The following is a 141,949-nucleotide window of genomic DNA, read 5'->3' on the forward strand; positions in this document are numbered from 1 at the left end:
ATGATGTACTGACACATGTTACAAGGTGTATGAACCTCACAAATGTTTTGCTAAGTGAAGAAAGTCAGTCACAAAAGATCACATATTATATGATCCCATTTATATGGGAGTCTAGAGCAGCGAAATCCATAGAAATAGAAAGGAGATTAGTGGTTGCATAGGGCTCGGCGTGGGGTGGAGGGTGGGGAGTTCTGGGATTGGAGCGCAGGGCTCATGTTCCAAAGAAAGAAGAGAGAATGAGCAGGACTTGAGAAGTGAGTGAAGTGGGGGACAAGGAAACAGGGGGTCCCTTCCACGGCCCTAGCTCAAGTCACTGGGTAGACTGAGATCTGGAAACATTGAGGGGAAATCAATGTACCCAGCTAGATATGGGTAATTCTGGAGTTGCTGAGAGAGGGCTGGGTGGAAGAGTGTGACGAGAACCAGGGCCTGGGCCCTCCTAGGCATGTGGAGACTTCTTTCTGAAAGAAAAGTACATCTCTAATGGTGACAGAAATAAACACATGTCGGCATGTCAGCCTCAAACATCTTTCTTGGGGGAATTAAATGATGACCCTGGGATGGGGTGTTCTGGAATCTCCCTTGCTCAGGAGAACACCTAAGTCAACGGTGGTGGGGAAATTTTGAGCAGATCATATTTAGCTTAATACAATGCTTTCCCTCAAAACTCTGCTGCATCATAAACCACGGGAGAGGTGGGAGGGCCTGGTGGGAGGCCACCACTGACTTAGCAGCTTTGGCATGCGTCTGAAAAATTTTAAAGACACCTCCTCTGGCTTTTAGAATGTTTTTTAGAACAGCGGCTGTGCCTAATGACACCACCACCTGGAATTACACACCATCTTTCTTTGGAGCCATACAAAGAACCTAACACGTTACCTCGGGGCTAGGTTAGCTAATGGGTTGAAGTCATGCTTTCGGTGTTTCTGGAAGAACATGGATGCAGTAACTCTCTCGAAAGCCTTCAGAACAATCAAGCATTGTGACAGAATATTTCTTTTTTAAACACTGGGAATCTGCAAAGAGTGAGGAAGCTTTATTAAAATATCCACAGAAGTGAATATAAATGATAAAAAGTGTAGGACAGCTGGAGGGCTTCCATCATCCTTTTTTATTGATACACAAGTCTCTTTACCCAAGGGTTCTTCTCGTACAAGAGAGAATCAGGTTGCTTTCTTTACTGTAGCACTAGGCGGAAGTGGTTCTGCTTCACTAATGGTGCAAAATTCACTGAGAGATTTAAACTGGAGTTTTCATTATCTATCGGAGTAACAAATCACCTCAAAACTTAGCAGCTTAAAACAGCCCCGAGTGTATTCTCTCTGACTACACTGTGGATCACCTGGCTTCAGCAGGCCATTCCTCTGCTCCATGAGGTTGGCTGGGGCTATAGTCTCTGAGACTCTGTTTTGCTAGAATGTTCCAAGATGGCTTCTTTGCTTACGTGACTGGTATCTTGGTGCTCCCCACTGTACCCTTTCTCTCCCTAGAGGGTCTCACCCTGTAAGCTGCCAGGCCTTCATAGGCCCAGAACAGACACAATGTCATGTCTACCACGGTCTATTGGTTAAATTGAGTCTTACGGCCAGTCGAGACTCAGTGTGGGAGCAGACCTCATAAGGGCATGAATGCTGGCAGGCATGGCTCCTTGGGGGCCATCTTTACACACTGGCCACCACAACCCACAGCACTAGAGAGGCTGTGTGATGTGGTGGTTAGAGCAACAGCCCTGGAGTCAGACAAACATGGGTGGAAATTTTGCCTCAACCACTTTCTGCCAGGAAGAGGAGTGGTGACAATGTGGTGTAAGACATAAAATCAGACTCGACATGTGCTGCCTTGACATCTGGTGGAATTCAGAGGACTTCAAATGGCTTAACTGCAAGTTCCCCTCTGGACTCTGCTCCCACGGGTGAGGTCCCCCAGCCAAACGACCCTCCTTATCAAGGGGACCAGGCTCAGTTCTTGCTTATTCCTGAGTAGCAGGACTCAGTTCCCACCCAGCTAGTGGAATTATTCAAGCAGGCCCATGCTACCCTCCTGTGAGAACCAAGGGTCACCCCACCCTATTGTTACTACAAAGCTTTCCTCCCACAGCCCCTCGTTGTTCATTCTGTTCCTGAGTGCCATCTCGTATGGCCCTGCCTGGTGTGCAATGTCCTCCTCCTCTGGCTGTGAGTGTACGAGACTAATAAACTGCTGTTGATCTCATGTATCTGTGGTCGAGTGTTCTGCATCCCATAACCCTGGGGCAGGACTCCCTTCCTCACCAGCAGGGTGAAGAGGAGGTGATTAAAATAGGTGACAGAAACAAGCGAGGTTTGGAGGGATGCAAGGCAGGGGCCACGAGCCCAGGAATGCAAGTATCCTCTGGAAAAAGGTAAGGAAACAGCTTCTCCCCTAGAGCCTCCGGAAGGAACACAGCCCTGCTGACATCTTGATTGTAGACTTCTCACCTCCAGAACTTATTATCTCACCTCCAGAACTTATTATCCAGAAGATAATAAATTTGTGTCGTGTCAAGGCACTAAGTTTGGGGTAATTTGTTACAGCACCCATAGGAAACAGATGCATCTTATTTATCTTCTTCATGGCATCTCTTACTATCTGAAATGATTTAATGGATTTGTTTACATGTTTCCAGTCTGATTCCTCTTACTAAGCTCTGTGAGAGTGGGTACCGTGTTGGTCCTTTCTATTCCCCTCATCTCTAGCTCTGCCAACAGTGTCTGGCATATCTGCATCCTCCATGAATACTTTTTAAATGAGCATTGAATGAAACGTTGCAATATTAACCTGTGTATGGTATTATCTGTGCTTCTAGTCTTCCATTAGTTCAAATAGTCATGAGAAGCCTGATTTTTTTAATCATAGTAACTGTACTTTGCATATTTTACAGGAATACTTTGTACCAAGAGTATCATACCCTTGAAAAAAACCACAAATTAAACCCATCCAAATTCATAGATGCATCTTTTTGTAAAATTGCCTAGGAAAGAGCTTACTAAAATATCTTATGCATTCATCGAAAAAGGAGACAAGAAACCAACATTTACATCAACACGGCTTGAAGGCTGCAGTACAGGCCTGGGGGAGGAGAGCTCAGGTCCACTGGGGGCTGGTGGCTCACAGCGGTGCACAGCCTGGCCCAGATGTGCTGGCCTTATGGTCCTGTGAGCCTGGCCCTGATGAAGAGTTCACACCTGTCATTTGAGGTCACACCTCACACCTTTGTATAGTTTTCTCTCTGCACAACTAATTGCCACCAACTTGGAAGTTTAAAACAGCACACATTTGTACTTCACAGTTTCCATGGGTCAGGAGTCCTGGTGTGGGTTGGCTGGGTCCTCTGCTCAGGGCCTCTCACCAGGCAAGACCATCTGGAAATCAAGGTGTTAACCAGAGCTGCAGTCTCCCCTGAGGCTCAGAGGCCTCTTCCAAGCTCATGCAGTTGTTAGCAGAGCTCGTTTTCTTGTATTTGTAGAACTGACTTCCCTTTTTTCTAGCCGGCTATTGGCCAGGGACTGCTCTCAGCTTCTCGAAGTTTCCATCAGGTCCCTGGCACATGACCCTCCTCTCACATCCTGGCAGCTCACTTCTTCCCGGCCAGGAGGAGAGCCCTCCTGGCTTCTTGTCTTCTTCAAGGGCTCACCTGACTAGGTCAGACCCACCCAGGATAATCTTTCCTCTGACTAACTCATAGTCACTTGAGTAGGGCACTGAGTTCTATCTGTAGAACTCAGGACATATAAAGTGATATAATCATGAGAGTGATACCCCATCATAGTCACAGCTCCTGCCCACACCCAAGAGAGGGGTTCACGTAGGGCTTGTTCACCTGGGGTGGGGGTGGGAATTGTGGGGGCATCTTGGCTGTTCTGCCTACCGCAAGCCCTCGGCCCCAACTCACAAGGCATCCTTATCAATCCCATTCTCGTTCTCTCCAACCCCGGGGGGCACAGCCTCCTGCCAGATTTCTGCTACGTCCAGGGAACTCTTTGGAGAGCGGGGATAAAGGAACTATTTCTTCAGACGGGGGGTGCCCGCTGCTGAGCCCCCTTACCTTCTCCTACACAGCCCTGCATGGCCTGCCTAGGTCACCTCTCTGCCTCCCCTTCCATGCCCAATGTAACACTGGCCTCTGCCTCCAAACTTCCTGTCCCAAGGTGCTGTATTTCTCCCCTCACCGCTCTCTAAGTGTGCACAGCTCAATACTGGCAGCAGGGGGCGCTGGTGGCCTTGGCTGGTGAGCGGTCACAGAAGCTGAAGCTCAGCCACCTCCCAGGCCCAGCTCATCTTCTTAGGTTCCCAGCTCCCTCCCGGTTGTCAGGACCACGGCCCTGGGAGGAGGTAGGCTCTGCTTATGCCTGAGGTCTCCTCTTTCGAAGCCTGCTTCTCTGCAGGGGAGGCAGGCCCTGCCCGGGTGGGTGGCAGAGTACATCAGTGGGGGGTTCCCACGGCCAGGCCCCTGTCAGCGGATGAAACGCCTCCCATTCTGTCCATCATCTGGGAGTTGGGGTGAGGATGGAGGCAGGGGCACAGGGGTCCCTAATGAAAGAGGGGCCAGTACTGCCCCTTCTCTTATCCCTTTCTCATCTCTGACGGCCCCCCAAGTGCACTTTAGCATTCACATCATTGGCAGTAGGTACTTGTCCTTAGGGCAGTCTCAGGAACTTGGCAGAACTCTTTCTAGTCTCTTCCTCCTGAGCACAGTTGCCCTGTGTGAGGTCTGGCCACACCATTCTGCGTCTTTCATGACAGGCCCAGGGGCTGTATGCCAGAGCATGGCAGCCAGCTTGCAAAGACCTGCTGGTGAGGCCGCAGGAATCCTGCAAGGCGGTCATTTGAGCTGTGAACTGCTGGCTCAGCACTGCCCCCTCTGCACGCGGCCCTTGCCTGGCGCCATGATTCTCCTTCTGCATCATGCTCCCCTCGCTTTCTCCTCCAGCCCTCTCCATCAGCCTCTGTACTTGGAAGAAGCCGTGAGTGGGGCTCAAACTCGCTTGCTCTGAGCTTAGATAGAGCAAAGTCTGTCCCTCAGGGTACCCTTGGCCCATGGCCTGAGTCCAGGACTCTCCCAATCAGGTGGACAGCCCATCACCGTGAAACTGTCTGTATGACCTTGTATAGCTCCCTCCCACCCCCAAATACTTGCTTCGAAGGACTTGGGCTCTCCGCTGAGATAACCCAAGATTGGGCATTAGCAATAGAAATGTCCTGAGTCCTTAAGGCCATCTGTTAGTCACTTGCCTCCGCCTCCTTTGAACCACCATCCTTGGAGCGTCCCTGCAGCGTATCCCAGTCAAGATCCACAAACCTCACTCCCTGGGGAGGAAGCTTTATTTCCAGAAAGTATTCTGAATTCTTGGTCAGTCCTAATTCACACCACTGTTTCAGTGGTCCACCCACTGCCTAGTCTATGTGGCCCGACAAGGCTGGAGCAACATGGGTCATCGCATGCCCTGGGCAGCTGGCAACATGGGTCGATGGTGTAATTTCCTCCTCTAGAAGAAATTTAGTAGTTTCCAGTGTTCAGAGCCCAAGGCAGAGGCCTAAAAATCCCCATCCACACCTCTTTCAGCATTGTCCTGGAAACTGCACGGAAGTTAATATCTGTGGCAAACTCAGATACGAAGGAGGGTGCTTAGCATGTTGGTCTAACTGGGCAGTGCTGAGCCAGCAGAGAGTGTAGAAGAGGAGGTCAGACATGAAGGACAGAGGCCAGGAGGGAGAGGGCCTCAGAGCCCAGTAAGGATGTTAAATTCCCTTCTAAGTCGGGAGTGTATTAGCTTCTTACTGCTGCTGCATCGAAGTACCACACTCGTGGCTTAACACAGTGCATATTTCTTCCCTGTCTGTTCTGGAGGCCAGAGCCAAACATCAGTTTCACTGGACGAAGTGAAGGTGGGGGCAAAGCCGTGCTCCCTCCGGAGGCTCTGGGAGGAATCCTTTTCCTTGCTTGTTCCAGTCTCAAGAACTGTGTTCCTTGCATCCCTGGGCTCATGGCCCCTTCCTCTGTCTTCAAAGTCAGTGGTGGAGCATCTTCAGATCTCTTTTCTGTCGTCAGATCTCTCCCTACTTCCCTCTTTTAAGGTCCCTTGTGATTACATCTTGGGCCCACCTGGATCATGTCCCCAACTCAAATCCTTATCTTAATCATACCTGCAAAGTGCCGTTGCCCTATAAGATCACATCCACACGTCCCAGGGATTAGAACCTGGATATCTTTGGATCCATCATCCAGGTGGTCACACATGGAAAGTCACTGGGGGGTGATGAGCAAAGGTGTGGCAGGATCTGACCTGAGGTAAGGAAGGTCCCTCTGGCTGCTGTGGAGAAGTGACTGGAGTGGGAAAGAGCAGAGCAATGCAGGGCGACCACACAAGAAGCTCCTGCAGCACCCTGGGGCGGAGACCTTGTTGGCTTCGACCAGGCGATCTGAAGGAGGGGGACTCCAGATGCATTTGAAAACAGGTGAGAACACTTGCGAGTGGAGTGGACGTGAGGAGTGACGAAGAGGACAGTCAGGGATGACCCCAGCATTTCTCAGCTGAGCTGGGTGAATGGTGTCGCCACTGATGGGGACAAGGAACACTGGAGAAGGGATAGCTCTAAGGGTCCTGCTTGGAAATTAAGACAAAAGAAAGTTTGGACTTGGGCACATTTTGTCTGAATAAATGAAAAGCAAAATAACAAAAAAAAGTCACCCTGAGCATAGGATGAAATGAAATTTGGCCCAGGAACCCACCTTCTCAGATTGGCAGGCAGTTCAGTGGAGGTCAATTTCGGGGGCTCTTTCCATGAACACAGGGAGTCTAGGACTCTGCCTTCCCACACCATGGAGAGGGCCCGGCCCTTCCTCTGCTCCTTGCTCAGGCCTGCATGGCCTGGACAAAGAGGAGCATCCTTCGCAGGAGGAGCCATCAACTGCGTCCTCGCCAAGCTTGGCCATGGGGGACCTTGGAGGAGGCTTTGTCCTTGGCGCTGAATCTCACCCGTAAAGACAGAGTCAGGCTCTCCCCAGTCTTCCCTCCTGGGAGGCCCCGGCTGCTTACAGGCTCAGTTCTCTCCTTTCATCCCCTTTCTGTTTCTCCCACCCCAACCCTAACCTCTCCTGACCTCTGGCCTCTCCTCTCCCAACTCTGAACACAGATTCTTCCTTTGACTGCTTTCTCAGACACGGGAAGCTCGACCACTCACCAGGAAGACCTTGATCTTTCAGAGAGAGGAGCCCCAGACACTAGGACCTGAGAGATCCTCTGGGGGCTAAAGGAGCCCAGACTTAGTAGCATATTATCCTAGTTAAACACCTTGCAAGGGGAAACTTTTTCCATTCTTTTCCTAATGGGCCTACAAGGGTTAAAAAAAACAACAAAAAAACAAGAAAACCATCCATACAAAGAATAACTTCTCAATAGGTTACAACATTAGACTTGGCTCAGAGATGGTGAGTAACCTCAGGGAGAAGAACACCACGTGTCCTGATGAAGCCACAATACCGGGAGGGTTAAAGAATATATCCACCAAGAATCTGGAACAGGGTGGCTCTCAACCAAACAAGAAGAAAAACCATTTAGGAAATGAAATTCAGCCCAGAAATTCAGCAGAGAAAACCAGCTGACTCAAAGCCGAGGCAGTTCAGTGCCTGAGCATTGCAGTTGGGTTTAAGAAACAGCAGATGGCCAGCCAGATATTAAATGAAAACAAGTCCCGCCTCAGTGTGGTTTTCAAGCTCTTTTATCTGTCTGTCTGTCTCTCGAGCTCCTGAGCTCAGCAGTTGCTCTGAGTCTCTCACTGGCCACAAATGAAAGCTCCCTGAAGAACCAGACCAAAGCTGGTGTGGGCAGGATCGGCTCCCCGTTTTCTCTGAAGGTCTACCCTGATTCTTTCTTTTCCCATGGGAGCTCCTATTTTCCCAGATGCAAGTGGTCCCTTGGGCTTCCTAGGTGCTCAGCTTCCTTAGTTCCCAGTACCAGCCAAGGAGCCAGGCAGCAAATCTGGGTGGTGGGGAGAAGGCTGTGGGCACTTTTTTCCCACCATCACATTTGTTTCCATGGTAGCATTTCATGTTGACATGTTTATGGGTGTGCAACGATTTAATAAAAACAAGGCATACCATGCCGTAGCCAATTTAATCTATGTGAATCCCTCCATTCTTGATTATTCAATATGAAGATATTTTAAGAAACTTCTACATACCCACTTATTTAACAGTACCTCTACAAAAGCAAATTTTCTGCTTTTTCACCAAAGACCTGCAATGAAGACCAAAAACTGAAGCTGGGCCTATTTTTACCTTATCCAAATCATGAATTCAAATGAACTCAGTTAAAAGAGGTTATTTGGCAACTGAGCCTGTAATAAAACCCAATGAAGAATATTAGATGTTGGAAGGTATTGACATGCGTATTTGATATGAGCCACTATTTATAATGGTTATTCATGATCCTATATAACATTTAAAAGTTATTTCTCCAATATTCATGGTGCTTAAAATTTTTTTATTTTTGTAATAAAAAGAATGATATGGATTTTGTATAGTTTGCAGGAAAAATGTTTTAGAAGCTTCAGAAATAAAATTGACCTTGTAGAAACATAGTGGGTTCTTTTGTTTGTTTGTTTCTTTTCCCAATAGTTCATTCATTTCAAATGTATCACTACAGATGTATTTTCCTGGTCCAATATGTCACTGCTGCCCGAGGTCTCAGGAGAGGGTGGGTTGACATTAAAGACACATTAAAGTCAATTTTATTTACCACTGATTATTTGAGGGTGTATATTATTCTTTAAGGAAATAAATATCAAAAAGTTGATTTTTAAAGTTAACATTGTCATGGACATATCAAGCTTTCCTAGAAAAGCTTAATTAGAGTGCTCACACTAATTTGGGGTTCTGCTTTGCCTTGCTGTATAATATTGTGTTTTAAGGATGTTATTAGGACGAGCCCCGTGGTGGAGTGGTTAAGTTCGTGTGCTCTGCTTTGGCAGCCCGGGGTTTCACCGGTTCAAATCCTGGGCGCAGACCCAGCACCACTCATCAGGCCATGCTGAGGTGGCATCCCACATAGCACAACCAGAAGAATCTACAACTAGAATATACAACTATATACTGGGGGGCTTTGGGGAGAAAAAGAAGAAAAAAAAAAGAGGAACATTGGTAAGAGATGTTAGCTTAGGCACCAACTAAAAAAAAAAAAAGAATGCTATTAAAGCATTAGACACTTGAAAATGTTTTTTCCAGGATATAATGAGAATTAACACCTTCCCCCAACTGTTGCCCATTGTCCCAAGATTTGAAATTTTTTCTTTTATGCTGATTTTTAAAAACTAAATCAACTTTATTGAGGCATACTTTACACGTAACAAAATGCACCCATTTTGAGTGTGCAATTTGATGAGTTTTGGGCAAATGTATAGACTTTGTTTTACTGTGACTGTGTTGTTACTATTGCATTGCTCAGTCAAGATACAGAACACTTCCATCTACCTGAAAGTTTCTTTCCCGCCCCTTCCCAGTCACTCATCTTCTAGCCAGTTGCTCTGTTTTGAGAAGAAAATTTTAAAAAGCTTTCTTTTCTTTCCTCTTCTATTGCCCTGCTCCAACACAATTATGTCTCTTTCTCTCTTTCTCCCGTTCTTGTTGTTTCAGCAGCCTGGCAATTTGTTGGGTTAAAGCACTGAGCTGCTTATTGGCTCTACTGAGTAGGGAGAGGGCAACATGCCTCATTATTTTTCTATTCTCTCTTAGTGACCTCTCACTGCTCTGCCTCTGAAATCCCCATCCTCCCACCCACCCATCCATCCATCCATCTACCCACCCATCTATCCATCCACCCATCTGTCCATCATCCATCCCTCCATCTTTTGTTGATTTCTACAATGAGCCACAGGCCACAGGAATCCTGCCTTCACTTGACTTATGTTCTAACAGGGAACACAAACAATTTAACAATTATGCTAAAAAGGCAATAATATAAAAAAATAAGTAAATAAAAAGGCAATGGGGAAGTATGGGATACAATGGGAGATTCAGCAGGACTAGCTAAGAATGATTCTCAGGGAAAAGAGACATTAATGATGGAGACCTGTCTGACAAATATCAATGAGTCAGTTAATTATTTCAGTAACATTTATTGAAGGCAGCAGGCTGGGCACAGTGGTGGCTGCAAGTGATCCAGACAAATCTGAGTAGGACAGATGTGGGACTGCTCTCATGGAGTGCATATCATTGTGGAGTTAGCCTAGGCTGGGCTGGGGCAGTGGGATAATGTTCTAGACAGAGAGAACATGCATAATGGTGCATAGGGAAGACAACATGGTGAGTTGTCTGAAAATTCCACTGATCAGAGTATCAATGTCAGCCAGGAGCAGTGACCTGATGGCCTTGAAAGAGCGAGCTGTGACCTGGGGCTATAGCAATCCTTGGCTCCCATTTGCTGTGTAGCATCGTCATGAAGCCCTAATCAGAATCTCACAAGAAAAAGAAATGTCGAATATAGATACCACATCTCAATCACTTGCAAATAATTTCCTTCTGTCTCTCATAAACATAGCCATGATTAAAATGACCTTTCACGAACAGCAGGGAGGGACTGCTGGAGAAAATGAGGTATGCGAGAACAAAATCCATCTACCTGATTGCTATGTAACTTTTGGTGAGTCACAAGAGTGAGAATTTCAGATGTGAATTAAAGATTGCCAAGAGTGGTGGCATGCTGGAAAAAATTCCTGACATGTCCTACTTTAGAATCAAAATACCAGAGAATTGGGGAAGAAAGAATATATTTTTTTCCTTATGTTCTAACTTCTTCCCAAATAATTTTAAGGAAATTATTTATGCAGTTTCCCTCCGAATTGTTGCTCTTTAGGTGAATGTTACTTGATAGGCACTTATATTGAGGCAAACATTCCCTGGGGTTCTGCAAAAGCCGTAAAGGATGACAGACCCCAGCTGCCGATTCATTTTTGATGATAACATGTCCATATAGTGTATTGAATCCTTTGCAATTTGGTATTTGATAAAACCTATTTACTTTGTAGTGAGTTCTGTATATTCTACCTAAAGTTAAAGCTTTCTGAAAACCCAAGTCTTCTGTGGGCACTAATTCACACAGTGTTCTGGAAATGTAAAATCTTAAATGGTCGCTGACTGCAAATCAATGTTAATAACCCAAGTATTAACAGCTGCGTGAAATGTTATGCTTCTTTCATCATTTACTACCCTTCACTAGGATGTAGCATACATTTCGGAGGGGCTGATTTTCTTTTCTTGGATGGCCCTAAGCTACTTACCATCAGATCAGAAATACAGACTATCAAATCTATTTAAGGAACGCAGTCAATCAATGACAAAGGGTGTGTTTTGCGGGATGCCACCCACTTTGCGTCTGTCAGTTTGCATTTTACCGAGTCTTCACACAAGCAGGGCCAGACAAAGAAATGCGGAGTCCTGGGCACATTCATGATTGGGGGCCCTTCATATCCATCAGCCTGGTAACCAGCAACCGCAGGCATTATTGGTTTCAGAATTTCAGCTGAGGCTGCCCCACGTACCTGCCACAGAACTACTCATCAGACATCATCCTTCATGAGTGAGGATGTTGGCTGACTTGCGAATTCTGCTCCAGGATCTCTTGGCTTCCCCGGCAGTGGGACCATCCACTTACATTTCCCCAGTTGTGTAAGCGGACCTGCTGGACGTCTGAGTTAACTGACAACACATTTTGGCTTCGCTCCAGCGTTATTTATGAAGCAGGATCCTGGGCTGGCGCACATCTCAACCCAGCTCTGTTCATCCGTGGGCTCCTAGAGATTTCAAATGATAAATGACAGCTCCCCTCCCTCACTAAGTGGTCAATTAGTGAATCTGCTCACTAATCAGATTCAACCAACCTGACGGAAATGTGGATTCCCAACAGGTTTCAATTTCAAACATATATGGCTTTGAAATATGTAAATGCTCTTGGGAAATGACAGGATGAGGCTATTCATAAAAGGAAACAAGAGAAGCATGTGAATTTTCATGGAAAAATGCCGAATGTTAATCTTGATCCAGATGAATGTCATTTGCTAGTGTTCAGCAAATACATACTGGGTTATTTACACCTTGCACACAGGAAGCTGATGACCCTTTGTAACAAGAATTCCAGGGAAAAGGCTGCCTGAGATTCAACCAGAAGGCTAGAGATGGACTTTCTGAACATAACTGGCCTTTGGGATTTCGTACCTTCTGTGGACTGCTTTCCTAACAGGAAGGAGAACTCCTCAAATTAACAATCATAAACACTGTTTAGTGGAGCCGTTAGTTTTCATCATAGTATCATCTCCCTAGACAAAGGAAATACTCAAACTTCCAATTTCATCCTTTTTCCCCTTTATGAGGTGACGTACTGTTAGTGTGGCTGACCCTCCGTGAACCATAACAAAGGATCAGCAGTTTCTATGCTCAAACTGAAGACGGGATGTGTCCTTCTGACAGTGCAGAATTCAAAGGGCTCGCAGACCGATCATTAGAAATAAAATGACAAACATAACTTTTCCGTAAAGAGCATATCGTGTCGATTTATTATAGAATGCGGTTAAAAAAAAATATTTTGAGGTTAGCCTCTCCAGTTTAAAAGCACGTCACTAGGAACACTTGACAGCTATGCAATGGTCTCTCCCTCACCTGCCCCACCCAACCTGCCAAGTTCTGTAAACAGGGTTCTGAGAACATTCTGTCAATTTCTTGACATGAACCACCAAATGTATTTGCTTCTTAAAGAAAACCATCTTCGGAATTTCCAAAGCATGCACTGTTAGCTCGGCATTAGGTATTTCCAAAGGACAAATTTTGTTATGGTATCATAAGGCCAAAATATAATACCTATTTACCAGACATACACATTACAACTAGAAAAACATTACAAACGTTAACCTAGTGTAACAATTCCATCAGGAATTAATGGGAAAAGGCACTGCATCTCTCTCATGTCACCACACATCAACTACCCACTTCACACGCCTTGAATTCGAGTCCTGCCCAACGCTGTGACAGCATTTTCTACAACATACAATTCACAGTGGGTTAATACGTCTTACACTGTTTTCCCACTCCCAGATTCTTCACCCAAGTGCACAACAGGTATGAATATATGCTATCAGCTGTATTTACAAGTTTATCTTGATGTTTTAGTGGGGTAAAAAATCAACTATGTCACCCGACAGCTCTCCTAAAAGGCTTTTGGCTATGACTCATGGAGATAAACCACCACACGAAAGAAATCAATGAAACCGATGTCCTACCCAAAACACCTAAACTAAAATTTCTTATCCACAAAAAATTGGCAGTGAAACTGCGGTTCTCTGAATATTATAAGCGAAACTCTACACAGGAATTTCAGATCGACTTCTTTTGCCAAAGCACTGAGTTGTAAGTTGCTTCGGACAGGGTGCTGAGTGAGTGAGTTCCGTAGAATTCCACGTGTGAGCGCTGTTGCAAAGAGAGTCACGAATCTGGAGAGGTGACAGATTTTTCAAATGCTTTCCTAGCTTCCCAAAAGATGTAAAACAACAATGGCGGAACTCTATATACGAACAAAGGTTAGTCATGAAAATCAGTAATATACATGCACAAACATTAGAACATGAGAGGAAGAAAGGAAACACTACAATTCCCACATTGTATGGTTGTTGTTTTCGCAACCTTTCCGCACCAGACACTCCGTGGCTTCACGCAGTGCCTTGTCCTACCAGTAGAGATAGTCTACCCCGTGGGCTGGTTAGAAACAGAAGGCTCTCCCCGGACCCATTATCAACCTGCCCTTGGCAAAAACAGAACCTACTAGAAAAGAACAAGTACAAAACACTATCGTTATCAGTTTTCTCGAGACGTTCCCAAATGTCCTTGTGCGATCACCCCAGACTCAGTGATTGGCCCAGGACATTCCTGGGAGCCATGAACACTGACTGACGCGCAGCACTAGAACCAGGAGACAAAGCCTTGCCTCTCTCCTGAGCAACATGAACTGGAATTTCTGCCACCGTGATCACGGCTGCCACCTCCAAAGTTGTGACCGGCCACTTCCACAGTAAAAGATTCCTCCCCATTGAGTATGACTTGGATTACTTCTGCGTCCCGGTGCCTGTTCAGCTTAAGTGGATGGGCGTGTACTCCGGCCTTCGGGTCTGGATAATTTTTGGTTTGGGTCTCTTCATTCTTTCCATCTCGTCTTCTTCCTCGTTCTCCTGGTCGCTCTCGCATACGTGGACGACCACGCTGGGAGTGGTGTCGGTCGCTGCGTGCAATTCATACTTTTCCCCTGGGGAAAGAAAACGATTGCGGGGTAACTCAGGGAAGTCACTGACAGCCAATGGGCAACAGTAACTGGAATAGCAGTAGGGGTCTGTGGACATTCAGTGGGGACTGAGGGACATGGCCGGTATGCTCTGGATTAGTGTTTCTTTGCTGGTTCATCCAGGAAAAAAATATATATACACAGACACACACAGTCATGCACCGCCTAATGACATTTCGATCAATGACGGACCGCATACATGACAGTGGTCCCGTAGGATCAGTACCATATAGCCTAGGTGTGTAGTAGGCTATCCCACCTAGGTTTGTGTAAGTGCGCTCTATGATGTTCACACCACAACGAGATTGTCTAAGGTCGCATTTCTCAGAATGCGTCTCCATCATTAAGTGCCATATGACTGTAATATACAATATCATCATTGCATATTACTCTGCTTTCAGTCAAATACTCTGAGTCCAGGAAGATGAAAGGTACAGAAAGAATGTGTTTTCCAATTACACTTAACATGTCCACCAGGTCTCCTAAAACACCCAGAGGACCCCCCCCCCCCCCCCGCCCCACAGCGTGGTGTGAGGAGTATCTGTTCAGGAAAAGATGCCACATGAATAAATGTGTCAGGACAGGACAGAGTGAGCCTCCCTCCACAGAGCACCCCGGGGGACAGGAGGCTCAAGGAGGGCCTGCATGAAGACACAAGGGTGGCTGGTTGAACCAGGGGCTCCCAAAACATTTTCGACCACGGCATCCTTTTTCAAACGACAGCTATCAACCCCCTGGAACCAGGAGTGTCCTGCTGCTCTGGGTCAGCCTTAGTTTTCCAGTTCAGTCAAGTTCAGGCCACTCTGGTCCAGCAAGGGCTGGGGGAGCTTTCTTCAGCAGCCAAGCCCTGGCAGCGCTCTATGGCGCCGGTCTGGCCACAGAAGAGTCTGCATCTTGGGAGCTGAGGAAGGCAGCGCAGCACAGAGGCCAGCACTTGGCCTGTGAGTGCTGCCGCTTAGTACCCGGTGCTCATGGGCATGTCCCTTCACCCCCCTGTGCACCTCAGACTCCTCCTCTGTAAAATGGGATAATAAAGGCATTGATCTCAGGGAGCTGATTACATGAGTGAATGCAGGCAAAGCACTGGTACCTGGTACACGGTACCCATTCCCCATAAGTGTCACCTCGTTTCATTATGTTGAAAAATGGAACGTGAATGGTTACTGGTGGAAAGCTGGGAGTAGCAGAAATGCTGGGGATTTCAGATAGGGGTGCGGTGGGGAGGGAGGCAGCTTGCTTCAGTTTGCTCTACCTCTCAGTTGCGGGGGAGCCTGGGGTGGGTTTTCCTCCAAGTTCTCTTCCTGCCTGACTGGATTAGAAGGGCAGCTAAGCAGGGCTTCCTGCCTCACCCCGCTCTGGCAACTCCTCTGAACACAGAATGCGCTGTGACTCATAAAAAAGGTGGTTCCCTTCCCTCTATCCCACAGGGGAGACTGGACTGTCATCATGATTGCCTTTGAGAAGGTGAAGGCGCCTCTGCTCTCTCCTGGCAAGAATTAAGGTGGAGGGTCAGAGTCCCCCTGGGTCAGGAGGCTCTTGACAAATCCTTATCTAGCTCCCCATCAATCATAGTCCGGAAAGCTTGGCGTAGGACTGTATGTGCAATCTTGTTGGGGGCAAAGTAAAGCTGAGATAAGAAATATTATTCAAGCTCATTGTTAAGTAAACTAAGGGGCCAATGGACATTATGTCCATTTTCTATAAAGCCTTCTCAAATAAGCCTTCTGGAAGGGAGTGGTACATTCTGGAGAGTGAGGAATTCTCCTTAGCATCTCTCCTTGCCTCTGGAGCAGTGTGACACCTCTCTGCAGGTGCAGATTTTGTTTCTCCCTCCTCTAACATCACAGCAGGTTCCAACCCTCAGCTGTGGGGATGCGCCTGGGCCAGGAGCTGCCCGGAGAAGCACACGCTTGCTCAGACCAGCCATTTTCCATCCTGACCTTCACGCCAGGATGAGCAGTAAGTAACGTGATCCTTGCTTCTTACCACACGGGGGATTTCCGTCGGGCCATGTTTTCAGAAATGTGATCTTTTCAATACGAAACTGCTGATGGTCCAAGAAAATAAAACTCTCAACCCAAAGGAACATCGGACTGCTGGTCAAGGAGAAAGCTGATGGTCTCAGCACTTACTGCGTTTGCTCCAAAGATGGGGCAGGAGTGGGGCTCAAACATCTGTACCCCAAGACCCTCTTGTACCCACCTCTCATCCAAACCCTATCAGAGAGGACAGGGGTCACTAACATTTTATTGTTTTCAAAAAACATGCATTGAGTGCTGCCTATGAGCCAGATACTGTTTAAAGTGCTTTCTCCACAATGGTCTCCTCTCCCGGTCACTCCACTGGGTAACACCCATTTTACAGATGAGGAGCCTGAGCCAGAGTACCTGTCTCCCTTCATCCCTGCAGAGGACTGGAGCCTCCCCCTGCCGGGGGAGCACCCGTATGGGGCCAAGTCAGGGCATGCAAGACTGGGGCTCTTTCTTACGACAACTGATGGTTCTCTGTTCCCTCACACATTCAAAAGGGCAGGCGAGAATGAGATGAGCGGTCAAAATTACCTTCCACTACAATGAAATTCCTAAAAGGGAGGGGTCTGTTTTGCCTCTCCAAAGTCCACCTGCTCATCCCCACTTGGAGCGACAGGACGTGGGGCCAGGTCTTGAGCCACCCAGATGAGGTGTGCTCAGTGGGTGAGGGGACGGATTCAGGTGACGCCGAGTGGGAGGGTCACGGTGCTTGGTCCCCATGGCCAGCTACAGTCCCTCTTGTACACCTTCCTAAGGAATGAGGCCCGAGGCAGGCACGCAGGCTCCCAGCGTGAGTTACAGTGATGAGGAAGAATGCAAATAGAGAAGATTCACAACGCCACTGGCATCCATCACACGGAAAGTTGAAAAGGCAATGGGGCCGCCACTGCTCCCTGCTGTGGGGGAGCATCTGTGTCTCGGACCTGGAGCGCAATCTCTCCACATCTCCTTGCCCTGCTCCCCCCGGAGAGCACCGCTTACCTGGCCCTAGCTTGGAGATAGCGTATAAAAGATCATAATTTATGACAGGAGTGGCGTCTTCCACTTGTTTCCAACCGACCGGGGGAGAGGCAGGAGGAGAGATCAGAAACTGCTTGTCTGGATTCGGTGGAGCCAGGTGTGAACTTCCTATGTGTAAAGTCTGAGGAGAGAAATAAATACAGGCGGATGTTTCTCGAGGGAAGAACTGAAGAAATGCAGCAGCACTGAACGACAGCTTACGGAAGACAGGCGGGAGGGGACGAGCCACGTGGGGGCAGCAGGACCGGGCAGTTCAGGGACAAATGGTAACAGGGTCCATGAGTGGAGGGGGAGGGAAGAACTCTGGTTTTAGTGCAAACGTGATTAGAAGCCCCTCCCAGCCTGGGACTCCAAGCACGGGGACTGCAAGTAACTATGCTTGACCCAGACTGAGGGAAGATCAACAGAAATGGTTTTCCTAGAAATGGAAAAAATAAAGCCACTGTCGTCCAGGTCAGAAGGGATCTCAGAATCTATTTCTTCTAGCTCCTCATATCACAAAAGTGCAGCTGAAGCTCCAACAGGCTAAGCAACATCTCTAGGATTATACAGTTGTTTAGGGGATTTTCAGAATGAACAGGCATTTACTTTAATAATCAGAAAAAGTCATGGAGGGACCAAGTCTTTACTTACATGGAACCCCAGAAATGCACAAAGGAGTGAGCTCAGCACTAAGGATCCAAGGCCAAGGCTTTGCCTCACATCCACTACCAGGGGGCAGGGCGGGCAACTTCGTCTTCTCGGGCTGGAGCCTTTCTGCAGGGTCTGCTTCCAAACTGGTGTGGAACTCAGAGCCCCCACAGGGGACTGGGGTTCACATTAACCAGGGAGCAGAATCTGAGAGAAGCTTCTTCCCCCTCCCCACTGCCAACCTGTTCGACCCCTGTTACATCATCAAATGGAACTTTGTGAGCTGCCTGGAAGGTGGGTCACCTATCATGGAGGGTCCCCAAGAGGAGAGCTGGAAGGGTGGTGAGCAAGAGAAAAAGCAAACCCACTCACAGCATCGCCTGAGTGCCCTGGGGCTGGGACCCCTCTACCAGGAGGAAGTCTTAGTCTTGGCTACATGTCTGGTCAACTCATTTTTTTCCTTCAAGCCGGGCCTGGCAGCCCTGTGTTGATGTGCATCCTGCTGGCAGACTACAAGTTCTCCACTTAGAGAGGAGGCTGCTGAGAACCTGCACAGAGCCAGGAGCCAGTCTGGTCTGCTCTGGGTCTGGAGCAAGTCATTAGCCCTGATCCTTGAGCCAATTCATGAAAACTTGCTACACAGATCCTGGGGTTCTGGGGAAGCCGTGCCCACAACACTGCCCTCTACCAGCTCGTTCTTCCTTCCATCATCACTCAACCCAAGGAGGTCAGGAACCATTTCTGAGAGAGCTTTCAAATACACACTGATGTTTTCTTAAAATAGGGCAGACAAGGAAAATTTGGAGTATGAACTTTGCCCTTCTCAAGATGAACTCTTGGAGTCTTAAATCAACTCAATCGATGTACAAGCTATTTTTAGAAGGAGTGAGTGGGAGGATTGATGAACTCGACTGACCTGAGCAAAATATAATTTCATTTCCTTCCCGAGAAATTCAGTCTTATGTAGCTGGAGTCTCGCGTCGGCTGCGGATAAGGGGTTGCTGAAGTTTATTCGGACTCGTTTGAAGCTCTTAAAATATTGAAAGGTGATATCCTTGTCATATGTCTTGAAGAGGGATTCAAATTTGGCCTGAAAAATAAAATGAAAGGAGTTAAAATTTACCAGCATATGACCCTTGATTAGACAACCAATTACATTTCTTATTGAGCAATGGAATTAGTAATTACTAGTAATTATAATACCGATAATTATTAGTATCATTTCAAGAACTCCTAACTTCTTTCTTCCAGAAGACAAAACTCAACTTTCCCCTCTGAGCGATTGTGCCCTTTTAATTCTAATACAGGTGATTTTATACGAAAGTAAGGATGTATACGATTTACTAACTTCATTTATTCAGCAGAACACTTACTAATACTTAAATACTTGTTATAGTCACAGAAACCTTCCTTTTAAAGTAGAATGAGCATTTTCGAAAGAGGACCAGCTTGGTAATTTGCCACCCCTCTGGCCTGACAGTTCCTGTATCCGGTGACCTTTGGCCATCCCCCACTCAGCTGAGGGCTTTGCTGTGTGCATCAAATACTTCTTTAGGGCTTAAAAGCGCTAGAACTAATTTGAAAAACCCATTTTTATTGAACTGGAAAAGAAGTTAATAAAAAGCCTTACATTCTTAACGTAAAGGAAGTGGGTTTAAAAAAAATTCCCACTATTGTTTTCCCACTCAATCTGTTACTTTTTAACTCTCTAAAAATAATACTGGTTTAAAAAGATGAGAGGACTGCCAATGGAGCTGTTTCTGCAGGCTGGCTTGAACATATATACATCTCTAGCTCTAATGTTATAAGGGCTGGTGAAAATTCTGAAACAGCAGGAGCTCTTAGAATTGAAATGCCCGAGGTCAATGGTTACTAGCTTAGATTCAGGAAAGAGCTCATCAGCCTCCTGGGAAAAGCTCTGGGGGACGCCCCCTTGGTGGGTCCAGGGGTGGAGGTGTTGGTGGGGGGAGCCGGGAGGCCACTGCAATCCTTCAGCATTCCAACCAGAGAGCAATGGGCAGTTGAAACTGAGGAAGATTACATGGACTTAGTTGTTGTGTTTTACGAGTCTTTTATTCCAGACTAAACACTGAGGAAAGTTTGGGAACCCCTGTGAAAGGCAGAAGGGGGTGTCTGAGAGTTGGGATGGGGCAGCATGACATTTACACAGGTGACTGGTGCAGAAGAGGAGGCGGGGACCACAAAGTACCGTGGAAACTGATGGAAAGCACAGGACTTCTGCAGAGGAGAGAGAGGATTCTGAATAGAGAAGAGAACGTCTTCAAGAATACTCAGCGATAGAAAGAGGAGGAGCGAAGAGGCCACCCTGGACCACGTGCTCGCTCCACATGGCAGGGCTGCCAGCAGGTCTGGTGGTGTCTCCAAGAGGCAGGTTGTTAACGGGGAGTGGGAACAACCCACAACTTTCTCTCTGCAAATTCCTTGGCTTTTCTTTAGTTTCTAGAAATTTCTGTGACTTTCCCGTGAGGGGTTTCACAGAGGCAAAGAATGAGAAAGAAAGCAGAGCAGATGCTTCGCATGGGATTTCATCTGGCTGCCTCTGACTTTTTTCCCCACCTCTCTGTGCATGGGCAAATTTCTGGCATATGGATGTCTGTGTAAATTTGGAATTTCGCATGACCTCATCGATGGGCATTGTGACCAACTGTGTAGTTTTGAAGCTATGATTCATAATTTAGGTGAGATGACTTTCGTGAATATTTTTAGAATACAAATCAAGGCTTAGGACAAGAACACAACAGAACTCACGTTATCTGTTAAGGCCATGATACTATTATACCATTCTCTTACAAAATAATCTAATTTGTTCTGATAACTGATATCTAGTTATTACAGTTGTTGGATAGAATCTCTACTTAATTAAATAAACAAAATAGTGATTTTACTCACATAAGGCTAATACTAAATACACAGACTTTATACTTCTACATATAGAATGTGCTCTAATATTTAGTTCAAAAACTGCAGTCCTGGCTCACAAGCATAGTACACAATTACGGAGTTAAATTGGACTTAAAAAAAAAAAAGAAGAAAACTTCATATGTCCCAATACAGCTTTGGGTATAAAGCATGTAACACAAACACCCCCCCCCCCCCCAACAGAACATACAGAATTCATCCATATACAATATTGTTAAAGATCATTTAGACAGCTGGGTAGCTATTGATGAAAATCTTGCATTTTAATCAAATGAAGAAGCAAAGCATAATAATTAAAATTACTAATTACATTAATTACCATCAATGAGAGCTGCTTTCCAGGAGGTATGCTTACCCCACACTTAAGTTATTTATGCAGTTTTGTTATTTGCCACGACTGCATTTTCTCTAGCTAGAGAAATCTAGAAACTCGAGGACAGACCCTTGTAATTACTGCAAACATATAAATGTCTTTACAATATTTATTTCCTAAGATAAAATCAAATATTCTGAATTCTAGACGTCAAAGTGAAACATCCTGTTCATCACCAGAAAAGACCTCCCTCCAAGAAATTTACTTACAAACCTGCACAGAATGAAAAACACACGATGCCCAAACTCTGCCTTCCTAGTTGGTCAGGGGACCTGGATGTTTTCAAATATTGAGAGCTTTAAAAATTCCTTCCTAGTTAATTCCTCAGGCGACAGCTTTTGATTTTTAAGGCTCAAAGTAATTTGGATTTATTTCAACACCCCTAAACCCACAAGAGAGCCAAAAACCACCCCCCCAAATATTTCAGTTAATAGTCCCAATTAACATAATGCTTTGAAAACTCTCAGAAATCACATTATATTAGAAGCCTTACCCTGGTTTCACTTTCGCTGAAGATATCACTGTTTGCCACACAGGCAATCAGGGAGCTAAAACTGTAGTTAAAGTTTCTAAAATGCATCTTGCTTTCTTTACAGTGAAAGCGCTAGAGACGCACACAGCCGAGCTCCAAGTGGGGTTCCTGTACAAGAGGCTGTGGGTTCTTTCTGGAGCCAGCGCTTATAAAGCACCGAGGTCCAGCCCCCTGGGAACAAAAGCGCAGCTTCTAGAGCATCCTGTTTGGACAGCAAATTCCTGAGTCAAGTCCTGCATGCTTGCTGGCAGACAGGGACGGAGTGTAAGTTTCTACTGGAAAGAGATGACGTCAACACCTTAGTCATTTTCCCTATGCTAATTAACTTTGCTTGGGGAGGATGGAAAAAACAGCCAAGGTTTGCTCTGCAGCTGCTTTATCGACCCCTGTTGCAGCATAGTTTCCACTGGTAGTAATTCCATTCAGCCACTCAGACACCACGCCGCTCAGCTGAATGGGACAACCGTCTTAAGATGGAAAATGTTACGGAAGAAAAAGGAGGAAGATCTACGGCAGTAAACAGCAATTAGCCTCCAGGGAAGTTTCAAGGCTTTGGGAAACCTGGAAACCAAAGTCTTGGTGAGTTCTTTGATCCCTGTAATTTCCTGAAAGCCTCAATCAAAGTTTCATATTGGGGTGTTAGAGAAAACATTTTGAAATCTGTCTTGGTCAATGAACTCTGTTTCTAAAGAAGAAAAGTGGAATTCATTGTGAAATACGGGACTTTTTCCCCCCAATTTAACTTTATTGGATGAAGGTCCTAATTCCCACTTGTATTCCACAGTGAAAATGTGGGAAGAGATCCTCAAGCCATCCTAGGATTTTCATTGGAAAACTTTATTATTGTAATTTGAGAACTAGGAATATGCAACACTTTGATCATTTTCTAACAGCTACTGAATTCAGAAAAAGATACAGAAACAGTTTAGAGAATCTAGTCTCTGAAGTTGAGAAAAGAAACAGTAAGAGGTTGCCCTGCTTTGATACTCACAAACTGATTTTTTTTTTTAAGTAGGAAAGGAAGAAGAAATAGAAAGAATGTACACTACAATTGAAAAGTTAATTCAGCTGGCCTTTCTTCAGGTACACGTCTGGTTTGGAGAAACATACTGGGATGGCAGGAGGCCAGTTCTTTCAAAAGGCTGCAACTCTTTGAACTTTTTTTTTTTTCTGGTGAGGAAGATTGGCCCTGAGCTAACACCTGTGCCAATTTTCTATTTCGCATGTGGGATGCTGCCACAGCATGGCTTGATAAGCAGTGCTAGGTCTGCCCCTGGGATCCGAACCAGTGAACCCCAGGCTGCTGAAGCAGAGCATGTGAACTTAACCACTGTGCCACCACCAGGCTGGCCCCTCTTTGAACTTTTAAGCACTTTACCAGTTTAGATCCCTATGGCAGTCTGGGTCCAAAGGCCTTCTCAAACTCCCCAATTTCATTATCACCTAAAAGCACTCACGTTATTTATAAAAGCTTTCTCTAGTCTGGAGGCACACAGATACACCTCTCAAGCTTCTGAAAGTTAAATGGAACCCTGCCATTCACACTTAAAAAAATTGACTTCAAAGAATCATTGAAGTCAGTCAATAATAAAAAGAATATATGCAATGGGGAAAAAACAAACCAGAGCATGTCCTTCCAAAAAAGGAGAAGCAGAGTCTTCTTGTATGAAGGCGCATTGCTTAATTTGCTGCCAACTGCAGAGTTATGTAAGAAACCAGTTATGGTGTTTGCTTTGCCAAATTACCCATAACTCCCAACCCGAAAAGATCTAAACGCATAGATTCTAAAAAAGTTTGGAACGCTGTCAATAGTTTGGTATACATCAATCACCCTGGGGAAACTGCCACATTGATGGTGCCTGGCAATGGGGAGTGTGCGCATGGACGAGCTGCATTTTCCGTGCAGTCTGCAGTGTGTTCTGGAGGCACATGCAGACTTTGGTGCTGGTGGAGTGAGTACGGGAGATGTTGGTGGGGAGGCTAACGGGAAGGGGAGGGGGAGGCAGGAGACACAGAACGGCGTTCCTCTTCTCCAGGGAGCCCAGGATCTTCTCTGAAGTACACTCCGTCCCTGAGCTCCAACCTCTTGCCCCCTCCTTTCTCTTTCTCCTGGGGTCCACTTTGGCAAACAGAGTTCATAGGTGATCAGAGGAGGAAGAAGAGGCTAATTTCACTGTCTTCTTCTCCTCCTCTGTCTCCTTCTTCTTTTAAAAATTGCGACATGAAGCTCCAGTTCAGTCGTGCAGACAAATCTGGAACATTTCTGTTTGTCTGAGACAACAGTACAGTCACCCAAATGTACAATTTTGGTTTCATTATAGGGATGAAAAGAAAGAAAGAATCGTGAGGTATTTGAAGATTGCTCAAGCATCTTTGCTCATAGAAATAAACGATCAGGGGCTGGCTCCGTGGCCGAGTGGTTAAGTTCGCGCGCTCTGCTGTGGCGGCCCAGGGTTCGGATCCTGGGTGCGGACATGGCGCCACTCGCCAGGCCACGTTGAGGCGGCGTCCCACATCCCACAACTAGAAGGATGTGCAACTAAGATATACAACTGTGTACACAGGGGGTTTAGGGAGATAAAAAGCAGGAAAAAAACAAAAAAGATTGGCAACAGTTGTTAGCCCAGGTGCCAATCTTTAAAAAAAAAAAAAAAAGTGAAAAGAAAGATCATCTCTCTTTAAAAAAAAAAAAAGAAATGATCAACGATCAATCTTTCACTAGGCTGCCCCAAAACCCTCACAAAATGTATAACTCTGCACCTGTCTTTGAACTGATTTTAAGCTTCATCTGAACCAAATTTAGTGAACTTGAGTGCTTCCATTTTCAGATCAGAGAAAGGGGCTCAAAATGGTGGCCAACTGTAGGGAGGCTGGATTGGACGCTCACTATCTGGCAAAAATCACTGAGTCACAAAGTATACCAGCACCCTGGACCAGGAGAGAGGGCACCCAGGGTCCACCGGTGCAGGCTTCCACAGCTGTGTGAGAGGTGTGGAGCAGATTTGTGTTTCCATCGTGTCACTCTGAGTAGTGTGGCTCCTTTATGGTGCTCCAACACCCTGGCTGGCCAAGGGGACAGACACCTGTCCCTGTATCCAGAGGGAACACTGCTTTACACTCATCTCGATTTCCCTTCATCTGCTAAGCTGACAGTTCTTGCTAGGAATGTCCGCTCTTTGACTGCATGCCTATTATCCACAAACTTGGGTTTCTAAACATCCTATGTGAGAATTCAGTTTGTAAATAGCAATTTTCCCCACTGAAAATAAAAACTGATCCAAAGCAAATGACAAATAGAAATGGCAAGCAGCAGGATATATTGGAGTATATGAGGAAGCCATTTGGTGTAAACCTAATTCAGCCTTTGTTTTTTCCAAAAGGGCCTGACGTGGCCATTGAGCATGCATTGTTTATCTGCTTTAAACACTCACTATGGCCAGAACAAATGCCCTTAAGATAAAGGTGCAACTTCCCCCACATTGGCAACTCCTTAAGGATAAGCATCTTTCCTTAGGCTAGTAACTGATTGCTGTGCTCACCTTTGACCACCCAGCCCACCTGTGACCACCCAGCTCGAGAGAACAGACCTGCCACCCTTGCTGTGTGCACCGAGACAGCAGACCTACCTGCTGTGTCCATCAATCACCGTGCTGACAGAGCAGTCTCGTGACTATTGTAAAAGGGACATTTCAATCATATGTGAAACATCCTCTTTGGGGGTATATAACCACTCTGTACACCTCACTTCTTTGGTGCCCTTTCTTCCTTTGGGAAGAAAGGCCCAGGGCCATGGTCGTCACATTTTAGCTTAGAATAAACTCACCCAAATCTTCATTTATAGATTGGTTATGGATTATCTTCGTTGACAGCAAGTATACAAAAAGTTGACTTTTGGGGCTGGCCCTGTTGCCGAGTGGTTAAGTTCGAGAGCTTCACTGAGGCAGCCCAGGGTTTCGGATCCTGGGTGCAGACAATAGCACTGCTCATGAGGCCATGCTGAGGTGGCATCCCACATGCCACAATTAGAAGGACCCACAACTAAAATATACAACTATGTACTGGGGGGATTTGGGGAGAAACAGCAGAAAGAAAAAAATTAAATAAATAAATTAAAATGTTCACTTTCCTACTTCTATACCCCTGGTGGTTTGGGAGACAGATACATTCTCAATTCTTGTTTGCTGGTCGGATGTAAGAGATTTGAAGGAAGCAGTGCCTAATGTCTCATTAGAACTTTTGAAAAGCATACTAAGAATTGCACTTAAAATAGTAAAACTGAAACCAGAAGTTGAAGAAATGAAATGCTTTAGTCAACTGAAAGCTTTAGATGCTTTGCATTTCTTCCATTCACACCATAAAAATCTTAAATGAGTTTTTTTTAACCTGCATTCTCTGGCTCCAAATAGTAAGAGCATATTTTCATTAAGAAGTTTCTATTTTCAGTGAGGAAAATTTGAGGTTTATGTTGAATTCCATCAACTCCATTACAGCATTCCTAAAACATAGTTAGGATGACCTCAGCACATCCATTACAAACCCCAAGGAGTTTACAACTACACCAAGAATGTGCCTTGGGTGGAACTTTCTACAAAATGACCAGGGAGGGAAACTGAGTTTTGACTTTGATGTGCAAACCAAAGCAGAGGAAAGAATGAGGCAATTTGCAAAAGGTCTCTCGGGAAGGAAAATGATAAAAGGTGTCAGAGCATTTATCTGGAATTGAATGAAACTTACTTTGTAGTGGAGTTTTTAGTTTCTGAGATAATGGAATAGCCTCCTTTTTATTGAGTATTTGCAGCCCTTCTCTCTCTAATGTGGAACATTGTTTCCCCAACCTAAGTCACCATACCAAAGAAAAACAGAGCGGCTCACCCCCTTACTCATCTCGATCACTTCCCAGTCTGAGAGGTGTTATTAGCTGATAGGTGTTCTTGTCCTCAACTTGCAAAGTGGGTTAATATCAGATTCACCATTGTGGTGAGGATTGAACAAGCTGACATAGGCACTGTGCCTGAGACACAAGTGGAGAGCCAGGACTCACCATGGTCTTTTAATTACAGATTCCATGCTTGTTCCATGGACTCCACACACCTGGCACAGTGCCCTTTGGTACTGGAGCTCATTTCCCCATCTCTGTCCTTAGTCGCTCTGCTGGACCATCCAGGGCACCTTGGATGCCCTGTTCCCCACAGGCCAATGGAAAGCTCTGTAGGTTCTCTGTACCCCTTTGCTCCCCCAGCACATCACTGCAGGCAGCCCTCTGCACCCACAGTGCCCTCCTAACTGGCCTCACTGTGGCCAATTTCTTATTGCTCCAATATAGCGTGTAATTCCTACAACATAAAAGAGTCCTTTTCTACTATAAAAGCTCAGTGACTTCCCATTGCTCCTTAGGTTGAAGGTGAAGCCTTTCGCTTAGTATTTCTCTGTTTGTCCATCCATGCGTCCATCCAGGCATGCATCCACTCATTTGTCCATTCATCCATCCATTCTTTCACCCAAGCACTGTTCTAGATGTTGGGGGTTCAAGCGAACAAAACAGACAACACTCCTGCCCTCACGGAGCTTACATCCTAGATGGGGAGAAATATACAGTAGGTTGGAATAGTGATAAGTGCTGAGAATAAGGCAGAGAGGAGGGCTAGAAAAGTTGGGAAAAAGAGATGTTGAAAGACTAGCCAGGGAAGGCATTCTGAGAGGACATAAGGATGCATCAAGACCTGAAGGAAGCGGGGGAGTGAACTGCGGGGTGTTGGGGAACAGCATTCCAGGCCCAGGGAACAGAAGACACAGAGACCCAAGGCATGTTGAAGGCCCAGCCGGAGGCTCAGGGTGCCTGTAAAGGAGGGACTTGGAGAAAGTGGCTGGAAACGAGGCTATATGAGACCTTTAGCACTGGAAGGCCTCTGGCTTGTGTGCTGACTGAGGTGGGAGCTGCTGGAGGGTTTTGAGCAGAGGAGGGGCATGGTCTGACTTCTGTAGACCAGAATCACTCCAATGTCTGGGTTCAGAACAGTGGGAGAGGGCAGGGTGGAGGCAAGATGCCCAGTGAGGCATGGGGCCTTCTTCTGCCATGGAGCCCATGGCTCTCAGACATGCCCTCAGCCGCACCTACTCTCCTCAGATCCCTCAGCCAGCTCCTCCCTTGTCTCTTCTCTGTCTGTCAAACTCCTATTCATCTTTCAAAGCCCATCACAAAGGCCACTTCTCTAGGAGGCGCCCCTCTCAACTAAATGTTCTCTCCATCCTTGAACCCTGGTGGCCCCCGGCTCTCACCACAGTCTGCCTGGCATCCTGGTGCTGTTCTTAACTTGGTCATCTCCCCACCACAGTGAAAGCTGCATGAGGGCACTCCCCCAAGATGCGGATGAATGCTTGTGGAGTTCAGGGGATGAACTGGGGAGGGCCCATCTGAAGCAGGTGAGGAGCTGGAACTCACCAGGCATCGAAGAGCTATGGCCCTTCATGCTCCTGACTGCAGGGCAGTCTGTGTCTTTGAGCAAAGGCCACGCCATTCCTGTTTGTCATAGGATGTGGTACAGCATTGCTTAAGGTGTTTGCTCAGCGGGTGCCATCACATTCCTGGTGTCCTTTCTCTGCCCTTGCTGTGTAGGGGCTCACAGGGTGCCGGGGCATGGGACTGCACCATCAGCTCCAGACTCTGAGGCCCCACCCCAGGCGGCACTACCAGAGCCTTATGATTCTCATGCATCTACAGCAGCGGTCTCCACGATACTTTGCATGTGGGAAGAACACAGTCAACTGAATATATGTTCCCCTTGTCTTTTTTAAGGGCTTATTTTTAGGGTGTGTTTTATAAGGTGCCCAGTGGAGAGCAGAGATTGTACAGAATTTACAAATAAAATGCTTTTACTGGCGGCGGTACTCAAAAATCTCCCACCAATGAAGTTCATGATCAAAAACATTTGGAGACCATTTATCCAAGAAGCAGCGATGAGATTAAATTCCCAACTTTCTTTAGGCTTCTTCGTAATGATCCAGGGTAAGAAAGAGAACAGGAAAACTCTTCTTCTTTTGCATCTCAAAAGGAATTTCCAGTTTTGTTCACTTTTAGGGGTAATCGGGGAATGGGGTCAGGAGGCCAGATTTGGGCTCAGGAATTTATTGCTCTTAGTATTTGCTTTATTACTGGTAAAATCTGCTCTGCCACGGAGAGGGGCCTCCATTTCAAGGAAAATGTAAAACAAAGCAGATAAGCTTTTTTCAGAACCCCCTCGAGAAAACAGTCAAGCGCTGTTTCTCCCACTACAGAGGATGAAGCCCCCTGGAATTCTAAATCTGAAATGAGAAAACCATCTTAAATGGAAATCTCCTTTAAGTTTGATAAGCATTAATCTTCTGAATCTGCAGGATAACACACAAGAAATGATATTAATACTAAACTTCAGCCTGGCACATTCCTGACGCTTTGAAAAAAACAGAAAAGCCTGAAATATCGTTTGATACTTTGCACAGGTTAGTACAAGATAGGGTACAAATAATTTGTATTTCTGAGATAACACAGAACTCTCAATCACTTAAATAAAAAAGAAAAGTGGCTTATTGATGCCAGTGCCAAAAAGGATGGATGCAATGATGAAAATGCTAAATGCGTATTTTAGCAGAATGGTAATCACGATCCATTAAAGCTCATGGTGGAAATAAAGGAAAATTGCCATCATTGAAAAAAAAAAAACAAAGAAAGAAAAGAAAAGAAATAAGATAAAATAAAACAGCCAATTGATTGGGAGAAATTAGGGAGGAAGAGCGTGTTCAAATTTATGCCTTAAGAGAGAGGTCACAGTTTGTACAAGATTTCGTCTTGTTTGGTAAATTCCATGTGACTCGAAATCCCATTAACTCTTGTTTCCTGATTACCTCAATCTTTCCTTAGTACATAAAGGTTAACCACCCTTCTGTAACTTCTTGGAAACGCACTGCTTGCAATGCTTAAGATGGGGAAATAGCCACAGGCAAATCAAAACTATACTTAATAACTTGGAGACCAGCGGCCGCACGATTCAGGGAGGTAACGTTTATTTAGAGATGACAGGGGCCAAAGCCACTCTCATTAATCATTCCTGATTTGTTCTCTGTAGTCTATTCCCTTCCAGACCCACCTTGCTTCAATTACTGATTTTAACTTCTGCTTTGAAGCCGTTCTCAGGCAAGGGCACAAACCTGCAGTGACAAAAACCTGGGCAGGAACAGCTGTGCCGGGGTGGGCTGGTGACGGGCGGCCACTGCACCGTTCATCAACCACCAGGACCTGATGATCTTTCATTCCAGTGCGAAACAGCTTTCCCAGCCCTAGACTGGTTCATTCCCATCAATAAAACCCTTTACACGCCAAGTGTGGGTTCTACGCTTAGTGTTAATGCTGATGGAAAAGCCTTCTTCCTTTCCTTGCCATACTCCAGACTCACCTCGGAACAACTGACACAACTAAAGCCTGGCCAGGCTGTGTGCTGCCACGAGGCAGAGGCCGGATCTCAGTCTGGTAGGTTCTCCCAGGGAACCTGGCATAGTGGTGGGCGCAATGCAAATAGCCTATTGATGCTCGGTGAGTGACTGGCTACACTGAAGACCGAAAGAGAGGGAGGGGGAAATGGGGTAAAATTGAAATCTGTGAATCTTTAATACCACATATAAAACGGTTTTCAGTAACCCTGCTACGTGGAGTCTGTATCCACACCCAGCTTTAAAACTCAGGAGTCAGCTCAGAAATTGTTTTTTGCCAAGTGTGGGAGAAGAGAAAAGTGTGTTAAGTGTTCTTAGTCTTTCCATTACCCACAGGCCCTGTTCCCGCGTCTGTGGTTGAGAAGTTACTAATAGGCCGTGGCACACGCTGTCTTTTTACACTTACATTGCCTTCTTCGCTGATTATTTAAAAGTCTGGCAATACGTCGCATGAGGAAAGATGCCATGTCCTCTTCATAGGGGTAACACAATGATTCAAAACATACTTAAAAAGCACAGAACAAACAAGACACCACCACACTTGGATATTAACACACACCATCAAAGAAGGGAACGATTATGCCAACTTTGTTCATTAGAAAAATATGGGTGCTCATGTCAAGTGACTAAAAGTGGGGCACAGGCCTTTGCACCAGAGCGTCTGAGATGTAAGAGCTGCCCTCTTTCCACCAGGGGTCTAGAATGGCTAGGTTCGTTCACTGGTTGTGAACTGGCAGCTTAATATTTAAAAAATTAGCTGTCAATATTGAAAAGTTGGGAGGTTTCACACAGAAACAGAATTCCTGGCCTCCGGAGGATAGAAAAAAGGAAGATGTTGCAATCTGGGGCCCAGAGGCCCACGTGACCATGGCTGAAACTTTGGCCAAACCTATGCTCTCCAAATATCAATGGCCCCATTGCTCTCGACTCCAAAGGCATCTGAATTTTTGGCCTCTGGCTTAATTTAGTAAGTCATCAAAAATAGATTAGTCACCTGCTATAAGCCAGACACTGTGAGAAGTAAGAATACACGTACGGCAGCTTACCATCCATCCCCAGGGCCCCAAATGTTCTGTCAAATAATCTACTCCAAATAATACATTTAGAGAGCGTGTCCCTCACCCCTTACACAGCAATTCTGTGTTTTTTTCTGATCCATTCACTAGCACAATAGATTCCCATGGGTGAGTCCCTAGGGATTTGTAGAATGTTCTCCCCCATGCCCGAAATTATACCGTAACACAAGTGAACAGTAGAGACATCATTATGGAGATGGCCTAGATTCTGCTCAAATGTTTACAAACCACAGTTGGTTTCTTTAGCAATTGTTAGTTATACGTGATTTGGCCATACCAGGGAGGTGACCAGCATGGCTGTGGATCAGAACCTTAACACTCTTACAGATTTCTACAGACCTAGCTTACGACCAATGGAGGCATAAATGTTTTGTCATGACCAGCAATAGAAGACGCAGTCAGAAAGATTATCTGAAAGCAGATTGAGACCCAGGTATGTTCAGGGTGAGGTTTTCAACACAGGTTTTTAAAAGACCTTTCTGAGAAGACAGCCTTTTAAACAGCTCTTGTAAAAATCTAGGATACAACTTGATTTGATCAATCTTCTTATGTTGAAAGAACTCTTAGGAAGATCACGCCTGACTTTATACTTGTAAGAAACCCTCCCCATGAGTGGGAGCTGCCCTGGGCTCTTCCATCCTGAGGGAGGTCACAGTGGCAGTACTGCCCTCTGTAAGGGTGAAATTATGAGTCACATACAGTGATCAACTGCTGGGGTCTGTTGAGCCCCCACTTCTGCCCCCTGACCCAACCAACCAACCAACCAAGAAAAACTCAACAGTCACTGGCTGCTTCCAGAATCTGAGTCAGGAGGTTTATTAGGGAGTGTTCCTGGGATCAACGCCCAGGGAAGGGCAAGGGAGGGGAAGGGAGGGGAGAAATTGGGACTAGGCAGAGGGAGAGTAGAGCTACAGTGTGCTCCCAATGGAAGCCTCGCTGACCCTGTGGGGAGTTCTGAAGATGGGACAGCCCTCGTTGGAGCAGAGGGGCTGGGCCTTGATACCCCCACATTGGTCAGCTCTGGGATAGGGGCTACCTTGAGAAAGGAGGGGACTTAGGGAGGTGATTCTCCTCAGCTAAAGTAATCCCCAAAGGGGGCGACTGCCAAGGGCAACCGGGGGACAAATCTTTTATTCCTGAAGGAACCTGGGGTGTGTCATTATGTCCCCCAACCAATCAACCAACCAACCAGCAAACTAGACCCAAGGTCAAAGAACCAAGACCCAAGTCAAGGAACCAACAAGACCCAAGGTCAAGGAACCAACAAGACCCAAGGTCAAAGATTTGTACCCTAAGTTAATCATCTGAGATTTCTCACAGATATGGCAGACTTTAAACTGGACACCATGAAAATATTACTGATTCCACTCCAGATCATTAGCTCATCTATCCTTGTGAGGGACTTCTAAAGGAATATGGTAAAATAAGCAGCAAACTCATTGGTTTAAGCTTGTCATATAAACCAGGTCAACTAAAACTCTGAATACTGACCCAACAGTTTCCATCCTAGGAATTTATTCTAAGGAAATCCTCATGGCTGTGGGCAAAGATTTAGATGCAAATACATTCCCTGCAATGCTGTTTATGCAAATAACACACTAGAAACAACCTAAACATCCAATCAGTGACCAGTTAATAAACATGCTGAATCCATTCAACAGGCTATAGAGCTACTCACACGGAGGAGGTGAAAACTATCTAAGGACCTAAAAAGATGTCCACAACTTGCTGTTAAGAAAAAAGCAAGTGACAAAGCAATGTTTATTGTTGTGACTCCATTTTGGTGGGAAAAGAAAATGCATGTTAGTATTAAAGAAAATTGCAATGTTTTCCTTTTTTGCCTACTTGGACTTACTAGAATTTCCACAATGAACCTTACTTTCTTTTGTAATAACAAATAAGCTTGCCTTTTTCCCCTCCCTCCGCTATATATTATACGTCAATGGTCATGAAAACCATGGTTAACCATGCTTAACAGACATAAGGGTAAAGCTTAGTCGGACAAGAAATCTACCCCTCTTCGCATAGTGCTGTGGTATTACGGCTTTAATTTCTTTGCACTGGGAGTATTTGTAATACACAATTACCAAACCTGGTATTTTTAGCCCATTAATATTTTGGAGTGCCAAGTGTTGAAAGAATTCTGTTTCTTACTTAAATATCTTTAGAAACAGGGATTTCACCAGAAAATATTTATTTTGCTTTTCTTTGATAACCTCTCCTGCCAACCGTCTTTATCAGGTGAATTGCCCAGCTAATCAGTTGTGTTGACAGAGTCATCTCCCTGGAGTAAAGGCCCGACGCATGCCAGGAAGCAGTGCTGTCACTCTGTCCTGCTCCAGCATGGGTAGCTGGGCGGAGCTCTGCATTAGTGTGAACAGAGCTCACGCAGCACATTCTGCAAGCCCCAGAGGATATCCAATGTTTTTTGGAAAATCTCCTACTCAGGCCTTGCAAATGTCCCCCAGCAGGATGCCTTCTCTTAGCAAAACTATGAAATTCTTTCTCATCACTGTCCTGTCCCCACATTTACTACTTCCTCTTCTGTGTTATTTTCTCCATTCTTCTTGCTGTTCCAGAATCACATCCAGGTCTCTTCCATTCTCCCTGGCATTGTCCTGCCCTCTGCAGCTCCCTTCTAATAAGACTGGCATGTTCCCTAATAACTTCCCATTACGGCGTTAACGATGACAGCTGTTTAATGTATACGGACCAATTTAATCAGCAAAGTGTGGAGATCAAAGTCTTAGCCCCAAAAGAATGCATCATTAAGGGGAAAATTCCAGGCAGCAAGTCAGTTATAGGAGAAATTCCCTGGACCGGTGAGCTCTTCTGGGGCTGGGTGCTGCCTACCTGGAGATGAGACACATATTTTTCAGGTACCTTCATTGAGCAGATTCTTGCACAGGCTGTTTGGAGTTAAGAACAGACTTCCAAGTCTAAAGGAAAACCACTCATTCATTCATTCAACCACCATTTAACAAGGATCTGCTATGTGCCTTCTCAAACTCCATGATTGGGTCAAACTACACCTATTACATATTCTCATAACACCGGGAACCTCTGGTTCTTAGCATTTACCACATTTTAACTGGTTTCCTCTGCTAAACTAAGGATAGACCACGCCATGGATCCTGGAACATTTAGGATTCTCCACAAATATCTGTTGAATGAACGCATGCAGCCAAGTACGTGATTCTTCATGGGGATACAAAGAGTAAGTCATGACCATTCCTTCAAAAAGCTCTTCGCCAAATCAACCAGGAAACACATCCTAAGCCAGTACCAGGTGCTCAGTACTCTACTAGGGGATTCAAAGCCCAAGACACAGTTCCTGTCCCTCCAGGGGCTTAACATTGAACCCTGGGAGACAAGACTGCAACTTCAGGGGCAAGATGAATCATGTCCATTGTGTGTTGCAGGCAATAAGGGTCAAGATATAGGAGGTGGAGGGTGGTGATGAGTGAAGGCTAGTCTAGTATTTAATGATCCCATCTTTCTACCTAATTAGTCTAGTTATGGAAAGTCCTCTGGACAAAGGCCTTGAAAATAGGGTTAGATTTTTAAATGCGTGGGAAAAAGATATATCTCTGTATTTCCTCATTCCTAATGGGGGGGAGGGGATGGGGAAAGGATTAGGAAAGTTAACATTTTCTTCCTCCATTATCATGCAGAATCAAATAAGGAGCTGCTTTTATTAAAGGACATAAAAACTTTACTCACTTTGAACAAATTTCTTTGATTGAGTGCGTTTTTACGTGTCATTGGTTAAGTGCTGATATTTGTTAATCTGATGTACTGGAGTTCAGGACAAATTTACCTTTGCATACTTTGATTTATTTCTAAAATAAAGACAATTCATGCAGTATATGTGGCTACATATTTGATATTTTGGTAAGGATATCAAAATAAATGAATATATTAGACAAAATCTTCTGTTAGCTCATGTACCCTAATTTGGGCTTGGAGAATAATGTACTGATAAGGGTCAGCGGGGTGAGAAGGACGCAGGGAGCTACAGTGATGACAGGTCTGGCAGACTGAATATTCTGAAGATGGCTGCCACGTCATCTCCCATCCACATGCTCTTGTAGAACTTGCCATTCTCTTACCAGAGGGAGGGGTGTATGTCTCCTGCTCTTGAACGTGGGAGGGCCTTTGTGAGTGCCTCAACCCAATCTAGATGGTGGAAGTGACACTAGGTCATAAAAAGCCATGCATTTCCACCTCGTTCTCTTCGAACCCAGTCACCATGCTGTCAGGAAGCCCAAGCAGCCTGTGGAGAGGCCCACGTGAAGAGGAACTGAGGCCCCTGGCCCAAAGCCCTGGTTGAGCTGCCAAGTGAGAGTCGGCACAACTTGTCAGCTATGTGAATGTGACATCTTGAGAGTGAGTTCTCTGGTCCCCAGCCAAGCAAACCCAGCAGACGCCACGTGGAGGAGAGAGGGAACATCTCTACGCAGATTGCAGATTCATGAGCAAAATAAATGCTTCTTGCGGTTTTAAGTCACTAAATTTTGGGTGGTTTGCTTCACAGCAAGAGTAACTGGAACAACATTTCAGACATGGGCAGAAGTGACAAGGCCTTGTTACTGGTTAGACATAGAAAGGAAGAAAGGAGAGACCAAAGTTTTTAACTGCTTTCCCACTTGAGACACCAGAGGAGCATAGAATTCTTACCAGGGACAGCGGACTATGAGGAAGGGCGGGTGAGGGGTTGAGGCAGGGTTGGTGACTTTGGTTTCTTGCCATTTATATGAAGTGGCCTGCTTTTCACCTGCACATCTATGAGAGGCACCCAACACAATGGTAAAGACCATGGACTCCAGAGCCAGAACACCTGGGTTTGAACACTGGCGTTGCCATCTCTGAGCTGTGTGACCTTGGGTGAGTTTCTCAGCTCCCATGGACTTCAGCTTCTTTGTCTGCAAAGGAAGGACAATAGCAGAAGCTACCTCATCCGGTGGTTGCGGCACTAACTGACCTAATGACTACAAAGGGCTTGGCATGTGGCAGGTTCTAGGAAGGTGTCTGCTCTTGTGAGCCACACAAATGCGAGCCTTAGATGGTGATGTAGGCTGAAGAATAGCCTCTCAAAAGACATCCCCGTGCTAGTCCCTGGAACCTGTGAGCACGTTACATTATATGGCAGACGGCCCTTTGCATATGTGATTGAGTTAAGCATCCTGAGATGGGAGACGACCCTGGATTGTCTAGGGCAGGGCTCAATGTGATTTCAGGGTCCTCATAAGACGGAGGGGGAGGGTCAGGGTCAGAGACCGAGACGTGATGATGGAAGCAGAGATTGTAGCGATGCCGGGCAGGGAGCCAAGGCATGCCGCAGCCTCTAGAACCTGGAAAAAGGCAAGGAAACAGATTCCTTCCTGGAAGGAACGCAGTCCTGCCAACATCTTGATTTTAGTCCACTCAGAGTGACTTTAGACTTCTGACCTCTGGAGCTTTAAGATAATAAGTCTGTGTTGTTTTTGGCCACTAATTTTTTTTTTTTTTTTACAGATTGGCACCTGAGCTAACATCTGTTCATCTGTTACCAATCTTTTTTTTTCTTCTTCTTCTTCTCCCCAAAGCCCCCAGTACATAGTTGTATATTCTAGTTGTGAGTGCCTCTGGCTGTGTTGTGTGGGACGCTGCCTCAGCATGGCCTGATGAGCGGTGCCACGTCCACACCCAGGATCCGAACTGGCGAAACGCTGGGCCACCGAAGCGGAGCACGTGAACTTAACCACTTGGCCACGGGGCCGGCCCCTCAGCCACTAAATCTGTGATAATGTGTTATAGCAGTGATAGGAAACTAATTCAGATTTTAACCTTGAGAAAGGTGGTCTTACAGAACATAGAGCAGATAGAATGATGAAAGGAAGATGGATTTGGAATCAATAAACTGCTCTATTTCCCCTTCTCCTGACTTGGCCTTGGTGGGATGCCATTTGCCCTTGACTCTTAGCGTGGCAGAGTCGGCAGAGCCCCAGCTCAGGCATGAGCACTAGCTCCGGCCCATACTTGCTGGGTCAACTGGTGCCGGTCAGCAGGGCCACAGTGGTTATTCACAGCCAGAACCTGTCCTGATTGGCTGGATGTCCCTTCTGGTTGGTCGGTGCCCACGAGGTACTAGTTGTTGTATATTTTGAGTGTTTCCTCTAGACTTAAAACTCTGAGTTTCCTCGTCTGTAAATTAGGCACAATCTAAGTCAAAAGTTGTGGAATTGGTGTGGGTAAGTAGTTCTCAAACGCTGATTCCCAGAGCAGCTGCATCTCTTTACCTGGGAACTTGTGAGAGGTGGAGATTTTTCCCGCATCTACTGTACAAGCCAGAATTCTAAAATGGCTCCACGGTCCGCTCCCTGGTGGACACGTCCTGCATAATCTCCAGGACTGTGGCCATGATAGATTGTACCCCGCGATCAGGTTGGTTATACAGCGCAGCTTGTGGAAGGGAGACCATCCACGGCGAGCCCATAAAAGGCACCAGGGCTTTCTGAAGCCAGAGATCTGCCGTGAGAGAGATCCTCTGTTGCTGGCTTGAAACTGGAGGGGGCAAGGTGGCAAGGAATGCAAGTGGCCTCTCCCCACAAGGAAAGGCGGACCTGAATGCTCCTGGAAGCAGATTCTTCCCCACTTCTCCAGGCAGAAACAGAGCTGGCTCCGATGACTTGATTCTGACCTTACATGACCTTGAGCAGAGAGCCCAGCCATGCCTGGACTTCTGACTACAGACCTGTCAGCTAATAAACGGGTGTTGTTAAGCCACTAAATTTGTGGTAATTCCTTACGCAGCTACAGAATATATTTACTGAATCACAAGCTCTGTGTTTTGCCCTCCAGGTGACTAGGATGCGCGCTCAAGTTTGAGCGCCTCTGGTGTACACAAAGGGCGCGCCCAGCACAGAGCTCACTGCAAGCAGGGAGTGAAGGCAGCCGTGGCCGGACGATCGCTATATTTTCTGAGAATCCTCTGGTTCTTTTGTTGCATTTGAAAAAGTTTTAAAAAGCACAAAACAAAAGAATCTTCTAGACTTTCCCTTTCAGGTGTAAGATCAGAGTGAGCACTGGACATTCTGCAAACAGCAGAAAAGGGGACCATGAGAAAGTCCCTTTTTCCCCTTCAGCCGAAGGGTCAAGGGCAGCTAGAGGTAATCCCGCTAAAGGAGCTGCAGAAGATTTCTAACTGAAGTGGGCCAGGGCGGGTGGGATCACAGGCCGTATTCGGAGAGGCTGCAAGCAGGAGGGGTGGACCCAAGTCACTAAAACTATAAGAGCAGGACCTCCCTGTAGGGTGGTTGTGAGGATACAATGAGATGACCCACACCTACGGCTCAGCCAGTGCCAGGGCCTGGCACTCTGCAGACGGGCAGTCACGGTGGACCCCTTTTCTGTCTCCCTCCATTTCTTTCTGCACATCTCTCATTCCTTCCAGCTTTTTCCCACGCTTTTTTGATTAGTGTTGGCATGGTTTATCTTTCTCCATCCATTTACTTTTAACCTATATGTGTCTTTACATTTACAGTGGGTTTCTTATAGACGACATATGGTTGGGTCTTACTTTTTGATCCACTCTCATATTCTCCATCTTTTCATTGGTGCATTTAGACTACTGATGTTCAAAGAGATTACTGATTTAGTCAGATTAATATCTATGATATTTGTTGTGATTTCTGACTCTTTTTCAAACCCCCATCCCTCTTTCCAGCTCTCTGGTTGGTTCCTGAGTCATTGTCCAACTCCCCTTTTGCTCCTATGAGGCTTCCTTTGCTGGGGTCACCCAGAGGGTCCTGGGGAGGTCATGTCCCATGGATGGCCACCGGTGCCTTCAGATAAGCTTAGGGCAGCCTGTTTATTGGAAAGGATGGCTGGCAGCCCCACTCAGTTCTCTGCACGCTACTCAACAGCTACAGGCCCTAGCATACAAGGAAGAAGACGTGTCTTGGGAGGCATTCTGGAAGGTAAGCCTCAGAAAATGTACTACCTCAGCCAGCTGAGACATCCCCAATGCGAGCGTGAAAATATCGCTCACCCCTCTCCTCTTGTCAGCCCTTCTGTGGCCTCCATTTGCTCTCAGGAGAAAATCCAGCATCTTGACAAGCGGCTCCTGCTACCTCCCGGGCAGGTCCCACCCTCGTCCTTGCCACAGTCCGGCACTGGCCACACTATCCTGGTTAATCTGTGCTCCCCAGGCCCATCTCAGGTTGCAGGGTCTTTATCCAAACTGGTTTCTCTGCCAGGAGCACTTCCTGTGTCCGTTCCTGGTTGATTCCCTCTTGAATATTTAAATATCCCCCCTCAGAGAAGTAGCCCCTGGCCCCCCAGATGAGGTTAAGTCCTCCATTAAGAGCACTTATTCCTTCCTGGCACATATGACAAGTGCAACTGGTCCCGGGTTTAGGGCTGGAAAGTGACCTTCCTGTGGCCGGCCATATTTCCACATCTAGTCCCAAGCTGGGCACCCAGGAGACAGCTCAGCCACCATCTGTTAACTGAATGACTGAATGAATTAATGATCATGCTCTCTGTAAACTCCAAAATACTGATCTAAAAAAGAGGAATTTAGAAAAAAATAGAAAACAGGTAATTGGCACCTTTTAAAACTTGTACATGAGTGGGGGAAAATCCGATTTTCAGTCCGCTAGCCTTCCTTTCCCCATTCATTCAACAAGCATTTTCTGAGCATCTTCCCTGTCTGAGGAGCCAGGCTGGTCCCTGAGAGAGAGATGAGGTGAAGGAGCCAGGGCCCTGCTCTCAGGAAGCACCCATTTCAGGTCAGAGTGAAAGGCGAGTTCATGGAACTATCCTTAAAGTCTTAGCAAACAGCAGGATGAGCAAGGCATGTCAAAGCAAAGGGAGCAGTCAGTGCCCCTGGTGCAGGGAGGGGCGCCTGTTACAGGCTGTGGGACCTGAGCTGCAGGATCTATCCTTGAAGGCCAGGAAGCACATAGAGAGATGGAGGCCTTTTATATGCGACTTTATGTTGACAAGCTCAACAGAATTCTCTGGCCCAGTGTCAGTGGTGGGAGGGCGGCTGGGACCACCTCTCCTGAGCCCCATGCCTGCCATCGGGGGCAGGCTGGACGGGCCTCCGGTTTGGCAGCCCCATATATTTCTCAGCAGGACATTATCCCTCAGAGAAACCGAACCGGAAGGCAAAAGCAACGCTAAGTCACCGAGGCAGGCCCCCTCCAATGCCTCGTGTCAGTGTCACCTCAAGTTTGCTTCCTGCTCTCCCGGGGAGATCACAGCATTGCACAATGGGCAGTGGGGGCCTGTCCATGTGTGCGACCCATACTCCCGAAATCCCGGCTTGAAGTTTTCTAACTGAAGATTGTGCTGGCGGAGTACATAAGCCGCGGTCCCCCACAGAAAGCTTATCTGAGCCATGACTAAGAAAGTCAGTTTAGAAATGAGGAAGTGTCTCTTGGGCTCCCTGTGGTTTCTGATGAAAACTTCTGCAATGTGGGGCTGGGGTGGAGGAAAACGCTGAAAAAGAGATGTGTGCCCTCTGCTTGCTCTTCTGCAGAACGAAGGAGTCTGACCAGATGGGAAGATCCTTTATGTCTTAATATTCGATGAGCCTATGATTTCTCTTTGTTTGTGTTTCTCAACAGTTACACCAATGACATTTTAGACAAAACAGTTCTTCCTCGTGCAGACTTGTCCTTTGCATTCTAGACTGTTCTGCACCCTGCAGGTTTCCCTTCCCCCCTCCCAAAAGGCCAGCAGCTCTCCCTCCATCATGGTTGCAACCCGACTGTCTCCCACGGATTTTCAGAGGTCCCCGGGGGGATAATAACTCTCGGATCTAAAATTAAGCAGGTTTGTTCAAGCATCCTAAGAATAGCCCCAGCACGCCAAACGCATTCATTTAATTTCTTGTGCAACAGGAAAGAATGACGTCTTTTAATATGGAGCTCCTTTGAAACGTGTCGTTTCAAACGGGTCCGGAGGAGATACTGTTTGCATTTCAACCGGTCCGTTGAAACACACATGTAGAAATGTTGAAAGATTTCAGTCCGTCTTGAATAAAAAGAAATCCCTCAGAGATGCAACAAGCCTCTTGGATCATCTGAGGGATAGTAAAAGAAAGTGATTTACAGAAATAAAATGAATAATAACAAACATTGCAGTGACTCAGAAAATGGCCACAAATCACATTAGGTAAAAGTTCACTTTTTTCCATTGAAAAAAGAAAGAAAAAAAGTCCCTGCTTGATAGCAACCTCCTGCTCCAAACAATTGCCAGCAGGCTGAGAACTTACTAAACTTTGCCTCTAAGAGGAAATGACATAGAAATATTGACTCTAGGTACTTGTTTGCCGTTTCTTTCTTATCATTATTATTATTTTTTTTAACGTAGAAACCATTTTCTTGGTTTCAAACTAAATGGGCTTTAACTTAAAATCATTTACTGGTATAACTGAGCATTAAATTATTTGAAAAATCCCAATAATGCTGTTACTATACTCTCAACAGGTGTGTAACTACTATTTATTTTAGAAGCTGATACCAAGAACATACCACAATCTTGAAGGTGAAAGGAAAAATCAGTGCAGCTTAAAAGCAAAACTGTCTTTGCAGTTTGAAGATAAACACAGCACTCTCAAATATTAATAAGCAAACAAGTTATTATAACTCTCCGACTCAGAAAGTAGAAGTCAGAGGTCACAGACAACGTCCACCGTACCAGGAACTGAAGAATAGGAGGAAGCAGGTTTAGAATAGCAACGGGTTTTCCCCTGAGATAGATGTTTTACAAGAAATGTTCAATTCCATTTTCAGATATGGAAAGATAGTGTGTTTTTCCCATTAGAAGGGGAAACAGGAAAGGTATATGTAGCTTGACCTATTACTGTGTCCTAGCTGGAAAATATAAAAGGTGGAGAGAATGGTTAGTCATAAGTGTATGACTTTCTGGATAACAGGGACAGGACTACGTGAATGAACATTTCTCCAAACCGCTATTTTGGGATCCATTCTTCCAAAAGGTCTGTACAGTGAGCAAGACAGGTGGATTTTGTGGGTTGTGTTTTCCTTGGAACTCAGAGTCACAGAAGGACTCCCACCACATTGCAGCCATGCCACCCCCAGAACCCAGGAGCAGTGAAGCCAGTGAAGTGCTCAGGCCCGGGGACTCTCCCAGCATGCCGAGAGAATGGGGCACTTCCAGCGGAGTCAAGAAGACTTTTCACGGGCGACCAGTTTGTCACTTAGGCCTACTGCTCTCTGTCCACCACAGGACTCCCTCCCCGCCTCTGCTTCCTGCCATGTAGGTAAATATTCCTAGGACAGAAAATTTGGAAAAAAATAGTCCCAAAAGAAAAAGTAAAAATCTGTCCTGAAGAGGCCAGGAGAATGAGATAAATTAAGTATCTTGCCCAGTTTATGGACTGAATTGTGTCCCCAGCCAAAATTCAATGGCAAACCACTTCACAGCTGCCTCCACTCAGAAGTATTTCAGAAGAGTCAACCATTGAAGCTACCAACCTCCTCCTGCTCCTCCATCATGGCCTCCATCCCATGCAGCTCTTGCGGGATGGCTGCTGTAGATGCCACAAGTGGCACTAAGCCTCGTTTTGCTTTAGGGACATAGAAAACAGGCAGTATTGTGCAGTCCTGTTTTAACCTGGACAGGAGGGACACCAGCACCACCCTGTCTGTGAAAGAGGACTAATTTCCCAAACTTCCAGTGTTCCAACTGAGGCCTTTGGAAGGTACTAACGGGACCATGAAGATGGGACCCCCATGATGGGATTAGCGTCCTTGCCAAATGAGGAAGAGACACCAGGGCTCTCTCGCTCTCTCTCCGCCATGTGAGGACACAACATGAGCCAGGAAGACAGCTCTCACCAGAACCCACACCATGCTGGCAGCTTGAGCTCTGACTCCCCAACTCCAGAACCATGAGAAATAAATATCTGTTGTTTAAGCTGCCCAGAGTACGGTATTTGTTACAACAGCCTGAGCCAAGGCACCCACTCAGCTTTGGAACGAGGACTTTGAACCAAAGTCTATGGATTCTAAGTGCATGTTCTCAACAACTGCACTTTACCACTTTTCGAGAAGCCCTGAATTAAGACATTTGATGTGTTTTAATTACAATGTACTTTTTGCTTTCGAAGCTAAACAGGAAATTTGTTTTGTATGGTTAGGCACGTGCTGGATGATTAAGAATTTGGAAAACAACAACATATCAATAATCAAATGAGTTCTCAATAAAAAGATATTTCTCTGATTTCTGCAAAAGCTTTTTAATGACTTAAACTGGGAAAGCTGGGTTTTCAGATTTAAACTGAAAAAGTGTAGTTCTCAGAAGGGTAAAAATCATCAAAACGGCTAAATCAGTACATGCTCAGGATTTAAAACTTCTGCAACATTACAATTTTTGAAATTTGAGCACAGTACCTTTTTAAACAGCTGTATGAAGATACAATTTAAACTCCACTAGGGTATTTAAAAAATCTTCACCTTTAACTATATTGTGATAAAACTGATATTTCGCTTAACATCATGAGAAATATTGTTTTAACTGAAAAACATTATTCATGAGAATTTAAAAAGCTGTTAAGAAGTTCTAGACCTGTCAGTAAATCTACTAATGTCTAGGGCAAAATGTGCTGGCAGAAGAAGGTTAGGTTCTGTCTTTGTGCCACCTAAATAAAACCTAATTTCTTCTAAGTTTATAGTGTAAACTCAAGTAAAGGATGTAACAGAGTATGAAGCAATTACGAAGAGACACATGCTTTCCCTCTGCCCTGATTTTGTGTGCTCACTTCTTGTTTTGCGTAGATTTTCTAACTTGCACTGCCAACAAACTGGCTTTTTGTGGTCAAACACCCAGGAGAGAGATGATGCGATTTCGTTGCCAGATGCTGGACAATGACCAAACAGTCATGTCTGAAGTTCTCCTTCATCTGCCTTCGGTTACTCATGCTCTTTACTGCCTCCATCCTATCTGACGCAAGAAAACCCAGCGTCTCTGGCCAATGACTAAGGCGCCGTGCCCCTGCATGCTTGGTTTGGGTCCCGGAGTGTTCCGCCTTATGCTCTCAGTGGGCCTCAAAGTTACCGGGCGAAAGAAGAGAGTCAGCCAGCCAGTAGCCACAGTTGTGGCAGCCTGCATTCAGAAAGGTGAACTCTGCCACGAAGGTACTTTCTAGGAGTGCGTATGACTTTATATAATTATTATTTTTATTTCTTCATCGCAATGCTCATTTTCTAACCTGGTTGTGGTTTAGGTGACGTTCTAATCTGCTTTTGAGTCTGAACATGGATCTACCAGATGACTCGCTGTGGTTGCTCAGAATCAGCACAAGCAGTGGGTGCCTATGACCCCAAAAGGACGAATGATGGACGTAAACTTGGGAAATTAGTCCTCTTTCACAGACAGGGTGGTGCTGGTGCCCCTCCTGTCCAGGTTAAAACAGGACTGCACAATACTGCCTGTTTTCTATGTCCCTAAAGCAAAACGAGGCTTAGTGCCACTGGTGGCATCTACAGCAGCCATCCCGCAAGAGCTGCACGGGGTGGAGGCCATGATGGAGGAGCAGGAGGAGGTTGGTAGCTTCAATGGTTGACTCTTCTGAAATACTTCTGAGTGGAGGCAGCTGTGAAGTGGTTTGCCATTGTCATCAATTAATTCATTCTTTTATTCATCCATTCATTGAATATCTACCGTGGGGCAGGCACCGACTAAGCCAGGTGCCGGGGCCAAGAAATAACTCCCCTATGGTTCCTTGAGGAGCAGACAGTCCCACAGTTTATTCTTACAGAGGAAAACCTCTTCAGTGGCCTGAATACCAATTAGAGAATCACGTTATTGTTGTTGCAATTTTGACTTCCGCAACAATATTCCAGATCTGCCTTCTCCTTACTAAGATGAAGACAGGACCGTTATTGAAAAGAAACGGAAGAAATGCAAAGTGACCTGAGTCTGACAAATAGTTTTGCAGATTCAAAGGGGTTTCTCTGACCTTTGTTATGAGCTGAATTGTGTCCCCGCAAAATTCGTATGTTGACGTCCTAACCCCCCACCCTTCAAATTGTGACTGTGACCTTTAAAGAGGTAATTACAGTTAAATGAGGCTGTTAGAGTGGGCTCTAGTCCTACAGGAGTGTGGCCTTATAAGAAGAGGAAATATGGACACACAAGAACACCAGGGTTGTGCACACACAGAGGAAAGACCGTATGAGGGCACAACGAGAAAGCAGCCATCAAGCCAAGGAGTGAGGCCTTAGAAGCAACCAGCCCTGCTGACACCCTGATCTTGAACTTCCAGCCTCTTGAACTACAAGAAAATTAATTCTGTTGTTTAAGCCCCCCAGCCGGTGGTATTTTGTTACAGTAGCCCTAGGAAACTAACACAACCTCCAATTTAAGAGTCTGTAACAACATACAATGTGCCCATCTTGAACTGCTACTCCTACTAAACATCCCAGCATAAGGGACCTGCAGAAGCACCAGTTCCTATCTGGTTTGCCTTCACGTTTTCAAGGGAAAAGTCTCTGGAAGGAAATGATAGACAGGAATGTAATGACATCTCCAGTCCACCACTGGAACACACACCCAGCTGCCTTCACACGGGTTTAGTGGAGTGTGCAGGGCTTTATCACGTATCCACTGGAATTCGTATTCTGCCATCATCCGACTCCACGCTGGAAATCAGTCACTCAGATACGCAAAACCACAGAACTCTGATGTTGCTAAAGTGAGACAAGCAAGTCTATGACAATGATCAAACTCAATGCCACATTGTTTTTGTGTGTGTGTGCAAGGAAGACTGGCCCTGAGCTAACATCTGTTGCCCATCTTCCTCTTTTCCTTTTTTTCCTCCCCAAAGCCCCAGTACATAGTGGCATATCCTAGTTGTAGGTTGTTCTAGTTCTTCTATGTGGGATGCCGCCACAGCATGGCTTAATGAGCGGTGTGTAGGTCCTTGCCCAGGATCCAAACCAACGAACACTGGGCCACCGAAGCAGAGTGCACGAACTTAACCACTTGGCCACAGGACTGACCCCTCAAATGCCACATTCTTGGCAATCATTTGGGATGGTTTTTTTTTTCCTTCCTAAACAAAGACTCAAGAAGAACAGCGCAAAGGCTTTCAAAGGCACCCATTGCACGAAGGGAAACTATTGAGGATATATGCACGCCAGTAGTAACTATTTTTACTCCTGAATGCTGAACAGTGTTTCTTTTCAAGCTAGGGGGATGAAAGGTCGGCTGGCTGGCTTCTAATGGAAAAGTCACAGAAATTTATCCTTGTAGAAAATACCTATAACGGTTTCTTCCTTGGAAAAAATAATGACAAATCCTGAATCACATTTCCTAGGATCTTAAAATAATGATGCTGATTTGCTGGTTTACTTGAAAATTCCATGGTAATAAAATAACCAACTAAAGATTTAACCTATTTCCATCAGGGAAATCAAGGGAAAGGAGGTGGCAGAAAGTGGCTCTGTCACTTTAGCTTAATAATTCTTCAGCTAGTCTAAAACCCACGTTCTGACAATGAGTGGTTCTGAAATACAGCAACTGCTGAAGTTTCTAGGCTGGGATCCACTCCTGGTGAACATTCTTTCTTTAAATCAGCCTTAAAGAATTCTTAAACCTCTTCAACCTTTATTCATAGAACTTCTTGCAATGACTCCTTGGTCACTCACGTTGAAATCCCTTCTTGCCTTTCTGCACTTTCTGAGCCCTTTCTCTGTATGTCGGAGGATGAAGACAAGTGGGCTGTGTAAAAAAATCTTAGAATTAATACTTAAGAGTAGGGCCCATGGGTCCCACGAGAAGACTTAGATGACCAACAGTTCTAGAAATCGTCTTCATACTAAGAAAGGGGCCAGTCAATGGAGAAAGGGAAGGAACCGCCAGACCTTTATGAGGCTTTGGCAGAGTTTGGGGCAGACGGTCATGTGCTGCACGCAGTGCGGTTTGAGATGCCGGGTGGGAAGGGAGGCAGGGGACTCACGCTATGCTGCTATGAGGGTCCCTCCATCCTGGGGTGTTTCCCAGTCCTGCTGGGTGGGGGAGGGTTAACATGATGTAAAGAGACTTGAGGTTGTGAACAAAGAAGGGCTCTGTATCAGGCAGCGACACCTTTTAGGGTTTGGCATCTTGCTAACTCTGCAGACATAGTTCCTTTATCTAGCTCTGGCCTGGATACGCACAGGGTGGCCCTGAGCCAGCAGCACAGGCATCACCTGTGAGCTTGTGAGAAATGCAGAGCACCAGGCCCCACCTGAGATCTACTGAAGCAGAGTCTGCATTTGAACAAGATGCCCAGGTGACGCCTATGCACACTGTCCTAGTCTGTTTGGCTGCTGTAACAGACTACCGTAGACTGGGCCACTTATAAACAATAGACGTTTCTTTCTCACAGTTCTAGAGGCTAGATTCCAACATCAAGGCACTGGCAGATTTGGTGTCTGGCGAGGGTCTGCTTCCTGGTTCAGAGAGTGCCATCTTCTCACTGTGTCCTCACACGGCGGAAGGGGCTAGGGAGCTCTGTGGGGTCTCTTTTATGAGGGCACTGATCCCACTCATGAGGGCTCCACCTTCATGACCTCATCACCCCTCAAAGGCCCCACTTCCTAACACCAGCATGTTGGGCATTAGGATTTCAACATACGAATTTCAGGGGACCTGGATATTCAGTCGACGGCACACGGTAAGGTTTGAGAAGCACTGGTCCAAGGCAGAGGGGAGACAGAACGTGCCAAGCATGGCTGCCTTGATTGTTCAGCGATACCATGGGACAAGAATATTAAACTGTCCTGGGTTAACCGTGCACCAACACTTCTCCACAGGAATCCTGCCAGATTGCCACAAATGGCAAACCAGGCAAACGCGGTTTACAGGATTCTTCCAGAGAAAATGTTTACCAGGTTGCCAAGCGCATCAGAGTCAACTGGAAATTTCACTGATGTTCAATGGGGAATGTCAGTACTCACATGCAGGCTCCATTCTTAACTGAATTATTCCATTAGATACGGTGGTTAAAAAAATGTGAATTATTCCATTAGATATGCTGGTTAAAAATATGTATATCTTTTTTATATATAAATAAATGACTACATTATCATATATACGTATATAAATAATTATATACACATACATATATATCTCCCAAGCCATAATTCTTAAATGTTGTATGTACCTATCAAGCATAACAGACAGAGAAGAGGTGACTTGATTACTTGATTATATTTTAATTGACTTGCATTGCCAATAAAACAACAAACGTATTTCTCTCCAGTTTTAGTGGTTGTCTATATATTTCTGGCATTTTCCTCTAGAGATTTCATTTTACAGACATCACACGACTCAAACTCTTAATCCACCCATTTCCACAAGTTTTTCTTTTCTCTTTAACAGGCTGATGGAAGATAGGAACACACGGCCTGAATCTGCATTTCAGAGTCCCTTTCTAAAACACAGCATAACACAGGGAGAAGCAACTCTCCTGCGGACCAGAAATGGCCTGGTTTTATAAGCAGCAAGACCAGGGGTATGACAAAAAGTGTTAGAAATCAAAGAAAGAGCCAGATGCCGCCCTTTGTAGCAGAGACTGTCAAGGCCAGTCGTTGATCGGACTTGACCTGGCAGCTCCAGGGTCTTTCGTGTGAGTGCTCCTATCCGGGATGGAGTGGGAGGAGTGGGGGAGAGCCATTGGAGCTGACAGTAGGGATTGCCGACTACTGAGAGGGCTGTGGCGCTTTTGCTCCATAGTACCTCTCAATTTTATTTCAAAACTTATGATTAAAAAAGAAAAGAAGAAACTCCAGGTGTCTGGAGCATTAGGCCACATGATTTACAGTATGTAAAATCATGGAAAGTCACGCCACTTCCTGATAGCACACAGCTCACGCTGGCCACCGAAACCCTTCTTCTGACTAATTCATTCCATGCTGCAGTTTTCCATGGCTGACTCATAACCCTATCCTACTTTTCTCATTTCCTGAAATGATTCTGATGAAGGCTATGCCATATAAAAATTGAAACGATATATAAAACCCAGAAACCTAGTACAATTTTAAATTCTTAACCCTATGTCCCAAATAAACTTTTGGCCATTAATTTATAAGATAGACCACGGTTTCTGGGTTCTCTAGGACATCATATACTCTAGTAGATGGGCCTGTAGCACAGTGCGGGGCTCATGACCAAAACTTACCGACGTCAGTTCCAGAATCAGATCTACTGGTAACGCAACAAAGAAGCTATAAAGCAGAAATCTTTTCAGACCAAAGAGAGATCTGAAGTCTAGAAGCAGGATGAGGTGCAAAGGGAATTAGAAGCAGCACAGGTGTTCCTGCTCTATAAGGTTGCACACCGTTAGGCTTTATTTAAAGGGTCATTTCAATATTTAATCACTGATTTTTCTTTTTTACATTATTAGCAAAAGGAACATCAAGTATTTTAAATTGCCTAGATTTGCCTGTGTTTTAAGGGAGACAAATGCTTTAAAATTACTGTGTTCTCTATTCCCTAAATAAAAACAAACATAGGGGCCGGCCCGGTGGCGCAGCGGTTAAGTTTGCATGTTCCGCTTCTCAGCGGCCCAGGGTTCACCAGTTCGGATCCCGGGTGCAGACATGGCACCTCTTGGCAAAAGCCATGCTGTGGTAGGTGTCCCACATATAAAGTAGAGGAAGATGGGCATGGATGTTAGCTCAGGGGCAGTCTTCCTCAGCAAAAAGAGGACGATCGGCAGTAGTTAGCTCAGGGCTAATCTTCCCCCCCCCACAAAAAAAAAAACCCAAACATAAAATAAACAAACTCTTGGAAACAATGCACATTTCAAATCTTTAGTTGGAGCTTATGGGAAGAGAGTACACAAGTCAACCTTTTACTAATTATTTCTCATACCTTCTTTCTTTGAGACAGAATTGTTATTGTTTTTCTAATTAGCTTCTTGAAAAGCATGTTTCTATATAAAAATGTGAAAACATTTTGAATTGCTTTTACCAAAAATATCTATTTTATTAGAATCACTCAGTGTTTCTAATACCCACTGAGGAATATTTTTGGAAAATCTTTCAAAATGAATCATGCATTGGGTGCTGAAAGTTAGGTTTCAAGTGCTGAAACTCTAGTGAAATGAAGGGTCTGGAGGCAAGGGTCAGCAATGGCTGCTGAAACCATCAGCGGAAAAGTTAATAGGGAATTTTATAAGCTGGATCAGACTGATCACACTGTGATCCTGGGATGGATCCGTCTGACACACCAAAGGAGAGACAACCAGTCATTGTGTGCCTCTCGAGGTGCAACAGCAGTCAGTAACACGACATCTCAGATAAACAAAACCAAAATGAACAAAACACTCTGATTTTGACCAGTCTCCCAGACTTATGAGATTACAGTAAAGAGAAGGAGGAAAGGATGTGCTAAAGGATGCTAAAGGGATGCAACCACTGCCTCCAGATTGTGGGATGTTCTATCAGACAAAGGATCCAGTGTCTTCAAACGCAAACGACTATGGATGGGGAACCCAGACATTAAGAGACAGAAGAGATATATAACCAAATTCACCGGGCGCATTTGATGGATTCTGCTTCAGACACGCTAATTACAAAAATAGCTTCATGAGGCAACTGAGGAAATTTGAACACAGAATGGGTATTTGATATTGAGAAAGGACTTTTATCTTTTTTTTAAGAAAAAAAAAATCCTTATCTCTTAGAGATGCATACAGTTGAAATAATATGATGCCTGGGGGGTATGTTTAAAATTACCCCATGGTATGAGGATGGGGGGGGAGTTCCATGTGTTGGTCACTGTTGAAGCTGGGTGCTGAGTACTTGGGGTTCATTAGACTACCCTCTCTGCTTCTGTACGCGTTTACAAACCTCCATAATAAAGTTATTTACAAAAAGCTAAAAGGCAAAAACAAAAGTAGTGAAGAGTTGATAAAGGATTTAAAATAAGGTCAGCACTACCCATACTAATTCTAAATCGACATATATGGTCTAAGATGGCTTTCATAATAAAATGTATAATTTGCACAAGTTGAAAATCTATAATTTGAGTTTTAACAATTTTTCAAGAAAGCCAGGTCTCTGATGAAAAATTTCCTACTCTGACAGTAAAAGTATACAACAGAACTCTCTTGGACATGAGTTATTTTTGCAACTATGGCAATACAGTCAGTAGGGAAAATATTGAGATTATTTTTACAATCATGGTAATACAGATAGTAGGGAAAGTATTTAGAACAATTTTCAAATTGCTGGACAATATCAGCAGAGAAACGTCTCAGCCCACGTTTCAGGTGAAGACCAAGTACTATGTAGCTTTTCTTTCTTACTGTGTAACAGACCTCTATCAGTCACATGACCTAGAGGTCTAAGGGCCATGGAGAGAAGGGTGCCCATACCGCACTGTTGATGAAATATTCACAGCTGGGAAGACCACACGGGAGCCATTACAGTATCTGTAAAGGTAACGCCCCTTCGACCAGATCCGCCACTCAGCCACCTCATGCTTGCACGACTCATTCCACCCATTTCAGAAGGACTAACACCCAACTCCCACAACAATCCAAGGAGGCATGGAGGTGGCAATTGGTATGTTATTTCATCTATGAAATGACCAATGTGATTGCTCAAGTCAGGGAGTAACTCAAGGGGAAGGCCAGAAATGGAACGCAACCCAACTTGGACATCCCAGCACACGGCTTTAACCATTACAATGTACCTTTTCCAAGCCTGGCAAAGATGCTAAACTGAATGACACACTAAGATGCATATTAGCAAGTATCCGGTGGTGGGTTTTTAAATTTCCAGATAATTTTAAAAAATAAACACTAAGACAACTTTCACATTTAATGTACTTAAAAAATGAGAAAAGTGGTGTCCAATTTTCACAGAAGATGACATTAACAGATTTAGTAGCAAATGGTGATATGGATGCTGATGAAGATAATGGGCAACAGCAGCTATCATAAATGGACAGCTTACTCTCTGCCAGGTACTGAGGCAGGTATGCTGCAAACATTCTCTTTTCATCCTCAAACTACTCTATGAGATATGCACTATACTTTTTTCTGCACATGAAGAACTAAGACCACATGTCATGCCTAATTCTCTTGGATGTTTGACTTGGCCTCAGAATCTGAAGCAAAGTGATGATGAAATTGTACCCAGCCTAACACAAATTCTTACAATAGTGAAGAATGATCCATCACACCCGGTGGCAAACTACGATGACAAGTTCAAGCTGTCAAGGAGGTGCTGTGGCCCCATGTACTACCAATGGAAAAAGCATAATGCTTTCAATGCTGCTGACAGTTCCAGAGACATTTGGCCACTCTATGGAAGATGTTACCTCGCACAGGCGTCCTGCACTGACAAACTAACAAAGAAATGTGTTCGAGGAAGACAAAGATCAAAATGTCTTCAAGGCCGGTGACCTTTTCTAAGAGAGCTCAGGCCCTGTTTTTCCATCTTATACACCACACCATCTCCACCAATAGCAAAACACAGTGACTGAGGCTCAGGGTGATTGATAACCTGGAATGATCTAGAAACGGCATCATCAAGAATTATCAAGAAAGGAAATTATCAAGAAAAAACCCCTTTCATCCCTATTTAAGAAGGCAGGGTTGGACTGTCCATTTTAGACATCAAACCCCAAATGGTTAAACATTAAACTTCTAACGATCAAAATGCTGTAGACACTTCTCTTCAGAAAACCTGGCTATCTAAGGATTTTGAATAGCCGAGATCGACTCTGGTGGAGAGGATGCCAGTCCGGGAGTCAGTTTTGGTTTCTAGCCCAAGATTGGGCAAAAACAAGTTGTGTTGCTTGGGGCCGGCCCTTCGGCCGAGTGGTTAAGTTCGTGCACTGCCGCTTAGGTGGCCTGGGGTTCGCAGGTTAGGATCTTGGGCACGGACCTAGGACCTAGCACCGCTCACCAAGTCAAGCTGAGGTGGCAACCCACATAGAGGAATTAGAATGACTTACAACCAAGATATACAACTAGGTACTAGGGCTTTGGGGAGAGGAAAAAACAAACAAACAAACAACTTGTGTTGCACTGGGCAGAATATTTCACCTCCCTGGGTCTCAGTCTCATCTGTTGCAAAATCAGTGGTAAGGGCTCCTTCAGCTCCACTGCTCTCAGTCCAGGGAATCCAAAAGCATGACAGCAGGGACAGGAAAGATCATAATATGTATAACATAATTCAGCTCATATAACGGAACGAAGTGTGGGAAAGCAGGCAGAGTTATTAATACTCGAGTGTATTAATATCTACGCTAATGGAGCACTATAAAAACGTTTTACCTGAATACTAAAAATAGGCTTCCAAGTAATCATCATAATAGTAAAAAAAGATCATAAATTGCTGTCATCCTAGCTGCATGAAATTCCCATTGGAGTCACTGGAAACTGTGAGAACGCAAAGACGGATAAATGTAGCCTGCTTATTCCAGGAATCAGTGGAAAATTCGGAATAAGGCCAGGGTTAGGGGAAAAAAGAAGAAAAGAAAACTAGCCTGACAATTAAGTAGTGTCAGGAAGTTTAATACAATCTGTTTGATTTACAGCACAGGATTCTTTCTGTAAGAACTCTCATCAGACTCTGTTTTTTCTGGATCATGGCTGACATGCTCATGAATGAGTTCAGACAAGTGCAAGTTAACGGAGAGCTCCGTGATGAATCCTATTACACAGGCGTTTCCATAACTTTCCTGGGCAAGGGAGAGGATGGAGAATTCGTTTGTAAGGTGCACCAATGTCCTCCTGGTAATACTCTAATCAGCCTAATGCTTTAAATGCCATGCTCTGAATATCCCCTTGTTCCAGTGGATTCGGTCAGTCAAAATATCCAGCACTGGATCCCACAAAGGCCCTGATGTTCTTCTGAGAGTGTAGCTCACATTTTCCAGTTTATTATGCAGGCTCTGAGTGATGATAATTCTAAGTTACATTCAACTTACACTTTGCAGTTTACAAGGTCTTTTCACATGTATTAACTCATTTAAGTTGCCCTAAACCCTTGAGAGGACATAGGGAAGGCATTCTTAACCCCACCTTTGCAGAAATGAGGCTCGGTGAGCTTAGATTTCTTGCCCAAGGTCATACAGCTCATAACTGACAACATCAACATGCACAGTCATGCCTCTGACTGTCACCCAGGATGGCTGTACCCAAACACGCCTTGCTGTAAACACTTAAGATAGAACCAAAAAAGGCACAGTTGAGGTAGAGGACATCCTCAGATTTCCATGGTGACTCAGTTGTTGTTATATGCCGTCAAGTCAGCTCCAATTCCTGGTGACCCAATGAATGAGTGATGTCAGCAATGTCTTGTCCTCAACAGCCCTGCTCAGCTCCTGTAGACTCCTGCCTATGGCTTCCTACATGGAGTCAATCCATCTTATATTCGGTCTTCCTCTTCTCCTGCTGCCTTCTACTTTTCCCAGCCTCACTGCCTTTTCCAAGGAATCCTGTCTTCTCTTGATGTGCCCAAAGTAGGACAGCCTCAGTTTATCATTTTTTTTTTCAAGGAGTAATTTTTTTTATTAAGGTTATGACAGTTAACATCCTTGTGAAATTACAGTTGTACATCATTATTAGTCATGTTGTAGGTACACCACTTCACCCCTAGTGCCCTCCCCCCCCTTCCCCTGGCAACCACCGATCAGTTCTCCTTGTCTATATGTTAACTTCCACCTATGAGTGGAGTCATACAGAGTTCGTCTTTCTCTGTCTGTCTTATTTCACTCAACATAATACCCTCAAGGTCTATCCATGTTGGTGTGAATGGGATGACTTTGTCCTTTTTTATGGCTGAGTAGTATTCCATTGTATATATATACCACATCTTCTTTATCCAATCATCAGTTACTGGGCACTTAGGTTGGTTCCATGACTTGGCTATTGTGAATAATGCTGCAATGAACATAGGGGTGCATGGAACTTTTGGGATTGCTGGTTTCAGGTTCTTAGGATAGATACCCAGTAGTGGGATGGCTGGGTCATAAGGTATTTCTATTCTTAACTTTTTGAGGAATCTCCATACTGTTTTCCATAGTGGCTGCACCAGTTTGCATTCCCACCAACAGTGTATGAGGGTTCCCTTTTCTCCACAGCCTCTCCAACATTTGTCACTCTTGGTTTTGGATATTTTTGCCATTCTAACCGGTGTAAGGTGATATCTTAGTGTAGTTTTGATTTGCATTTCCCTGATGATTAGTGAAGATGAGCATCTTTTCATGTGTCTATTGGCCATCCGTATATCTTCTTTGGAGAAATGTCTGTTCATGTCCTCTGCCCATTTTGTAATTGGGTTGTCTGATTTTTTATTGTTGAGTTGTGTGAGTTCTTTGTATATTATGGAGATTAACCCTTTGTCGGATAAATAACTTGTGAATATTTTTTCCCAATTAATGGGCTGTTTTTTGTTTCAATCCTGTTTTCCCTTGCCTTGAAGAAGTTCTTTAGTCTGTTGAAGTCCCATTTGTTTATTCTTTCTCAGTTTATCATTTTTGCATCCAGCAATAGTTCAGGCTTAAATTGCTCTAGGACCCACTTGTTCAGCTTTCGGGAAGTCCAGGGTAGAGCTCTCCTCTCATACCATATTTCAAATAAATCAATTTTTTTCCTACCAGCCTTCTTCACTGCTCAGTTTTCACACCTGTATGTAGTAATTGGGAGTATGAGGGTGTGGATAATCTTGGCCTTGGTCTCTAAGGACACTTCCTTACACCTGATGGCCTTTCCTAATTCTTTCATTGCTGCCCTCGTGAGTCTCTGTCTTCTCTTGATTTCTTGGCTGCAGTCTCCCTTTAAATTGATGACTGAACCAAGGTAAACAAAATCTTCAACCATTTCAATGTCTTCTTGGTCCACGTTAAAGTTGTGTAGCTCTTCTAGAGTCATGATTTTTGTCTTCTTGATGTTCAAATGTAGTCCTGCTTGGGCACTTTCTTGTTTTACTTTTGTCAGAAGTCATTTCAAGACATTGCTGCTTTCTGCCGGAGAGATGGTGTCATCTGCATACCTTAGATTGTTGATATTTCTTCCACCAATTTTCACTCCTCCTTCCTCTGAGTCTAGCCCAGTTTTTCATACGATATGTTCTGTGTACATATTAAACAGGGAGAGAAAATGCACCCCTGTCTGACACCTTTGCGTAAAGCAAATCATTCTGTCTGTCCCTATTCTGTCCTGACAGTGGCTCCTCGTCCACCATCAAATTACGCATCAGGACAATCAAGTACTGAGCATGCTCATTTCTTTCAGAGCAGCCCATAGCTTTTCATGATCCACGCAGTCAAAGGCTTTACTGTCGTCTGTAAAACAGAGACCAACCTTCTTCTGAAATTCTCTGGGCACTCCAGCAGCCAATGAATAATCACAATTAGATCTCACGTGCCTCTCCCTTTTTGAAACCCAGCTTGGACATCAGGCATTTCTTGTTCCATATAAGGTCAAAGCCTTCATGGCAGCACCTTGAGCCTCATTTTACTTGCACGGGAAATGGTCCCATAGTTACGGCAATCCTTGGCATCTCCTTTCTTGGGGATTGGGATGTATGTGGAGTGTTTCCAGGCTGTAGGTCATTGTTTTGTTTTCCAGATTTATTGGCTTATTCTTGTTAGGATTTTGACAGATTCAGCCTCTGTAGCTTGAAATAATTCTATCAATGTCCCATCCACCCCGGTGACATTTCTTCCCAGTACTTTCAGCACAACTTTCACGTTGCTTTCTAGAATTCCAAGTTCTTCATCAGTGGAATCTTCTGTAAAGGCATCTGTCATCCTTTTGTCTCTTCTGTATAGACCATCAGTAGACTGTTCCACCTTCTCTCTAATTTCTCTTGACCTGAGAGTGAGCTTCCCTGTTGGCTGTTCAGCATCCCTAATCTAGGTTGCCATTTCCCTTTGATTTCTTGAATGTTCTGGAAGAGACCTCTTGTTCTTCCTTTTTTGTTGTTCTCTTCTATCTTTTTGCATTGGCCATCGTGGTGGTTCTCTTTATCTGTGTGTGACAGCCTGAAAAACTGCATTCAGGATTCTAATGCTGCTTTTGTCACTTTTTACTTTTGCTTTTCACCTCTCCTGTATGATTTTTAGAGTTTCTTCTGTCATTCATCTCAATTTTTGCTTTCTTTTTACTCAGGCGTTGTCTTTTCGCATTCTTCCTTAATAATATTTCTGATTTCAGTGCCTAGTTCCTCTGGTTCTTGGTCCATTAAGTTTACCCATGCAAATCTGGTTTTTACGTGGACTTTAAATTCATCGGGAATGTGGTTTATGTTATGCTTTGGCACCACGATTCTTTTTGTGCTCTTCTCCAGCTTTGCTCTGATATTTGATATTAACAGTTCAGGGCCAGTACCACAATTTGCTCCTGGTCTTGTTCTGGCAGAGAGAATACAGCTTCTCCATCTCCTGCCTGTTTGATTTCTATATCGGCCATCTGGTGATGTCCGTGCAGACAGTCGTCTGTTCTGTTGCTCCAACCATGTATTTGCGATGGACAGGGAGTTGGCTTCGCAGAAATACACAAGCCGGTCTCCTGCTTTGTTTCTGACCCCTTGTCCAAATTTTCCACCGATGTTTGATTCTGCTTTCTTTCCTACTTATGCATTCAGTCACCTATAAGCATCAGGGTACCTTGTTTGGGTGTATGATCAATTTCTTCTTGGATACTTGCATAAAAACTTTCATCTTCCTCAGCTTCCATAGTTGGAGCACAGACGTGGATGATGGTTATGTTAGAAGGTTTTCCCTGAAGTTTTCCCTAATATATCTGATGGATATATTATTTGGTCTGACCCTGCATTAGAGCCGCTAATTGCCTGTGTTCCCTCCTGCCTCAGTATTAGAGCCACTCTTTCTTTTGCGTTTGTCATTTCCAGAGCAGAACACTGTGTAGTTGTCTCACTGAACATGTCCCATTCCAGTCCATTTGCGTTCGCAACACCAAGCACTGTGATATTTAAACGTTCCCTTTCCTGCTGTATGGTTTCCAGTTTACTTTGGTTCATGCTTCTCAGGGTCCTTGTTCCAACCGTGTGTGTGGTACAGCGTCGGACCTTGCTTTCACCTTCGTGCGCTTCAGCTGCTAGACGTCCTTCGGGCTTGAGTCTGGTTGCATCATCAGCAACAGTGCTATTCGTGCTTATTCATTGTTCTTCCTAAGGAACTGAATGCCTTGCAACCTGGGCCACCTCATCTTCCACCACTATCTCATATTTCAAAAGAAAAACAAAAAGGGAAAATACAGTAGTGGTTTACCACTGCCTTCTGCTGCATGATGTGTGGGTCCAAACCACACGAGCGCGGGTCTGTGATGTCGCAATCACCAAACGCCAAGGAAATGTGGGCGCCCCTGTGGGTGGTGAGTCAGTAAACACTATTCAAAGGGATCATTGGAGAGCTCATTCAGGGCTCAGGCTCTGAACTGAGAAGGGGTTAAGATAACTAAAAAAAAATCTTTCCCCCAAATTTATCTTTTAATACAAGAAGTTAGGTTCTAGGCATTTTCTAGAGCCCTAAGACAAACCCAGAACCTGCTTAAGCTTATAGAGGTTGCAGGATTTATGACTCGAACAAGCACGCTTTAGTCTGGAGGTGTAGCTGATGAAAGGTACCTACTGGCACAGAGGCAGGCAGCACATGAGGGTGCTAGTAAGGAAGACTCCCACACTGGAAGTTTCTGCAAGAAGGCTCCCTCAGTGAACTGCTCCACATAAGGATACCAACCTAGACTTCTGTAAGAATTTAAAAGCAGGGTCTTTCTTTATTGTTTCTCCATCTTTTACAAACAGGTAATAGAGAATAAGAATAAAAATTGAGGAAAAAGAAGAGAAGCAAACAATGAATATCCACATTGATATTCATCTCAAGGTCATTGATTTTTGTGGGACAGCCATCGACTGGAAAACATCTTAACAAAAGGAGGATTGTTGTGAAGTTTCTAACGATGAAAATGGGGTTTTATAATGGAAACTATTTTGCAATTCTTTAATAATTTTAATACTGAATATAACATTTTGAAATGTGCCAGAAGAAAATTTGGTTGGAGTGACAACAAAAAGAAAATAATGTGTTAAAAATTGGAAATATCGACGTGATTTCACAAAGACATCAGAAGAATGATACATCAGCTAGGAAGCACAAACAGAGTGTGGGGAAAGCTAAAGGAAGAATTAGCAGTGAAATAAAGAAAGGAAAAAGAGCGATGTGTAGCAAAGCCGCTCTGACTATAGTTACAAACAAACATATGTTGAAATCATAATCGGTATAAACACAGGATAAAAGTTCCCAATCTATGCCATTTACTCAAGCACCAGGAAACTCTTTTTGGCAAGTGGTTACTTTAAAACTTTTATTTTTAGTACAAAGAAAAATAAACCCCGAAGTATATTTGTAAGCCATGGTTGGACTATTTCTGATGTCAGAAATAGCAATCTGCCTGCATATCCTATGGATTTTAAATACTAGTCTAAGTATCTGTAGGTAAACAAAAATACATCTGAATAGTCTTATTTTCCTCCAAGAGTTAAAAATATTGTGCTAGTTTTACCTGGCTCGTTCAAAAACCTGAAGGCAGAATTGCAACAACTAGCAATTTCTGGAAAACGTTTACCTCTTCCTGGATTATTTTACACAAAAGTTAGTTACCTAAGTAATCTGTTTACGAAAAGAAGAGAAGTTAATACACAGTGTCAATGCCAATAAAACCTGAATTTTCCCTCAGAAATATTCTGTCAATATTGGCCCCTGTCAGGGGGCCGCCACAGTTCTGTGCTCAGAAGAGAAGCAGCACACAGCGTCAGCTCCTGCCCGACTGTGTTTTCCACAGGTACATAGGATTCAGGAATTTGGCTCCTTAAAAGGCTCAAGATCCTATCTTTTCTAATTCAGGGATCTACCCAGAAAATTCCAGATTGTTTATCACTCCAGTACTCTAGTGCAGCACTCCATTACAGTTTCTTAAACGTGACTGCGTTGACTGAGTCGGGCACTCCCAGACCGGTCTCATAGTTTCTGTGAGGTCATGCAGAACAAGCACTTTAAGAACATCTGGCCACACGCTCTGTGAATTTCATTATGAAGGCACATAAAACAATCATCTCGCTCCATTTCCCTCATGGGTCATCTCCTAAGGTCACATTTTGGCTAAAAATCAATAAAAGACTTTATGGAGCACTGATTCACTCTGCAGTGACATCAGTTGGGGGACCTTCTTATGCTCACGGAAAATCAAATCACGCTACCTTTGATAATTTCCCATGTATATTCTGTTCCACTTGGTCATCACTGATTGGATAACTACTACGTGCCAGGCATTCCCAAGAAAGTGTATTTTCCAGCAGAGCCAGAAGAAAGGGCAGCAAGTGAAGAAAGCCATGTGACAAATGCCCTGGGGGAGCACTCGCAAACGGCCTCGGGATGACAGCAGTGGGAGAACTGGAGGGAGTGGTGGCAATGCCAGCAGAGCCTTCGTCCTCCCAGGGGGCTCTTACCCACCTGAGACGCCTAGGACACATACAAAAGAACACTTTTGCACAACAGCATGAATATACTTAACACTACTGAACCGCTCATTTAAAAATGGTTAAGATGGTAAGTTTTCTGTTATGTGTATTTTGCCACAATTGAAAAAAAAAAAAACAGATGCATGTCCTGAATCCAGTTGCAAGGAAATGTCAGACCAACCCAGACTGAGAGCATTCCAGAAAATGACGGGCCTGTACCCTCCAAAAGCGTCCAGGTCATGAGAGCCCAGGAAAGACAGGAGCTGTTCTAGACTGAAGGAGACTCAAGAGATGAGGCAGCTATTGACAATGTGCAACTGGATCCTGTTGCTACAAAGGACATGACTGGGTCAAACGGGGAAGTTTACACGGAGTCTCAGGGCTGGGTGGCAGTACTGTGTCAGTGTTAAGTACGGACCCTGACGTTTTATTATGATGACCTAGAAGCATGTCTTTGTCTTAAGGAGATATTCTACTGTATTCAAGGATGCTGCAGCATCAGGTTGGCAATGACTTTCAAACGTCTCAGAAAAAAATTTACTTGAATTGAACTTGCAACTTTTGTGTAATAATAACAACAACAATACCCATAATGATAACCGCCACAGAGAGAACTTACACATCAAGTCGGGCAAATGCAGAGGTTAAACACAGCATTGTCCCAGGCTGATGTTGGGGCTCTGGGCCACCCAGGATCGAATCCTGGCTTCATTGTCCCGTGCTGAGTACTTGCCACCTTGGGCAAGTTATTTAATGTCTCTGGGCTTTAGCTTTCTCATCCATAAAAAGGGCTAACAGCACTCTGGTCCTAGCTCGTACAGTTGTCGTGAGGATTCAGTGTACACGTGACGTGCTCACAGTGCCAACAATCCTGCAATAAGTGTGAGTGTTAGGATATTCTCACCCCAAATAAAACCACGTTGACGGCGCATCCATGTCAACCTTCTGCCACCACCACGCCCAGGCATATCTTATGTACTGAGCTGGCTATTTTTGATACTCTTCATTTCCACCTTTGCTGGACACATAGGGACAGACATTTTCCATCAACGAACCTTTTATCTTAACTTCTTCTCACCTCAGCAGCAGACTTGGCGTCATCAACATCATTGCCATCATGTATTGATTATGTGTCCATTGTTTTCAGGGTGAAAGAACGTTGGAAGATAAGGCCCTTGCCTTTGCAGAACTAACATCCAAAGCAGAAAGCCAATAGGGTGACATTAGCTATTACAAACTGAAGAAGACACCATATACTCTAGTGCAAAACTTAATTGGGGCCAATATTGGCACAATATTTCTGAGTTAAAATTCATGATTTATTGATGTTGATGCTGAAAAGTGGCTCATCCTCTCTGGAAAACAAATTGGCAACATGCAACAATGTTTACATAGGGTCCATAATCTTGGACTCTCTAATTCCATTTGGGGGAATTAATTCTTGCATTAAAAAATAGATTGGATAAAGATGCTTAAGTCAGTGCTGTTTATGATAGAAAAATATCCCAGGAAATGCAGCAGAACGGGGAATTCTCCGTAAGAACAAACAGCTAGCATTGACTGAGTGCTGGGCACTCGTGGTTTATCACTGCCACGGGCAGGGAGGCATGAAAAGGCAGGGATCTTCCAGGCCTGCAAGGAGTTCAGTGTGGCTGGGTTGGGGTAGGGTAGGAAGGATTATAGCACAAGAAATAAATGAGAAATGAAGCCAGAGAGGCAATCAGGGGCCAGATCAGACTGTGGAGGAACGCAGACACCGTCCTGTAAGAACTGAGAGACCACTGGAAGGAATGAGACTAGGTCTGTGACTTGGGAAGACCACGCTGAGCACCTCTCGGGGCTTGACCTGAACAGAGAGCAGAGGGAAGAGGGGAGAACAGCGCGGAAGCCGGGACAGCGCCCAGGTGGCAGGTGAGGAGGATCAGGACCCAGGCAGCGGCTCTGGGGATGTAGGTGTGAGAAAAGGGCAGTCAAAAAAAGCAGAATATAAACACAGTTAGGGATTACAATGATGTAAAACGTGTCCTTGTTCACCAGAAAAGGTTTAAAAATAAATTAAAAGTAATGCAAATCGAATATGGTGTGCATTGATTTTTTTTTTTTCCCTGAAAAGTTTATGAAAACGTCATAATTATAAATATACATACTTATCATTTCAAATTCCGGCTTTGACCTCTACTTGTCCTTTAGGAGAGTGCTACCCAAGTGTGGTCTGTGGACAGAGGCCAGTCTGTAGTGAGGTAAGAACGGAAACCGGGAGTAAGCATTTAGAAACTTTTAAAGCAATTTATCAGAAAAATTTCATGTCTGTTGCATCTAAACATAAAAAGTTAATGCTTCTGTTTTTTACGTCTTTCTGTTCTACTTCATTCTTCTAGTAATTTATTTCTATTATACCATATTTATTAGTTGGCAAGAGATTGGAAATTGAAACAAAGCAGGTCATCCTCACAGATTGTTGGAGAAGCTCTGATTGAAAACTCGACACAGCTGCCAGGCTCTCAGAGGCTGGCATGGTCCACACAGGGCCGCCTGCTCCAACTCGCGGCTTAGCACCAGCGTCTCTTAGCCCACCCCCACCCCCAAACCTGGGCTGCTGCTCCATTGACATGGTAGTTGGGATGGCGAGGGTTCAGCAGCTGGGAAACGGCCATATTGTACAATCAGACAGCCATAACTGGGGGAAGATCGCTGAGATGAGCATACATGTGTCACACACTACGAGAGATTAGAAACACTGCCGACACAAGAAAGGGTACCATTAAATAGCACTAGAACCTCCTCCTGACCGACACCTCTATCTTTTGTCATTTTTAAAAGGCACCATTAGATGAATCCAATGGCCTTCCTTCTATGTGCTCTCCAAAAATTTTGCAACTTACATTTAATAAGAGCTACAGCCACAGAGAGATGACATGCCTTTCGATTCAAAGGGCTTTGTCGTGTCTCCTCAACAATGACTTCTTTATGCATTTCACTGAAGCTCCATAAGGGCGAGGTTCATGTCACCATCATACGTATGAGCACGTGCGCGTGCAGAACACCAAGCGGGCCCACAGAAAGAGTGCTACCACCTCCTGTTTGAATGGCACGATATGGTTTAAAGCCTTTCCATGCTTATCGCCTCAGTGGAGCCGCACCCTGTCTGCTAGATGGGGAGGACTGGTTACTACGCTCATCCAGAAACACTTTGGACTTCTCCCCTGACCTGCCATCTTTCTGGAATGTACTAGATAATGCCACGGTGGAAATGGGGATATTTTTGGCTTAAGAGACGGGGGAACTATTTGAGAGCGATGCAAAGATGAAATGGGCTCCGTAGGACAGAGGAAGCTGCCCTTTTCTGGGTGCGGAGGCCGGGCAACTATGCTGTGTGGACATGGGAATGTCAAGGCGGCTCAGCGCAGATGGCTTCTGGACATGGAAAGTCTTTTCCCAACCGTGGGTCTCCAAATTCTGTGTGAAGAACTCCAGACCTGCTCAATCTTACAGCACTTGGGTTTATAGCAGGCTGAACAAATGTAGGCCCACGTACCAGGTGCCTAAATGGTTAAAAGTTATACATCAATAATAAATTTTGAATAAAATATGTCGTTATCTTCCTATCTGGAAAAAAAAAAGATGGGCATTGCAATGGACTGAATGTTTATGATCCCACCACATTCATATGCTGAAGCCCTAATCCCAATGTGATGGTGTTTGGAGGTGAGGCCTTTAGGAGGTGACTAGGTCATAAGGGTGGAGCCGTTATGAACGGGATTAGCGCCCTTACAAGAAGAGGTCTGAGAGCTAGCTCGCTCCTTCTGCCATGTGAGGACACAAGGAGAGGTTGGTCCTCTGCAATCCAGAAGAGGGCCTCACCAGAATCCCACCATGCTGGCACCCTCATCTCAGACTTCCAGCCTCCAGGACAGTGACAAATACATTTCTGTTGTTTATAAGTCACTTGGTCCATGGCATTTTGCTACGGCAGCTCAAGTTGACAAAGACAGTCATGGTAACCTGGAAGGCCAGGCTCACGGCCTTCCAAGACTCTCAGACTCCTTGGAGCCCCTCCATGGAATGTGGCAGGGGAGAGAGAACTGACCCCTTCTCTCCCTAGCACGCCTGCACCCCACGCCCTGGGGTCACTCCCCAAGGGGCCTTGTCCACTCCAGGTCGGCACCCCTGATGAGACGTTGAAGCTCTGCCTACAGCCCCAGGAGACAGCTGCTCCTCAGCACCCTTTGGCCTAAAGGGCATCATCTGTGGCTTGGTCCACAGATTTGGGGAAGAGGTCCATTCAGACCTTGGAAGTGGATTTGGGCCATTCTAGGAAGGAACTCCAGGGTCCCCAGTACCCAGGATGTGGTGTAAATGGACGGGGTGTAGGGAATGGGTGGCATGTCCCCTTAACGACACAGGGGTGTGGACAGAGGAGGGCTCCAGTGGGGAAACTCTGGCTAGCGCCCAGTGCTGGGTCTACAGGAGGTCTTGGTTATAAGACAAGCACCGCCATGCTCCCCACTCCCCAAAAGAACATGGTTTCTTTGTCCTGTAGCTTCTCAGTTACAATGAACAAGACTCTCCTTGCTTTTTCTTCCCAGCTCCTTTTCTGATCTCCCTTCTCAGTGCGTACAGACACGCACACACACACACGTGCATGCGTGTTTTCCTGGGTGCACATGCGCACGTACGCCGTGATGGACTAATCACATGTTCCCCAGGGTAGAACAGGATACGGTCAGAGCGCATCTGACCTGGAGGAGACACAGCGGACCTGCGAGAGACTCAGACCTCACCTGAGGTGGGGGTTGAGAGAGGTGAGAATCACACTTAGCACCCTCGCTTCAGTGTTCTCTGCGGCTTTAAACTAAAAATCTGATAAATGGTATTGCTTTGCCTTCTACCCACGCCTCCGCCAGCAAACCGCATGATGGTTCTACATGTTTCTGCAGTTTGAGGTTTTATGTAGGCACGAAACAAATGCTTTAAAGTTAGAAAAGGTCAGGTCATTTCCACTAGAAAGAAATTCTGAATGCTTAAAAGATTGAGAACCCAAGCTCTAAGAGGCATCCGTGTGTAGAAAAAGACAGCCATTCAGAATACTCTCAAATCCACTTTGAAACTCAGAACTTCAGCCTAGGTACTGACAGGGAAAATGCTTGGGGAAATCTCTGTAAGTTTTAACCTACAACCAAAGAAGTCTGTAGCATCCATGGGCTTCATTGGAATTTTCTACTTGTCCCTGCATTGCTGGTGTAATGAAATAGGAACATAAGAGGAAAAAAAGGGGAGGAATCATGTACCTCCCTTTTGCCTTTTATAGTCCAGAGGTCCGCCTGCTATGTGGTTGGAAATAATCAGAGTGAAATAGAGCTGATCCTATGCCTCTCGTGCATTTGGTGGGTCGATCTCAGACCAAATTCCACTTGATGGATAACTGTGTAGAAAGGGCTTAGCTCTGAGAATAGGGGAGGTGTTGGGAGATCTGTGTGGCAAGGCACTTAAAACACCTTCCACCAGGACATGAGTCTTCCACTGACGACCGGAGCTCCAACTTTGAAAGTACACCAAGGTCCCACTAAGAGCAAGTTTGATATGGAGACTGAAAGCCCACCGCCTCCTTCATCCAGCACTTCAGCTGGCTACTGAGGCCCCAGTAGTCGGAATTCCGTCTTGAAACTTACACGCTTTTCTGTGCTCACGTTAGGCGAGAGAAGGGCGCTCTATATTTGGCACAACCTCTCCCCCCATCAAACCCATCAAAAGATCTTGCGATTTCATTAGATTTTCTGTTAAGAGCTTGACCTCAAGCGTCTTTTAACCTTTCGGTTAACTTTGAGAATCCACTTTTCCAACTTTGCAATGATGGGGTCCAGGGCAGTCTGCCCCAACATGTGCCACTGTGGTATGCGGATTATTTCCAGCTGAAGACAATAAAGGCTCAGACTCAGCAAGAACATTAGCCCTTTCCCCCCTAACTGCCTAAAAGAAATTTAAATTAAAGGCCTGTCCCCAGGGCAAGCCATCACCATAGATAACTTTGGGTCCCGGTAGACTGGGAGGATCCTTGCTAAGCCCACTCTTATCAAAGTTCTATTTACCAAACATTTGCTTTTCCGCTTCCAGGTGAGTTGCCTTCCTCCCTTTTGAAGACCCAAACCACTACCCCATACGTCCTCATTGTCTGTAGCTGGAGATCCTTAAACACGCAGCCTTGGCCACTTGGCTGAGTTGCTCAGTTTGCCTGAGCCTCTCCCGTGTACACATGCTATAAAGCTTTGTTTAATTGTCTCCTATTATTCTGTCTCATGTGAATGTAATTCGTTGTCCAGCAGAAGGACCCAGAGTGGGTAGAGGAAATGTCTTCCTCCCCTACAGCAACAAGGTGAAGTTGTAACTGAGGGTAAGAAGTGTGTTTGCTGGTGAGAGATGGCAGCAATGCCAGGGAGCATAGGTGTATTGGCGCCAGCTTAATTCCTTGACATTTGCAGCCGACTGTGCTGCTTAGATGGGTCTCCTTGCCTCAGTCGGAGGAATCTCATATTGATTGTATGTGAAGGGTGAGGGGCTCTAAGCAGAAAAGAGTGTTGTTTCTCTAAGGAACAGCACTCAGGGACAACTGGGGCAGAACCAACTAAACAGGGTTTGTTTGGACCTGCCTTTTCAGGGGCAGGTGGGAAAATGCCTAACAAACTCTAAATGGCAGGTTTGCAGAAAGGTTTTTTGGGAATAAAATTTATTTTTGAAGTCAGGACAACTGCTGTGTAGGACTTGCCATAAATCCTGAAAGACTGAACCTCAAATAAGAGCCTATTTCCTTTAAGTTTTTTAAAAATAATTTAATACAAATAGTAACAAATTAATGTTACCTTTATTCTGTGGTGGTTCTTTGCATAGTTACATATCTTAGATTAGAAACCCATTTTTGAGCACTGTCCCGTGTGAAGGAATACCCAGAGCTGTGGATGGAAGGTCTCTCCTCTCTGCACCTTCAGAAAAAGGCGGAGCAGCTCCTGCTGCGTGTGCACCCTCCAGGCACTGCTTAAGGTGGGGAAGCCACCGGCAGAGCTGCTGGGATGGGGCCAGTGAGGGGGTGGGGATGGACAAATAACCGGAGAGAAGAGGAAAGAAACAGAAGGGAAAGCAACTAACAATGTCAGCGCATCCTATGTGCCAGCAACCGTGTGTAGGTGTTCAAATATACTATCTTTTACAATTTCTCATCTTGGTTATGAGATACATGTTATTTCCATTTGTGGAGGAGGAAACAATCTCACACAGGTGAAAGGCCTTGCCTGAGGTCATCAGTTAATTCCTTTCTGGAGCCAAAGACCACTGGGCAAGGTCTAGGGGCCTCCGGTGGAGGCGAGAGGGGCTGGAGGAAGCACCAGTGTGAAGATGGTGGTACTCCCATTGCTTCCCCTGGGAAGCCTGCAGCATTGTCCAACCGCAGACTGAAGCTGAGTGACAGAGGACACGGAAGGGGCAGGTCGATGCCCCTGACTACTGGGGCCCCATATGAGCACGGTTGGGTTTTCAATAGCGTGGTGCTTGTAGAGATTTTAAAGATAACCAGTCCATCTAGGAGATCCTAGACAATGAAAAAGGCCATTTCTAAAAATTCAGAGTAAAAAATTGTTAGAGGTAAAATATGCTCTGGAGAAAATAAAAGAGAACAAATCAAGTAAGGGAATAATCATTTTAAAAAGAAGATAGAAAGAAGGAAGGAAAGCAAGAGAGAAAGAAGGAAGGAAGGAAAGAGAGAAAAAGAAAAGAAGGAAGAAAGGAAGGAAGGAAAGAGAGAGAGAGAAAGACAGAAAGAAGGAAGCTTTTTTGGCACAAGAATTTTCAAAAAAACTAGATGATTTGCTTCGGCACATAACTTCCGTTAAAGTACCAGCAGTGTAAGAGGTCTAGTAAATATGGAAAGAAGTCCTAAGAACAAGATGTAAACGACAACTTCTTAGGCAATAGGTGTTTAGACTATCGAGCAACATGGCGGACATCTTGAACGAGCACTCCACCACTAAAATATATAAAGCATGTTGTCCACGTACTCTATGCTACATGGCTTAAAACTCTTTTAGGAGTCACAATCTCTATATATTGCCTTTATAACACATTTTTCTGATGATGCATCTCTGCCCTTTGATGATGGTAAATTTGGTTTCTTTTTTTTTTTTTAACACTTGAAACCAAACTTTGGTATATGAAGTGCGTGATCAACCTAGTAACACTATTATAAACCAAAAATAGAACATGACCATAACCCTCCATCTAATTTTCTCATGTACTTAGTGAACCTGCTCCAAATATAATTTGAAAAGAAGAGCTGCAAATTGCTTTTGGTACAGTGCTAGAATATGCTTTGTTTATAGAGATTTACATGACTTTGTATAAATGATATATATTTTTAAAAAATCCTTTCCCCAGTCACAGATTCAAGCAAGTTGCAAACTTTAACAAAGACCCACACAAACTAATCTTGATTATGGAGAGTTCTCAGAGAGAAGTTGCTTTATAAATGAATGGAACATATTTAAATATGTCAAAACATATGTCGGTTTTCTGACAAACTTCTCCTGAAAAAATAAAAATAAATCACCACTTAAAATTTGATTAAATGTATTCTATAAAAATTAAACTTAGGGCCAGCTGTGGTGCAGTGGTTAAGTTCTTTCCCTCCACTCCAGTGGCTTGGGGTTCACAGGTTCGGATCCCGGGCGTGGACCTACACATCGCACATCAAGCTGTGCTATGGTGGCATCCCACATACAAAATAGAGGAAGACTGGCACAGATGTTAGCTCAGGGACAATCTTCCTCACCAAAAAAAAAAAAAGAGAAGCATTAAACTTACACATACCTCTTAAAAACAAGTATTATGTTAAAACATGAATGTACTTTTAATTAAAGAATTCACATTTCCCTAAGAATGCCAATGAGTTCATTTTAAATTAAAACTATGCAGAGAATACAGATCAAAATCTTAAATGACTTCACAATTGATCATTCAGACAATTTATTTAATTTGGTAAATTACAGCAAACTGCTTTTACTTGCGTGCCTGTCAAGACCTAATTTAATGATCACTAACATAATTGGGGACCAGGAAAAGGCAGAGAATGATCATCCTCTTGCAAGAAGAGCCCTCTTTGTGACGAGGGAACACAGTACCCAGCGGTTCCTTGGATGGTAGCCTGGAAAATCCACAGAATTAACCTGCACTTTATCTAAAGGGCACATGGGCATCTGTGGGGTGAGAACACAAGCAGTTAACTCCCTTCTGACCGAGAGATTTCACAAGAGCCTCCAGTAAAAAAGCCTCGGATTAAAGCTCTCCTGAGAAAGCTCCTTCCATCCCCATGAGGAGCTAGAATATCAAAGGTCTGGATTCATCCACATGCCTTTTGGGTCCAGGACCCACTGCTTCTCAGATGGCAGGGAGAAGAGCACAGTGAACAGAACAGAGGAGGCCAGGGTGCAGTTCTGACCCCACTTACCCTCTTCTGGGCTCACTTTCATTCATCATAAAACAGGGGGACGTCCTAGGAGGCTATGGAGATGGTACAGGAAGTGAAGGGGACTCAGCGTGGGGCTCCAGGGCAGACCCTACTGCACAACGGGGCAGCTCCACTTTGCTCTGTGTATGTGTCGAGTTCAGCGGAAGAGTTCATTTTGAAAAGATATTTCACTAAAAACAAAAACAAAACCCCAAAATGAGACCATTTCAAAACCACTGAGCTTGATCTCTAACGTTCCTTCCAGCTTCAACATTCTAAAGTGCATGAAAGTGGGTGAATTTGGCTTATCTGGACTCTGCCCCTAGGTACAAGCAAACGTCAGCTGGAAAGTCTGCATAAAAGAGGAAATTACTTTCGGGTGAGACTTTGGCTTCACAACAACGACCCAAGGATGCTGTGTGAAAATGGACTTGATGTAAATGGAAAGATTTTAGCAGAGATCGTCAAATTTTGGGACCAAAAGTTTCCAACTTCCTTGTTTCACTTCTTCCTGGGACAAACTTTGGCATGATGATGGTGATTGGGGGAGGGCCACAGAGAGAACGTTAAGTCACGGACTTGGATAAAGTCAAGATCATTTAGCTCACGTCTCATATTAATATCACTGATAAAAATATTTTGCCTTGGTTGAGCTCCCTCCTCATTGTCCTGTTACCATGCTTGCCTTGCCAAATTTCAGTCCCACTCCTGTTCACAGGTTCTAATTATTGGAGGTTACAAAACCAGGCCAACTGGTCCCACTACAGAAAAAAATCCTATATAACTTCAGATGAGTCTTCAAGGCTTCTGGGTCAAACTTCCATTCACTTATTTGTTGCCTCTGCAGACATTTCATGCCGTTTTACGTCCCGAGTCTTCAGTCAAAGCAGACAACCTCAACTTCTACTTTATAAGACTATCAAGGCCAAGGAACTTGAATTCATTTCTCCCCTGTGTACTACAACATTTTTCTGAATCTTGACTCATTCTTGGCTCTTTCTCTATCATGTCAATGAGAAGCATCCTTCCTCCTTCCCAAACTTAAAGCCTTCATTTGTTCCGTCAGTTCTGGTCCCTCCTGCCTCCTCCAAGGCCTTATTCCATCTTATAATGACTCCTACTTATAATTTTTGTTATTGCTGTTGCAATATACATTGCTTCTCTGATTCGTAAAAAATTGCCAAAATTATCTGCATCGTGAAAACACATAAAGATAGAAAAGATAAGGGTTATAGAGTACCAATTTAGGAGGCTCAACATTCAATTACTAGGGTTCCAGAAAGAAGAGAAGTAAATGAAGGGCAAGAGATTGGAGATGCTAAAAAAAGCATTCTTGGAGTCTAAAAGGATGAGTCTTCAGATGGGAGAGAACTCACCAAAGGAAGACTAACATGAATAGAGACCCAATGTAGGCACACCTACAAAGCGTTTCAGAATATCAAAGAGGAAGAGAGATGTTTTAGGAGAGAAAAAAGTGAGTCACCTACAGAAGTGTGCAAATCACACTGACATCAACCTTCACATCAGCAAAACCAGACCCTGGAAGACCATGAGCTTTCCCTCCAAGTTCGAGAGGAAACAGTGCTCACGATAGAATTCCTCATGCAGAGAAATTAGGGCTCAAGTGCGAAGGTGAAATACATATATTTTAAGATATTTTCAAGAAATCAGACAGTTTACTTTTTGTCCTCTCTTTCCAGAATGGGAAATGTGAATAACAGCATGTTTCCCATAATTGAGAAGATACAAAAACTCAAGACTATATTAAATCACATGACACATGGGGAAAAAAACCCCCAGAAACCCGAAGGAAAATTAAAATGCTATTCAAAAACGTCAGGTCTAAATATGAAGTAAAGCATAACAGGACACAGTTTTAAGCTGACAGCTTTCTGAGTGTGTAAAAGGAGTATCCATTTGCCTTTGATGCTAAATACATTCTCTTCAAGTGCCTCCTGGGTCGTGAAATTGGACCTACTTAGAAGGAAACATGATCCCAACCAATAGCTTGACCCAGCATTGAAGAATATTTTTATAGCTATAATAGCATAAACCCTACTTCCCGATTCTCAGGTTTTAGAATCAACTTATGAGTAAAACATAGATAACGGTTACAGCATAGAATGTTAATGTTAACCACCTAAATGAAAAATGATGGCTGCTGGAAGGTGGAACTGGATAGGCGGAAGGGAGTCAAGAAGAAATGAGAGGAAAAGGAAGATGGAAACTCTCGATTCCAGAATCTGAGGGGATCTGCTCCAACTGGTCCATTTATATCAAATGACTTTTCGAACAGCATCGTGGGTCACTCCACGAAAACTGGTCCTGGGCTTTTCAGAGAGGTGGTCAGAGTGAGCCTCTCTCTGCAACAGCTCCCTGGCCACCATTGCCATCCTTGCCTGGGTGGCCCCAAATGGCCCGGGCCCACCCTCAGCATGGACAGCGACACTCCACAGGAAAATGCACAGTTCTTCTCCTTGTCCCTGCCTGGAACTGCCACACTCAACCTGCTAGTCATAGCATTTCCCTCTTCCTGACTCTCCTCCTTCTCTTCCTCCCTCCCTCTCTTCTCTCCCAATTATGAAGCTTCTTGTACATGCCAAACATCATGGCTTGCTCTTGAGGTGAGCCCATCTTAAACAAGGTCAGACCTAAGGCCCCAAGAATCTATGCCTGGAGGTGACAGAGAACATGTGCCATAAAAGTATTTTCTAAAAGGCGTTTAACATAGAAAGATCAGAGATTAGGACTTCCTAAGCATAATTCCACTAACCAGAAGGACTGAGCAAGAAATCCGCCTGCAGAAACACAGAAGAGTAGATGAGACAGCATTTTGCCGAGGGACCCTCCAACTCATCATCTCATGCAATCCTCACATCAACTCTTTGAGGTAGGCGTCATTTTAAGGATGAGGAAACAAAGTCAAAGAACTTGAGTTGGCCCAGTCCAGGCCTGGGTAGCACCAGAGTTTGGGTTCTTTCCATCACACTGTCTGGGATCGTTAACTCTTGGTTACTGTGAGTGAGCGAGAGAGCCAGGGTCCTACAAAAGTCTCTAAATGCTGCACCCCAGATGTGATGGCTGGAGAAGAAGTATAACGTGTCAGAGAGCTCGAGGAAGATTCTGATTCGAGTCCAAGAGCTCAACAATGAGGCGCACCTTAGATGCTCCCTCAGTGCCACCCAATGATAAACTTCCATGACTCCGTAATTGGCCTCCTAGTTCTTCCTTCTGTTTCCCAACACCATGAAGGGTTTTGTCCTGTCTTTGTCATATCAGTGTGATAATCAAGTCTGGGAGCTCTGCAGGCTCGCACCTGCGCTGCTCCAGCCTGGGGGCCATGTCCTCTCCCTGACTTGTTGTTTCCAGCAATGAGAACTGGGGCCTCTCGGAGGGCAGGGCTCTGGACAGCTTCCAGAGGAGCCTGTGACAAGGAGAAAAGGGCCTCTGGGACACCATCCAACTCAGACACAAGCGAAGTGTGGGGTGGGCGGCTGTTAGGAGTTACAGGCTCAACGGACCTCTCCTTTTACTTTAAATCCGTCTATGAATGTCCTGTGTGCTCTTAAAGTCAGCCTTTCTTTTTAAGGAAGAATGATGAATTTTATTAAAAACGAAACCAAAACCAGCCAGCAAGTATGGTCTTTAGAAGGAATAAATTGCTTTTGATTGAGAATAATGTACTAGCCCTGGAAGTCTGCATATTTTGGTAAATACACATGAATGTTTTAAAGTCTAAACTGGGCAGATTTCCAGGGGACCTAATTGATGCTTGGCAGGAAATCTATCGCAGTCAAATGAATTTTATAATACAAATGGCTGGGGGACGGAGAAGACCCGAGGAGACCTAATGAATTCTGTTTTCCCCTTTGGTTCAAGTATACGACTTGGTTTTTAAACAACTTGCTAACTCATTCATTCATTGATCAAACACTTATTAATACCATAACATGGCAAGCAACTGGGCTAGGACCTGGCAGGACTAAGAGAGTTTCTTCATTGGAGAAGATCAGAAGTTAGTTGGGAAGAGAGATGACCTCTACTGAGAAAAGGCTATCTGGGATGAACAGACTGAGCACAGAGGATTTTTAGGGCAGTGAAAATACTCTGTCCGATACTATAAGGGTGGACACATGTCATTTGTCCAGACCCATAGAATGCACACCACCACACTAAGAATGGGCCCTAATGTAAACTACAGACTTTGGGGGATTATGACGTGTCAGTGTAGGTTCATTGATGGTAGCAAAGGTGCCACTCTGGTGCGGGATGTCGATAGTGGGGGAGGTTGTGCCTGTGTGGGCGTAGGGGGTATATGGGAAATCTCTGCACCTTCTGCTCAATTTTGCTGTGAACATAAAACTGCTCTAAAATATGAAGTTGATTTTAAAAACGATTTTAAAAAGCTATCCAAAGGAACGGCAGGGGTCAATTAGATGCAGAAGTGGGGGGAAGCATCCCAGGCAGAGCCAACAGCAGGCCGCATTCCATCACACAGCCCTCCGCTGTGTCTGGGGACCCCAAGTGGTTCTGCACCCCTCCATTAACATCCCGTATTAGGGAATGGGGCAGAGATAGAAGCAGTTGCCAAAGGAAAGGCCTTTTTCGCAAAGTAAGGACTTTGAACTTTAGCTTATAGAAAACGGTTCAGTGCGGAAGAGTTGTTCAAAGCAGGGTAGTGAAATAAGTAAATAGTTCTTCAGAGAGGTCTCAGGGAGCAGACCACAGGTAGATCGGACATGGCCAGAGCAGAGCAGGCAAGCTAGGAGGGAGGCTTTGCAGGAACCCAGGCAAGAGGCAGTCTAAGAGACTGAATTACGGCCCTTGTAGTGGGGACAGGAAAGTGGAAACAGATGGAAAGCAGGGTTAGATGTGAAATCGACAGAACTTTTGGCTGAATAAATGAGGATGAGAGAGAAGGTGTCAGCAACGTCTCCTCTGTTTTGGGCATGAACAACTGAGTGGATGGGAGAGCACAAAAGAAGAACAGGAAGTCCAGGAGTGAAGACGATGGCCTAGGTTTGGACACACGGAGTTTGAAATGCCCGCAAAGCGTCCAAGTGGAAGGTCCACTGAGAAGGGGCTAGCTGGGTGTGGAGCCCGGCAGAGGGGTCTGGGTGTGTCAGCACGCTGTTCAAAGTGGTTGAATAGGATAAGGAAGCCCAGCCAGCCGAGGTCAGAGTCCTGAGGACAAGCAACTGTGGAAGCGATAATTCAAAATTGTGAAAGAGCAAGATGTGTGCTACGGGATAGATTTTATATTGTCCTTGACCCTTGTATCTGACTACATACTTCATGATTTTTCCCCCCAAAATATATGATTTGGGTAAACAAATGAGGACATCATACTGCACTTCATGTTAAAGGAGTACCAGGGATAGGCACAATCTGGAAAAATACGTTTCTACCTATTTGATCTGGAAATAAGTCAGAATATGAGAAATTCCAGGAAGGGGAGGGATGGAGGAAAGACATCAGAATTATCTTGCAGGAGGAAATGAAGAAATGGATTACATCATAGGTTAGTAGGTCTCCTGCTGTGAGTAACAATTATCCAGACCACCTAGAAATCTGAGACAAACCAGATGACGTGCTCTTATCATGTCTCAACTGAGCCAAATAAGTAATCAGATAGCTCGTGCCCCATCCGAAGCCTATTGGACAATCATTTAAAAGTGGGCCATTTAACTGATGCCACTGACAAGTAAAGATCATTGGTGAGGGCAAGTGAACTGGTTGTCTGAGAGCAGGACTCCCAGGCACGTTGCTGTCACTGGGCGGCAGGTAGACTGGACAGATCAGCTCTATTTCAGAGCTAAGCCCTAGCATCCGCTCTGGTCTTCTTGGGCCCTGCCTGGGCCCTGGGGAGATGGGTCTTCCCAGAGCGGGAGAGACGGCTTTGTAGATGTCCCTGAGAATCTCCTGAGCCTAGTGGGTCCTTCCTGACCAGAGACTTTGCAGGAGCCTCGGGCATGTTACAGAACGTTCCCAGGAGTGGTCTGCATGACCCTGCACACAGTGCTTTGGTCATCAGCCTCCGCTGGCCACCCTCTCAGGCTCTGTTCACACTGATGCCCTAGCAAGAGCAGAGCTGGGCTTCTGGTCCCAACTCTAACACTGACTAGTTGGGTGACCCCATGCAAGCTCACCTGGCACTTGGGTCCCAGGTTCCTCACCTGAGAAACAACAAAAACAGCAAGCAAACAAACACAAAACGAGCGAATGGAAAAAAAGAAGGATTTGTGTTCAATGATTCTCAAATGTGGGAACTTCGGAGATCTTTAGCCTGGCTGTTTAGGAACCACTCGGGGAGCTTGTTACAAATGCAGTGCTAACGTTGACCCTGGGCCTGGGATAGCACTGGGGTATCTGAATTTTTAATAAGCTCTCTGGGTGACTCTGATAAACAGTCAGATTTGGGAGCCACTGAATGAAATGATTACTCAAGTCTCTCCTAGCTCTAACAGTAGATGATTCAACGCATGTATTTAATAAATGCTCATGACCAGTTCCATAACCATGACCCTAAACCCAACAGTGTGGTTACCTTACACAGACATTGCTTATACTTGCTGATGAATAGCTCTTTGCTTTACAGAAAACAGAATAAAATGAATTAGTCAGGGGTCCTAAAATAGCCCTGTCTCTCGTTTCCCTTGGATGAATTTTTTCAAACTGAAACAGAGTGTCAGCAACATCCCTGAGGTGAGAGGCGGGAGGTGGTGGCTTGGCAGGTCGAGGGCCACGTGCTCTCATTCCATCTGGACCACTGGTTTGTCATGACGACCCTGAGCAGAAGAATTTTTGTTTTTTTCTTTTAAATTGCCTTTCTACTCTGTAAAATAGAACGAACAACCACCAATCTGTCTCCCCGGGCTGTTGGGAAGAACTCATATGGAATTTGCCATCAATCTGACTCTTTACAGCTAACACCAGGCTCCAGGGAACAGAGGGGAGAATGTCACATTGCATTACTTTCAGACTCAAAGCGTCTGCACTGTAATTACTTCAACAGCTCAGAATAAGAGAACCTGACCAAGGATTCCCAAGGAGAAAGGGGCTCTATTGGTTCTGCTTTCATAGGGAAGGCGAGTCCAGCTTTAGAGCATCAAGAGGCATCTTATCTATCCTCAAGTGTGCTGGAAACAGATGTCTGCACAGCCTGGTCAGCACTTGCCACTTCCTTTGGCTGAACGTGCTGGTATTCAGGCCTGATAGCGAGCAGGGTCAGTGTGAATGGAAAGAATGACAGTGTGTCCTTCCATCTTCCTGAGGCTCCGGCTGATATGGAAACCGGCTGGCGCAGGCGGCAGTGGAAAGTATGAATCCATTCTTGCCTGGGGTTGAATGACTGCAGAATAATCAGATCGGGGCTCGTGTTCACATATCACTGCAGCTCACTTAGGCTGTTATCCAGGCACGTCCTTTGGGCTGCAGGAATTATATGCTGCAACCCGAAGCAGCTGAAGAAGACAGTGCTTGCAAAAACAGGCATGGGACGGGGCGTTCTCCTGAGAACCGAAGCGGGGAGGAGGGATGGGTGTGGTGACTGCCGGTGCTAATTGCCAAACCAAGCGTCCAGCAGAGCTCTCTCTGGATGCTTCTTGGCCCCTCATCTCTATGCGTGATCCTGAGAGGTGTGCAGTATTCTCCCCACTTCACAGATGAGGAAATCCAACCCCAGAGAGGTTTAATGACCTGCCCAAGGTTGCAGGGAGCAGGGATCCAAACCCGAGGCCTGTGAGTCTAAACCTGAGACCTGTGAACTTTCCGTGACGCTGCCTGTGTCCCATTCACTTACATATAAAAGTTGTTGTAAGTAAAGGAAAAGCATAGAAAGGCAAGTGACAACAGGGGACGTTTGTGAGCCAAACTGGTGAGGAGGAGGGAGAGGAGAGTTTTAGGCTAAAGCTTCAAAAATGTCTTTTAGACAAGCACTAGGAGAAGCACCCGGAAAAACAAAAGCACTGAGCAGCGAGTTGGAAGTTCTAGGCCCTTCTACAGACAGGCCCAGAGCTGCCCCACAGATGTCTTAGTCTCTGTGGGAAAGAGCAGCTGGAAACGTGTTCAAGCTGGAAAGTTTAAGTAACCAACACGTTTGAACTTACCTCCTAATTTTTTTCCAAGAGTGTCTTAGAATTGAAAAATACCTATTCTAACATCTCAATCAAATGAAGATGCTGCTTCTAGGGTCCTGACTGACCCTGCACAGTTAGTTCCAGGACTGAGCAGAGCAAGGAAGGCAAGGAGAAAAGGTTTATTAAAAAACAGAACGAGGGGCTGGCCCGGTGGCACAGCGGTTAAGGTTGCACGTTCCGCTTCTCGGCGATCCGGGGTTCGCCGGTTTGGATCCTGGGTGCGGACATGGCACAGCTTGTCAAGCCATGCTGTGGTAGGCGTCCCACATACAAAGTAGAGGAAGATGGGCACGGATGTTAGCTCAGGGCCAGTCTTCCTCAGGAAAAAGAGGAGGATTGGGAGTAGTTAGCTCAGGGCTGATCTTCCTCAAAACAAAACAAAACAAAACAGAACAAAAGAAAAGTGATTATCTCCCAGAGTCAAAGAATGAATTGATACTGCTGCTTAAAGATCTTTTCAATCTGAGGAAGTATTATTCATACCCCATCTTTCCCTTTACTTGGAAAGTTTTCCCAAATGGAAGAGGAAGAAAGAGGAGGAGGAAGAGGAAATTCCCAGCCCTCGAAGGCCCCAACTCTCCTCTCTCCATTTGCTGGATTCTGACCATGGACGTCGCAAGAAGCCCAAAAGAAAAATAGCAGTCATCCCCAGACATCAGTGCCATTGCTAACGAAAAAAAAAATCACTAAAATTGAAAAGCCTCTCTTGCATATCGGCCCTAAAAAATATTAAACACAATCAGGATACCTAGCATGACAGTTTCAATAGAGTATCACTATGAAAGAAAAATCTTAAAAAAATCCAGCAAGATCAGGAAGTGGCCTAGGTGTTGTTTGAGCGTGCACGGTGAGAGGGCGTCTCCCAGGGGCTCAGCGGCATTCTTGTGAAGCAGGTGCCTGTCCATCTAGGTCACAGAATCAGGGACCAGCCTCTTCAGTGACCTCCCGGCTCTGAATTTCTTATCCAAATGCCAACAGGGCTGCTCTCTTCCAAGCCAGACGAATCATTTAGTCTTGCACCTGCGCTGGATGTGGGGTGCAGAGAAAGGAGCCGAGTGGCTGCCAGATGGAGGTTGGTGCCATTTTAAAGTGTATCCGTGATCATGTGATTTATAATAAGAAATATGTATTTGGCCTTAGTCCTGTTTCTGGCATGAAACTCCTAAAACCTTTGGAATTTCCAAAGCGATAAGAGCATAAAGGTGTCTTTTGTTATGTTAATGAGCTCACTACGGGACAGCTCCAACCAATGGGATGGTTGCCAGGGGAACCAACAGGGTGATCAGAGGGTGGAAACTTTCAGCCCATCCCCCTGACCTCCAAGGAGGGGAGGGGGGCCGGGTCACCAAGAGCCACTGATTTAATCAGTCGTGCCTATGCAACGAAGCCACCATAAAAACCCAAAAGGCCAGGCTGTGGAGAGCTTCCGGTTGGTGAACACAGGGCCATTCGGTGAGTGGCACCCTCAGAGAGCATGGAAGCTCCGCGCCCTTCCCCATACCTTGCCCTATGCATCTCTTCCATCTGTCTGTTCCTGAGTTATATCCTTTTATAGTAAGCCGGTGATTTAGTAAGTAAATGAGTTCTGTGAGCCACTCTAGCAAATTACTCAAACCCAAGGAGGGGCCGTTGGAAACGTCAATCTATAGTTGGTCAATCAGAAGCACAGGTGACAACCTGGACTTGCAACTGACATCTGAAGTGTATGTGTGTGTGGGGGAGGAGGGAGGGCTGTCTTATAGGACTTGAGCCCTTCCCCTGTGGAATCTGACGCAGCCACTGGGTAGACCGTGTCAGGATTGAGTTCCTGGTGTCCGAGAATTGGTGGTGTAGGGAAACCCTCCACACACACACGTTGGAATTGGGTCTGGAGTCCTTAGTATCAAAGAGAGAACAACCTGATGCTGGTTTTAGGAAGAACAGTGCTAATAAATTCCTGCAGAGACTCTTTTTATTCCCACCAGTTATACTGAGGTATGACTGACAAATGAAAATTGTATATAATTAAGGCATACGACATGATGAATTGATATACAAATAGGTTGTGAAATGATTCCTACAATCAAGCTAATTCTCATATCCAGCACCTCACATAGATACTCCCTTTGTGTGTGTCGGGGGTGTCTGTGTGTGATGAGGACACTTAAGATCTACTCTCAGCAGATTTCAAGTATACAATACGGTATTATTAACTGTAATCACCATGCCGCATACTAGGTCTCCAGAACTTATTCATCTTATAAGTGAAAGTGAGTACCCTTTGACCAACGTCTCCCCATCTTGCCCACACCCCCGGGCCCCCGGTAACCACCTTCTACTCTCTATTTCCACTAGAGAGCTAAGATTACCCTAATAGTATTATGGGTTGAATTGTACCCCGTGCCCCCCCCCCGCCCCCCACCAAATTCATATGTTGAATTCCTAACCCCCACTATCTCAGAATGCGACTGTATTTGAAGACAGGGCCTTTAAAGAGGTAAATAAGTTAAAATGAGGCCCTTAGGGTGGGCCCTAATCTAATCTGACTAGAGTCCTCATAAGAAGAGATGATACACAGAGGGACGTCAGACACATGCACCGGGGAAAGAGCACTCGAGGGAGGACACAGCAGGAAGGCAGCCCTCTGCAAGCCAAGGAGAGAGGCCTCAGGAGAAACCTAACCTGCAACAGCTTGACCTTGGACTTCAACCATCAAAACTGTAAGAAAATAAATGTACGTTGTTTAAGCCGCCCAGCCCCAGGTACTTTGACACGGCAGCCCTAGCGGATTGATACAAAGAGCCTCTATTTTGCTTTGAATCTGCATAGGTTGATAAACTGAGCCACAATTTACAGAGGTCCTGTGACCAGATCAGCCACTGCAGAGACATGAAGGCTAACCATTAAAAAAAAAAAAATTACACACACACGTGCACGCACACATACACACACACACACGCAAAATTCACATAGATTATGAAATCCAACTAACAGCTATTGTTTACTTCCAATTACCTCAGGACAACTTTTCTTTGAACTTCCTGCTGAAGAGCATGCACACTGCTGTTCCTGTCCAGGTTCCCGGGGACAGGGCTGGCCAAAGACAGCTTGCAAGAGCCATCTGGAGTGCCCAGCCTGCTGACTGTCATCACACAACAATGTGTTGACTTTAACCTTTTGCCTATATTCTAGAGGCAGAAAAATCTCACGCCTTATTTCAAGCAATCTCTCTTAACCTCCCTCCCTAACCCTCGGAAGATGCTGACAAATGAAAATTGTATATAATTAAGGCATACGACATGATGAATTGATATACAAATACGTTGTGAAAGGGAAATCAGAAACTCACTTAGCTAGAAACACCCAAAACGTCTCATTCAGAATGAATTCACCAGACAACTTCAAAGCAAAAATGATAACGAAAAATAAGTCACCTAACACCGGAGTGTCTCTCTTTCCTAATGTTTCTCCCATCTAAGAAAACAGATATTACCGAGGTTAAAAAAAATTTGTACTTTGTAAAAATAAGGCTTCATAATTATAGTTCGTTCTTGTGAATAACTCCTCAAATATATCCTTCCTGCAAAAGGTTTTCTTTCCCCTTCTCGTCTTCCATCGCTGACTGCAGTGGAAAATTACATTCCTCTGTGAAATATAATCCTGTTGATATTAACACCTATTAAGGTTTTCATCAAATTGCTAGGTGAGACGGTGTAATTAGGGACGGGCAAGGGGAAAATTACAAAGGATGCAGAGGACATCAGTCCAAAGGAGGTAAAGAATGAGAAGATCATAAGTTGCTTTTAACTCTGGATCATGTGTTACAAATTCAAAAGAGCTCCCAGGCCAGGCGTCGTCAAGCCGTGCAGGAGCGTGTACCTGCTTGCCTGGTGACGGAGTCTCCTTGAAAATAAACCTGTATGTTTTTTAAGTCTGACTTTCACCGGAGGATTCCTAAGAGCATCGTGAATCCAAATGACAAAATTAAATGCACACTGACCACTCGTCCCCACAGCTTCATGCAAATGTGTGCCATTAGCAACTAAAAGAAGAACTGTTTTCTGAGGACCCTGGTTTGATACGCATGGAATAGATACTACTTCTGCATGCTGAAAGAGCAGTGTTTTAAAATTTTACATAAACTGTGTACTTTGATTATTATAAAAATCATTTATAAATTATCCTGGTTTAAAACAAATGTTCCCTTTTTCTAGGAAAATTAGTAACAGAATTTCAAAAAAGTTGAATAATTTCTAAAGATTATGGAAGATTTCAACTTCACTCTTTTAACTCATTTTGGTGATTATTTATAACATTAACACCTCTGAGAGGTCTTTAGGAACCCTACTGATACACACACAAAAAGAAGCAAATTTGGGGCTAGCCTGGTGGCGGTTAATTTCGTGTGCTCTGCTTCAGTGGCTTGGGGTTCATAGGTTCAGATTCTGGGCGTGGACTTATGCACTGTTTATCAAGCGATGCTGTGGCAGGCATCCCACATGTAACATAGAGGAAGATGGGCACCAATGTTAGCTCAGAGCCAATGTTCCTCAGCAAAAAGAGGAGGATTGCCAGTGGATGTTAGCTCAGGGCTAATCTTCCTCAAAAAAAAAAAAAAAGAAGCAAATTTATAGGCATTCCCTGAATAATGCATTAGCTACAGAGGCAGCATATGCTAAGATATTATTCTACTTTTTAATTCATGTTAGACCTTTATAAGTCAAGGATGCATATTGGAACCTTTAGAATAACCACTGAAAGAACAGTAAAGAACAGACAAATTAGTAGAAGGGGAACAGTGAAATAATGAAAAAATAAAAACTAATTCAAAAGAAGGCAAGAAAGGAAAGTGGAACAACTGGAAGATAAATAGTAAGATGACAGAAAATTGGAGAGTGGAAAAAGATGTATCATATAAATACTAATCAGAAAAAGCTGGTATAGATATACTCATATCATGCAAACAGACGTGAAGACAAGAAGCATTTTAGCAGAAAAGAAAGACATTTAATAATGATAAAAGGGCCAATCTGCCTGGGAGATATAACCATTCTAAATTTGTATGTACCTGATAATATAGCCTCAAATACATATACATATAAAGCTGACAGATCAGAAAGGAGAAATAAATCCAAATCATAGCTGGAAATTTTAACACGCTTCTCTCAGCAACTGATACAACAAACAAAACTCAGTAAGGCAAGGGATGATATGAACAACACAAATAACAAATTTAACCCAATTGACTATAAATTGTTAAGTGCACCTAACAACTGTGGAATGCACATTCTTCTCAAGTACACAGGAAACTGGCTCTTTGTTGAGCCATAAAGCAATTCTGAAAAAATGTCAGGGGACTGGGATAGAGCATCTTCTGATCACATAGTGGAATTATGTTGTGAACCAATAACATAAAAGATACCTAGAAAACCCCCAAATGTTAGTAAACAAAGCAGTGCACTTTAGAAATTACAATGGAAATCAGAAAATATCTGGAAGTGAGAGATAATGAAGATATGACATATCAAAACTTCTAAGATGCAACCAAAGCCATATTTAGAGGGAAATGTGTAGCCTTATATGCATATATTGGAAAGAGAGACTGAAAATCAACGATTTACATATTAATCTCAAAAAGCAGGAAAACAGAACGGTAAACATAGCCCAAAGAAAGTAGAAGGAAAAGAAAAAGAGTAGAAAACATTGAAATAAAAAACAAATATACAATAGGAAAAAAATAACAGTCAAGCGTGGGCTCTTTGAAAACATTAACACATTCAATAAACCTCTGACAGGACGATGAAGAAAAAGGAAAGGAAAAACAAGTTGCCATCACCAAGACTGAAAAAGGAGACATGACTATAGGTCCTAGAGATGTTAAAAAGCCTATAAAAATAGAATAAAAATTTTTCGACAACATATTTGAAATTTTAAATGAAATGGTCAAATTCCTAGAAAAATACAAGTTACAAAACTGACAGAAGAGAAAATCAATTAGGTGTATATCTATTAAAGAAATTGAATCTCTAATTAAAAAGTTTCTCACAAGAAGACCCCAGGCCCTCACAGAAGATCAGTAAAATCTTCCGAACATTTAAGTAAGAAATAACATCAATCTTACAGAAATTCTTCAATAGAAGAGATAAAAAGGGGAAGTCTTTCCACTAGTTTTATGATTTTAGCCTAACTTTGATCCTAAAAACTGACAAGGATATAAGAAAGAAAACTATTGACCTCTGGCTCTCATGAATATAGATATAAAATTCCAAAACGAAAATAATAGTAAAGCAAAACTGGAGTTATAACAAAGAACACTGCACCACAATCCGGGAAATGTCAATATGTGTATGTCAGAAGACACGTAGGAGAATGCTACAGCGGCACTGTTATGATACCCCCAAACTGGAAAACATCCAAATGGCCATCCACAGTAGAACAATTAATAAATTGTGATGTATTCACATCATAGATTAGAAACAACCATGAAAATGAACGATTACTCTATGTGTGATGGTTAATTTCATGTGTCAATTTGGCTGCGCCACAGTACCCAGATATATGGTCAAACGTTATTGTGGATGCTTCTGTGAGGGTGTTTTTGGAGATTGACGTTTAAACTGGTGGACTTTGAGTAAGCAGATTGCCGTCCCTAATGTGGTGGGCCTCATCCAATTAGTTGAAGCCCTCAGTAGAACAAAAAGGCTGACCTCCCGGAAGCAAGAGTGAATTCTGCAACATCGTGTGTCTGCTGGGTCTCTGGCCTGATGGCCTTTGGACTTGAATGGTGACATCAGCTTGTCCGTGGGTCTCCAGCCTGCTGGCCCCCCTTGCAAATTTTGGACTTGCCAGCCTCTATAATTGTGTGAGCCAGTTCCTTAAAATAAATCCCTCTCTCTATATATATACACATCCTACTGGCTCTGAACTCTGACTAATACCACATGCAACACGGATGAATTTTATGAAGATTATGGACAAAAGAAATCAGACACAAATAATTAAAAACATGTGTTTCCATTTATATAAAGTTCCAAACAAGCAAAACTAATCTCTGTCTCTAGGATAGCCTATAAACATATGTACATATTTATACATATATATATACATATATATACACACTTATAAGGGATTAGTTTTGCCTATCTATATATCTAGATCCACCCATCTATTCATCTATCTATCTGTCTCTCTCTCTCTTTCTCTCCTATTTGGTTTTGTTTCTCTGGAGAACCCTGACTAATACAGAAGTCAAGCAAACACTTTTCAATTCTTACCCATTTTCTCTGTGCTCACTAGTTTCTGTGCACACTGGCTTCATGTGTGAACACACCATGCTCTTTCTACCAGAGGCCTCTGCACCACATTCCCTTTGCCTGGACCTTACCTGGCTCTTTGCCTCCCTCAAACCTCAGCTTAAACAACTCTTCCTCAGAGAGACCTTCTGGGCTCCCATTAGGAGCCTCTTGTTCTTGTTTACCGCAGCCCCCCACTGGCTTTACTCAGAGCAGTAATCATCATCTACAACCAATACACTTAGAAAATATTATCTGTCGTTCCCGTGGGAAGGTACATTCCGTGAGGACAAAGACATGGCTTTGTTTTCCCCTGGGTCTGGGTACACCGTCAGAAGAGTTCGATAAATATTTGTTGGACGAACAAGTGAATGAATAAGCAAATGTCTACTGAGCAGGCCTCACAGGATATTAACTTCAGCACCCTGATTTACAAGGGAGTAAGGACCAGAAACCTACAGGGGAAAGTGTCCTGAATTCCCCTTCTGAACCGCATCTCTTCAACCGAGTATTTTCTCCATATTATCCTGACACATAACAAACCTCCTCCCATCCCAGCGCCGACCAGCACCTAGCACCCTGCAGGGCGCTGACATTCCAGGACGCTGTGTCTTTAGCCAGCATTTCTGCCTACGCTGGTGAAGCCAGGGACAAAGGCTGATCTGCCACATCCGTGATGGTCCCCGTGTGCAAGGCCACAGAAGGGAGGTTACAAAAGAACCAGAAGACACGTTTCCCACCCTTGAGAAGCTTGGAATCTCATGGATAAGTAAAACTATGGCCATGTCAAAACTCAGACTCTATCTAGCCAATTACTGTAGAATGAAGTGCTCAGAAAGACTGGATTGGGATGGTCTAGACATTTCTGGGCCCAACTATATTCTCTGTCTTGACCTGGGAGGTGATGATAAGTATTTATCTAGTAAAGACCAATCAAGCTGTTCTCTTATAATCTGAGGACAGGTGACGCCTGTGCAGTGTTCCAAACAAGAGACCTGCCGGGACCCACGGAAGCTATGTCCTGATGAAGAGTGTGGAAGCCAGAGAGAAGCCGGATTCGGTCCTCGCTGCCAGGGCGCCACCCAGCCAGAGCCAGTGGAAATCTGTCAGGAAGGATTCGTTCCCTCATTTGATAAATATTTATTTAGGCACCTACTGTGTACCAGGCACAGCTCCAGTGTGCAGTTCACAGTCTGGAAGGAAGAGATGGACAATAAATAATAAGTAAAACATACAGTGTGTCGTGTGGTGAGAAGTGGCACGGAGGAATAAAAAGTAGGGTGGGGGACAGGATGCAGAGGAGGGAGGTACGACTGGAACAGGATAGCTGGGGACGGTCTCCCTGAGAAGGTGACACTTGAGCCAACACCAGAAGGAGGTGAGGCAGCCAGCTATGGCTTTCTGGGCAAAAACTATCTCAGCAGGAGGGCAGCGCAGGCACAAAGGGCTGAGGCAGGAATGACAGGAGGCAGTGAGGAGGGGCCAGCCGGCTATGCTGTCCAGGGAGACATGGGAAAACCTGGAAGGAGTGAATACAGGGGAGCGGAATTAAAGCTGAGCTTCCACACAACGACTTTAAGATTACATGGGGCTTGAGCCACTGAAGTGCAATTCCATGAATTGATCTAAAGGGCTCAAGATCCCTACAAGTTGAATTTTATGATTGTCAGGTTAATACCCAGATGTCCACTATTTTACATGAGTCCACAGAATGAGCCATCACCTCGTTCGACCCATCCTCTCTTGTCCTCCCCCGGCCCCTGCCCCCAGTACAACATACGGGGTCACGGAGCAAAGCACAGCATGACTGGGGTCCGAGCTGTAGGGCGCCATCAAATGTAATGAAGATGTGCTCCCGCCCCTTGCCGCCTGCCAGAATTTCAGATCCCACACTCTTTACCAAACCTTCCTCTGTCTGGGCTTAGATAGATGAGAGACAAATGATGAGGAGCCAGAAAACCTGAGAAAACTACCCAAACTGACTCAAATGTCTGAACTTCCATCTGTAGAGAAGTTCTGCTTGGGGGAGGGGACGTCGGGGAAGCTCCCAGCCTCGCAGCACACCTGGACGTCAGGAGGAGTCGGGACCCCTCTTCTGGCCTCATCGGCAGGTAGCTCTCCTGCTGGGCTAAGGCCAACCCTACCATCGGCACCATCTTCATGATTTCAGGAGGATGGCACCCAAGCACACACCCACACTCTGTTGGCACTGCCCTCTGATTGACTGGCTAAAAAAAGATTCGATAAAACCCAAGGATCAGTATTTAGGCTGCTGTTCTTCTGAATAAAACACTGGTCAGGAGGTGATTAAAGTTCAAGCAGGGGGGTAAGTCCCATTTTCCCAGCACTGGGATTAGATGGCAAGTCAGTCTAACAGGACAATTTGTTCCCTCACTCTCCCACACAAATCCCGGCCCCCTTTGCCACCCGAGCCGCCTTTTCCATCTAGGTGCCTGTCATTAGTCTACACTGGGACTCAAAGTCAGTAAGGAGAGAATTGTTTATCAACGCCCCCACATTAATTCGTGTAGCCTTAAAAAGTGAACAGATCCCAATCATCTATTACTTGAATTTTCTGATTCCAAAGAAAAGCATTTCTTGGCTGAGGCCGTCTTGTCCCTGACCTGATTTTCCTATATAACTTCTGTGTACTCCAGTAATTAATGCGGAGACATCGATCTACAATTACAGGAAAACCTCAACAGCTTGACTTAAGTGGAGTGCCAGGAGGACGAGGGAAGGGACGGTACTGCTGTTTCTTTTAAGCACACGTGGAACATGAAGACAGAGGACGGGCGCTGGAATCCGAGCAGTCACGAGGGCTTCAATCCACAGAAGACCCCCGAGCACAGTTACGTGCCAACGCTGACCAGTATCACAAATCAACGATGGTGGCCCTCTTTCCAAAATGAGCTAAATCTTCCCTCATCTAGATTACGATAAAATTTGACCCTGGTGTATTCAGACTAGGACTTCACAGGGTGTCCTCAACCTTGCTTTAGCTATGAAAGCAGCTCTGTATGAGATGGTCTCCTATGAGAAATCTGATCACAGAGAGAGGCATAATAGTGAAGTGCCAGTAGTTTTAAGTCAAGAATGCTCAGATGTTGGCATTTCATGTGTTTCAACGTTTAACACTAATTAGCCCTTACCCAACTCTGCTTGCATAGCGCCTGGAACTGCCGTTCAAGAACCACGCTATTTTGCAAAGCTCATATGCAAAGCTGATCCTCGCTTGGCCAACCCTCTAAGTGCCTCATCACAAATTATAAAATAATTAATGGTTATGAATAAGATCTGGCTTGTGACATGGGCTGAGATGCCAGCTTGAGTCGCAAGCTTCCTTTTAGGGAAGTCTGAAAGGATGCTAACCAAGCTGGTATTTCTGCGATCTTTTGCATTTACTAAGACTGAGAATGGCTCTAACACATGAGCCCACTTGGCCTTTCTCTTGGGAAGGTAGGGAGCAAGAAAGAGGCAGCCTGAATAGGAACAACAGTGTCTGCTTTATAGACGAAGACATAGAACCTCCAAGAGATTAAGGAACTGGGCCTCGATGAGTTATATGGTGGGCTCAGGGGCCCTCTGGCCGCTGAGCCAACTGAAGCCTGGAGAAAGGATGGGCACAGTTTTCAGAATAGGAAATAGGCTTGATAAATACACAGATGGGAAAGTGTCTGGAAAACAATCGAGGGCATTCTCTGCATGGAAGTTCAGGGCTAGTTTCTGTCTTCCCTGGGTGTCCCTTCCCACTGAATGTATGTGAGCTGCCCACTGTCGTTCCCTTGACAGTCACTGAATGAAGGTTCCTGCATACCAGGTCCAGGCCGGAGGACAGGGTGAACCACATACGGTCCCTGCCCTCAAGGAACAGGTGCACAGGCTAGAGGAGTGGCTTATGCCCTGGGCAACTGCTGCCCCAGACAGACTTATAATTCCACACTACGTGTAGGGAAAAAACTGCTAGTTTACACTTGTTTGTATTCTGAGGCTGGAGGGCTGGGGGGTGGACAAAATCTGCATTCTTATCCTATTATTCAGGATCATGGGTAGGGATTATTTTCAGAGTTGTTGCAAAATAGAAAAGGTACAAAAATGTTATGTATCAATTGATGAGTTCAGAGGAATTTCTGTCCCAACTCTTGAGTTGGAAAGTGGACCTACCTAAAATAAACAGCCGCATAGCTGGACAGGCGGAAGATACGAACTGTCCAGACGAAAGAGAACAAGTCCACAGCATGTGGAAAGACAGAACAACTTTGCAGCCTGAGACTTAACGGAAAAAAAACCCCAGAACGTTCTACAAAAGGAAGAGGAGAGGCGCCCCTTTAAGGGAGCCTCGAACCCCCTAAGGTCAGTTAGCTGCATTTGACTTGAGGAGGGGCAGCGGCGAGGCAGAGTCCAGGGCTCAGGGGCAATGATGGATGGGCAGCCGGGGACACGGGGAAGAGCAGTGTCGGGAGTCAGGGCCTCGGGGGCTGCGTCTGAATCCCAGGCAGGCTATGGTCTGCGCACGAACTCTCCAGGGCTCCTGCAACAAGTGCGCACCTCCCAGGGATGCGGCCACAAACTAAATGAGGGAGGGAGCGGAGGCAGCAGGGGGTAGTGGTTAAGAGCGCCGACTCTGGGACAAGATAGCCTGGGTTCAAATCCGGCCCCTCCCACAACGGAGCTGTGCAACATGGAGCAGGTTACTCCACCTCAGTTGCCTCAGTTACTCCATCCCTAAAATGGGGACGACGGTGGTATCCCCCTTACCGGGTTTGCGTGAGGATTCAATGCATCCACGTCTAAGCGTGCACAACAGCGCCTCGCACAGGACGAACACTGTAAAAGCGTTCACTTAAGCACACACATGAGCCAATTGCCACCGAACCAGCACACGGTAGGAGCTGAGGAAACGGTTGGGGAAAGTCACCATAGCCATTTCCCTTCTGCAGGTATGGTGGGAGGCAGGAAGAGAGGGTCCCCAGAGGGGGAGGAAAAATTTTACTTTTTTGGTGAGGATGATTGGCAACGGACATGCCAATCTTCCTCGTTTCGCTTGAGGAAGATTGGTCCTGAGCTAACATCTGTGGCCAATCTTCCTCTTTTCACCTGAGGAAGATTGTCCCTGAGCTAACATCAGTGGAAATCTTGTTCTGTTTTGCACATGGGACGCTGCCACAGCATGGCTTGATGAGTGGTGTGTACTTGCCTGCACAGGATCCCAACCTGTGAACCCTGGGCTGCCAAAGCCGAGCGTGTGAACTTAACCACTATGCCACCGGCCAGCCCCAAAGTGACCTAGTTTTTAAGCTCGAAGAAAGTACCCCAAGGCTCTTCCCCCATCATAAAACAAAAAATGGACAACACCCGCAGAAAGAACAGAATCCTGGCAATTTTGTGTTCTGATCAAGCTGAGTTTGACCTTTTAGTAAATGACTGACTCTGCTAAGAGTGTACACAACCCATCTATTCATCATAGATTCCAGCATCCGGGGAGGGGGTCCTGAAGGCCAGGCCCTGCAGGTGGCTGCTTCCCTCTAAGCCGCTGCAGAAGCCTGTGCTGAGAAAGAGAAACACTGGGGGGTTCTCAGGCTCCCGGGAGGCCGGGGCCTCTTCCCACCTGAGGAGCTGACTTCTGAACTGGCAACAGGCTCAGACACGGATGCGCCTTCATGGCCGCTGGGATGTGCCACCCAATGGGTCCCGACAGCTCTGAACAAGCCCACTCGGGTTGGACCAGCTGTCCCCAAGGGGTTTGGGGCCCTACTGTCAGATAAACTGGCCACCACTCTGCCGAGCCGGGACATACGTGTGGTCAGGCCAGGAAAGTGGACTCTCTGGGGACACTGGTGCAGCCATCCGCATACACCCAGACAATGCCCCCCAGATACGCCTGCACTGAGTACTCTCACTGAGGGGCGGGGCGAGCGAACCTGGAGGTCCCCTGCCCTCGGAGCAGGCAGAGCCATCACCTGGGTGAAGACATTTGTGCAGGGCATCCTGGTGAGCTGGACCTCGGAGCACTTTCCCTGTATGGACTCAAGTAATCTTCACCAGAGCCCTGTGAGGGGCCGTTATCATCTTCCAGGCGAGCAAGCTAGGGATCAGAGTGGGTGAGTGAGTTGCCCAGAGTCACACTGCGAGGGAGCAGCAGAGCTGGAAGGAAACCCAGGTGGGCCGGTAGTCTTAACTGCTACGCTCTGACCAGTGACCTTCAGATGCAAGGGGAGGGTCTTCCTATCGGCCAGAAAAAGCCAAGAGCTCCTTGGAGGGGAGGTCACCCTGCTTCATGTGACTGATGGCTGGAAGGGAAAGCTAAGGATGTACCAGCAGTGGCCCCAAGTGACTGAGCCAGGAGCCCCCAGGTGTGACAGGAAGGGTAGATGAAGGAGGAAGACTTCAAAGGGACACTTGAGCATCGCCGTGGTATCTTCATCACTGAGACCTGACTTCTATGCTGGAGCCCTGCTGAGGGCCTTCTGGAAGGTTCTCCGTTCTTTCTTCTCCCAGCCCACTCCCTGACTTAGCAGACCTGAGTTCTCCGTAGGTTTAGTTTAGTCATAGCGGATAGGAGCAACACGCTGCTATCCTGTTGGAAGCACGGATGTTTATAATCCTTCAGGAAAAGGACTAGAAAATACATGTGGACCAAAAGCGTACAGAACTAATATTTCCTGCGGATGCTGGAACATGAGACCAGGGCCCAACAGTGCTTTCAGTCCTGCTGCAGAGGCCAGACGCGGAACCTGGACCACCAGCCGGGAACTGGCCTCCCAGGCCCACTGCCCTGCCCTGACTGGGAAAGGACTGTGAGTGCAGAGGAAGGTGACAGCCGGAAACTCACAGCTGCACGTCGCGGAGTCAGCCCACACTCAGTGAAGGGTCAGCGGTGCTGAGGCCCGCTCACTGAGTGCTTATAGGCTGCACATCCTGGGACTTTGGCTGTCATTTAGAGAAGGAAAATGGGAGGCAAGGAGTAAAGTGAGGGTCAAGCATAGTGGGAAAGCTCAGGACGAGAACAAGGAGCCTGGCCTTCGAGGTTCAGTTTAGTCAGGAACTTGCTGTGTGATTTGGGGCTCATCTCAACCTCTCTGGGCACGCTGAGTGGCCACTAGGTCATTCTTAGTGCTCACATCCTATCCTTTCATGACATGAGGGACCCATGATGCCCAAGTCTGTAGTGACCAACCACATGTGGCTTTTTCAATTAAAAGCGATTAAACTTTAAACAAAACTAAAAATTCAGTTCCTCAGTTGTATCTGCCACATTTCAAACACTCGGTGGCTACTGCACTGGGCAGTGGAGATCCAGAACATTTCCATCCATGCAGAGTTCCATAAGGCAGCATGGAGACAGCAGATGGAGACATATGGTTCATAGAACATTCTGGAAGTCACTTCTTTAAAAGGATAACTGAATGCTGGGTTAGAGCCTACAAAAAGGCAGGGAGAGAAAGCTGGGTGTGTCTGTTGTGTGTGACCGGGTCTAGAACAGGGAAGTGTTTGTCCGATACCTGAGGGTGAGTTACGATACCACAGCGCCACGCCAAGGTTACGGTCAGTGGTGAGACACGAGCACGTTTCCCTTACAAGTTGGGTACAAGACAAGGATGCCATCTGTTGCTACTATAATTTAATGTTGAAGTGCCATGTGAATGAGAGAATAAAACACAGGTATTGTAAAGAAGATGGCAAAATCATCACTATTTGGAGAGGATACGATTTTATATGCAAAAAAAAAACCGCAAAAGAATCAACTGGAACACTATTAGAAATAGTAAGAGGCTTTACTATGGTGTTTCGTTACAAAGTTAATACATAGAAACATCACTTCCCTTCACATGAAAGTAAAGGTGAGTAAAGTGGAAAAAGAGATCTCATAATTTAATGCATTTCTTAAGTTTACATAAAAATATTTATACTGAAGGATCTAAAACATAAATTACAAACTAAAGAAATGGGATCTATGTGAAGAAAATGTCAAACTGAGTGGCACAAAAGATGGCTTAAATTATGAAGAATATTAATAAATGATAGGAACATTAAATTATAGGAACATAATAGTCAAAGATGTCAGTTCTCCTCAAGTAAGTATAAACCCAATGTAATTCCACTCAAAATACCAACAGGTTTGGTTGTTGTATTTTTGTTTTCGTTCTTTGTAGGGGAGTGAAGGATAGTTTGAACATGACAGAATGATTCTAAAGTTCACGAAGAAGAATAAGAAAATGAAACTGGCCAGGAAAATAAATTCTGAAAAAGAACAGGGGAGGATTCACCCTATTCATTGTCAAATAAGGCGAAAATGTAAGGTCACAGGCATTCAAAATAGTATGAACCTGGTTCAGAATGGACAAAAAGATCAACAGAAAAGTCCTGATTCAAGGATATTTGACGATTTAGGTGGTACTTCCAATCTGCAGGATTTGGGACTCTGGGAACATGCAAAAAAGCAAACCAGAAACCTAACTTACTCCTTATACCAAACCATCCAGTGAATTGAAGGCAAACATCAAAAATTAAATGTAAAAGTAGTAGAAAAAACTTACTCCTAACATCTTGGCCCAGGAAGGACACGCTAGGTATGAGACAAGCTGAGACACAGGAAGGCAAAATTCTATATCTGAACTACAAACGAAAAGAATAAACATTTCTGTGAGCTAAAAACACCATAAAATCAAATGGCAAAGTGGGAAAAATATCTGCAATATACATGATAAAATAACAATTTCCTTAATGTACAAAAATCTTACAAATTCCTAAGTACAGACCAAAAACTTATCAGAAAAGAAGCAAAAGATATAAACAATCGATTTACAGGACAAAAAAAGCAACAAATGACCTACAAGCATGAAAGATGGCCAGCCTTGTTCGTAATTAAGGAAGAACAAATTAAAACACAGAGAGACTATTTTCATCCATCAAGGATCTTGGCAATGATCCAAAATGATTTATAATCCCCAGTATTGACAAGAACGTGGGAGAAAGGAACTCTTATGCAGTGCAGGCAGTAATATAAATTAGTAAAAACATTTTGGAGAACAGATTGGCAGTATGTATCAAAATGCAAAATAAGCATAGCCTCTGACTCAGAAATTCCACTTCTAGGAATGTGTCTCTACAAACATATTTACACAAGTAAACAAAGATAATATGTATAAGGATGCTGCTTGCAACATTGTTTATAATGGGAAAAAACTAGGAACAACCCAAGGCTAGCAACAGGAACTGCTGGTTAAATTATGTTTCGTTCTTACAATGAAATCTATCAAAAGAAAAGAAGATGTCCACAATATTTTTAAACGGCAAGTAGCAAAAGAGTGTATATAGTATGATATCATATAAATGTATATACACTGTATATATTTAATTGCATTGGTCTCTCTTTATATATACCATATATATGTTTAAACATGCATAGAAACACATGAAAGAGTACATATAAAACTTAACAAAGGCTATTTCTAAGAACAGGTTGAGAGAAGAGGATGGGGAATTTTAGTAAAGGCTTTTATTGACTTTTACAACCAAATATTACTTTTATAATGAATTACTCTTCTAATCACACAGCAATCTAGACAAATGTAATGACCTGTAAATTGGTACTCAGCAAATGGTAGTTATTATGAGTTGTGTTCCCCAATGCCATTAAACACCCTTACACCCAGTACAGTGTAGAGCTAATACAACAGTGGGTAACTTTGCTAAAGTCAGCTTGCAAGCAGGCTGCATAAGGGGTTGAGTTATCCTGGACCTAAGCACAGACAACTGGCCCCAAGTACTATGAGCCCAGGTTACACCATGCTAAGGCCCCTTGCTCCAACCTTCAGTCCGCACTGGGGCTGCCCTATGATGTAATCATCCTGCATTCCTGTAACTGGGAACAGACTGCTGGGTGACATGCCGCTTCGGGGGTAAGAATCAAGTTTTTGGAGATTGGTACATTTTAATTAAAAGCACAGCAGGCTACTGAGTTCCCAAGAAGACAGCATGCATTTCATTAAAGAAGGTCATCTTTCCTGGCACAATCTAATGGAAACCAGGGTGGCATTCAGAGATCAGATCACAAGTTGATTTTGCCCTCTTAGGACAAGATTGGGCAAAGGGTGACCAGCTGCCTTCTATCAGGAGTGCTAGAGGCTGGCTGGTGCAGTAGGTGGAGATTCAGCAGATGCCAAGGAATGATCCCTGTATCTCCTAGAAGGCATCCAAAGAACAATGAGAGAAGGGAGGGAGGAAGGGAAGAGGAAGAGAGCAAGAGAGGGAGGGAGGGAGGGAGGGGAGGGAGAAAGGGCTGGTCCGGTCGGGGAAACATGGTATTTATTTTTCAATTACAAGATTTTTTTTTTTTAAATTGTGCTAGGAAGCCTAGGATGTCTTATCATCAGCAATAGTGATTTTATGCTTTGGAGTTCATGGGGTTTTTATACCCATTCTTTTATTTATTTTAAAAAGTGTTTAGTTCCTTGAGTTGTTTATAACTTTGTAGCCATGCTCATTCCATGTTAAAACACGCTTTTTCTAAGCATTTACAAGTGATAACAAGCCATGTCAGTCTTCCTAAATGTTCAGCAATATCAAAGCCTGTTAATTTCATACACGTGCACAGAAGTGTGTGTGCCTGCAACACACACACACACACACACACACACACACAGACATCACTGCAATAATTTTGAAGGCAAAGACTCCACTGGCTTAAAATAATTTTTGCAACTTCTGGAAGAGCCTAAATTACTCATGGGAAAATAAGGCTTAATATCTAACAGACTTAAACAGCAATACTCTCATTTTTTATGTCAGTGTTTTACTTCCATTGCTGAGTAAATATTTATTACGTGCCTACAATGTGGCAGGCACTGTCTTAGGCATAGGATAAATAGCAGTGAGCAATATATACACTGTAATCTTTGCATTTTGATAAAATTGCTAACACGTATAGTATTAAACAGTTACTACGAGCCTGGTATTCTTCTTAGCCCTTTATTTATATGCTCTCTTTTCATCACGCAACAACCCCGTAAGGTAGGTACTTTTCTTATCTCATTTTACAAAAGAAGAGACTGAAGCACAGAGAAGTTAAGCTACTTGTCCAAGGTCACACAGCCAGCTGCTGTCTGAGCTGGGATTTGAATTCAGGCCCACTTGGGTCTGGGACCTACCTCCTAACTGCTGCATCGTCTGCCTTTTAAAATGCACAACTCCAAACTAAGGTAGGTATCTGTCCATAAAGAAAGGTGGACACTCAGGGGTAATATGCAAACACACTGCATACATTTCCACTCTCGGCTGACCCATAAAAATAGGATTAGTACCACAGTAAGAAAACCTGCAAGCAGACGATCTTGCCAATGTGGCTCCTGTGCTACCTAGTAGATAAAGGAGGAAAAGAAAATAAATGAAAAGGAAATAAATGGACAAACAAAAATTAAACAGCAACCCAATATAAAACCTCTAATGATATACTGACATTAAAACAGAGTCCTTGATAGAGACTAAACAAATATTTTCAGAGTATCTCCTGCCTTCAGATACTATCACAAATATTGTCGTGCTGTATTTAATTCTCACAGCATCCTAGTAAGGTGAAGGCACTGCCAACCCTCCTTTTACAGATAGAAGATGAAGGTGCTTAGAATTTCAGCCCCAGCCCTCGAGGCGGCCAGCTGGTACTGCTGCTTTCCGAGCCACTAACAGCACACAATGCTCCGTTCCGTCCTCTGTGCAACCACCCCCTGACGAAATGCAGGAAGTCACCTCCTCAACAGACAACCTCTCTAACCCCCACCCCACCTCAGCTTATGCCAAAGTCTCAGGCAGGTTCACGGTGCTGAGGACCAGGTCACTTTCCCAAACTTGCTCTAATGAACCGAAATACTCTAAATGTGGAGGTTACAAAGTATCTTATGATCTGTTAACAGTATTTCCCAATACACAGCAAGGATTAAATGAGTAGTTGACAAAACAGAGTGCATTAGAGAGTTAGCCCCTTGCAAATTTATGAATCACTTTAAAGAATTACAAAAATTCAGAACTGATTTTGAAAATGAAAACCACTCTGGAAATACTGTGTCAGGGAAAAAGCAGGTGATCGAGCTGGACAGACACATTCTGGATTCAGCAATTCTAGAAAGAGAGGTACAGATACAAACCGACCCTGAAGTTGCCAAACATCTACAAGTGTCTTTAGGCCAGTTCCTGACCTGTATGCAACCCAGTGAATTTTTCCGATGAGCGGTCTGTTTTTAGGGGCTGCAAAGCAGATTACAGACTGCTGACCCAGGCCTGAGGGGGTCTCCATCACCGTCTGCGATCTGCAGCTTCGGATGCAAAGATAGTTGTGCTGGTGGAGCCAAGATCTGGGTTCCCCAGAGTCCCTCCTCCAGCCCAGAAGAATACTGTCACTATATGCCCTGAGCAGCAGGTAATTCTGGAATCATCCAAGGACAGGGCTCCCATGGGAGAGAACACTTCCCATCACGCAGGTCTGGAGACCTATCCACCAGCACAAGCTTTGCCTTTTAAAAGTAATCCACGTGGTGCCCTACTATCTGAAGCCGGCTCAGAAAATTCCCCCTGTCCCTGAAATGAAGCTTCTGTTTCCTCTGAGTTCTCTCTTGGTATTTCTTTATGGTGATAATTTGAGTCAGAGTCCAAATAAATTGCAATCAATGTGAGCATACGGCAGAGAAGGTCACAAACTTGTACCCACACTTAGCTGGAGTAGGAGGGTCACTCCGTCAGGCGAACACAGTGCCCCTGTGTCTCCTGTTTAACCAAAGGGGGTCCCATGGCCCAGCAGCAGGGACGGGTCCAGCGAGGGACGTGGGCTTCCTCACTGCCCTGGTTTTCTGCTGGGGGCTGTCTCTCCGCTTTCAAGTTTCGACTGCAAACTTATCTTTACAGTAGCTTCCTGTGCAGCACAGGACATGGCTCCTCCCTTCTGAAGATGCGCGTGGTCTTTGACGCCTGAAAGAAGTCTAAGTCAACCACCCGCCTCCATCGCAGGACACACGTGTGGTTACCGCCCCCTGGTGGTCACTTGCCGTTCTCAACAGCATCGGACTCGCTCTCGAGGCGAAGCTCGCCGCCCCTCCTCGAGCAGCGGCCGCACAGACCCAGGGCCAGTGGCGCCGAGGACAGGCCATCCCATGTGTTGTTACAGTTTGCCTGTTCTAGCCGACGTGACCCTAGATGCCCTCCTCATTATTTGCACGCCCTGGGTTCTTTTGAGTGGGGTGGGGGTGGAAGAGCGGAGGACATTATTTCACAGAGAATTAAATGAGTGATATAAAAATCAGCCAGCTGGGAGGAAGCAGACCGGCGGGTAAGTTTGAGTTCTGTCCTTATCTAGTGAGCACCGATGAGAAATCGTCACCATCTGTCCGCACCTTGACTCCTCCCCGGACAAAGGCAAGGCTGGGGTCTGGGGGCCCTCCCCGCCGAGGTTCCAGAAACCCCAGGTCAGACACCCGGCTCCCGCGGGAATCCATGTGCTGACTAGTTTTGCAAAGGGAGAAGGCAGTTTCTTCCTCTATAAAATGGGCAACTATAGTATTTCCCTTAGAAGGTTGTAAGAAGGATTAAACGAAATGATGGACATGAAATATGTGGCACAAATGCTAAGTGCTAAATCAATAGGGTGCTTATGATTAATTGTGTAACTACCAACCATATAATTTAGCATCCATGCTTAAAAGGGGGGGTACTACGAATAATTTTCCCCGGATGACAGGCATAAACCAGACGGACAAACCGGGACATACAGTCACCCTATCAATAAGTAAACGCTATCAGGAGATTTGGAAAAGCTCCCAATAATCGAAAGAGTTAAAAAAACGTTTCACTCAAGCGTTGTGGCTTTGCGAGGCTGTGTCTTTGGCAAATCCTCAAATGGTGCCTGGACAGAATTGTGTTGGGCTCAGTTATACCCTCTCTGACACAGGTTCCTCTCAGACCCGTCCTAGGTAAATTTCCAAGACCAATTCAAGACCAAGTTTAAGTGACTGAAATTTACCTCCTCTCTAGCCACAAACCAGCAGACAGGCCTCCCACTGAACAATGCAGGACAAGGCTGGAGAGGGGGTGTGAGGGAAATTCGAATGTCACCCCAAAATATGCCTCCCTGACATAAAGTTATTTTGAGCTGAAGGCAATTAAGCAGCAGCTTGCTCTATCCTCTCTGCCTTCTCTGCCTAAAGGTAGGATATAAATTCTCCTTTTGCTGGAGATGACTCTAGACTCTTATCAGCCCAGAGGAATCTGCAAGCAAACTTTGTTCTATTGGTTTCCTCCCACATATTTACCTTCCCACGATTTGATGCCGCTTGGAAGCCTAAAACTGCTCAGCTCCGTCCTGTTATTTCTCTATGAATTTATTGTTCTTTGCTGAAGAGGCACGTAAGCCGAGTTTGAAGCCTCCGCTTTGCGCTACATTTCGCTGAGGTTTCTCCCGCACCATGTACACTGCGTGCGTTAATTGTTTTTCTCTCGTTAATCCGTCTTTTCGTTAAAGATCCGCGGCTGAAAACCTAGGAAGGGTGGAGGTCAAGCTCTGTCTTCCCCCAGGTGCAAGGCTGGAAGGGCTGGATGGAAGAGAACTAGAATCACACTAGAGAAACTCTCTTCCGGAGCAAATTCCTACTTGGAAAAGCCTGATCTTACGTTCTGGGGATGCAGGGGAGCAAGGGGCCATGGGGCCAGGCCGTGTTTCCCTGATGGAAGAGTCCAACCAGAGGCCATCCAGCTGTGAGAGCCGGAAATGGCCTCACAGAGACAGTTGGACCAGATCACTTTGCAGGTGAAGCAATTGAGGTGGGGCTGAATAACGTGCCCAAAAACACGTGGTTTAGTATGGATCCATTAAGCTCTTTGGTTATTTACATAACACACAACAAAAAAAAATAAAAATCTTCCCTGCTAGCCTGTGGGCTCCATAAAGGGAGGGATGGTGTCCGTCATTCACCCAGGGCTGTCCCGGGCTGTGCCCCCCTCACACTGACCTACCTCACCATACACTGTCCTCATTCTGCACCTGAGCAGGCTGGGCTTGGGGACACGGACTGACTCACCTGGGGTCCCACAGCTGGTCTTGCAACCAGCACAGAGCTCAGAACACAACAGGCCCTCAGAAAATAGTTGTTGAATAAATGAATGAAACAGTGAAGTGATGGAGCCAGGATTCAAATCCGATCTGTCTGGCTCCAATGCCCAGGCGTGGCCTTCCATTTACACACAAGAACATCACCAGGGCCGCCATTCAAATACGTCCATCAAATATAAATAAATAACTGGAAGAACAAGAGTTGTAACTCATCTGAACCTGAGTTTCCTGTGGCTAAAAATAGTTTCTTCACAGAGCTGTCCTAGGGTTTAAATAAGATGTGAAAGATATGAAAAATTCATGTACCTTACTGCATATTGTAAGCTGATTACAGGACAGGCTCTCGAGTTGGCTAAAACTAGGTTTGAATCAGAGGACCAACGCTTACTGGCTACGTGACCTGAGATGGGTCACTGGGCCACCCCTGGCCTCACTTTCCAACTCTGAAGAATGGGGATGAAAATAGTACTTACTTCAGGGAGTTCTTGTAAAAAGATGAAATGATATATGTATTACACACAAAGCACTTCACATTAATGAACAGAAATTACTTTATCATCTTCAAAATAAAGCAGAAAGTTTAACCAAAAATAGGAAGGTGATAAAGTAAAACAAGCTATTGTTATGGGGAGTGAAAAAAATCCAAAATTAGCTATCTGAATTAAATAACGTTTTTGTCTTTCAATTCTGAATGCAGGCTAGCCTCAAACTCCTCTTCCTATGGTGTTAATTCTGATCACACGTGGGAATTTCGTACACAGCGCACCTGCTGAAATTAGTATGCGAGGAAAAGTACTGGGCCTGCCCAAGTTACAGGTGTGGTTTCCTGAGCTCTTCTTTCGGAAATGCAGTGGCTAACAGCTCTTGACACTTTAGAAACTTAATAACCCCGCTATAATCCTACCAATGAGGTATTTTATACTAAGATGTGGAGCCTAAAACTGTATTCTTTTATAGAATTCTTTTATAGTTGAAGCTAAAAAAAAATCAGATGAGAAAACACCTTAACAAACATTTCTGAACATTCACTGCTCCACAGAAGTCAGAAAAGTTTACAAAGAAAACAATGTCCTAATAAACAGCTACCGTGGCAGGCAGCCTGTGGGGTCCTCAGTGATCTCCTCCTCCTGGCATTCACGCCCTGGCCTGAGCCTCCTTCAGGGTGACCTGTACCATGGACGCCCTTCTAACGAGGACAACACAGCCACGGTGGTGGATACCCCTCTGAGATTAAGTTACGCAAACACTATGAATTCCATTCCATCTTGCATGCTCTTGCTTGCTTGCTCTCACGGCAGCAAGTGCCATGGTGTAAGCTGCCCAATGGAGATGTCCATGTGGCAAGGAACTGAGGGAGGCCTCCAGCCCACAGCCACCAAGGAACTGAGGCTCTCAGTCCAACAACCCATCAGAAGTGCAATCCTGCCAACAACCACGTGAGCCCGGAAGTGGATACTCCTTCAGTCGAGCCTTCAGATGAGACCGCAGCTGATACTTTATTGCAGACTTTGAGGCAGAGGCACAAAGGTGAGCTATCCCTGGATTGCTGACCCATAGAAACTGTGAGATAAGTGTTTATTGTTCTAAACCACTGTTTTGAGTTAGTTACACAGCAGTAATTAACAATCTATATTGTTTTTATTTATCTATATTATTTCTATCTATGTTTTTATCTATAATACAATCATCTAGACTATTTTTAAGCTATGTTATGGTTTACTATGTCTTAGTCACTGAGATAAGCACTTTATGATAAGCACTTACATCCTAAGATATTACGTACTATTAGCACCCCATTTTACAGGTAGGGAAACTAAGGCACAGGTAGGATAAATAGCTTCCCCAGAGTCACGAGGCATAAGTGGTAAAGGTATGCTTAAGATCCACACCCTCCTCAAGTACACACTTCAAGGGGGAATGTGAGCATATGAAACCCAATTAAATCTTTAGAGGTTAAAAAAATAAATAACAACACTCTACACCAACCAAATCAAACACAGGTAAAGGATTTTGACCATGATTGAAATCTATATAACATGAAGCCAACCCTCTCTCCAACGTCAAAGTCTGAGTTAAGGTAATTAATATTTTCCTGATGTTATATTTTGAAAATGTTTGTTTTGCCCAAGAAGGGTGGAAGAGCCCTTTTTACTTCCTATTGCCATGGCACAGCCTGGCAATGCTCAGAGGACGTGGCAGAGTCATTCACGTCTCATTAACTGTCAGCATCCCCAGGTTTTGATGGTGATTAGTATTTTCACAAAGGAAAAAACTCTGTCACAACTAGATTGTATTGCAAATGATCAGCAGTCCCCCAAGGCCCTTGAAATGAGTCCTAACAATAGAAAACACGCACTGAGGGCTCTACCTCCCCCCAGCACACACTCTGATGTGCATAATTATTATTACTGTAACGAGAGTGAGGCAGTCACAGAACAGGGCAAACAGGTCCCTCAGTGACACGTACGAAAAAGAGCGGGCTGTGTTGTGTGATGACATTTTTAAAAAAGGGAAAGAAAGAAAGAATACAGCCTGAAATATAAACACTGAAATCAAACAGCCTCTGCTTTAGCTATTCTGTTCTATCACAAAGCCTAATTTTTTGTTCCCTTATGTAATCGTCTTGGGGCTTGAAAAGCCTGGAGTTGTGGGGAAACCATTTAAAGCTACTGCTACTGAAGAAAAGCATGCTTTCAGCCTTGTATAGTGGTGGCCCACTAAGCTGAAAAAAACCCCAAACTCTTGCTTGGGAGTGGAGTGGAAGGAGGGATTAAAAGAACCTCATGGATGTAAAAGACAAATTTGATTTATTTCAGAGTCAGAAATTCTAAAATTAGGGAAATAGCATATAACTTCTAAAAATTTTGCATGTTTATATTATGTAGTTTTTTTAACATACAACATTCTGAACATTCCCAAGTAGATTAAACCATGTCATATTAGTTTAATATTGCTTCACTCTTAAGGAGGCGTAAGGGGGAAATTTTGTGCATAATTTAAGTCCGAGAAACATGACTATGACACCAGGATGAAAAGTGAAAATGGTCTAAAAACGCCTGGATTTTACACTGTAATAGGATCCAACTGTTACTATCCTGATGGAATGTCACATTTTACAACAAGCTGCCACCGACTGACTTATAATAGAAACAGGCAGAAACACAGCCAAGTAGATACAACCTTCTGAGCAGAAACTGCGTATCAGCAGTTGGATCTTAAAAACATGTCAATAGTCAAATTACTACTGAATGATAGCTTGTCTACCAAAAAACAAATTTTGGGAGAAAGAGTCTGGGATCTAACATTTGGAGGGAGAGCGAGCAGCATTGTGAAGAGGATGCATACAAAGGCGGGTGGGGGCAGCCCCACGTTAGAGTAAAATGCTCTTATCTCATGTGTCACCTGCCTAAGGACTCCAGCTCTCTGGCTGACGGCCCATCATCCTGCTGTCAGGCTAGAAGGTCACATGCCAATCAGGAGAAGGGAGGTGCCAGACCAAGAAGAGCCTGACTCCCATTTGAAGCTCGAGGAAACTGAGGCACAGATCTGGCTACAAGTGGAACCCAAAGATCTTTTCATGACACAACAATGCCACTGGTCAGGCAAAACCCCTTCTGGCTAGGACAATGGTCCTCAGCCTTGACTCCCAATGAGAATCACCTGGGGGAACTTTCTAGGTGGTTCCCAGCCCCTGAGATTGAATTGGTGTGCAGCCCCAATGTATGGGGGTTTTGCAAAGCTCCCCAGGGATTCCAAGTGCTGCTAAGATGTGAACCGCTCAGCATCTTCACTGATACAAAGAATTTAAAGAAGTCACTCAAACTTCTTTTATGCCTATCAGAATATTTCATGTTATTAAAAGAAAGTCATGGAAGTAGCAAAAATCTTAAGCGGGCATGTGCTTTAAGAAAAATGAGTTTATTCACTAGAGGAGAGTAAATTTTTCTAGGATTAGCATTTTCCAACTTGGCATTCATGCAAAGCTCTATCAAATACAGATCCATGTTTCAGACAACCGAAAAAATGGTATTCGTTTCCATTACTGTATGGAACTATATTTACTGCCTGGAAACTAACAATATTATTTGAGAACCCTTAAATGTCTGGTTAGCTTGGTGACAACTGAATAAACTCTTATTCTAGGGAACCAACGAACCACTGCCAACAACCCAAAGCACATGTAATTACTGGTTCAGAGCAGCAGCGCTCTGCTTTCTCAGTAAAAAGAAAAAAGGCCCAGAAAGAACAAAGTAATGGAATATTTGCACAACAGAAAATCATCTTATTTTAATAAAAGTTTGCATTCCTTTGTAACAGTGTGGATCTCTCTAATAATATTACTTGAAATTAATGACGATACAGTTATTTTTTAGATAAACATTTAATGAACATATTCAGTATAAATTATTTACAATATTGATGATGATCTGGCTAACAAAAACAAATTTACATATCAGACCCAACTGTTATAGTTAGAAAACAGCTTTGGATGCAAATTCTCTAATAAATTGGGAGTTCAGGTCAACTTCTTTCATTCCTCTAAGACTAAGGTTAGAGAAGAGTATGAACAAATGTAAACAGGTTTGACACAACCTTTTTCCTTCACACCATCTGCCGTGGTCTGGATGCTTGTGTCCCCCTCGAATTCATATGCTGAAATTCTAACCCCTGAAGGTTATGGTATCAGCAGGTGTGGCCTGTGGGAGGTGATGAGGTCATGAGGGCGGAATCCTCATGAATGGTATTAGTCCCTTTATAAAAGAGACCGGGAAGAGCTCCTTTATCCCTTCCACCACGTGAGGGCACAGCGAGAAGGCTGCGACCCGGAAGAGGGCCCTCACCTGATCAACCGTGAGCACTCAACTTCTGCTGTTTCTAAGCCACTTGGTCTGTGGTGTTTTGTCAGAGGAGCCCAGCAGGCTAAGACACCATCACTCACACAGGGGGCCCTCCAACAGACTGGTTAAGGAGAGGGGATGGCCAGACCACCAGCACAGGGACTTCTGTCAGCAACGTCGTTAAGGGTCTGCCTACGCAAGGGTCAGACACGACCGACCTGAAGTAGAATCACACTTTCACAACAGCACCCAAAGGTGACAGACCAGCCTTAAGGAAGAATGGCCTTTAAAATAATAAAGCTGCCAGACTGAAACCTCAGAGGCCATATCTTTCCACCCAGAGGGATGGCTTCAGCTAGATGAGATAGATCCTTTCCAGGACGGCTTCCCAATGGCCTGCAGTCACATCTGCTCCCATCACCTTGTCTGAGCGCATCACAGGGCTCGTCGTCTTCAGGGACTCCGACTTCCTTAGCCCAGTGGGTTTTCCCCTCTTCACCGATTGTTTACCTTTTACAGGTTCAACAGGCAAAGCTCCTATTGCCCCCATCGGAAGCCCCTGACCCTCCTAGTGGAGAGGCCAGTTTCCAACAGAGGCTCCTTTGCTCCGTCACCAATGCCACCAACCTAGTGCAAACACCTTAACGGCTCCCCTGGACAACGAATGTCAAGAACCTCCTAGGGGGTCTCCTTGCTTCCTCTCTTCTTCCCGACGCACCCTCCTTCCCTAAAGACATTCTCCACCCAGCTTTGCAATTAGCATAACATCTGAATCCCTACCATGGCCTCCAAGGTCCTCCATGGAACCATTCCCCGGCTGCGTCCAACCTGGGCCACCACCCCCACCTCTCCCTCTGCCATGGGGGCCCCTTTGTGCCCTCTGAATACACTCAGTTCATTCCTGCACCAGAACTTTCCTGTTTGCTATTCCCTCTGCCTGGACGCCGGCCACACAAAATCTACACAAGGAGCTTCATCCTGTGAGCCAAGTCCAAGCTGTGCAAAGAGGCCTTCGGGGGTCATTCAGTTCCCAGCCCCTGAGATTGAATTGGCCCCATGTTGACTCCTCTCTGCACGTCCTCTTGACCTGCACTGTCCCCAGAGCCATTCTCTGCCTCTCTCCCTCCTTCTCCTGGCCCTGGAAGGCTGACCCCATCTATGGACTGTATTGCTTGGGCTCCCCTGCCTCCTGGCTGCCAGCTGGGTTCTGCCAACGGGATCAGAAAGCCGGGCCAAGTCGAGCAGGGCATTTCTTCCCTGCCACTCCTGGCTTCAGCATCTCAATTCCACACCTTCACATCAGCAGCTCCTGCCAGGCGGCTCCTCTCCTAGGGTTCCAGCAACACTACTTCCTCCCCTTGGTCCAACACCCCTTGCTGATCCCCTCAGTCCGGGCCCAATTAATCAGTTCTTCATTAAAACCTCTTGAACCTCCAAACGTCCCTGTTAGGCCCTGATTGATATGACCCAGCCCCATCTCCTCCTTGGTCCCTCTCCATCACATTATCCTGCTTTATTGTCTCCACTGCACTTATCACTATCTGAAGTGACCTTGTTCACTTACTTTTTTCTATTGTCTATTTCCCCTCAACCACAGGCAGCTCATGGCGTTCACCACTATCTCCACTGGGCCTAAAACAGTGCCTGGAACAAGTAAGCATTCAATAAACAGCAAAAGAATAAACAAATGAATGAATGAGACAAATGCAACAGTATGAATGGCTAGACATCAAGGTAATAAGTGCACTCTTATATAAGCTGACCTTGCTCCATGAAAGAGAGCCTAGGACCCCTAAGAAAGAGACTTGAAATGCTGGTTAGACCTTTGCCTCAGGCAGAGAAAAGGTTTTAGAGTAAGATAAGGGAGACCCTGTATTTGTGACAATTGTTGCTTTAGAAAGCATGCACGGAAGCTTACCTAAGCACGCAGCCACTGTAAAGCCTTTCTGAAAGTAGACAGGCATATAAATTATAAATAAATGGGATTAAGCGCACCATTCTCTGTTCTACAGTGGTGTTCCTCTTGGCAGCAGCCTTCGACTACAGTTCATTGACAGTATGTGCAGACCCAGAGCCAAGCATGGAAAGCATTGCTTTTTTAAACAGCTGCTCTCCTAATGGAGCATATCTCTCAAAGACAGGCTTCATTCTGCAACGCCTACGTTGTCCAAATTTTCTTCTGCATGCTAATTGCCGATTTGAAATAAATTCCTCCTCCCCACCACCACCACCATTGATTACTCATTATTGCTCCCTCACCCTCCAAGTGTCTAAACTGTGTGAATTTGAAAAATAAAAAATCAACTCCCCAGGTACTGAGTGTCCCCGATGGTGGCATGTCACCCCTTCAGGGAGCAAGACTCCTCACTAAATATTCTGAAGGCCTAACAAATGGACCCCTTCCCCCCCAACACCATTCGACCACAACTGGCCAACTGCAGGATAATGAGCAACCACGGATCCTCACCCAAACATTGGATTTCCTTCCAATGGTGCAGATTGAGAACGCAGGGACCTCGTCCTATTTCTGAACAGTGAGTCACGTCGCTGCTCAACGTCTGCTTCCCTATGAATGAGGCGACCCCCTCCTCTAATGAGTAAGGGCACGGCGACGGTTAAAGCCCCAGGGGGACAGTAGAAGCTCTCGGCCACTTTGGGGCTAATTCATCCCCTGATTATCTCCCACTCCATCGCCCCCTCCCCGCCCGAGGAAACACCCGGGGGCAGGGGCATCGCGGGGAGGCGGTTACCCCCAAAGGCGAACCCCTGACACTCCCTTGGACGGGCTGCGCGGGTGGCCCGGCAGGTGCAGGGAACCCGGGACTATAGGGGAGCGCGCCCCCACCCTCGCTGGGACAGACGGGGACCGCGGCCGGGCAGCCAGGGGCATCGCCGCGTCCCCGAGGGTCGCCTCCCCGCCCCGCCGGCTGCCCGGGCCGGCCAGGACCTCGGCGCTGCGACCTGCGCCGCCTCCTCCGGGCAACAAGTGTCCGCCCTCCGCCCGACGGCCCCACGGCACGGCCCTCACCCGGCACAGGCCGTCCACGAACACGCGCGGGTCCAGGTGGCAGGCGATGGTGGCGCTGGGCAGGTCCTGCAGGTCCACCTCCTCCATCTCGCAGTCGATGAAGCTCCAGTCGCCGCCGCCTTCGTCGGCCTCGGCCGCCCCCGAGAAAGGCGCGAAGGGCCGCAGCGTCACCCCGGGCCCCGCTCGCGCCTCGGCAGCCTCGGCCGCCGCCCCGACCCGGGGCCCGGCCACGCCGTCCTCCATCCCCGCGTCCGCCTGCGCGCGCCCCCGTGCGCCCCCGTCGGCTGAGCCGGGCTCGCGCGCAGGATCCTCGCGCTCTGCCGTCAGCCGACTCCGCGGTTAACCCCCTCGGGGTCGCGTCGCAGCCGGCGGCGGTCACCGGGACTCCCGGAGAGACGGCCTCCGCGCGCCGGTCCCGCCTGCCGCCGTTCCGCGGGGCGTCCCGCCCGCCCAGCCCCGAGGGCGGAGCTCTGGCGGATTTAGCCTTGGGCCCTTTAAGGCCGGTCCCCGCTGGGTTATTGTGTTCCGCCCTTCCAGGAGAAAAAGCCAATAAGAGAAGAGGATTCTCCTCACGTGATCCTCACTCTGCCGCCCTCACTCTGAAGCCTCAATGCGGCCATGTTGGTTAGGGGCAGAGGCCTCTTTAGCCAGTTCCGCTCTTCTGACAGCTGATGCCGGCAGAAAAGCGCCAGGCAGTGTTTTGGGCGCTGGAATGATAGCTGGAGAGGCAGCGCTTCTGTGGTTCCCTTGAGGTGACGCTTTGAGGCACATAGGCCAACTTCTGTGGATTTAAGCGAGATATAGTCCTGGCTATGGCTCCGTGGCCATTGGCAAGTGGTTAGATGCTTACCGTATATTATCAGATATAGTCGCAAGTAGGGAATTGAACTAGACCATAACTACGCCTTACTTTTATATTTCAGCGTATTAGTCATTATATCGTTGTTCAAAATTTATATAATCAGAAGTAACTTTTTTAATTTCCACCTTGTACTATGTACAATAGGAGATAAAGGAAGTAAAACATTGGTTCTTGCCTTTGGAGTGTTTATAGAAGGAAAGCAGAGGTCCTTAAATAAGCGTCTCACTCTCCCTCTCTCCCTTCCTGCAAAACAGATAGAATTCTTTCACTGCAAAAGACAATGTGGGAGAGTGAAAACGTGGGTCTGAATTTCAGCTTTGACGTTAATTACTTGGACAAGTAACCTGAATTTCAGTTTCCTCATCTGAAAAATGAGGTCATATATGGTAAGAATCCAGGAAGGGCCCAATGAAAGACAGTTCTGTTTATGTGCAGGGTTCTTTGAAAGATGTGAAATTAGACTTGTATTTTCTCCTAAAATAGGCTTACCCTCTAGTTAGGAACTGTAAGTGATTATAATAAAAAGTATGTCAACTGACAGCTGAGATTAATTCAGAACATGCCATGTGCTATGGTTGCTATTATGACAATCTCAGGGCATTTTGTGCCCTCTGCAAGCTTAAATCCAAGGGGAGTAGTAATATGCATGCAGAGATAACTCATAAAATGGAATGTGATGTGAGGACCTGGAGAAATTGGAACGATCGTATGTTGCTGGTGGGAGTGTAAAACAGTGCAGCTGTTTTGGAAAAACAGTTTGGCGGTTCTTCAAAAAGTTAAACTTAGAGTTATCACATGACCCAACAATTCCACTCCTAGATATAGACCCAGGAGAAATGAAAATGTGTGTCGACACAAAAATGTATATATGAAGGTTCATAGCATCATTATTCATAATAACCCAGAAGTGGAAATAACCCAGGTGTTCATCAACTGATGAATGGGTAAACCAGATGTCTATCCACACAATGGGAAATTATGCAACCACAAAAAGGAGTGAAGTACTGATAAATTCTACAACATGGACGAACCTCAAAAACATTACGCTAAGTGAAAGAAGCCAGTCACAAAAGGCACATATTGTATGATTGCATTTCTGTGAAATGTCCAGAATAGGAAAGTTCATAGAGACAGAAGGTAGATTAGTGGTTGCCAGGGGCTGGCTGGGAGAGGCGGGAAGGGAAGTGACTGCTAAACGGTGTAAGGTGAAGAAAATGTTCAAAACTTGGATTGTGGTGATGTTTGCACAGCTCCATGAATATACCACAACTCACTGAATTGCACTTCAGAGGGTGAATTTTATGGGATGTGAATTATATCTTAATAAAGCTGGTATTTACAAAAAAGAGAATGTGATAAAGGCCACGAGGGGTTAGACTAACTGTGGCAGAGTGGATGACATTGCAGAGTTGAAAACTCTATGAACTCAGTCAGACATTCTGGAAAGGGTAACAAAGAGGATGAGGCACCAGTTTTGGAAAAACAACTCCCAGCTACCCCGTTGCTGGGTGGGTCCGTGCTGTCATCACCCTTAGGACAGCACGCTCTTTCAATCCTGGCTTACCCTAAGCCGCTTACAGCATGCAGAGTGGGCCTGGTAGACAAAGCGTGTGAGAGCAAAAGAAAGTACCAGCAAAACAGAATCCTGAAATGCACGCAGAGCAGGCCATCACAGCTGGCTAGCCACTGAGCTAAGAGAGGAAATGGCCTAAGGACGCATTTCTCAGAATGAATCCCTGTCGTTAATCGAGACATGACTGTAATAGGGTTTGGAATGCAGTTAGTCATCACCAAGACAGACCAAGTCACACATCCCTGCAGTGATTTTGGATTCCCACCTTTCTCTCTCTCCTCTCACTCTCCAGGCAGCAAAGGAAAGGCGGTGACATTTCTCAGTTGTCTGTATGACTCCAGTAATAATGCCGACTTCATCTCGGTAGCTCTTAAATAGTTAATGAGTGTACACACATAAAATAGCACGCATGATCCTCACAAAAAGGTACTGTCACTCTAGATTCTTACAACTGAGGCTCAAAGCGATTGAATGACCTTCCCATAAGCAAGCAGGCAGCAAATGGCAAAGCAGGCCATCCTCCTGCTCTCATTCCCAAGATGCCTCTGCCCCCGGGGCTACAGGAAACAGAAAAATGGGAAGGAACCAACGAAAAATGGTGGAGAAAAGCAGAGGAGAGAGACAATAAAGCAGAGGAAATGGAGAGGTGAGAGAAAGGTAAGGAGTTTGAGAGCAGAAGGTAGGAGGTGCTTGAGGTTCAAAGAGATGATCCAAAGGAAGAGCTGTGTCTCCCCAGCACGGCCTGCCATGCAGGGCCCCCTCTCAGATACTCAGGGCCAGCGCTGGGCATGATGCCTGAGAGACAGCGAGCTCTCGAAATATCAGCGCCAAGTGATGGAAGCTCTCAATAAATAGGATTAGTGTCATGCCTTCCACATCTGGGTGCTCAAGGTTCTTGCCCTATTGCAGGTGACATATTTAGTAATAAAACGTCAGCTGCTTCTTTTCACTTAGAAAATAAAACTTTATAGTAAGTTCCATCTTCGTCATGCCTTATAAGTTTAAGGAGGGCAGATGCTCTGGCTTATGCCCTCACTGACGCTAACAATGAACACCAACAATCAGTGGAGGCTCCCAAGGAGGGAAAAAACAGAGAAAATGTGAGCTGTCAACAGCGCAGGCAGAAACCAAGCAGAACATGCTGCTTACGTATGGTCGCAGACATTTCCGAGGTAAAATCAATTAAACTTGAGGGTAATCTTTTAAGAGCTGTTCCACCATAGAACGTGTACAAAATTCCTCAAGCGTCTCTGGGAATTGTTCACTGTCCCTCTTTTTCCAGCTGTGGCGTGGGAATCTAAGATCTGTCTCTGCTTCCAGCTTCGGCACCTGTCTCACTAGAGAGCCTTTCCTTCTTGTTGGCTCACAGGAATAGATTGATCCAGATCTCAGCTACCCAGAAGGGGCAGGAGCCAACCCGACTCTCAGTGTTTCTGTGAATTCTGACTCTGAAGTGGGGAAAGGGGCACACATTTTAATTAATATATCCTACCACCTCCCATTCATTTTCCTCCCCCTACACTTCCTCCATGTCAGCCTTGGCAATTACCGAATATAAAAGGAGAAGAGGCACTAAAAAGCCAAGTTTGGTTATTTTGGTTCTTAGCACCTGTTTCATACATTGAATGCAGGCCAGTTATGGAAAACACGCCTGTGTGCAGATAAACTAGCTTATTCACTTGCCAGGTGGGAAAGTTATCACTGTATGACGCTGTCAATTGCTTCCTATTTTGTTCTGGAAATTGAAAGGGGCTGTGTGCAGTAGGCACTCGCTGAATGATTATTAAATGAACCATTTCTGCACATTCTGGGAAATTATAGACATTTAAGAAATTTATTTAAGATAGAAGGCAAATAGCTGACGTTCTGAGTGTTTGCTGTCACAAAGAATGAACTGTTCCAAAGACGCTGGAACGCATAGATACATTAAATAACTCAAAGTTTCTATTTTGTTACCTCCGGTAAAATGAATAAAAATATATGCTATTTTGTTGTTAGTGTTGCTTTGGTTTGTCTGAGAAAGGAACTTTTTTCTCTACTCAAGATTCATTCTTAAAATCTGCTCTTAAAATCTGTTATTTTTTGTGATCTTCTGATGCTTTTTAAATCAGAAAGCCCGAGTTATAAATTAGGTGTTGGGGGAAATATTGGAGTTTGGTTGCTTTGCCTTTCCAAGTTTAGAAGGAATGTTCACTGCCTTTTACATTACTCTAAGCTCTCTTTCAAAGTTGCTGACACTTGTGTGGCTTTTATGTGAGTTACGATTCTTCTGGTTGCAAGTAACCCAAACCTCTGGGGCCAGTTTAAACAAGAGGGAATTTAAATCAAGGCTGTAGAGCATCTCATGTTAGCCAAAGGCAGGAATGCAGCCAGGCTTTGGGAAGGTCCTAGAGACTGAACCTCACTGGCTATCCAGAAGCCAGGTTGTCATTTTGGGCCATCTTGGGACCATCCAAGGTGGTGAATGGGCACATAAGCAAGTGGGTGTCCACTTCTGAAAGTTTGCAGCCCACGCATTTGCAGGGGGTTCTCACTGCTCAAAATGTCTCCCTTGGTGTTGAGCTAAGTTGTCGCTCCGGTCATAGCATCGCACCATCTCCTGTATCACTCCACAAGCTCAGAAGATCTGGTCTAAATTCCGGTCCTGTCCTTTGTTATCTCTGTGGCCTTGGAGAAGTCACTTGATCTCTTCCAGTCTCTAACTCCTCGTGTATAGAAAGGTGATGTCAATAGCTTCCTTTCAAAAGTGTTGTGGGGACTAGAAACCATATCCAACCTATGCCTGTCACAGAGGAGGGGCCCAGAGCGGAAGGATTATAATTCTGCTCTTGGTCCTGGATGTCCCACTTGCAGGCTCCCTTCTCTTCTGTGTTAAAGCCTCTTAACCGTGGGGTAGCAGGTAAACAGATCTTCCCCTCTGGCCAGCTTCTAGGGGATGAATACCAGGGCAGGATCTGGGTCTAGGGACTGGTTAGATATTGTGCCAGTCATGAGTTCTTTAGATTGAAAGGTGGATGATATATTAATGACTTGTCCCACCTCGTACCCATTGTATTGACAGTCTGTCCTTGGAAGCCACCTGTGTGCTGGGGTAGCCTGTCCTGAGATCCAGCTGATGTCATTGTCATTATTCCAACAGGAGAGATTTAACTTTAGGGTTGGGGTAGAGCATCATTGGAACCTCTTCCAGTGCCTTTCTTTGGGGATGATTTTAAACCACTGTGATGGGTTCTTTCTTTGGTTTTAACTAATGGTGTTATTTGTGTAAGATCTTATTTGCCTATAACACCTAACAGTGCCTAGTGTGTTGAATAATGATGACTTAGCGCTCGTGAACTCACCAGGAGCAGGGCTAAAGTGACGACACTAAGCCAGCTTCATTCAGGACTGACCCCTCCCTGACTTTGACTTTGGGGACTCCCATTCTCATTGGGATGGTAGGGATATAGCGGTTCAAAAACCAGACAAAAATCCCTGCCCTCATAAAGTGTACTTTCTAGTGGTGGTAATGGGGGGACAATAGATAAGATAAACCAATACAACTTGTAGATGTTGGTCATAATTAAATATAACACATAGATGTATGGTGATAAGTACGAAGAAACAAAAAGTAAACCAGGAAAGAGGGATTAGAAATGTGTGTGTGTGTGTGTGTGTGTGTGTGCACGTGCATGTGTGTATGGGGGAAAGGATTTCAGCTAGGTCAGCCAGGGAAGACCATGACCTGAGGAGGGGAGAGAGTGCCATGCCCACTTCTAGGGAAACGCATTCCAGGCAGAGGAGCAAGTGCAAAGGCCCTGAGGCAGCAGCTGCCTAGCCTGTTGAAGGAAGGGTTCAAAGGCCAGTGTGGCAGGGGCGAGTAATCCAGGCAGTGAGTAGAGTTGAGATCAGAGAGGTGATAGGGTCAGATCATAATGGGCTTTGTAGGGCACAGTAAGGGCTTAGCTTTTCCCTTCACTGATACAGGGAGCCAGTGGAGGGTTTAAACAGAAAGCAACTAACATGATCTGACTTTGTCATGACAATCGGGAAGGCTCGCTCAGGAGCTTCATGCACAGGACACTGGGTGGGGACAAGGGTAGAAGCTGAAAACCAGTCAGGAGGCCGTTCTAATAACCCAGGTGAGAAATGATAGGAACTTGGATCAAGAAGGAAGACCTGAAGTGGTAAGATTCTCTCTATATTTTGAAGGTTCAGCCAACAGGATTTCTTGAGTGTAATAGTTTCCTAGTAATGCTGTAACAAGATATCACAAATGTAGTGGCTAAAACAACACAAAAAATTATCTTATGGTTCTGGAGGTCAGAAGCCTAAAATGGGTCAGCAGAGCTGTCTTTCTTCTATAGGTTCTAGAAAAGAATCCATTTCCTTGCCTTTTTTCCAGGTTCTCGAGGCTGCTGCAGTCCTTGGCTCATGGCCCCACATTGCTCCGACCTCTGCTTCCATTGTCACAGCTCCCCTTCTGTCTCTCTCTTATAAGGACACTTGTGATCTCGTCGGGCACCAGGATGACTAGGCTCCCCTCCGCATCTTCAGATCCTCAATTTAATCACATCTGCAAAGTCCTTTTTGCCTGTAAGGTAACATATTCACAGGTTCTGGGATTAGCACGTGGAAATCTTGGGGTGAGGGGGACCATTATTGTACCTACCCTGCTTAGAGAAAGAGAGGGGTCAACATTGACTCCAAGGTTTTGGGCCTGTGCAGCTGCAAGGAAGAAGAGGAGATTGGGGTGGGAGAGGGGCCATTATTCAGAGCTCACTTTGGGGCAATTTGGGCCTGAGAGACCCCTGGACCTGAAAGTGAAGTTGTCAAGGAATGCGTTGGGTAGAGAATCTGGAGTCACACGTTCGGGAGATGGTGTTTAAAACCATGAGGCTGTTGCCATCCCCTTTGGAGGGCGTGAAGAGAAGATGCTGAGCTCAGATATGGTCAGCAGTGGTGCTTGGGAAAGGGGGTCAGAGAGGCAGCTGGTACTTCCTGGAAACCAAGGCCAGAAAGGACTTCATGGAGGAGAGAAAGGTCCTCGGTGCCCAATGCTGCCGAAGGGTCGGCTTTGGGGAGGACTGGGAACTGAGGTTTGGATTTCACAGTGTGGAAGTCATTGTTGACCTTGGCAAGGGAAATTTTGGAAAAATAGTGGGAGGTAAATATCCAGTTGGGGGAAGAAGAATTGCAGACAGCGAGTTTAGGGGAACAGAGAAATAGGACAGTAGCAGGAAGAAGCGGTTGGAGTAGGGGACGGGTTTTATTTGTGTGTTTACGGATGGGAGAAGAAACACCAGGTTTGTACACTCATGGGGATGACCCAGTGGCCAGGGAAGGCTTGATGACCGGGTTGGGTGAGAGGGATGTCTGGAGCCATCTCTGTGCAGTTGGGAGATGAGGGTACCTGGTATATGAGTAGAGCGGTGGGCCCCAGGTGGAAGAATGGAATCCATTCATTGTCCCAGAAAAAAGGAAGCAAGCTCAGACAGGTGCTGGCGGGAGGGGTGATGTGATAGTGAGTTGGGATGCTGAAAGTGCCCTGTGGTTGCTTGACCTTCTCAATGAAATAGAAAGCAATGTGATCAGCTAAGGGTGAGGATGAGGACCGTGGCAGTGAGAGTTGAAGGCAGGTGAGAAAATGTGAAGTAGTCTTCCAGGAGAGCGGAGAGTGAATGCACTAGGGGAAGGTAGGAGGATGACATTTGCACACAAATGTAGTGTGAGTATAATATAAGTATGCAATCTGTAAATTTATGTATATAATTACAATGTATACATATGTCTTCATAGATGTAAACAAATATAATGTTTATACATAATCAGTAAAATACAAATGGTCCCTGACTTACAGTCGTTGAACTTTCAATTTTTCGGCTTTACGATAGTGCGAAAGCGATAAGCGTTCCGTAGAAACCGTAGCTCGAATTTTTAATTTTGATGTTTTCTCTGGTTAGCGATCTGTGGTACGATTCTGTCTTGTGATGCTGGTCAGTGGCAGTGAGCCACAGCTCCCAGTGAGCCACTGATCATGAGGGTAAACAACCGATACGCTTACAACCATCCGTACCACCCAACCATTCTGTTTTCACTTTCAATCTAGTATTCAATCAACTACATGAACTAGTCAACACTTTGTTATAAAATAGACTTTGTGTTAGATGATTTTGCCCAAGTGCAGTCTCATGTAAGTGTTCTGAGCACGTTCAAGGTAGGCTCGGCTAAGCTGTGATGTTCGGGTGGTTAGGGGTATTACATGCTTTTTTGACTTACGATATTTTCAACTTATGATTGGTTTATCAGGATGTAACCCCATCATAAATTGAGGAAGATCTGTATAATATAACACACGTTACAAAATAATTAAAATCAACAGTGCTTAATACATATTATATGTAATATGGCATACGACTCTATGTTCTTCCAGCATATATGAATATAGAAATATATGCAGATAATGTACGTAATAACATATTAATAAACTGTGTATATTACATACAATTAAAACATATTTATTTCTGAATTGTCTGTCTCCCCCACTCTATTCATAATGTACAGAATATTTCTTTCTTCCTTATTATGAAACATACATAGAAATTTTAAAATTATAAGAACAGAGAAATAAACACAAATTGAAATGTTTGTTGTGTATTTATCCTCATCTCCCCTAGCTTGGAAGATCAATGAATGAAAGTCTTTATCAATAGTCAAAAATATTCTGTTTTCTAGAAAGTCTCCTATTACTCTCAATGACTTGTTAACAATATCTTAGTGACAGTGATGTGATTACACGTTTCATTCTCGGAAAACGTGGTGAGCCACGTGGTGGGTATTGTGTGCTCTGATTACTAAATCATCGTCATTTTTCAATTCCATCTGCCAAATATGCAAAGGCTTATTATTATTATTGAGATGTAGTTAATAAATTTCCAGGCACTTGATGTCAATGAGTTGTTCTTACAAATTAATTGGAAATTATTCGTTTTTATGTGTTTCACAAATGGGTTTTAAAACCCACAGAGTCCTTTGGAAGCTTTTTAACAGGTTAGAAAAGTGTTTCCAAGTTTTAAAGTGTGAGATATGAGAACTTTTATAGACGTCACACATCATTTGTTGGCAATAAAATCACTTAATGATGGAGACCTTTCCAAACTTCTGTTTTCAAAATCTTCTCACCATAGCACTCGTTTCTGACAGAAAGTACTTTCTCGCTCGTTGTTAAATGTCGCCTTGACCCTGAAAGGGCAGGTTAAGTTTGTTTATTTTAAACTACTGTCAAGGCTCAAACTTCCTAATTTGGCTGGTGGTTGCTCGTACCTGGAGAGGAGAAGTGCCAGCTCTGTTCCTTTCTCATTGTCCAACTTTGCTTGCTTACTTAGAAATACCCTCATACCATTGTTGGCAGACATCTTTGTAAGGCACTTGTCTGTTTTCATGAGGATTAGTTTGGTTAAAAACTAGATAATATAATCTGCAAATTCTCTTAAAGGGAATTTGGCATCTGCAATAACAGCAGAATTCTGGAAGTGAGGAAGCCATGCGCAGCCTCGCTGATGCATGCTACCTGGAGCTCCAGCTGTTCCATCAGAGTGCCTTGTGCACTCCTGTCGCACCTGCCAGTCTGCATCCTGCTGCAAGAGTAGGTCCCAGGGTCAACCCACATGGCAAGGCAGCAGAGCATAATTCCTTTCTTTCTTTCTTCCTTCCTTCCTTCCTTCCTCTCTCTCTCTCCCCCTCTCTCCCTCCCTCCCTCCCTTCCTTCCTTCCTTCCTCTCTTTCTTTCTCTTCCTTCCTTCCTTCCTTCCTTTCTCCCTCCCTTCCTTCCTCTCTCTCTCTCCCCCTCTCTCCCTCCCTCCCTCCCTTCCTTCCTTCCTTCCTCCCTTTCTTTCTCTTCCTTCCTTCCTTCCTTCCTTTCTCCCTCCCTTCCTGCCTCTCTCTCTCTCTTTCTTCCTTTTAAGATAGAAACCAAAATATAAACAGAAGTCCTAGTATTTTTCTCTCACCCCGGTATGTGACCTTGACCCCCTAGGGCAAATAAACAAAATGAACAAGACTCCACCAAGGACAGCTCCTGGCACACGGACTGTCTCGCTCTGACTAGGTACTGTGACTTCTGTGAGTGGAGCTTACGAGGTTTTACCAAGTTCTGCCCTCTCCACCCTCCCAGCTCATCATTGGGGTCAGGAGCACAGGCTAATTTCCAAAGAACACTTCAAATTCGAAAGGCCAGAATGAAGATCATAATCTTTCCCATGGAACCTTCTCACCCCACTCTGTTCTGTTTTAGTTCATACCCTGCACTCTGCCCGGTCGCCAGGGGAGGAACCAGGAGTCCTGTATACTGCTCTTTCTATCTTACCCCGCCAAGTGACCCAACCCCCACTCCAGATAACCAACCACCAGGTGCTGTCCACTCTTCCTGCTGAATCGTCACACCGTATTGGCTTAATTCACCTCATTCCTGATTCCCACCTCCAGGCTCTTAGCTCAGGACTACTGCATTTCTTATGTGGATCACCTAAACTGCTTTGTAGCTGAGTCCCGGGTCCAAGTTGCACCCTCCAGTCCTGTCTCTCTTTAGATGATGAGGTGGGTGCCCTCCAGTGTCTCCCAGGAAGCTCCTGGGAGCAGAGCGGAGGACTTGGAAGCCTTCTCCATTCGTGGTTGAGTTAATCACCAGAAACTTCCAAGGATCGGGCGTCCAAATAAGTGATACCCACCTCCCTCCAAGGCAAGGTCCGTGGTCTGCTATGGATGCAGTCCTCTATCGATGCCCTCTTTATCGCTTTCATCAAACACAGCGATCATACTGCATTATAACACCTCACTATCTTTCTTACCCACTATCTCACCCACTGTACTGTGAGCCCCTGAGGACAGGGACAGTGGGGGTCTCCTTGTACCCTGTATAATTCCAGGCACACAGGCTTTCAATATTTCATAAGTACAGCACCTTCCTATAATTATCTGTGCATCCAACCCAAGCATTTGATAACTGACTGCTGGAGGAATGAATGGATGATGGACAACGTCCCTCCAATTAACAGAACGGCACATTTTATAAGACCACTTCTTAGACTTTCCATCAGTACCAGCTGGAGGGACGTGAACCAAAGCACTGTTTAGTCCCCTAAAGCAATTCCAAGAGGGAGCAGACACTGCGGTCCTCAGACTGGCTTAATTCAGGAATACATTTTGATTTATCCTGCAGAATGAATGAACTATTCTATAAGAACGGTCAGACTGTATGTACGTCGAGCAGTCTATCCACCTCTCCTCCTACCCTGGAAGCCCTAAAGGGGGTCTTTGCTAGAATTCTAATCAATTTCTTCAAATTTGCATTCATTTTCCAGTGCTTTATGGCTTTTTGTGGAGCAAGCATACGTTTAAAGCCACTTTAATGAGGTGTAGCTGACATGCTCTAAACTAAACATAGACTGTACCATTGATAGGTTTTGACATATGCTGCAACCGTCACCACAAGCAAGAGAGTGAACATATCCACCCCCCAGGTTTCCTCATACTTCCTGGTCATCCTTCCCTCCACGGCACCCCTGAGCCACCACTGAGCTGCTTCCTGCCCCGTAGATGAGTTGAGCAAGTGCATATCCAACCTTCAAGAGCGTCATTGTTCTGTCGTCTCTATAATAATAATAAATTATTGCTTTATTATCTGATATCTCTCTGGAGTTTTAATTCGATTAAAAATCTTTGGGCTTGGTTTTCTGAGTTACCTCCGTGGCCTCCAAAGCAGTTTGACTTTCTTGGTTCATCTTCCTTGTTCTCGTGTGTCTAGTGAGCTTGGTTTCGTTAAGAAAGAAGGACAACAGCGTGTGTTTCCCTTGCTGTTGAAGGCGGCAGTTTTTCCCAGGGTCTCTCATGGCCGGGGTTTCTGAGTGGCCGCTCTAGGTGAGGAGGGATGTGGTTATGGGTGAGGTAACTGTCAGCCCGCAGTGTAGGATGGCACCAGCCCTCAGCACATAGAGCCCCAAATGCCCGAGGGCGAGGGCTTTACTTGGGATGCCGAAATTAGCAAGAAAAGTTTTAGCTTCCCCCAGATAGTTTGTTCCATTTATTGGAAGAGCCATCTGGGTTTTTGCTGTATTCTGTTTGCTGTGTGTGTGCATATGTGCATTTGTATGTGTGTGTGCATGCTTGTATGTGTAGGTGCATATGTACATATGTATATTTGTGTTCATGTGTACTTATGTGTGTATGTGTAGGCCCATGCTTGTGTATGTATCCATAGCTGCATGTGTGCATATGCGTAGCGTGTATGTGTGTTTATATGGGAAGTGTGTGCACACGCATGTGTGTAAGTGTGTACACATGGATGGGCATGTGTGTGCACATGTACGAGTATGTGTGTGCATGTGTTTGTGTGTGTGTTTGCATGTGCATGCATACACATGCCCATGTGTGAGTGTGTGCATGTGCATGTGTGCTGTTATGGTTATTTCCTATACAGAAGCTTCAAATGATCCTCATTTCAACCCTAATCCTCTGCTAATCCTGGCCCTGGGCCTCTCAGTTCTCTCAGCCACGCGGGCTCCTTGGACATGCTAAGCCCCTTTGAAGGCTGCGTTGATTGTCAGGGTTTCTTATTTTCGCTACATTGCCAAGAGGGTCTCCTGTTTCTCACACGCAACCACTCTTCAGGGCTCACCTGGGTGTTTCTGGGTTACCTATGAGACCAAGGCCATCCCTCTACAATGCAGAAGCACCACTGCCATTTTATTTTATTAAAAAAAATGTTTTTCCTTCAACTAAAACCACTTCACCTGAGTTTTTAAATTTAATTTTGGTCAGAAGAGAGTCGGAGGTTATTTTCCGCTCCGAATGTAGAAGTCCATGCAGTGTGTTAGAGGTGGATCCATCTCCTTGTCAACTGAGTGAGCAGAGCGGGGACCTCCCTTGACACCGTGAAAGTTCTCTTTGCAGGACTCCTGTGGCACCTCATTTTTATTTCAAGGAGAATCAAGATTATCCTCATAAAATAGCAAGAGCCCCAGTGTTGTAGGTGTTGTGAGGAAAATGTTCAAAGTACTCCTTGCCATTGGCTCACACTCTTGATGAAAATTGCCTAGTAGAACGTAGTCTCACCATATGACCCAGCAGCAACTGTGCTCCTTGGTATTTACCCAAAGGAGTTGAAAACTCATGTCCACACAAAAACCTGCACATGGGTGTTTACAGCAGTTATATCCATAACTACCAAAAGATGTCCAGCAAGTGTCTACCAAGATGTCCTTGAGTAGGTGAATGGATAAACTGTGATACATCCAGACAATGGAATAGTATTCAGTGCTAAAAAGAATGAGATATCAAGCCACAAAAAGACGTAGAGGAACCTTAAATACATATTACTAAATGAAAGAAGCCGATCTTAAAAGACTACATACTGTATGATTCCAACTATGTAACATTCTGGAAAAGACAAAACTATGGAGACAGTAAAAAGATCAGTGGTTGCAGGAGTTGGGCGTGGGGGTAAGGGGAGGATGAATAGATGGAACACAGGGGACTGTTAGGGCAGTGAAAATACTCTGTTTGACATTATAAGGATGGGTTGATGTCATTTTACATTTGTCCAAACCCGTAGAATGTACAACACCAACAGTGAACCATAACGTAAACTATGGTCTTTAGTTAATAATAATGTATCAATATTGGCTCATCAATTGTAACAGATGTACCTCACCAATGCAAGATATTAACAATAGGGGAAATTGTGTGTGGGGGTGATGAAGTGATATATGGAACTCTGTACTTTCCGCTCAATTTTTCTGTAATCCTAAAACTGCTCTCAAGAAATAGTCTGTTAATTTTTTTAATTGTCTAATAATATGTCCACAAAACACCTGATTTAAAGCAAGAAAGTCAAGTAAACTTGCCAGAACAAACTAGTTCAAATTGTACCTCTCCAGGATAATATTGGAGAACGTATGTCAAAATACTGATTTGGTTTTAGAGTAGCTAATTGTAAGGGGGTTTCTCTCCCCTTAAATATCGAGAGAATAAACTCCTTTGTCTCTTGGGGCCCCTCCTAGCAAATTGCAAGGTAAGGCAGAGCAAGCCATAGAAACACTACCACCTAGTGGTAGAGGACAGACTTTCAAAAACGTGGTTTGCATGGGTCATTTTCTGAGGTATTATCAGTAACACGGGGGAAGTGCCCACATCTCTTTGTAAAAGCTGGAAGAAAGATGGAATGGGCGAAGGAGGAAGATAAATGGAAAGGAGAAGGAGAGCTTGGCTGCCCACGTGGTCAGGCACTTAACATTTTCTATCAGACAGACCGACTTAGGCAGACGGATCAGATAGGAAAGCACAGAGGCTATTACAGATAAGAGTGATTTAAAAGGCACCGCGGGATCTGTTTGCTTAAAAACATCTGTGCCACACAATACTGCCCATAGGCACTACTTGATGGTGATTCCCACAGTCTGGGACAGGCCAAAACGCAGGGACACCCCTCATTCAGTGAGTCTCTAGTGGGTGCCCATTCGGGGCCAGGCACTCCTGGGCATGCTGGGGGGAACGTTACATCCAGAAGACTGCGCATGTCATCTGGAAATATGGGCTGCCTTCTATCCCTCCCTCCTGCAATGTGTCCCTTTGACTATGAAAGGGGAGCAGGAGTGGAGACTTGGAGAGCGACTCTGGAGCTGGAGGAGGGGGACCCAGGGCTCCCGGTCAAGAGAGTGTGTTTAGAGGGACACCATTAACTGGGTTCAGGGGAGACCCACAGGGCAAGAAGCAGGGAGGCCATGAAAACAAGAGTTAGCCACTCTCTGAGTTAGCCTCAGGCCTGGGGGGCAGCAATTCAGCAGCCTCTGGTGAAACATTTTAGCTGGTTAATGGGTGGCTGATTCTGGGTCTCTTTGTCTCAACACAGGAAAATTCCTATTATGAAGGGGCTCCAGGCAGAGCGTCAGGCTCCGCTGCTCTTTGCTGGGTTATCCTGTGTATCGATCGGTTTCCTACGGCTGCTGAAATGAAACGTCCCAAACCAGGCAGCTTAAACAACAGAAATCAACTTTCTCACAGTTCTAGAGGCCCAAAGAACTAAATCAAGGTGTCGGCAGGGTTGTGCTCCCTCTGAAGGCTCTGGGAAGAATCCTTCCTTGCCTCTTCCAGCTTTTGGCGGCTCCTGGTGGTCCTTGGTTTGGGGCTGCAACACTCCAGTCCCTGCCTTGATCTTCAGCCAGTGTGATCCTCTGTGTGTGTCTCTGTCTCTAAATCTCCTTCTCCATATAAGGACACCAGTCATTGGATTTGGGGGCCCCCCTAATCTGATATGACTTTATTTTAACTTGATTACATCTGCAAAGACCCTGTTTCTGAGGAAGTCACATTCACAGGTACTGAGAGTTAGGACTTCAACATAACTTTTGGGGAGTCACCTTTCAACCCACAACACACTGCCTGAGTTGCTTTATAGAATAATTTGCCCAGGGGGCCCACCCTGTGACCGAGTGGTTAAGTGCGCACCCTCCACTGTGGCGGCCCAGGGTTTAGCCGGTTCGAGTCCTGGGCACACACGTGGCTCCGCTCACTGGGTCATGCTGGGGTGGCATCCCATATGCCACGACTGGAGGGACCCACAACTAAGAATATGCAACTATGTACTGGGGGGCTTTGGGGAGAAAAAGGAAAAAAAAAAGATGTGAGCTAGGTCAAGTTTAAAAAAATAATAATAAAAAAATAATTTGCCAGGAAATGCACCCTGTCCCAGTGTGCCATAACTGCATTTGGCTTCGTATGTGATGTCATGTCAGGAGAGCACAGTGGTTGCATGTTCCTGTGTCTGTCTCTTGGATGTGTCTGTGACTTTGGGCTCTTTTGAGTTAAGGGAAATCTCTGCTCGGCTGTTTCCGCCCCAGTAAATGACCAGCTTTTGGAAGTCTGCTTGTCTGCACCCAGTTCCACAGCGGCTCTCCTCCATCGTTGGTGACCAGAACGGATTCTTACAAAATGGTCACGGCAGGGGGTGTGTTCACACTTACAAATGCTGAACCCACTAATTCAGGAGGAAAGGCACTGAGGTTCCAGCCCAAAGCAGCTTCTCACCTGCTGGTCACAAATTCCAGCACGTTCTCCCCACTGGAATGCAAGCAGGTACTCTACGTTTGAACAGGTTGACAGTGGCTGTATCACTTCGGGGGGCTGCCACACTGAGAAATTTTCATCGTACATGATCTTCAAGCAAACAAAAAAGGAGATTTCTAACTAAAAGCAGGCCGTGCCCATCAGCCTATCCCACTTTGCTGCTTCGTTTTTCTCCATAACACTTACCACCATCATATATAGTAGATTTTAAAATTTATAGTATAAAGATTGTCGATCACTATTTTTCTTTTTTTTGCCTGTGCTCCTGCATTGGTTTCCTGTGGCTGCTGTAACAAATCACCACAAACTTAGTGGCAAAAGCAATACAAATTTATTGTTTTATAGTTCTGGAGATCAAAGTCCAAAATGAGTCTTGCTGGTCTCACTGAAGTCAATGCGTCAGCAGGATTGCATTCTTTTCCAGAGGCAGAATCTGTTTTTTGCCTTTTCCAGCTTCTAGAGACTGCCGGCATTTTTTAGCTTCTGGCCCCTTCCATCTTCACATCACTCCAAATTTTGCTTCCGTCATTTCATCTCCTTCTCTTCCTCTCACTGACTCTGCTGTCTCCCTCTTTCATCTTTTAAGGATACTTGTGACTATATTGGCCCTACCAGGATCATCCAATTTAATCTCTGTGTTTCAAAGTCCACTGATTAGCAACTCTAATTTCATCTGCAATCTTAATTGCTCTTTATCACGTGACATACTCACAGATTCCAGGAATTAGGGCACGAACATCTTTGGGGGACCCTTATTCTGCCCACCACAGCCTCCTGTCCCCAAATGTAGGCTTCATGAAGGCAGGAATTAAAATACGCACGTGATAATGTCATTTCCCTATTTAGCCTCCTTTTCGGGGTGATGGTGCCTCAAAGCAGTGGAGATGCATGGGACACACCTCAGAGTTGCCAACCCAGAAGGTACGGCAGCTGGGGTGTGCATCTTCCAACTCCCATTGAGGACGATTTCTGCAGGTGTTGACTCCCCTGTGTTCCCGGCTGAAACAAGTCTTCAGGGGGAGCCGAAAGTGCTTTCAGAAGGACGTTGATGGCTCACGAGCACAGAGGGGATTCACTGGGGTAGCTACAACAGGTCTGTAGGTGGCTCACGGTGCCAGTCAGATCTGAATACACTTACTTCTTGTGTAGGATAGGTCCATTTTACAGCGAACCGCTACAGCTCCATGCAAATCCGAAGCTTCCTGAAGATGCTTAGGCACTGCCAGGATGACTAACTCATCCCAGTTTGCCTAGGAATTTCCTGGTTTTCGCACCGAAAACTCCCCTCATTTCCAGGAAAACGGGGATGGTAGGGTCACCTATTTGGTACTGACTCATGGACAAAACAAGGATGAGATGAGCTAGTTAGTGACTTATAGGGCTCTGTTTAAAGTTTGCATCTCTCCTGGAGGCACTGGGGGCTGGCTTGTCTACACTGTTTATCCATGTAGAGAGTGATGCTGGACATCTGCTTTAACCAGTTCCACATCTTGGTCTGGCTCTGAAAGACTCAGCTCTAAACTGGCTGGTACCCCCAAAATTGAAATAATGTGCACACATCTTGGTGGTTCATAATTTGGAGACAAGTGCATCCTGCGTAACTGAGGAAGGGCCATGGGGGTCTGTGACTGGAGGTTTTTGGATCTCTCCTTGGTTGCCTCCATTTTCTCTTACTGTTGTGCTGTATCCTTCCCTTTATTAAAGCCACGTGTGACTATGCGGCACGTCTGTGAGTACTTTCAGTGACTGGATCCTGTGTGAGGGATGTGCTGTTCTAGGCTAATCCCTCACCTCTCCCTCCTTACACTCTCCAATGCCCCAGAAATAGGGCGTTTCTAGCCCTGTTGAATGTGCCAGGGTCATTCTTCGCTCTGGACCTTTGCAAGGATTTTGCCCTCATATTTCCAAATGCCTTTATTAGCCCCCCAGGCTTACAGAGCTGCCCTCCTCTGCTCTCAAAGCCCATGGTGCTGGCCTCCTGGCACTTACTGCATTGTTTCACAGATGCTTGTCCTCTTGCCCCAACCCCTACTGGACTGTCTTGGTCAGCTTGGGCTACCATTAAAAAAACCCACAGTCTGGGGGACTTGAACAACAGAAATTTATTTTCTCACAATTCTGGAGACTGGAAGCCTGAGATCAAGGTGTCAGCAGGGTTCAGTTCCTAGTGAGGGCTCTTTTCCTGGCTTACAGATGTCCACCTTCTTGCTGTGTCCTCACGTCTTTTCTCCATGTGTGCAAAGAGAGAGAGATTGAAAGAGAGACTGGGAGATCTACCTCCTCTTTTTTTATAAGACCACCAACGTTATCATTGTAAGACTCTACTCTTATGACTCCGTGTTACTGTAATTGTCTCCTAAAGGCCCTATCTTCAAACACAGACATCTTGGGGGTAAGGGCTTCAACATATGAATTTGAGGGGATGCAATTCAGTCCATAGCATAGAATGTAAGCTCCTTGAGGGCACAGACTGTGCCTGATTCATCATTGAGCTCCTGGTACATAAGTAGCAATAAATAAATATTTACTGAGTAAATGAATGAATGAACCGATGAGGATGTCAGAAGATTCTGGCTATATTCCTTCCAACACCTCTATGAGGTAGCGTGGCACGTACGACAGGTCTCGTTCATTCATTTCAACCTATTCCACCGGGTTTTCCTTTTCTGCAAAGGCTGGAGAGGTGAAAACTGCATTTTCCAGGCTGCCTTGCAAACAGGCTCCACGCATGACTCGGGATCGGCAGATTAGATGCAGCCAGGAGAGTGTTGGATTTGGAACAGGATTAAGTGCACAGAGAGCTGGCAGTCAGGGGCACCCATTTGTTTTGCTTGTGCAGATCCAGTAGGTGCAGAGAGGCCACCCAAAGCGTTCTGTCGCTGGAGGCAAAGGTTGACTCAGAGGTTCCAGCTGTGCAACTTCTTGATCCCAGAGCTTCCTGCTAGAGTGAAAGAGGCATCTCCCCTGCTGAGTTAGTTCTGCGTTATTATTCTGTGAGTCATTCCTCGAAGCCTCACCTGCAGCCTGCTTCTCCAGCCCTCTTGAAGATTTTGTAAGCACATAAATTTGGTATTAAATCCATTTCTGCTTGAGATAGCTAGACTGGTTCCTACAACTGTGAGTGGACCCTGCCTGAAGCCCATGGGGGGAACTGTCACACTCACTGCACAGATGAGACCTGAGAAGATGAACAGCCACTTAAGGACATAGAGGTCATAGGTGCCTCCGCTGGTGTTTGAACCCAGGAGTGACCCCCTTGAAGAAGAGGCCCATGGAGTGGTGCGGATCCTGAAGACACAGTGGACTGGGTGAGAGCTGGAGCATACATCAGCAAAGGGGAGACAACGGAGTGGGGACAAGAAGAATTAAAAGAACAAATGACCACAGACACCTGCACCTTAGAAGCTGGCTTAGTAGAAATGGAACATGAGGCCTGGGGATGCCACAGGCATGAGGGCAAGGAATGAAGCGTGGGGTACATGTGCATCCCTCTGGGCCAGGCAAGGCCTCGAGTTTCAAGGGACATCTGCTCCAGGTTTCAGATGTAAGGTTGATTCAAAGCTGTCTTGTGTTTCTGAGTTTCCCAGGAGCTAGTGGGTAGCGGTGGTGTGACTACGCTGGAATCTAGTGGCTGACAGTCCTCTTTCAGAGACACGCAGCTTAGAAATTCCCAGAGACCTAAAGCTGAGGGCTGGAGAGGGCAACCCCTCCCCCGCCCTTGGAAGAATTCACAGTGCCCCACCTGCAGGTTCCAGGACGTAGAGAATGGATTCTGAAGCAGAGCATGCAAACCCACCAGCATCAACCAGGAGCTGATGTAGCAGCTCATGACACCTGAGGCCAGGTGGATTTGATTGTTCCCCTGATGGTGGAGCTCAGGAATTTCATCATCCTCTGATGGTCCTGGACCTGACACCTCAGTTGTATTTGCAACAGGACTCAAACGACCCTAAGTGTGAGAAGAAAGAGGACTCTGATGATGGTGTGTCAATGATTGGTGCAGGTAACCTCCTGCAACACTGTATTTTGTTATGGGGCCATTTGCCAGAGTTGTTGAAGCCACTGTGAGATTTCTAAGACTGTAGACATCCTAGTGTTGATGTTGATAAAACTGATGTTGTGACACAATTTGAAAAAATGAACTAATAGCTTCTAACAAAGCATAACTTCTTTCCATCAGGAAATTGATGTCTAAGGCAGGGTTTCCTGAATTGGATCCAGTGACCACATGCATCTGATACTGGGGATGTGTGTTAAACACTCTGATTCCTGAGCCCAACCTAGACCTACTGAATTGAAATTTCCAGAAATGGTGCATTTATAAAAGACTTAGACGATTTCAATTCATACTAAAATCTGGAAGTCACTGTTTTTAGGCATTCCTGTCATCAGAATAATCTGAATAATAATAATAACCTGCATAGAGATGTCCCCACTTGCCCTGCATTTGGTCATCTTTTGATTCTTCACAATGTCCAAGGGTCTCAAAGCTTTGGCCTGAATTGGGGCTGAATCCAAAGACCCACAGAGCTGAGCTGTCAGTGTGGGGGCTAAAGGCCGTGGTGAGTGGAAAAGTTTCAGAAAAAGCACCAATAATGAAGATAAAGGCCTGGAAAGGCAGATGGGTTGGACAAAGGGAGGCCTGAGGCTGAGGACTCTGGATTTTATCCTTTGGTCAGAGGGGAGCTGTCCAATGTCTCTGAGAGGGCAGAGCAGTGGACTTCCTATGAGACACAGTGTTTTGCTGTGGTTGTTTTAAGAAAGGTGAGCTACGGACCTGGCCCCATGGTCAAGTTCACTCACTCCTCGTCGGAGGTCCAGGGTTTTGCTGGTTTGGATCCTGGGGGCGGACATGGCACCACTCATCAGGCCATGATGAGGCAGTGTCCCACATAGCACAACCAGAGGCACTCACAAGTAGAATGTACAACTACGTGCTGGGGGGCTTTGGGGAGAAGAAGAAGAAAAAATAAAATAAAATAAAAAAGAAGGGCGAACTAGCATTTTTGCCTCACCTCACTCCCCAGCTGCTTCATAAATTCTTTTTATTGTGAGTTACATATTAGATATAAGAGAGTATAAAATATACGCACATATGGTTCATGAGTAATAAAGCAAATATCCGTGTATCTACCACCTAAATTCATAAAGAGATCTTTCCAGTAACTTAGAAGCTCCAGCATATCCTCCCTGCTCACACTCACTCTCCCAGCCTAGAGGTGACCCCTATTTTGATGGCACAGAGGAGGGATCGGGGGGCCACATAGTGGAAGGTGCAGGCGAATGTAGCTGAAGGACTTCCCAGGAAGAGTGGCTAGAACTTCCCTTTGGGACGTTTTTGCTGATGGTACTGCAACATACCTGCACAGGCAGACCCGAACCTGCATCCAGTGGGCACTCTCACTTGTTTGGGGTAAAAGGTGTTGGAGGTGTTTTCCGTACACTTGCATGGGTCCGTGGAGGAGAATAGCCACCAATGGTGAGACATGAATGCATTGGAGACTTCAGGGGAGACAGGAGTATGAAGCACAGGTCCCTGTATCGGGATGCTGTTGGCCATAAATAGCAGATTGCCCAACTCAGACTGGCTCCAACAAGTGGCTTCCTGATTGACTCACCTAACGGTAACTGTAGGTCTAGGACCCCAGCCCCCTCTCCCATAGTTCTCTTGACTCTGCCCTTCCATGAGATGGAGGCAGTGCTCTAGATCACTTCCAGGCATGACAACATCCTAAGAAACAGGAGAGTGTTTCCTTCTGTGGTTTTCTCTAAGAGCAAAGGATTTTTCCCAGAGTCCCCCCAGCAAACCTCCTTGCACTTCCGTTACCCAATGGGTCCATGGCTGAACGAATCTTTGGTGTGAAAAATACCACCTGTGGATTGACTCAGGCTCAAGTTCTTGAATCCATTGCTGATGGGGACATGAGATCACCATGACCAGCTTAGATTAATGAGACTCAGCCCTGGAGTGGAGGCCACCATTACCATGGGAATGATTGTTATCCCTGGAAAATTATCAAGATATCAGTGAGCACGTTGGACTTCTCTCCAGATGAAAGATAGGGGGTTCATGTCAATTTTAGGTTACAAATGTTATAACAAAAAAATTGAATATGTATTCATTTATTTCATCCTCCAAGCCCCTTTCCATTACCGTTTAGCATCTCACCAAATACCTCAAGCAAACAAGTCTGATTAATAGGACACAGCCATCCTCTCCTGATAGGACAAAATCAGCCTCTTCATACGCTTTCCCCTGAAGAGCTCTGAAGAGTGATAGTTTAATAACACGCCAAAGGAAGCATCACATCGCTACGATATAAAAAACTGGATGGAGCCCTAGGGGTCAGAACCTAGAGATGATGGTCAGAGTGGACTATCCTGAGGGACTCGGGGGTTTAGGAACAGCCTGGGAGAAGCAGCAGCTTTCAGGGAACGCTAGAACTCTGCTCCTGGAGACCTGTTGGAGACCAGAGCAACAGAGATCTGTCACCCCCCTCTCGCCTCACTTGCAAGTCCCACTGCAATGTGGGGAAGAGGTATTATATATCCGTATGTGTATGTTTTACTGTTTTCTCTATCTTGCTTCTTTCACTTAATACTACCTCCTGGAAATCAATCCACAGGTGTACAGGGAACTATTCCTCCTTCATTTCTACATCCCACTGTGCACCTGTGCCCTAGTTTACTCAGCCAGTTTCTATCTTATTGAACCAGTTCCCTGTTGATGGACATTTGGGTTGTTTCCTGCCCTTTGCTATTGACAACAGTGCTTCTGTGACCAGCCTTGTGAGTAAATCTCCTCTGTATTTTGCCCTTATATCTTTGGGAAAGATTCCCAGAAGTGGGATTTCTGGGTCAAAGGGCAAATGCAGATATAAATTTCCTGGATAATCCTACTCTGTAGTATCATACCATTTGAGTCACAAGGTTTTATGTCTCTCTCTCTTACACTGGTCAACCAGAAGCTTTATGTTTAACTTATTTGTACAATGTCTCACTGAGTTAGAGAAGAAAAATCCAGTCTTTCTGTGTGTTTCTTTTACTTTCACGCAGAACACTTCTGACAGTTCTGATCATTAAATGTGTGGGTTTGTCTTTTGCCCCGTGCCAACCGCTCCTGTGGCACCAGCTAGGTGTCCTATAATTTAACTCAATTCTGACACTATCTACCTGGAGGTAGCACCAAATCCTTGTAGGAGTGAGGTTCAGGGCTCACTCCTACAAGACTTCCCCCTCCACCCCTGCTTCAGATGCCAGTCGCAAGTGCAGATTGTTGCCTGAGCTTCTGACCTATTAGCTATAAATCAGAGGTTCCCACGACCCCCTCCTAGCTTTGATTAATTTGCTAGAGCAGCTCACAGAACTCAGGACAACAGTTCAACTTACACTTACTGGTTTATTATAAAAGGACATGATACAGGATTCAGATGAGCATCCAGATAGAAGAGATGCATAGGGCAAGGTATGTGGGAAGGGGCACAGAGTCTTCATGCCCTCTCCAGGCCCACCATTCTCCCAGCACCTCCACGCGTTCACCAACCCAGAAGCTCTCCGAACCCCACACTATTGGGATTTTCATGGAGGCTTCCTCACGTAGGCATGATTGATCATTAACTCCATTTCCAACCCTTCTCCCTTCTCAAGAGGATGGGGGGCAGGGCTGAAAATTCCAAGCTTCTCATCATGGCTTGTTATTTCCAGTGACTAGCCCCCATTGGGAGCCCACCCAGAGATACCTCATTAGAACAAAAGACACTCCTGTCACCCAGGAAATTATAAGGGTTTCAGGAGTGCTGTGCCAGGAACCAGGGGCAGACACCGCTCAAGAGAAAAACCATGTTGACAGACTAAAATTTTAGTTCCTATTATAGGTTTCACTCAATGTGTCCATGAAACAGTGTCTTTATTAGTGTATGACAATAAGCCAATTTGGCTACTTAATTATTAGGCACTTACAAAGGTGCCCTAATGCCATACACTGGGAAATGCTAATGGCTGGCTATTTCAGCTCATTAACATATTTGCACCTTGAAATTATTTCTTTTTTTTCTTTTTTTAAATATTTTTCAATCCTGGTTTTCTTTTTTTCTTTTTAAGATTGGCACCTGAGCCAACAACTGCTGCCAATCTTTTTTTTTTTTTTTCTGCTTTATCTCCCCAACCCCCACCCCGTACACAGTTGTATATCTTAGTTGCAGGTCCTTCTAGTTGTGGGATGTGGGACACCACCTCAACGTGGCCTGACAAGCAGTGCCATGTCCATGCCCAGGATCCGAACCCTGGGCCGCTGCAGCAGAGCGTGCGAACTTAACCATTCCGCCATGGAGCCGACCCCCAAAATTATTTCAATAGAAAAAAAATGCATGCTGTCCCCAGGGGGCAGAATTCTGGTGCTGGAGTGTTCTCTGAGGGCATTACAAGTCCCTCAAGTCCTATAGGAAAGGAAAACTCCCTCCTGCACTGGATGTTGAATTTCCTCCTGCGTCCAGTCCCCTCTTAGCTTAGTCCCACAGGTCCAGCCAGGACTCCAGATCCTCTTTGCCTCCCATCACCTCCAAAAAGAGTCAGCTGAGGGCCAGCTCCTGGAAAAGTGGGAAGGCTTTTGGTTCCATTTATCTGGGCATAGTGGAGGCATGCCACCCTGTCTGATACAGATAGGTGTGTCATAAATTCCATGGGCTGACCCCCCAAATCAACCAGTTTGGGCCCCATGATCTAGGGCTTTGGGGAACAAGTCAAGGTTTCAAGTTCCTGGAGGTTGAGCCCCTGCCAAGAACCCCTTCGCAGGTGGATGAGTCTTGAAAGGAGGGCTCACACACCTTGGATATATGATCTGTCCTCTGTGAAGGCACTTGGCGGCCTCGGGAGAAAACAGGAATTTTGACCTCTCGGAGCCTATGGATTCCAGGGAGAGATCAGGTGATCGACTCCCTCAAAAGCTTCCCTGTAGAATAAATACGTGTCACAGGTAAGTCCTGGAACAAAACAAAGTTCCCTGAAACCAGACCACTGTTGGCCCCAGGAAAGATTAAACCTTCCGGGTGAGCTTTTTTAAAGAAATAGGGTGCATATCAGCTGTGTCAATTTCACAGGAAGGGACTATCAGGCAGTGCAGTGTTTTGATAAAGATGCCACCAATAAATAAAGATTTGTTAAGAAGATGAGTCGTCAGAAAAATCCAGAGTTTACAAATGAAGTTCAGAAGCGATAAAAGTTTGGAAAGCTGAATTGCTAACCTCTTTTAAAAAATTAATTAAATATTATTATTGAATTGGGAAAAAGAATTTTTAACATTTAATGTTTAAAAGTTTTAATATAATTAATTGAAGGTACGGGATTCAAAAGTCAAAGCCCCACTAAAAAGGTATTCACAGAGATGACTCACTCCCCGCCCCCCATCCCCTGCCCAGTACCTATATCTTGTTATTTTTCCTGAGTTGAGTCACCAGCCGGCTGCAGCCTTTCTGGGAATGTGGGAAAGGAAAGGAGAGAAAGGCTTGATGAACACGACCCTCCCCTTCCAGTTCTGGCAGGGAAGCGGCATCTTTCAACCAGGCTCCTTTCCCTCCAGAGCTGGCAGGGGTCACCCTTACCTTGGTGAAGGGCGGAACCTCTTGGCAAAGGGGAGCGAGGCCCCGGGACTGATTGCTGAAAATCGAATCATTGCCAATTGTTTCAAGTCTACATTTGCCATAAGCTAAAAAATCTCTTTAAGGGAAGGAGTTGAATTTTGGGAGGGTAGAAACCTCTGGTCTAAAAAATTTTAAATAAAACAACCATCCCAAATCACCCCATTCCAGAGCTCATGCCAACCAACAGTCTATAGTCAATGCCAAGTTTTGTGGAGTTTTTTTGGTGAGGAAGATTAGCCCTGAGCCAATGCGGGGTTTCTCAATGTGGGCACAATTGGCATTTGGGGCCAGATCATTCTTTGCTGTGGGGGGCTGTCCTGTGCCTTGTAGGATGTCGAGCAGCATCCCTGGTCTCTACCCACTAGATACCTCTAGTACTCTCCCAAGCTGGGACAACCAAAAGTGTCTCCAGATTTTGCCAAATGCCCCTGGGCGGCAAAAGGGCCCCAGCTGAGAACTACTAGTGGGAAACCACAGCCCCACAGTTGGGTGACCCTTTTCAGATGTCCCCTACCTCCCCCTTACTCTTCGATATTGAGCCCAGTGCAAATGTTCAGGCCCTAGACCTCCAGGTTGGAGCCCTCCACTCTTTAGAAAGCTGTTGCATCTGATCCGTAGAGAAGGGTGGCCAATGCCCTCTCCTGGACCACAGCCACATCCTCCTAACTCATCTTCTGCAAGTGCTTTCTCTAGAAGCACATCAGTTCATACCAGTCCCCTGGTGGACAGCCCTTCAGGTACCTCATTGATCTTTGGATAGAGCCCAGACTTTCTGACGGGGCTCACAGGGTCCCCATCAACAGCTAGTCCTTGCTCCCTCTCTAGAACCTAAGCCCTTCACCAGCTCGCCCCCGGCACCCCTCCACGCTGTGTTCCATTCACACTGAGACGATTTGTTTTTCTTGGCGTACTTCTTGCTCTCGGTTTTCCCCATGCTCTTTCCTCTGCCTGGAATGCTATCTCCCACCTTCTTTTTGGCCAGCTAAACTTCCAGTCTTCCTTCAGTTACCTTCAACCTGACCAGGCTTCACTCCAAAACTACTCAGTGCCAGATCAGGGTTGGGTACTCCTCCAACATGCTCCTGGACATGTGGCCCTCTCCTCAGGGAATATTTACTTCTCCAGGTTGTAACTGCTTGTCTAATTGTCTGAGGCCTCCTAGGGCTGGGGCTCCATTAGGCATAGGCTATGAAGCCTTGTCACCCCGGGTCCCCAGCCCCAGCACAGTGACTGGCATGTCAGCAGGTCTCGGGGCGTATCTGCTCAATATGTGCACACACTGTACAGTGCCTGGCACTAGGCACATGCTTCCCAAATATTAGGAGGGGTCAAGTTCACAGACTGGAGCCAGGCTGTCTAGGTACATGGCTGCTCTCTGCTGTTTTCTGATTGGGTGTCCTTGAGCAAACTCCTTACCTTCTCTCTTCCGGTCTTTTCACCTTTATTGTGGGGTGGTGAGAAGTATTTACCTAAAGGATTATCATAAGAATCGTATGAGTTAGTATGTGTTATGTGCTTAAGAGTGCTTGGCAGACAGTCAGCACTACCTTTGTTGTTAGAGTTTCTGAAGACTCAATGGAACTTACAGTAAGAGGATAAGAATTTTGGTAAGAGGGGGACAGTGGATGGTTGAGATGAAGGGGGGATGGGAGACAAGGTAGGCTGGGAGTCTTCATGTCAGTAAAAGAGAAAACCAATAGCCTGGAATTCTTAAGAATAATATTAGGACCTCAGAGAGGAGTGCAGAAGAGGGTGGGAAGGTTCCAGAAGCTCACTCATTTTTACAATTATTTGGGGTCCAGGAATGGAGAATGAAACTCTCTTTCTTCCTTCCCTCCTCTCCTATTTGGCCCTCTCTCCCCAGGTCTCACATGAGGAAGCTTCTCTGGTCACCTGATCAGCATTTATCACATCGTTTCCATGAGAAAAATGCATTTCAAGTTCCTACGTTTCCGCTTGTCAACACATCCATTAGAAAAGAAGGGACTGCCAGTTGTATGAAACCGTGGTGCATTTGGTTGAAATGGAAAATTCAAATCTGCCTTGGAGGCATTTCAAATTCTCCATATTTATGCCATGGGACAGTGAACTAAAACCTGAATTCTCCTTCCACATTTTCAGTTTGCATTCACAGGTCTGGAGTTAGAAACAACCCGGTGTGGTGCCAAGCCTAGGTTTTAATGTCTAGAGGGGAAACAACTGCGAACTTCTGAACAAGGTTATCCTGGCTTCTGAGAAGCCAAGAATTGGAAGAGTGCTTTGATTCTTGAGCCTGCTTTCAGAAGCTCATCCTGACCTTGACTGATTATTCGAGCTCATGCAGTTGCAAATGCAATGGAAACAATGGGGTTATTTGGCAGCTGTTGAGTTAATTTGGTTGTTTGAACAATTAAATCAAGCAGCCAGACAGCAAACATTTGCCTGAAACCTGTGCTAGGCGCCCTGGGACAAAGCGAGGAAGGGCAATGGCAGTTCTACAGGTCAACCGTGCTGTCCCAGAGACCTGAGTCAGACTCCTGGCTCTGCCTCTTTCTAAGGTTATTTGTTGCCTCTGAAACTCAGTCTGCTCATCTTTAAAAGGGGGATGGTAATTTCAGCTACCTCACAGAGCTCTGAAAGGATGGAATGAGATGATCCACACGCGGAATTTAGCACACGAATGTGTCACTAGGCATTAGCTGTTAACGTTACTCCCTCTGTTTTGGAGTTCAGGAGCAGACAGAAGGATCCTACCAGGGGAGAGAGCTAATTAGCAAAAGCCCCTTGATGGGCCTTCTGGTTTTGGAATAATAGCTCTCGGCGTAGGCAGATGGGGCCGAGGCAGGAAACAGAGAGTGGGCTAAATTGCTTTGTACAACAAATGAGTAGGGATCTGGGGGAATCCAAAAAGAATTCAGGACAGGGGGAAGAATTCAGGACGAGGCCGAGAGGAAGAGTGGGCGGGTGTTACAAGCTAACGGTGTAACCAGTGAAAATTCCGGGAGCTGGGGATGGCCTAAAGCCCTTAAGAATCTTTATGTCTAATTTTCAACTTTTTGTCATTTTTTTTCCCTGTTGTGGCTCTAATGTAACCAACCCCCAACCACTGCTTATCATTAGCCCCAAATCTTAAGTAAACATCTCCCATGTCATGGAGCTATGCGTCCTAATTTGTTAGAACAGTCCCGTGGTTTACGCCTGTAACCCCAGCATAGTTACTTTTGATTTTTACTGAGTTTGGCTATAAATTGTGTCCTAACTATGCCAACTACCTTTTGTGAGGTTATGTGTTTCAAAAACCAAGGAAAAGACACTGGGCTCACCTGGGCTGCGATGAAGAGGATGGGAGAGCAGGGCGGGTGGAGACAGGGTTGGGGTGGGACAGACAGAGGCACCCAGAGCCAGAGGTGACCAGGGGAGACGGAGTGGAGGCAACGAGAAAGATGCTGGGCTGCCCTCTGTGCTCAGGATGAGGCTTCTGGTTACTTACATCTTTGGGGAGAGCTGGAAGATGGGGGATATTCAGCCAACTAGTGCATGGGTGACAGTTGACTTTTTAGGTAAATTTACATACATTGAAATGCAAAAATTCCATCAGCCTCCCCAAAACCTGTGTGTCCCTTTGTCTGCAATTCTGACCCTACTCCCTGCCGCCACCCCCCCCTCCCCCGCCAACTGTGGATGTGTTTTCTGTCTTTATGGTTTTGGCTTGGAAATAGTGTCATATAAATGGGATCATACGGCATGTAGCCTTTTGACATTGGTTTCTTTCATTTTCATAATGCGTTTGAGGTTCATCCATGCTGTTGGTGGATCAGTAGCTTATTCCTATTTCTTACTGAGAAGTAGTCCGTGTATGGATATACCACAGTTTATCCATTCCCCAGTTCAAGGTCGTTTAGGCTGTTTTCATTAACTGTATAATTTTGACAAATCAATATGCCTATGTAACTTGCACTCCTCTTAAGACATACATATATGTGCATCTGAAATACCACTGAGAAACAAGTTCTAGTTCAAGGGTTCCTAATCTCTTCTGAGGTATGGGTCCCTCTGCTAGTGTGGTGAACTCATCTCTGAATAACGTTTTTAATGCGTAAAATAAAATGCATAGGATCCCAAAGGAAGTCACTTACATTGAAACACAATGATCAAATGTTAAGAAGAAATTGTGATGTGGTAGCATATGTATTTCTTTACGAACACATCAAATAAAATCCCAGGCAGGTCTAATATCTATTGAAATGTCCAGGTAATGATGAGTGTAAGTGGCACTTTGAGATAACTCACTTCTGGAATGAGATATACAAATATCTGTGATTTTTATTGGGGACAAAGTCACGGACACGATAATTACTACTGTTGTTTGATTCTCACATTCATAATTGAAGGAAATGATGTTTCAATTTGAGGTTCATAAATATAAAAATATTTTTTCCCATGAAGTCCTGAATTCTATCCATATAACCTGTGGGGACTTGGATTCTGGCATCTTGCTCTAATTAGATCATGCAGCTCATTTTGTTGGTACAACCTTAAAAAGGGAGGAGAATCAACTCCTTGTTGCTGACGTCCATACCCACTGAGATGGAGCCGGGTCCTTTTCTCTGCTGGTTCACAGCTGTTGATGAGTGTATAACCTACCTATTTTAAGCACGTACCTGATCCCTAGTCATTTCTGTGACTTCAGAAACTGCTCAGCTTACAGCAGCCTAACAATTATGCCTTCATGTCCCATGAAAGAGAACAAAGCCCCCAAAGTCCTCGGAGAGGTGGACCGTCTAACGCGATCTCCACAAGGAGACCTGCCACCTGCATTTATAGCAGTGTAAACGCTCTTAAAGCAAAAGGGTGGGTGGAGGTGGGGGGAAGGCAAGAAGAATTTAGCTTGCGGTAGAAAAATACAACCTGTATTTTGTGAGCTCTGAGTTTCTATTGAAACATGAGCCCGGTTGATTCTGGGAAAATTCAACTTCCTGGTCTGGAGACGGGCTTAAAAACCAGCTTTCAAGTTTTACGTGTATCAAATGCTCCTGCACTCACCCAACGGGCTTTTTTCAGATGTAATGAATATAAGTGCACCAGAGACACAGACAAGTAATCCTTAAAGACACTGAGATTTATGAGGAGAAAAAAATGTCCAAAAAATAAAATCTTTACTAAATAGGATTGCTTTGAAGTTTAGCTTTTCACCCTTTTTCTCACACCTCCAAAAAAATCTAGGACTTTCCCCTTCCTACCACGTGCCTAAACTGTTTTTAGTCCTACCAAATTCCTTATTTGCTTCCTCACCATAAAAACTCATATGGTCAGAAAATACCTTGATTGTATTCTTTCACCCAAGGTCCCAGCTGGGTTAACTCCAGGGAACTGTCAAAGATGCTCTACCTGAATAAAAATAGATTTCCTGAATGAAAAATAGATTTCTTACTTGATCTTGGGTGCCCTAAAAATTTAATGGGTGCAAAGCTTTTATTTCTCAAGTAGAGATAGGACTGAAAGCGCTAATACCCTTTAGCGTAGTAGCTCATTGACCCGAGTTCACATCCTCATGGCTGTCTCCCCAATCCTAGAAGACTGCAAGACGTTCCTGTGGAACCTATGGAACGGACACCAGGGCCTCAAGTCTGACGGATCAGACAAACCACTTCCGGAGACAGGGCGTAGAGATCTTTCATTCTGACATGCTTCCCCGTCATTCTGAGGCACAGCTGAGGTTGGACCCCACTGGCTTTGAGCACCAAAAGTCTGATGAAGAATGCCTCATGTCTGCGTGTCCACAGCTTATGGGTGTTGTTCACACAGACTTCTTGTTTGGGTCCAAACAACCTTGTGAGGGCAGGGCAGAGTTCACCTCCCGAGAGTACAGGTTGGGGAAAAATGTCCCGAGGTGTTTAGGACTCATCCAAAGACACCCAGGTGCCAAGCGCAAGGAAAAGAGAAAGAAAGAAGGGCTGGGTCTGCCCTCAGCTTATTTTGAAATTTTGTTTAGAGGCAATCTTAGATGTTAACAAATGCCATGAGTGTCATCTGTGAAATTCAGGGACTTAAATATGAAATGGAATTTTAAAAAAAGCAGTCTTTCATTTAGAAATGCAGTCGGGAGCCTTCCAAAGGAGGGCTGTGTTGGATGTTAAGGGTGTATTTTTTTTTCTTGGTGGGAGAAGCTGCTATCCTCAGCAGAGGAAGGGCTGGTCAGTTATCTGGGACTCACTGAAAGGTGGGTGCAGAGGGGGTTGGCCTGGGTTACCTGAGGACGGTAGAGTAAGAGTGGTTTTGTTTTGAGGGTTAAAAAGGAGCTAGCCTACTCTAGAGGAGGCACCGTGGGGTGCTGGTACTGGGTTGCATTCAAACCTCAGACTCTTGGGACCAGCATGGGCCCTGGGAAGGGGCCGGGTGTCCAACCCACAGAGGACTGTCTGAGAGCTGTGATGTGGGGCACTCCCTCAGAGGCCATGGAATGGGGTTGTCTCCCCTCCAAGCTTTACCCCCTGAGGCTCGGTGGGGACTGGGATGAGGCCTCTCTGCAGAAGCAAGAAGGGTCCCTGGCTTGAGCACCAGCATGAGTGAGGGTAGAAAACCAGAGCAGTTTCTCACTCCTTTGGCATGAGGAGGCTTCTGGGGTTCTTGGGTAAATCAAATGAGAGGGAGGCCCAAGAAACAGATACCTGACTTCCTCTTAATGAGACAAACGAGTCCTTGGAAAGAAAAATGAGAGGGCTGTGTTTCGGTCTTGACTTTATAGACAGTTCAGAAGCTAAGTCACTAGTTCACCTCCACCTGGGCATGAACGACAGAGTAACTTTGCCAATGAAAACATCTTTGATGGTTGACTGACTGAATGAATGAGTAAGACACTTGCTCCCTAAGAAAAAACGTTGGCTGTGCAAACAGTCCTAAAGCATCTAGTCAACTTAGACAGCAAGTCAAGTCAGTTCAATCAAAGTAACATTCATTCATAGACCAAGTGGTTATGGAGAGACTCCTGTGGACCGGGCACTGTTCTAGGTGGTGACCAGACACCAGTGAACCAGAGGTGTGCTCCC

The 141,949-nt window shown here is 45.3% G+C and overlaps 1 protein-coding gene and 1 long non-coding RNA gene across 5 annotated transcripts; one reads left to right on the top strand and one right to left on the bottom strand.

The window, feature by feature from the left end:
* Positions 1-12,534: 12,534 nt before the first annotated feature.
* On the bottom strand, positions 12,535-109,209 carry RCAN1 (regulator of calcineurin 1). Of its 3 annotated transcripts, none has more exons than XM_070597729.1 (4): positions 108,758-109,209; positions 18,933-19,106; positions 17,348-17,507; positions 12,535-14,300 (listed from the first exon to the last, which is right to left on the bottom strand). In XM_070597729.1, the coding sequence occupies exons 1-4, from the start codon at positions 108,998-109,000 to the stop codon at positions 14,128-14,130; spliced, it is 750 nt and encodes a 249-aa protein (XP_070453830.1). In that variant the 5' UTR covers positions 109,001-109,209; the 3' UTR covers positions 12,535-14,127. The 3 variants fall into 3 exon arrangements, with proteins under 3 accessions (XP_070453830.1, XP_070453831.1, XP_008515115.1); XM_070597730.1 differs by lacking the exon at positions 108,758-109,209 and adding an exon at positions 81,524-81,709; XM_008516893.2 differs by lacking the exon at positions 108,758-109,209 and adding an exon at positions 21,823-22,348.
* On the top strand, positions 79,408-83,068 carry LOC139079932 (uncharacterized). 2 transcript variants are annotated; one of them, XR_011533973.1, is made up of 3 exons: positions 79,408-79,601; positions 81,059-81,228; positions 81,529-83,068. It is a non-coding gene; the product is annotated as an uncharacterized lncRNA (long non-coding RNA). The 2 variants fall into 2 exon arrangements; XR_011533972.1 differs by having other exon boundaries at positions 79,429-79,601; positions 81,059-81,242.
* Positions 109,210-141,949: the final 32,740 nt, after the last annotated feature.

The sequence above is a fragment of the Equus przewalskii genome, chromosome 27 (genome assembly GCF_037783145.1).
Source record: "Equus przewalskii isolate Varuska chromosome 27, EquPr2, whole genome shotgun sequence".
Lineage (NCBI taxonomy): Eukaryota > Metazoa > Chordata > Mammalia > Perissodactyla > Equidae > Equus > Equus przewalskii.

Excerpts from the sequence above, each read along its gene's own strand:
- RCAN1 (XM_070597729.1), bottom strand. The coding sequence starts at position 109,000 with ATGGAGGACGGCGTGGCCGGGCCCCGGGTCGGGGCGGCGGCCGAGGCT. Across the intron at positions 17,508-18,932 it reads TGAAATTATATTTTGCTCAG|ACTTTACACATAGGAAGTTC; the intron begins GTCAGTCGAGTT and ends TTCTCTCCTCAG. Across the intron at positions 14,301-17,347 it reads TATCTCCAAGCTAGGGCCAG|GGGAAAAGTATGAATTGCAC; the intron begins GTAAGCGGTGCT and ends TTCTTTCCCCAG.